This window comes from Vitis riparia, chromosome 7 (assembly GCF_004353265.1).
Source record: "Vitis riparia cultivar Riparia Gloire de Montpellier isolate 1030 chromosome 7, EGFV_Vit.rip_1.0, whole genome shotgun sequence".
NCBI classification, from domain to species: Eukaryota; Viridiplantae; Streptophyta; class Magnoliopsida; order Vitales; family Vitaceae; genus Vitis; species Vitis riparia.
Genome location: NC_048437.1, coordinates 21,305,965 through 21,450,143, shown reverse-complemented (window position 1 = coordinate 21,450,143; position 144,179 = coordinate 21,305,965).

Here is a 144,179-nt window from a genome sequence, read left to right as displayed (position 1 = left end):
TTTCAAAGGGATGTGTTCATAGGAGAGCATGAAGATGGAATAGTAATTGAATTAGAGTCATAACATGTCACATTCTTAGAGGACGATTTCCCACGTAAGAGTGAGATTGATAGGGATTTACATCTTTATGAAATGATGGATCTTGACATAAGATCCATACCTAAACAATAATTGATGTGTGAATCGAATGGGAGTGAACTAGTACTTGTAGCAAGTACAGTAAAATAGTTTATGTTGAGAAAAAGTTCTCAATAAATTATTTCTTGACAACGATTTGAGATTGAAAGGGAAGTTCATATTGTCACTCAATATGATGACGTTGAGCTTAAGTTAGTTTAAGAGGCTTTTACTTGTCCAGCTAAAGATGAATGGAGAAAATCACTGGAAAAGAAATTGGAGATAATGAGAAAGAATCAAGTCTGGGACTTGGTTGGTCTACTTTTAAATCGAAAAGTTTTTTGGGAGCAAATGGGTTCTTAAAATAAAATGAAAAGCGGATGGATCCATTGAAAAATATAAAGTTTGACTAATTGATAGAGGTTATACTCAAGAAGAGGGTATAAACTATGAGAAAACCTTTTCTCCAGTAGTTTGGTTTGCCTCAATTCGCCTTATTCTAGCTATAGTAGTTCATATGGATTTAGAGTTACACGAAATGGATGTTAAATGAAGAAATCTATATGGAATAACCAGTAGGTTTCATTATCCAAGGTCAAGAGCACAAAGTGTGCAAGTTAAATCAATTGATGTATAGCCTTAAACAATCATCCTGGAAATGGTACTTAAGATTTCGTTGTGCAATAACTTTGTATGTTTTCACAATGATTGATGAGGACTATTGTGTTCATATTAAGCGATAATTATGTAGATGATATATGCTTATAATCGGAATGATTTGGAGTTTGTTCACACCATTAAAAGATTGTTGTCATCTACTTTTGAGATGAAAGATATGGGAGAAGCATCTTACATTCTTGGAGTAAAGATCCGTAGAGATTGTTCTCACAAACTAGTGGCTCTTTCACAAGAGCACTATATTAAGAATGTCCTTGAATGATTTAATATGCAAGATTCCAATCTCATTGACACCCCATTTGCAAGAGGTGAAAACCTAAATAAAGAAATGAATCCAAAGACTCCAAAAGAAAAGAGAAAAATAACTAATGTTCCCTACATTAGTGTTATTGGGAGTCTAATGTATGCTATGATATGTATAAGACCTATATAAATCTACTATGTTGTTGGGATGGTTAGTCTTTACCAAGAAAAACTTAGAATGATGCATTGGAAAGCAAAAAAGATAATTCTTAGTTATCGAAAAGGCAATATAGACTATTCCCTTTGTTATCAAGGTAAAAAATTGTGTTTGGTAGATTATTAAGATGTTGTTTGAGTAAGTGATCTAGATGAGCACAAATCAACATCTAGACATACATTCTTGCTTAATAATGGTATTATCTCATGGAGAAGCAAGAAACTGACTTGTACAACTTTATCAACTATGAAAGCTGAATTTATTGTTTGTTTAGCTGGAATAAAAGAAATTGTATTGTTAAGGAGATTTTTGTAAAACTTGGGAATAGTCAAGGATGATTTTAGGCCAACAACAGTCTATAGTAACATTCAAGCTTCAATCACTTATGTTAAGGATTTAAAATAGCGTGAAATCACTAAGCATATAGCTATCAAGAATATTTTTTTTTTTTAAAAAAAAAGAGATATTATTGCACAAAAAGGAAATGATTCTGAATATTTACCTACATGTGAAATGGTTGTTGATTCATTCATGAAATCCATTTTAAGAAATATGTTTTCTATACATGTAAAGTCCTTAGGGCTATGTAGGTTATGATCCAAGTTTGTCATATATCATGGATCATTATTGATTGGATATAAGATAATTCATACATGATAAAATGATATGAGTATTTGTTATTCATATCATTGAATATGTAATTGGTAGTTATAAATATGTGCTATTAAATGTATGCCAATAGGAAGAGGTTGATTCTCTCACATGAGAAACAACCCTAATCAATGTGTTTATGAGTTAGGATGAGACACAGTATACTGATGATGATAAATTAGTGAAAAGTATACAAAGATAATGAGTGTCGCCTTGATTAAATATCAAGATAAGGTCTGTAATAAATGACATCTTAACCAAATGTAATTGCCCACAATTACATTTGCTTGTTTAAACCGAACTTAAGTTGTAGCATAAAAGGTTTAAGGAGAACCATAGATGTGAAACTCAAATAAGTTGTTAGTATGAAGCTCTTAGTTGAGATCTGTATGATGGTCGTTTGGCATACACTCTCTAAGTAGAGCGAAACCACCATAGCATGTATTTCATACTACATGTGTTTGAATGTGAATAATAAGGAAAGGGAGTGATTAATCTTTACATTCTCACAGTGTGAGATCCTTAGGGTTTATTACAATTATAATAACTCATTATTGTACTCTTTGTACTGTTGACTATGTTTTGAGGTGGCAAATTAATGTTTCTACTTTGGTATACTTTCGATGGAAATGAAATAATTTATCCTAATGGGACATATTAGGCAAGCAATTAATTTGGATCTAAAAGGCATGATCTCAAAAGGAAAACTTTTTTTAGTTACATTGATAAAGATGTGTTCATGGTCGACCGATTATATTGCTTTTGTAGCTAATACAATTGTGGACACATTTATAATGTTGGATAGTATACAACTTTGAGGGATTAAGTATATACATTAAAAATGTAACTAAATAAGTCTAGGGTACAACAAGACATGATTATTATTGTTCACTCATAATTTTTGGGGTTGAGCTACTATGTATCCCTAACTGGTGCATAAATTTATAACTCCCAAATTGCAAGTGTGCTCGCATGGTCACACAACCCATTTGCCTATATGAATGACCTTTAAAAGTGAAATAGAATGGACTTAGATGAGTGATGGGGCTAAATTAGCCCATCTTATGCAAGTAAGAGATGTTGGAGTTGTGTTTAGGTGCCAAGTGGGCTGACTTGACCCCACCTAATAAATGGGAGAAATAAGGGGAGCAGTTTCTAGGAGTTTTAAAACTACCCAGAAACTGCCGCTATTAAAGTAAAAGTAAAAATAAAAATAAAAGTTTTTTTTCCTCTCTATGAGAATGCTCTCTCCCTAAAAACCAGAAAGAGAAAGAATATGTTTTCCCTTTCTTTCTGAAAATGAAAGTGAAGAATACGTTTTCTTCTTTCCTTGAAAAGAAAATAAAGAATACAATTCTTCTAAAGAAACAAAAAGTCCTTTCTCTTGAAGTTATTATTATTTTTTTTCCCATGAAAACGAAGGTTAAGGCTCTTGTACTAAGAGAAAAGAATGGTTCTTGTATTCGTAGTTCCATCCATGACTTGAGACGAGAAAATTGGTTAGTGAAATAATCAATCAGGATTCTTGGGCATTTGAAAAGGTAACTCGAAAGCCTTAGTTTTCATCAGAAATTAATCCAGAACATACTTAAAAATAACTACCAATTATTCTTAAAAATAAAATTTTATTTGAAAACTTTATTATAAAAATATTTCTTTTCACTTATTCTTTGTGATGTTATTGTAAAATTAATTATGAGCAATATAAAAATTCTCAATAGATTCTTCATATTCTTAATTATTATTACTCATGTGTTTGATAATATTTCTATTGTAATACTTTTAATGAGAATGTTACAGAGTTTTCTCCATGAGTGTTTTTGAAAGAATTACTTATCAAGTACTTTTTTCAAAAGCACTATAAATGATTTTTCGATTTTTTAAAAGTAATTTTTAAATTTTGTTAAACATTTGATTTTTCTTCAAAAACGTTTTTTATGTTGGAATTAATTTCTAAAAACATTATCACACATACTCTTAACATACTTTATAAAATAACTCAAAACACTTAAATTTATTTATTTATTTTTTTAAAAAATACTTGTTTTAAAAAAAATTCTTCAAAATTTATCAAATATATTTTTTAAGTTAGAATTAAATGTATACAAGTAAAACTATGTTTATCGTTGGTACCTATTGAAATATGACAATAAAAAATAAATAAAAGTGAATTATAATACCATGTAGAAGAGAATAATCAAAATTTCGCTAAAAGTAGGATTAGGTTTTCACAACAATAATTTTTATTTTTTTACTTCTATTCCTATTTTAAAAAATAATCCAAAAACATTCATTTAATGTAAATGTAATTAAAATTATGTTTGATTATGATTTTAGAAAATATTTCTAAAGAAAATTTTTATCTTGAATAGATAGAAAGTTAGAAATACTTTCCAAAATCACTTCTTGCTTTCTATTCCACCTCCCAAACGTCAAAGATCCTGCTTAAAACAGTGTAGAAGTGTGCGTCTTCCAAGCACTGTACTTTGATTATCTTCTCCATGGATTGTTGGGACAACCTGGGATTGGCACATAGGCTCCAACCAATAGAGGTGAGCAAGGCCAAAACACATCGCCCATATTCTTATACAATCTCGTGTTTAATTTCATTCTCTCCAGTGTGGCAATTAATTCAAGGACACAGACCCACTATCTTATGTGGTGTCTCTCTCTCAAATACTCACTCTTCAGCATTTCAAGTGATCCTTTTCTTCAGAGTTGCAGTATAACCTTCAAAGTATTGCATTCGCAAAGAATTGACGTTGTTTCATACTGTCCAAGCAGCTGGTTATAAAACTAGTAGGAATTAAGGTAAGGACAATCAAAATGGAGGATCCCCACTACCCCTCCAGGAGAGCACCATGGGTTCAAATGCACTTTTCACATGAATGGACATGATATTTTTGGATGTCTTACACATGAAGCCAAGGATAATTTTATTTCATTTTTAAAAAATATAGAGGGTGTGGAATGTTTTCAAAAATAGTTTTTATACATAGTTAAAAAATATTGTTCTTAACTTATTTTCGGTAAATGTATTGTTTATTTATAAATAATTTAAAATTTTGAAGTATTTTTCGTATTTTCAATTGTTATTTAGAACCTATAAAAAAACATTAAAACCACTTTTTATTTTATATATAAAAAAAAAAACAGCTTATTTTCTGAATAAAAATTCTCTGGAAAGAATTATTTTTATTAAAAGTTCGTCAAAAATTTTGGGTGAAATATATTTTTTATTTGAAAACACTTCTCAAACACAATTTATATATTTTATGTTTTTACAAAATAGAAAATAATATTCTTTTATATAAAATATATTAATTCTTATATAAAAAAATAAATTTATCATATATCCTAAAAAATGATTTTTAAACTATGTTATAATAAAAATATTTTAATACTTTAATTTTTTAATATTTTTTAAAAGTACTTATCTTTTATTAAAAAAAATATATATGTTTTATACAAAAATTAACATTATTTTCAAATTACTAAAATAAAAAATAAGAATTGTATATCTAAATTAGCATTAAATTTTCTCTTAATTGAGGTGGTTAGATTAGAAGATAGTGAATAGGAAAATTGCAAATTCATAGACCGTACAATGGCTCTTCAGGATCGTCCCGACAACCCCTGAGCGGTGGAAAGACAAAGGCAGCAGAGTCTGCATGCTCCCCATCAATGAGCTGCAAAACGTCAACCAACGCCGCCCGTATCCCCAAAATGTCTTCGGGGGTATTTAGCAATTAGCCATACTAGAAAATTTTAATTTCATTGGTCCAGTCTTCTGCCCTTTCGAATGCTTCCATTGCAGCTAAAAAGCCTGTGTTTGGTGAGCTCAAAGGAACCAGTTGGAAGAGGGCACCTACCCACTATTCCGTGAGGTGTCACTCCCTCCTACACTCACCTACCTGCTCACTTCCAAGTTGCAGGCAGTTGATACCGTCAAAGCAAAATTCTCAAATATTTATTCAGGTCTGCAAGTAACAAGGTAAGAGAAAATTCCCACTACCACTCTTTGAAGAGAGAAGAAGAGTCCACTCTTCAGTCTCGATATTGATGATCAAGATCTAGATGAAGTGGGGGCCGGAGTGGAGGTCCAGCATTGTTCTTAGAACATTGTAAAGGGTGGCGGCTCTTGATGGATTGTTAGGACAAGCTCAGTAGGTGTGCCAAAGGCCAAGCAACAGTACTGCATGCCCATATTCTCATACAACCATTCAGTACGCCCTGGACTATCTCAAGTGAGGTTTTTTCCATTTCTGAGTGTTGCAGTATGGTGGTTTATATGTATGATCAAAATCTGATTCTCAAGTTGTAGAAGAAGCTGGCTGTATAATTACTAGAAAGGTACGTAAGAAGATCAACATGGGAATTCCACCACCCTTTTCAAGAGTGTACTAACTTTTTCACTTTTTAAATTTTAAAAATAAAATAAAATATATTTTATTTCATAAAAAAATAAAAATAAAAATTCATGACTCAAAAGTACGTTTATAACTTATTTTTAGTGAAAAGAAGAAACTTTTTTTTATATTCTAAATATAAAATTCCATATAATCTAATCATAATTCATTAACCTGTCGCAGTTATCTGTAAATTAAGTTCCAAATATAAAACCCTAAAATCGCAACTCTTTTCTTTGTGCCCTCTCGACTAATTTCATCTTGGTAAATCATTACTTATTTCTTTTGAATTTATAAAAATGGTAAAATAATCATACTTTAGTCATACTAAAATAACAATAATTAGTCTTCTTAAATAAAATAAAATCTGTATTAATCTTTTTTTATTTGAAAAAGGCAAAAGTTAGTAGTAGTTTTTTTAAATAAGTTGATTTTATTATATTTTATCCCAATTTTCCCAAAACAGTATGAATAATTTTCTACTTCTTGGATGCAAAAAATATCAAAATATAGTTTATTTAGAATTCAAATTATGCTTTTAACCTTTTGTTATAAAATAAAATATATATTTTATAACAATAAAATGACACATATTAAAACCTTTTTTTTTTTTTTTAAGTCGCATAAGCAAATAAATTGTCAAAGATTAATTGACTTAGGGATACAAAGGCCCTTCTCTTCACCAATCCTCTAAAGAACTTCATTCTTTTTCTATACCTTCACCTAAGTTTCACCACCTCACATGCAACTTTACTTATATATATATATATATATATATATATATATATATATAGATAGATAGATAGATAGATAGATATTAAACAATTCATTTACTATGTTTAATTTGATTTTTTGATTTTTTTTATTTGGTTGATGATAATTTTGATAAATTAATTAAATAAACATGAAGTCTCAGAGTTTATTTGACAATAATTTTAAAAAGTGCTTTTAACTTCAAAAATATTTTGGAAAAAAAAAAATCAAGTATTTGACAAAATTTAGAAAATGCTTTTAGAAATCTAGAAAAAAATTAGTGTTAAAAAAATACTTATACTGTTTTATAGAAAAACAATTGATTAGTGATTCTCTTAAAGATACTTTGGAAAAAAACATTTATATTAAAAACATTTTCAGCAAAAATATTATCAAGCACTCTTATTATTTTATAGTCATATTAATAATTTTAGAACGATCTAGAGGGTATTATAAGAATATTGAGTTCATCATCTTTAACCATATCCTCTAAATGATGAACTTAATGAAAAGAAAGGTATGTGGCTATTGTTCTTCCTAATTACTAGTAAATGAGTGTCGCCGTCACATTAAAAAGATATAATACAAAGAGGTTTTTAGAAAAATATTAAATAAAAGTAAAGCTAAAAATAATTGAAATAGCAATCAATAGACATAAAATAAAATGTAATGTAATGTTACAAAACCTAGATATTAACACAAAAACATAAAATAAAATAAAAACTCTTACCTTTGCCTTTGCCTCTTGAATTTGGAAAAAATATGTATATTTTGATCTTAGCAACAAACTAACAAATGCTTAAAATAAGAAAATGAAGTAAGGAAAAAGAAAAGGCATGTAAGCAAAAAAAGATTTACATGTATAATATGCATGTGTGCAATAATAGCTAGTTATTGTTTCAAATTTATAAAAGAGTTAAAAAGGGTTATTTTATTCATTATTATTATTATTATTATTATTATTTTAAAAAATGGTAATTGGTATTCTAGTATGAAGTATGTTTTATTAATCTTTTTAAATTAAAAAGACACTAGTTAATCATATTTTTCAAATATTTTTATCTTATTATATCTTATTCTAATTTTTCCAAAATCAACATTTTGGAGTAATTGATAACCAAACATGATTTTGTAGCTCATTTCTCTTATTTATTTAGTATAATTTCAAATGATCCGAGAAAATTATAGGTGAAACTAGGTGTCAAAGAGTTTACCACCTAAGGGACATATTGTAAAGGAATGTTGTATTTTTATATTTAGATAAATAATTTGGGGTCTCAAAGTCCCAAATTATCCTACCTTTTCTTGGGCTTCAATTCACATGTTAATTTTTCATTATTATGAATAGAAGCTAGGGGCAAACAATTGTATTCCAAACTCTCTCCTTGCATAAAATATTTGATCTGGACCTTCTAGTGAGGGTAGTTATTCTCATAAAAAATTGGTGGATAATTAATGGAAGTACCAACTATCTATTATTTCATTGATTAAAATTATAGGAATTCAAGCAACTTAATTTTTTTTTAAATCACTTACTCTAATATCACTTGAAAGTTCTTGTCTTGACTATTAACAAAACTACCCAATGGGGGATGAACAAATACTCCAAGAGACATAACCTCAAATTTTAATTTTTAATCATGATAATTCAATTTATTGTTGAATCCTCAATTTGACATAAAAAATAACATGGAGAAACCACTTACTAAATTTTCCTGAAACTTTGTTGTTGTAAAATACCATAGATGACAATCAATTGCAAATAATTCATTAAAAATAAAAGAAAGCTACACAATTTTACTTGATTCAAATTATCACATTTAATTCAAATATGACATAACTCACTTTCAACTAAATGAATAGAATATGAACGAGAATATATATATATATATATATATATATATATATATATATATTATAAAATATGATATCTTAAGATATTTTATACAATAAAAAATGGCATCCTACAAATTAAGACATTATATTTTGAGCATTGGATATGTTATATTATGATCATCATTGAATTGTGGAATGAATTAAAAATAGAATGAAAAATATATTGTATTGCATTGTTATTTTGTATATCTTTAAAACATATAATATAATGCATCAAAATATTTGGAATTAAAAATATGGAATCTCTCACATTAAGCATTATTTGAAATTTTGGAAGTAATTAAAAAATAAATTAAATTGGAAGAAAATGGATAAGAGAAATAAATTTATTATGCATGGGAAATGAGAATACAATTTGTCAATGTAAAGGGTACATAAAAAGTTTTGAATAAGTTATCTTTCACTTTTCTAAAACCTATTATTAATAAAGTTGAAAAGTTTTGAAATAATTTATTTTTTCAAATTATCAGTTAAACATGGGATAAAATATATTATGTAATATTTATCCAATCTTATATAATATTTATAAATCCCAATAGTTCCAGTACTTGTTTATACCAAATAGGGATTGAGGCATAACAATTTCAACTTTTTTATTAAATAAAGAAGAAGAACAAAATTGAAAAAGTAGGCATCATATTTTATTTATTTTTATTATTGATTGCACATCTCATATTCTCACCAATATGATATGTAATGCAGAGAAACTCTTGAGTTAGTTTCCCTGTTGTCCAATGATGGCTTCAATTGTGAGCTTCTTAGCACCACAGTCACAAATGTGATTGATGCATTGACAGGGGGGGCAAGTTGGACAAAGATATTTGCAGTCGTCTGGAACACTACAACGCCATGAGACTACTCGCCTTGCTTCACCTCCCATTGGAAAACCTCCACCATATGCTTAATTTCATCACATACTCTACCCAAATATAAGGTAAAACAATTAACCAAATATTAATACAGGAAAAGGAAAGAAACCAACATGAAGCGATGACCAAGAGAGAAACCAAGAAAACAAACTTAGTTGAAGCTTTCTCCATATCTATATATTGATTTGTGAGTACGGCGTTGCCCTTGTTTGTAGTAGAGTAAGATGGGCTCTTCCATCACACATATTTATTGGTGAAACTATAAGATATTTTATTGTAAAAAAAAATCCCTCTTATTATATTTGATTGACAAGATAGAATAAGATATGATATACATATCATAAGATATCATTTTAATATACAAATCCTAAAAGTTCATTTTCAATAGGATATGATTGATATGATATCCTGAATATAGTTATCTCCAATGCTATCCTATACATGGTTATGGTTGGTTTGAATGAGTAAAAAATGAAATACAAAAATATATTTTATTTCAATATTTGATATTTATTTAAAACATATATTATATTACATCCTAATATTAACTATTGAAAGATATAAAATCCCTTTTACATTTAATATTATTTGAAAATCATTTATTTTATACTTTATTATTTAGTGAGTAATTATATTTCTTTATTGATGATATTCACAATTAAAAGATTTCAAATTGATAAATAAAAATATTATATTATGTTGTTAAATATATAAAAAATATTTTGTATATAATATTAATATTATCTTACATTGTATTTTATACATAATTTTCTAATTCTCTTCTCTTTCAAACTACAATTTTAATTTGTTAATGATTTTATTAATTTGCAAAAAAAAAGAAAAATTATTATAAAGAATTAAAAAATAAAGAAAATAGATGATAAAAATAAATTTATAATTGAGATACGTATACATATCTCATTTTATTAATTAAAATTGTCCAAATTTAAAATCTAGATATAATGTTGCATAATATAAAAAATATTCAAAAATTTAACTCACATAGTTCTGTTAAACTAAGAGAAATAAAACAATATCATAATAATTAAAATAAAAAAAATTCATTCATCCATAAAATGTATATAAAAAAAATATCGGAAGCATATTAATTCTTCTGAATTAATTCTATTGTCTTTTTTAATCCAAAATAAAACAATTTCACTAAATGATATAAGTTTTTATTAAAGATAGTTAAAATGCATTTTTCATTGAAAATTTTAAATTATTAAATTTAATTTTGCATATGTCTTATTGTATTATAAACATATGCATTTTTTGTACTTAAATAATTTTCAAAATATTAATTGTTAAATATATATTTATATATAACACTTAGTAAAACAAGACATGTTCAATTGCTTGAAAAAATAATGAGGTAGATGACATTTAAATAATTATTTTAAATTTAAGGTATCAATGATAAGAATAGTAGAGGGTGAATTTATTATTTTGTAATATAGATATAATATTATAAGAAAAGTATGTTTGTGGTGATTCTAGGAAACGTTTCTAGTATTTCTAATATTTGAATGATAAAAATTTTTAAGTGTTAAAAAAATTAGAAACACATGCTAAAATCATTGTCAAATGGATTCAAAATATTTTAGGGAATCTAAAAAGGATTGAAATGAAAGTGTTTCCTAATTTTGAAAATGAAGTGAATACAATAAATTAAAACTTTGATTTCAATATGTAAACATTAAATATGAATGGAATAATTGAGAATTAGTAATTATTTTAATTTAAGAAAGGAGAAATGTGGTGTAAAGTGTTATGTCAAGTATTAATATAAATGAATATATAAAAGTGATAGTGGGACTTGAACCTCACTATTTTCAAAGTTGATGGATTTTCCTCTTACGACAGATTTCATTGTTGTCATTATGGACATATAGATTTGAGGTCTATCTTTATTCTTACCCAATTTATTAGAGTTAAATGTGGGAAAATAATTATTTTAATTTAAGGTGACATGTTAAGTATTGTTAAGAATGAAGGTGAAAAATAAAATTAAAAAAAAAGTTATTTAAATAAGAAGACATGTAAACAATTAATAAAAATAAATATGAAAATACAATTAAAAGATGAGATAATTACGAGCACTTTTCCATTATGTTAATATGTCATACATGAAATTTCATTTCTTGTTTAACTGGATTATGTAGAAGGTGGTGAATGGGTAGTCCAAATGAGATAAACCAAATTTTAATTTTAAATTATGATTACTCAATTTATTGTTGAATATGTCAATGATAAATAATAGTTGAATAATATTATGTTTAAGAATAATTAATAACACAACTTGACACAAAATATAATGTCAAAAAATCACATACTGAGTTCCCTAAAAAGTATATAGATGTAAAAACACATATGATTTATCAATATGAAAGAAAGGTACACAATTTTACCTTATTCATATGCACTTATTCCCTAGGTTTTTATGCTCATCAATATCTATATTCATTCTTCAAATCCTTGACGCAGCACCTCGTGCTCCTTAGTGGAACCTAACCTCTATATGACTAGTGAATCAAACAACTTTTCTTGCTAAAAAAGAATTTTTTCAAAAAAGATCTTGAAAGGTTGAGAGATAAAGTTATAGAGTTATAGGGATGACTAGTCTCTCTTGTATATCATATTCAACTTAATAAAATTAAATATTATATCAAATAAAATAAGGGATGGAATAATAAAATCTTATCATTGTTGATTTAAAATGTGTGTATATATATTGGGTTTAACTTAGGTTTGGTCTTTCAACTTAAATTTCATTATTTTGAACTTTAGGAATAAATTAGATTGTGTGTAATCAAGGACTTTGGCCTTTGTTTGTTGATTTGGACTTTGGGCTTAAGCCTAGTTTTGGGTTTAAACCTACATCATTTAACTCAATGGATTTGTTTTATCTTAGAGATTCTATTTCAATTAATTAACAGACTTATTTAGATTTTAAGGACTTGGCCAATTCAACTGATGGATTTTAGTTTATGGGCTTAAACTTATTTGTTTGATTTGGGTGTTTAACTTTATTCATGGATATTTGATTTATTTGGATATAATATTTAGGTTTGGATTGTGATTGAGATTTTATTTAAATTCGGACCTTGGGGTTCAATGTTCTATTTGGATAAATTGGGATATGGGTTGTGAGCTTAGGCTTTGACTTAAATTCTTATATTCTGGACTTGGCATATGATTATGGCTTGGGCTTAATTAATATGGACTATTCCATCTAGATAACTGGATTGAACAATGGTTTTTAATTATTTAATTTGGGCTAAGATAATTGATTAGATTTGGAACATAGATAATTGACGAATTTGGATTGGAATATTTTTTGCTTGATTTAGGTTTTTCATTTGGATAATGGATTTGGGCCTTAGATGATTATTTTAGGTTGTGGGTTTGGTCAACTTAATTTGCACTTCCCTTAATTGATTTTTGGGTCTCTTATAGGCTAATTCCAAGGTAGAAAATTTGTAAGTTGAAATATAAAGACATTGGAATCTTATTAATACGAGTCAAAGATATGTGAAACACATGCCAAGTCCTCCCATTTTATTTGCTCATGTAATTCACCATTATTTTATCAAGATAATTGTGTTATTTCCAATATTAGATCTCGTATTAATTACCTAATTAAACATCTATCTTTCCAACAATTCATTTATTGAGACCAAGTTAAACTCTGGTTTAGATGAGTATCTCTTTGTCTTCATGAATAGCCCCATTACTAGATATAAGTTTTGTGTCATTGTTTTATTTGCGTTCTAATTTTCTTATTTTATCTTTTTCTTTTTAAAATAAAATACAATAAGAGGTAATTTCAAGATTTTTCAAAAATTAAATATGCTTTCTAGTAAAATGGAGTTTAGCTATTAAGCGAAGCTATAGATGAAAGATGAGAATCCATGCTAACCATCTACCTTTTCTCTCTCCCATTTTTTTCCTTTCCTCATCTCCTTTTGTTAGTTTGCATTCTTTCTATTTCAAAATTTCGGGTTTAAAAAAAATAAATTGAAGTTAATAAATCTTTTTATATATTACTTCAAACTCAATTTATTTATTTTAATTCTTATAAATGAAGATTAAATAATTTGAAAATACATAAATTTTTATCTTATTTGATGGTATGAACAAACATAAAACAATAATTCTTGATATTTCTTCCTTTCAACTTATGGGAGTAAATATAGCATAAAGGAAAAGGCAAATACTCCTTGCATTTAAATATATATTGACCAGTAGAAAGATTTGACTCTTTTGAGATTATAATTTTTATTATTATTTTTTTTAATAAAATAAAAACCTTTTAAGCCAAGCTTCTTAAAAGCAAATGCTGAAGTTGTATTTATACTATAATATATTTATAATATTAAAAAATTAGAGCTTCTTATAATCTTAAATCCATCTACATGGGGAATTACATTTGATATCGTTATCTACCATAAGGTTGTACCGTTCACATGAAATGCTCACAATATTTTTCCATATATCTAGAAAGTGGGATAGCATGAACTATCTTAATTTGCAAAAATTAATTAATTAAATTAAAACATATAAAATGGTTGGCTTTTGAAAACCATCTCCAAATTATGGTAATTTCAAAAAATAATAATACCGAACTATATTTTTCATTTCAATAATTGAAAAAACACCCATGCACAAAATCGCAAACAGGTATAAAAGAGGACCAAAAAAACATTATAAGATGTGCATCGGTATAGGGAGGTGTGTGAGATGGGTTACCTAGATTCTAGTGTGAATATAAAAAATGAGAGAGTGTAGGTGGATTCTCTGAAGACAAGTCAAAGAAAGGAGGCAAAGGATGAATGTCGGAGAAATGGAAGCCATAATGCCTTGGATGGTTCAAGGCCAAGCAATGCTGCCCATATGCCTAGTAGGGCCTATTTACAAAAACTACATAAATTAAATCATAAAAAGAAAGATATAAATTTGAGAATAGATTTTACTTGTATCACTTTTAAAATTTTTATTTTTTATTTTTAAATTTTGACACAATAATTAAAAATGTAAATATTTCACTAAAGTCAACCATGGTTAATTAATAGTTCTTAAATTATATTTGGGAATTCAAAGATAAAAAAAAATTATTATCTCCACCTATTTTTCATGAAAGTAATATCTATAAGGTTGTACATACAATATGTTTTTTTTTTCTACTTTCTATTTTTTCAGTTATATTTCAGAACATTTTAAAAAAGAAAATACCTAAAAGTACTTTAAATTTTGTTTTTAAGAATCATTCTATTTTCAAAATAAATTTTGAAAATCATTTTTATTTTAGAATAAATTCTCAAAAAATTATTTTTAATCCAAAAATGTCAGATTAAGTTTGAAAATTGTATTATGTTCTGAAGTATTAAAGAAGCATTTTTAGGAGCAGTTTCCAAAGGGGTCCAAGTTCTTTAAGATTTGAAACTGATAATACCAAATGTAGAGTGCTCCAATAAATAATTTACTTTTTTTTGTAAAATAATTGCCTTAACACGCAAGAGATGATTTGTTGGTTAAAGTCAATTTCAATTTAAATGATTTGTTGGATGCACAATTAATAGGTTTGAAGTCTAATTTATTTTTAAAACTAATTGAAACCAAATTAAATTTGAAATTCATAATATGTTTAAATCTTTTACCCAAAATATGATAGATATATTTAAAAATTAATCTAAGAACAATGAATTACTCTAAAAACATTTCAAACACTCACAACCGAAATATCATTTTCAATTTTTCCAAAAGCACCAAACCCAATAACAATGGAATCTCAAACCTAATTACAAACATTTCCAAAATACCAACTAAAAAACCCCAAAAATAAAACAATCCCAAAACTCATCAAAACCTGGAGAGAAACGATTTTTACGGGAGTTTCTTGGAGATGGCTTCGACTTTACCGACCATAGATTCCATGGGGCTTCTTTGACATGGTTTTCATAAGCTTTTTCCGACAATGGCTTCCTCCAAGCAATGGGGGTTGTGGGTAGGTTTTGTGAAGGAGAGGTGTCCTGTTTTGTATGCCCGTGGGTTTTGGAGAGGAAGAGAAAGTGGGTAGGTTTTGTTGCCAAGGGAGAGAAAGGCTTTACATTGAGTGTTATGTGGGTATACATGCTTTATATACCCACATAAAGTTCAATGGTTAAAATGATGCAGTTAGGAATTTGTTGCTGTGTATTTTAAATATTCATGCATGGTTAAAATGTTTTATTAAAATGTAACATTAAAAGTTCAATGTTATATTGGACTTTATATTGAACTATTAATTTTGAAAGTTTTTCAAGTTTTAAAATTATCAAGTTTTTAAATTTTTTAATTAATTTTGAAAGTTCAATGTTTTACTCAAAGTGTTATTTTAATATTTTTATTAAGTTTTATCAAGTTTTTCAAGTTTTAAAATTATCAAGTTTAAAATTTAAAAATTTTATATTAGAAATTTATCAAGTTTTATATTTTAAATTTTTTTATCAAGTTTAAAAATTTTAAATTTTATAATTATATATGAGAAATTTATCAAGTTTTATATTTTAAATTTTTTATTTTCAAAGTTTTATTTTAAAAATTTTATCAAGTTTTATCAAGCTTATCAAGTTTAAAATTTTAAAATTTTAAAATTTTATATTAGAAATTTATCAAGTTCTATATTTTAAAATTTTAATAGTTAACTAAAACATTATTTTTGTTACATGTTTAGTAAATTTAAGTTTACTAAAAAAAGAAATAACTGGTCTTAATGATGTTAATATTAATGATGATAAAATTTTAAAAAATCTTCTTATAATAACCGGTCTTATTATAAAACCTATTATTAACAATATAAAACCTACTATCATTAACCTATTATTTATCATATATAAAATGTTCTTTTTCTAAAATAATTCCAAGGTACAGGTAGTGTTTGCTAACGAACTTTTAATTATAACAGATTTTTATTCTTAATAATAATAATAATAATAATAAAAAGTAAACCATAGAGGGGAAACAATTTTTTGTTCTTAAAAACAAAAAATAAGACATTTTTTAAAAAATATTAATATTTTTAATTATCTTAAATTTTTTTCACTTATTAGAGTAAAAGATATTTTAAAAAATAATTATATAAATACAAAGAATAATTAAAAATAAAACATAATGTATAAAAGTTGTTTTTAAAACATATTTAAAAACATAAAAAATATATTAAGAATATTTTAGGTTTCTAAATCAACTTTTATTTTAAAATACATTGGCAAACAAATTTTAAAAAACCGTTTTGGTATAATTGTTTCTGAAAATGTCAAAATACTTCACAAATAAAACTATAATTTATCATTATTTTGTGGGCCTTAGGTGCTAGGAAATGTTACATGTGCATCCTACTCCTACTTTGTCATCATTATTTTCTACCACATGTCCCTTTATATCTTATACCAATCTATTATTATTTTATCATATTTGATGATATTAATTTCTACCATATCCCATATGCTTGTAGCTTAATTTCATCATACATCTGGACAACAAAATTTCAAACTTCCATTTGGTACTGAATATAATAAACATAAATAGAGAATGGTGCGCTTAAGAATATTTTTCCATGACACATGCATTTAAGGATTTTAACTTTATAAATTTGTTAATTTAAAAAATTTAAGAATTATAAAAGTTTAGAGCTTTTATTTTTAAACATGAATGTTATTTTTGTAATTATAATTTGTTTCTGTATTGCAAAAATCATAAAGATTAAAAAATATTTTATAATTGAAAATTAAATAAAACTATAAACAATTTTACTATTAATTGTTAATAGTAAAATTTAGTTATCACTTTTATTGATACTTTAAATATAACAAGAATTATTTATCATATATGAAATCAAAATTGTTTTAAAATTTGCTAACTCAATTGCATTTGAACTTTTTATCAAATAATATCAAATTGAACCATCATATTTTTAAACTAATATATTAAACTTTATTTGACTTCTTATTAAAACATTAATCATAACAAGGAAATTAAATAATTTTAACTAAAGAAAAATAGGTAACACTAATTTGTTTCTTAACTTAAAAAAATATAATAATATAACTTTAAACTTTTTATAATTAATAAGAACTATTATTATTACTTTTATGATAATTTTTATGATATATATATAAGATTTTCTAAAAATTATAACAAGTAACCCAAAATCGTTTAAAATAAATAATAGACTTTGGTCACAATTGTGTGAACCCCATGATCATAAGTTCAAAATATTTAAAATAAACCTCTATGCATTTGGTCACGGTCATGTGAAATTTGTGACTACAGGTTCCCATACAGTCATGATCAATCAATGGTGTGACTAAAAGTCACAAAACATATATATAGTGACGGTTTCACAAAAAACTGTGACTAAAACATCATTTCGTTACACTTTTTTGTCACGAATGATAAAATTACCGTGACTAAAATTATTGGTGCCAAAATTTCCCTCCCTAAATTTACAAATAGTCACAGTTTCAAATAAATCCTTGACTAAAATACCCTCTCATCAGTCATTTTTGTAACGGTTGATAAAATCACTGTGACTAAACATGATTTTTTCCACCCTAAATTGATTAACACATATAGTTACAACTTTACGCTGGTCGTGACAAAATAATATCTTTAGTCACGATATTTGTGGCCATGACTAAAGATTCGTCATTAAAAACCTATTTTTTTTGTAGTATCTATATAATTTTTCAAATATCACCAATACATATCCTCATCAAAATATACTATAATGTTCTTATAAAATAAACAGAAAGTTTCATCAAAGGAAATTTCTTGTAAGATTAAAAAAAATGCATATTGTAAAATGTTTATCCCTCATTCTAAGTATGAAATATATTAAAAAATCATTCATTTATCTTATTTTCATTCATTTTTGGGGTTTATAGGTTTAACAATGAAACAGAAGATATGGTGGAATGTTAAACCTAATTTCTACTTTTCTACAACTCAATAAAAAAACACTATTTACACAATCCACATATAGATATATCAAATTAATGAATATAAACCAATTATGTTAATAAAGATTTTGAAATTAATAAAAAAAAATGAAAATGATAGATCTAAGAGATTTTGGGTCACCTAAGAGTCCCACAAAGTAGAAAAAAGCAGTTTGTTAACTATGAGTGTGAGAAGAGGTAGAAGAAAATTATGGTTAGGGTTATGAAATGAGATTTTTAATGAATATAAATCAATTGTGCTAAGAAAGATTTTGACATTAATACAAAAAAAAAAAAAAAAAAAAATTGAAAATGATAGATCTAAGAGATTTTGGGTTACTTGAGAGTCCACGGAGTAGAGAAGAGCAGTTGTGTATTAAATATGGATGTGAGAAGAGGTAGAAGAAAATTATGGTTAGAGTTATGGAATGAGATTTTTTTGGATTGTGGATATGTGGAAACAATGAGTTTTTTATATACTATTATTATTCTCAAAGTGGGCCCATTAAGTTAATAGTATTTTAAAATTTTTATTTTATATGGTGTCACTTTTCAAAAACTAATACTATAAACTTAAAATTAATATCATCTATCTTAATTAAAAAAATTTATATGATGTGTCACCTTTATGGATTTTAGGCCATATGGTGTCATTATTTTAAAAGTGACACCATAAATTATTTTTGTAGTAGTGCCCATTATGAGCGCTTCATATTTGGCTTCATTATTGAAGCCAAGAAGACTAGTTACACTGCTTGCTCCACCTGATCGCCTATGGATGATAGTAAAAAGAGCTCAACTCCCGATCTGACCGCCCTTAATGCCTTGTCTAGATACAAAATCCACCATGGGGCTTCCACTGCTTAGGTTTCTTTATCATATTCTTGCCACTCAATGAAGAAGTTGGCTAGAACTTGTCTCTTGATTGAAAGCTGCATGAGAAAACCAATTCCAAATTCACTTAGCTCTACAAAGCACTTAACCATTTATCTTGAAAAATTCTTTGTAAAGTTGCCTTGAACGAAAAATTTGTCAGCACATTTACTCGGTGTGCTTAGAAATATGCGCCTAACTTATTTATCACCATTCTTAATGCTAAGGCGATCTTATTTGTTAAAGTGTACCTTTCTTCTACTTGGATCAAAACCTTGCTCATGTAGTAGACTACTTGTTGTTTTTACTTGTTGACTCTAAGTAACATTGTGCTGACCGCTACCTTGAGGCGGTTAAATACAGATACAGTTCTTTCCCTGATTGCGAGCTTTTGAGTATCGAAGGAGTAACTAGGTATTGTTTGATTACGAAGAACATTGTTTCACACTTGTTGGTCCACTTGTATGATTTCATGTTATGTAGGACTTCAAAAAATGGTTGAAGTTGTTCGATGAAATGGAGATGAATCACCCTAATGTTGTAAGCTTTCTAGTCAATTGCTACACTTCTTTAATGCTCTAAGGGAAAGACAACTTCTTAATGGCCCTTATCTGCCTATGATCTACTTATATCCCCCTTTTAGTCATGAGAAAGCTTAGGAACTTGCTTGCCCCCATCCTGAAAGTACACTTGTGGGAGGTTCCCTTTCATTTTGAACTGTCGCAACAAATTGAATGCTTCCTCTAGGTTATTGATATGATTTGCATACATCTTGCTTGTAATTAGCATGCCATTGATATAGACTTCCGTTGTACTTCTCAAGATTGGCTTGAATATCCTAGTCATTAAATGATAATATGTTGTCCTTGCATTTTTAAGCCTGAAGGTCATTATAACAATGTAACCCCTAAGGAGTTATGAATGTCGTCTTCTCTGAATTAGGAGGATACATTACAATTTGATTGTAGCCCAAAAATGCATCCATGAAGGAAAACAACTCATGTTTGGAAGTAGCATCAACTATTTAATCGATATTGGGAAGAAGGAAGCTACTTTTTGGACATGCTTCATTCAAGTTGATAAAATCGACACACATGCACCATTTTCCATTTTAGATACCCAATTTGGTTAAAGCACTTCTCAGATGAACTGACTTCCAAAATTCGTTTTACTTTCTCCTGGATTATTTTCTATCACTCAAGGTTGAACTTCTTTACCTTTCATTTTATAGGTTTTGCATCATGTCGGATTCCAAGCTTGTGACATGTCAGGTTCGGGGAAATTCTCGACATATAAGTCATCTCCCATGCAAAAACATCTATGTTCCTCCTAAGGAATTTGACAATCTAACCCTTTTCTTATAGGTGGAGATTCGCCTTAATGAATGTGAACTTGTCTTCCTTTCCTTTGATCATGCCTACACGGATCAAGAGATCGACTATTGGATATTCACGTTTGTTGGCCTCATCCTCATATAGTAGTTGCTATTTGCATTGTCCATTTAGACCTTCGGGGGCTCCTTCCTTCTCTAACATAGATTGCTCGAGTCTTATTTGATAACATTGTTGGGATGCTAACTAACTCCCAAAAAGATCTACTTGCCCAAGACAAGTCATGAAACTCACCTTTTAATGATACGTTGAGGGAGTGACTTTCATTTCATGCATCCATGCTCACCCTAATTTTGCCTTGTAAGGAGAGAGATCACCTACTATAGAAAATCCCATATTTAAAGTGGTAGGGTTGACCTTAACTGGTAATACCATCTCTCTTAGGGACCTTGTGGTTAAGTCGTTAAACCTCTTTAGTAGTCTACTTGGGCTTTTAATAGAAGACAAAGCAAACCCCGTTTTTTTTAATGAAGACACGTGTAGAAAATTCATAGAACTGCCCAGGTCTATTAGAATTTGACATACTTGGAATCTGGACACTAAAAGTTCTAATACCAAGGCATCTTCATGTGGTGTAGCTACCTGTTTTAAGTCTGTAAGGAAGAACTTTAAGACCCTATCTTTCAAATCATTATTCCTAGGCTTAAATGAGTAGTGTCCTATACTTATTGTACTTACTAGCTTTGTTCTAGCTACGATTCGTATCATCACCCGTCCTTTGCACCTAGACTCCCAATCTCAATCAAATGACCCTTCTTGGATTACTAACATGGTTAGGGGTGAAGGATACAAAACTAAAATTTGTTGCCCGAATTGTCTAGACCTTGAGGCTTGAATATTTCCTATGGTTGGTGCTACTATGCTTACAAACATATTGCTTTAAAAGTTGTGCTTGAATAATTTTTTCTACTAGGTACTTCAAGTGCCAACACTCTTTAATGTTATGCTCGTGCTCCTTATAATAATCACAATGCCTATCGTGATCCCTTTGCGATGGGTCAGTTCTCATTGCTTTGAGTCATTTGAATCTGGGCATTGTAGTGATTGCAGACAGTAGTTGTGTGTATATCACATTCATGAGCGTCCAATTTGGCACTGATTTTGTCATCTTCTCACTACCTTGTGCCTTTTTTCCTCATGGGTCGATCCCTGCATTGGAGCATTTGTTAATAATGTAACGAGGGGAGTGCATTGGATATGTTGCGACTATGAGCTATTGCGATGCCACTCGTAGGTTGTTTTCCAACATAGCATACTTATTTGCCATCTAGAACAGATCATCAGTCATTTCTGGGGGCTTTTTTGAAGGCAACTAAAAGAATGGAGTTCTCAAGTTTATGCACTACTTGAATGTCTGCATAAAAGCATCCATGTTGTAGGTCTCTACTTGTAAAAGACCTTGGTCACATCATTGCATGAAGTCATGCAAAGTCTTGCTTTCCCTTATTTTCATATATTGAAGGCTTCCTATGTTATGCTTTTATGGGGCAGAGCATAGGTTGTGAGCTATAAAGACTACTAACATTTTGCAAAAGTTATAGATTGGCTAAATGTTAAATTTAGACCAGTGTAGATCCTTGAAGACTTTCCATGAAAACTTTGCATAGCAATTTATCATTTCCTATGTCCAATGTCATGACTCATCAATAGTGCATGAGATTATCAAACGAATCATATAACCTGTCATACCTTGTAAACTTGGGTATCACATACCCCCTTGGTGGTTTGTATATAAACAATGTTTAAGACAAAAGGAGTAGAGAGCATATCATCTAAACAACAACTTGTAGCTCATGTGGGTACTTTTGCAAACTGGTCGCCTTATAACCAAGTCGAGGAAGGTGTAGGCTTGATTTGTATATAATTAACTCATGGGATTTTCAACTGAAAATCGGATTGCACTGTTCCTAGTGGTTTTTACTTGGTTATACTAGTGGCTTCATCGAACTCATCTACCTTAGATACTCAGTCTCTCGAGCCCCCATGCGTTACGCCCCACTTACAAGATTTGAAGTGGATCGCTCATGAGGGTTTGTACAGCCTGTAATAGGCAACGGTTCCACTCAACTATGTATGCCCTCCCCAAATGGATTCATTGTTGACCATCCCTGAAAGTCGATTCGAAGCCAATTTATGGCTCGGTTACTTTCCAACTATGAACAAAGCCTCAGATTCTCCTACTTCAATAATTCTATTTAAGCAAGGATATCCTCTAACCTTTTTTCATGCTTTAAATGTTGGGCTTCAAATTCTGCCTACAAGATACTCTCTATCCTGCCATCTTGTTGGTTATTGGCTTGATAAACACGAGGCTCACTTGGTGGGTCTTTTGCCATTGTTTTTTCTAGGTGAGTAGCTCCATATTCTAATTCCCACAAATGATGCCAATTGTTAGCACTAACTTTTTTTTTTCATGTGTCTTAGCTTTGGACTATATCCTCCCTTATAAACTGAGGATCTTCAACTGCTTGCCCTCCATTTTCACTATGTTACCTCAAACTATTGCGTACTTATGAGAACACTCAACCATTACTCACTCGTGGGACATGTTCATTTTAATAAAGTTTTATTGAGGGTGGCCAAGTTCACCACTATACATTGTTTTTTACATTGTTCTCTTCCTTGAGCATACTCTGTTTTCTCAACAAGATTGACCCGAATGCCCAACAAAGATGTTTCTTGGATGTCCAAACTCGAATGAATTTGCTAGACCTAAGTCTCACGGTACTAACATATTTAACATTATAAGTATTTTAGGGAATATGAAAAGATTGAAATAAAAATGTTTCCCTAATTTTGAAAATGAGATAAATACAATAAATCAAAAACTTTTATTTTATTATGAAAACATTAAATATGAATGAAACAATTGAAAATAAGTAATTATTTTAATTTAAACAAGGAGAAATATGATGTAAAGTATTATGTCAAGTATTAATATAAATGAATATATAAAAGGAATGGAGTGGGGCTTGAACCACACTATTTTCAAAGTTGATGGATTTTCCTTTTACTAAAGATTTCATTGTTGCCATTGTTGACATATAGATTGTGAGAAAATAAAGGCTAATCTTAATAAAGAAAACACCTAAAAGGGGGGAGGGGGATGGGGTGAATTGGATTTTTTAAAATCTTTTTCAAACACAATAAATTCAAGCAAAGGAAACACAAATATAAAGAAATTGGGTTAGAGGAAGAAAACTCATATTTTATAGTGCTTCAGCACCTCTTGCCTACATCAACTCTCTTCAAGCTCTTAACCGAGTGAGGGTTCCACTATACCTCTTGCCTACATCAACTCTCTTCAAGCTCTTAACCGAGTGAGGGTTCCACTATACTTGAAGATTCAACCAAGCTTCCAACACCGTTACACTTGGATTCTGACTCCAATGGGCTCTTACACAATCCCTTCAAGTATTTACTCACTTGAAGCTTCTAACACTCAACTAACAAGTTCAAATCTCTAAACCTAGCTCAACAATGGCTCAAATACAACTCAAAGCTAAGATGAATAAAAAAGGTGCACTAAAGAATATGCAAATGGAGATTTAATGCACCAAGGAAAGAATGAGAAAGCGAAAATGAATCCTTCGAAGAAGAAAATGAGATAGAAGTGGCAAACATGTGCTTCATGGCAATAGATGAACTTGATGAGGTAAACTCTAACATTAACGATGAAGATATATATGATGATGTTCAACAATTGTATGAGGATTTTGAAAAACTTTGCTTGAAAAATATTTTTCTCAAAAAGAAAGTTTAATAACTTGAAAAAGAACTTGGAGAAGTAAAAGAAAAATTTTCAGATGTTGAAGATTCTAAAACCTATCTTGAAAAAGAGAATGAACTTTTAAGAAAGAAAAATGAATGGTTGACCTCATCTCTTTCAATCTTCTCTTATGGACAAAAATCTTTTGAAATGATCCTAGCTAGCCAAAAATGTATTTTTGACAAACAAAGACTAGAATTCAAATCTTGAAAGAATAAAAAGTATTTTAAGAACTATTTTGTAAAAGAATCCACAAGTGCAAGTTCTTCCACTACTTGCAACTTTTGTGGAAGAGGAGGACACATAAGTAGCACACACCCTTTAAAAAATGGTTTTCAAAAGAATTTAAAAACAAAAGCTAAAAATATTTGGGTTGAAAAATCCAAGGTCACTAACCCTCAAGGACCTAAGAAGATATGGGTACTTAAATCAACTTGAGTTATGTATTGTAGGGTTCAAAGAAGGATAAGTGGTTCTTGGATAGTGGATGCTCAAGACACATGACCGGAGATGAATCCAAGTTTGCTTTTCTTACAAAGAAAAAAAGAGGATATGTTACCTTTGGAGACAATGCAAAAGGAAAAATAATTGGTCAAGGCAACATTGGTAATGACACATCTTCTCTTATTGAAAATGTTATATTAGTAGATAGTTTAAAGCATAATCTTTTAAGCATTAATCAACTTTGTGAGAAAAGTTTTAAAGAGATTTTTGAAGCATCTCATTACATTATCAAGGACATTCAAAATGACAAAACCATCTTCATGGGTCATAGATGTGATAATTTTTACACCATAAATATTTCAAAATATGATGGTCATGATAGTTGTTTTTTAAGCATACATTGATTACTACTCAAAAAGTGTTATTTTATAGCTTGTAATTAACTCTTTTAAACACTTTTGAGTAGTAGTTATTACCTTTTAACTCAATTAGCATATTAAGGACCTTTGCAATCATTTCTAATCAAATTGTGTAAGTTTTGGTGCTTTTGATAGTAATTTGATCACCAAAGCAATCCAAGATTGAGGAGAGTTCTATGGAATCCATGGCAAAGCAACTGGAAGCTCATTAAGATGAATAACCTAAGCTTTGAAGCTTTATAGTCCTTTTCCATATGCAAATCATGAATGCAAGGAGGGAAAACAAAGAGAAAACTCTAACATGAAGAATTCAAGAGAACAGCCACTGTTGGACACTTTTGGAGCACTTACTGGAGCTTAATTGATGCATACCATATGTCGTTTCGAAGCTCGGGAAGTCAGTAATCCAATGCTTTAAATGATATACGATTCGGAGTTGAAATGAAGAAGTTAGAGCCATTGGAAGCCGATCACACCAAGCTAAAGGCCAATTTCGCAGGCTGCGAAATCAGCCTTTGGCTGCGAAATCACAAGAGGATGGCTGCGAAATCAGCCTTTGGCTGCAAAATGGTGTCCTTTAGGTTGCGAAATTTTGCAGCCATCTTGCACACCTGCGAAATTCTCTTGAGTGCTTCCAGATATTTACGACCGACATTTTTAGATTTTTTGTTTCAGATATTTGATGTCTAAATCCCCATTTCTCCTTGTAATCCACTTATCATAGGATTCCTTAGTCTTTAAGTAAGAACAAAGGGTAAATAGCCTCATATATATTATTTTTTAATTTTCATCACAGACATATCTCGGTAGCTTGTTCTCAGAGACAACTTTTTGTATAGTTTTTGAAGGAAGTAAAATACAGAGCTTTGCTCTACCTTACCTACTCAATTTGATTGTATTGTATTTTTTTTTCTTTCTAGCCAAACAAGCTCTGAGGATGCTTCCTCAGAGAATGGGTGGCTAAACTTTTAGTTCCTTGGAGCTAAGGTAGTTAGGTAAGGCCCCGAATGCAAGAATTGGTAGTTTTGTTGTTTCAGCCGTTATTGAAGAGAAAGTGTGACCCATTAATGATTTCTATGTTTTTAGTTAACTTAAAATGCCTTCAATTCACCTGGGCCAACACTTGGTAAGGCAAGTGATCTCCGTCCATGGGGATGCACTAGTTTATCTCTTGTGAGCCTTTGGGATGTGACTTGAAGGTAGGATTTTCTAGAATTGCCAACACTTGGTAAGCTTTTGAACTCTAAGGAGACATCCATTAGTTATCTCTTGCGAGCTTGAGAAGGGAAGTCCAAGGTTAATGATCACCTTGAATGGAAAATGCTAGGTGAGAGGCACGAGCCATTGCAAGTTGCATCAGTGAGAGGGAATTAATGCTAAAATCCATTAAAGGGAAACATCTGTACAAAACCGGTTAGAGAATGAACTATATGTTAATTCTCTAATGCGAGGAAAAGATTCAAGTGACCGGAGCTCTATTTTTGCATGAGGAGTCTGACCCCAATGAACCTAAAACTCCAAGGAACGCTTTTCTTCATAAGTAATTCCCATTACTTTCTTTTTAGTTAGCTTAAAACAAATCCTTTTTCAACCAAAGTTTATGTTTTCTTCTTAAGCTAACCTTGAAATAAAAAACCACCAATTCAACTTTGAATTGGTATCAGTTGTAAGTTGAAAACCCTTCCCAGTGAACGATCCTAGAACCACTATGCTATATTAGCTAAGGCTATCCTAGTGCATGGTGATATATGTTATAAATTTTGTTGATTACTTCTGTCTGATGACCAAACTCAAGGTACACTAGCTAAGCATGTAATCATACATGATCAAAGTTGGTTATGGCATAGGAGGTTGGGACATGCTAACATGGGCCTCATTTCCCAACTCAACAAAGATGAACTTATTAGAGGTTTTAACAAAATCAATTTTCAAAAAGATAAAGTTTGTGAAGCTTGTCAAGTGGGAAAGCAAATAAAAAACTCTTTTAAAAAACGAAAACTTCATTTCCAAAACTAGGCCACTTGAGTTATTGCATATGGATTTATTGGGTCCTTCTAGGACACCAAGTCTTAGAGGAAAGTCTTATGCTTATGTTATTATGGATGACTTTTCTACATATATATGGGTCTTGTTTTTAAGTCAAAAGAATAAAGCCTTTTATGAGTTTTCAAAGTTTTGCAATAAGGTTCAAAATGAAAAAGGTTTCACAATTACTTGTATAAGAAGTGATCATGGAAGAGAATTTGAAAATGTTGATTTTGAAAATTATTGCAATGAAAATGGAATTGACCACATTTTTTCGGCTCTTATAACTCCTCAACAAAATAGGGTAGTTGAAAGGAAAAATATAACCATTCAAGAAATGGCAAGAACCATGTTAAATGAAAATAACCTACCAAAATATTTTTGAGCTGGAGCGGTTAACACCTCTTGTTATGTTTTAAATAGAGTTTTATTAAGGCCCATACTTAAAAAAACTCCCTATGAGCTTTGGAAAAACAAGAAACCCAACATTAACTATTTCAAAGTCTTTGGATGCAAATGTTTTATATTAAACACTAAAGACAATCTTGGAAAATTTCATGCAAAATCGAATGTTGGAATTTTCGTTGGTTACTCAACTTTAAGTAAAGCATTTTGAGTTTTCAACAAAAGAACCATGGTTGTAAGGGAGTCCATCCATGTTATTTTTTATGAATCTAACAATTCTCTCCAAGAAAGAGAGAGTGTTGATAATGATTTAGGTTTGGAGACCTACATGGACAAATTGCAAATTGAAGATAGAAGACAACAAGAAGAGAATGAAGTGGATCCTAAGGAAGAAAGATCACCATTGGCACTACCCCCTCCTCAACAAGTGCAAGGTGAATCAAACCAAGACCTTCCTAAAGAATGGAAGTTTGTCATCAATCACCCATAAGATCAATCATAGGTAATCCATTTAGTGGGGTGAGAACTAGATCATCTCTTAAAAACATTTGCAATAATTTAGCTTTTATCTCTCAAATTAAGCTCAAAAATATAAATGATGCTTTAGATTATGAAAATTGGATGATTGCTATGCAAGAAGAGTTAAACCAATTTGAAAGAAGTGAAGTGTGGGAATTAGTACCAAGACCATCAAATCAAAGTGTTATTGGAACTAGATGGGTCTTTAGAAATCAAATGGATGAAAATGAAACAATTGTTAGACACAAAGCAAGGTTAGTAGCCCAAGGTTTTAATCAAGAAGAAGGGATAGATTATGAAGAAACCTTTTCCCCCCGTAGCTAGGTTGGAAGCCATTAGGATGCTACTTGCCTTTGCATGTTGTAAAGACTTTGTTCTATATCAAATGGATGTGAAAAATGCATTTTTAAATGGTTTTATAAATTAATAAGTGTATGTTGAACAACCACCCGGTTTTGAAAGTTTTAATTTTCCTAACCATGTTTATAAACTTAAAAAAAACACTTTATGGTTTGAAATAAGCACCTAGAGCATGGTATGAAAGATTGAGAAAATTTCTTTTAGAAAATGGTTTTAAAATGCATAAAATTGACACAAATCTTTTCATAAAAACCAAAGAAAATGAGATGCTCCTAGTTCAATATATATGTTGATGATATTATTTTTGGTGTTGCTAATGTCTCTCTTTGTGAAGAATTTGTTAAGTGCATGCATAGTGAGTTTGAAATGAGCATGATGGGAGATGTCAAATTTTTTTTTGGACTTTAAATCAAGCAACTAAAGGAAGGAACCTTCATCAATCAAGCAAAGTATATAAGAGATCTTCTCAAAAAGTTCAACATGGAGGAAGCCAAGACAATGTAGACTCCAGTGAGCTCATCCATCAAGCTTGATAAGGATGAGAAAGGTAAATCCATTGACTCTACTATAAATAGAGGTATGATAGGTTCTTTATTATAATTGACTGCTAGTAGACCCGATATTATGTATAGTGTATGCTTGTGTTCTAGATTTCAATCTTGTTCTAAAGAATCTCACTTAAGTGTCGTAAAAAGAATCCTCAAATATTTGAAAGGAACAGTGAACATAGGCTTATGGTATCCTAAGAGTGATAACTTTGAATTAATTGGTTTTTCAGATGCCAATTTTGCCAGTTGTAAAGTTGAAAGAAAAAGCACTAGTGGCACATGTCATTTCTTAAGACACTCATTTGTTTCATGACATAGTAAGAAGCAAAATTTGGTAGCTTTGTCAACGGCAGAAGCCGAATACATAGCAGCCGGATTATATTGTGCACAAATTCTTTGGATGAAACAAACACTTAATGATTTTGATTTATCTTTTGAGCATATACCTATTAAATGTGGTAATACTAGTGCCATAAGTATATCAAAAATCCTATGCAACACTCTAGGACTAAGCATATGGAGATTAGACATCATTTTCTTAGATATTATACACAAAAAGGTTACATAATATTTGAATTTGTAAGCACTAAATATCGACTTGCTAATATCTTTACAAAACCTCTAATTAAAAAACAATTTGTTGACATTATGATTACTACCAAAAAGTGCTATTTTGTAGACCTAATTATAATGGTTTTAAGCACCTTTGTGTAGTAATCATATTCATTTAACCCAATTAATTCATTAAGGTCCTTAGTAATTGGTTTTAACCATTTTGTGGCAAGTTTACATGTTTTTATCAGCTTATGAATCAATTCAAGCATGCCAAATGATGGAGGAGCTACTTGGACAAGTTAAAACAAGGATTTTGGAAGTTTACAGGCTTGAATTTCAAGTGGAAACACGAGCACAAACAAGAACAATGGAGAAGAGGAAAACAGAGGACAGCAGCTGTAGTCTTCTTTCGCACTTTTGGGGCACTTCCTGAAGTCCATTTTCTACATTCTATATACCATTTCAAAGCTCAGGAAGTCAAAAATCCAATGCTTCAAACCGTGTATGATTTGGAGCTGAAATGAGGAAGATATGGCCTTTGGAAGACAACTGCATCAAACCTTGCGAAATTTTCGCAAGGTGAATTTCTCCTTGCGAAATTTCGCAAGGGGATTTTCCTCATGGTGTGAAATTTTGCCATTTCACAACATTGCGAAATTTCGCAAGGAGAAATTCACATTGCGAAAATGCCAAATTTCCTTTGTTTCTCCACGCACGCACCACCGACTTCCCATATATTTTTAGCTTGATATTTTCTCGTGTAAATTCCTTTTGTAACCTTGTATTCAGCCGACATAAGGCTTTATCTTGTAATTTTGCTATATATAGAGGTGCACAATGCCTCCAGGAGGATATATATGGTTGGGAGATCGATCCTCTGTACATTAACTTAGAAATATATAAAGCTCTGTTTTTCTCTCTTCTCCTGTTCTTCCCCATTTCTATTTTCTTAGTAGCCAAACAGCCTCTGAGGACTTTTCCTCAGAGGATGATTGGCTAAACCTTTTAAGTTTCTCAAAGTATGGATGTTATGTGATGGCTTGGATGCAATCCCATGGAAATTTCTCGCACTTGGAAGGTAAGGTAGTCGTTTTTCGTTAATAGTTCATTAGTGCAAAGTTTGGTTTTTATTTCCTTTGGACAACTTCCAACGACCAATACTTGATAAGCTTTTGGATTTCTATCCATTAGTTATCTCCTACGAGCTATTGGAAGGTGAGGTTTTCAATTCCAAGTTTTGCATTAATCTGTTAGAACCAATTTCAATGGCCATTGAAAGGTGAGTTTATCACCTGGAATGACTTTGAGTTGCCAATATTTGGTAAGCTTTTAGCTTTAGACCATTAGTTATCTCTTACGAGCCATTCAAAGGAAGTCTAAGGTGAATAACCATTGATGAAATTCACTACCATCTGTTTTGCCATTTTAAAGGATTAAAACTTGATTTGCTAAATCCATACCGGTTCGGGAAGCAAGCATCACCATAGTTGCAACCCCAACGCGAGGAGCCTATCCTGAGATTTCCAATTTGCATAAGAGCCAGAGCATAGCTATCCTATCTTTGAGAAACTTGTTTTTACACCCTTTCATTTTAGTCTTTAATGTTAGCTTAAATTAGTTTAAATCTCTCTAAAACATTTTCATCTTCTTTTAAAGCTAACATCCATAAGAAAATCACCTATTTTCCTAATTTGAATATCACTTGTGTTTGCGAAAACCCTTCCCGGTGAACGATCCTAGAACCACTATGCTATAGTAGCTTGGCTACTTTAGTAATAGTATTTAAGGTATAAATTTTGTTGATACGCCTTTAAAGCTAAGCTACCATGAGTCGCATCAAATGGCGCCGTTGCCGGGAAAGGTGCCACAAGCACAGTGAAGCAACCATTAAGGGTAACTTGTGATCTTCATCACAAGTTTGGTGAGTTTTCTTATAATTTTTTTTTTTTTTTTTAGTTTAGTTTTTATTTAGTTAAATTTTTTATTCTCTTTTCTTTTATTTTTGTTTTAATTTCAATTTGTGCATTCCTTGTTGGATTCGAGACCAAGAGGGAACCCTGGTACAAGTTGAAGAAAAGAGCCTTCGTTGAATATCATTTTTTTAGAAATGGAAATTCCACATGAAGATCAAAGCTCTCATTATGATCATGAGAAGGACAAATTTGCATACTTATCCATGAGGGATCGGATTGAATTGGGGAAAAGGCAAGTTCAACAAAGCCAATGGGGTAGTAAGTATGCTTTGAATGGAGATGATTAATATGAGCATACGGTAGGGGAGTGCCCTACCATTCCAACTGTGAGAGACATGTGCGGTTACCAAAGCTCCTACACCTCAAGTTGGAATAACCATCCCAACCTTACAACCCAACCTCAACCTCAACCATCAATGAGTACATCTTCATTGGAGCAAGCCATTTTGAAGATAAGCAAAGTCATGGAGGACTTTGTAGGTGAGCAACAAAAGATCAACTCTCATCTTAATGAAAAGATTGATAATTTGGAGAGTTCAATAAATGTAAGAATGGAGGAGGTTTATAATGATCTATCACTAAGGATAGAAAAAGTTCAAGACTCCGTTGAGAAGCTCACCAATCTCGACATAGCAAGGGGGAAAAGGAAGCTTCCTCCTCAACCCCACCATAACCTTCAAGGAACCAATGCAAAAAGATCAAGGAAAGTGTTGATGATCGACACTTTGGTGGGGGATTGCTATGACAACTCTATGGACCAACCTTCCATTGAAAATCATAAGGTTCAAGATGATAAAGGGTTACCTGAACCCTTTACAGCATCCACTTCTCCAGGGAAGAGAAGAGAAACGAATTCCCTTGGACCAAATGGGAAGGATGCCAATTTTGTTTGGGATCCAGGGGGAATTCAGCATGAAGTGGGTGTGTGAGTGAGGATGAGCTAAATAGTTCATCTTCTTTTTAGGGTACATGCTATCAGCTTCATTTAAATTCTATGTTTTTTTTTAAAATTTATGCGTGTTTTAGTTTGAATTCTTAGCTTTAATTTAGTTTTAATATGTTTTTAAGATGAGTTTTGAAGTGTTCATGCAGGTACGATGCTTGCAAAAATCGAAATGGAGGTGAAACAGAGGAAACAGGGGAGCCAAAATGCATAAGCAAAGCTCTCAGTGGAATTTCGCACCATGAACACACTCAGTGCGAATTTTTCGCACAGTGACAGTGCATGGTGCGAAAAGGAATTTCTATACATTTTGGAAAGCCAAGCCTCCCGAGATGCTATCTTCGCACCTCAATTACCAGTGCGAAATGATTTTCAAGCTAATTTCTAAAAACAAAGCTCTCGGGAAGGCCTTTTTCTTGAATTCCATGTTTTTCCAAGTTTAAAAATTCATGAATGCATTTCCAAACCTTTTGTTTTCAAATCCAAAACCAATTTTCTAGTTTTCTCCCATTAGAAACCTTCCCTTCATCCATTCTAAGCCTTAGGAACCCAATTTTAGAAATCCCATCCATCCAAAACTTTTTAAAAATAGAATTTCAAAACCATTCCATGCATGGCCGTCCACTTTGATTTTCATTTTCCATCATTTAATTTTGTTTTTCATCATTTAAAAACTACCCAAACACCTTAGGAATCTTGTTTAGAGCCTAACCATACCTTTTAAAAAACCATTTTTGAATTTTTTCCAAAACTTGGAAAACACACAGTCGGGCGTCAAAGGAAGTGAACAGTGGTTGTGCCAATTTTGGCACTCACTGTTCACTCCTCCTTTGTTTTCCCCTGTTTTGGCCAAAAATCTCCAATTTTAACACCCCTGCAAGCTACATTCAAATGTCATTGCAACTTATATGAGTATACCATCATGGCATGGACCCTTTGAGCCTTGTCCTCAGCTGCTCAAAGTGGGGCCCACTCATCATTTTTGTAAATATTTAGTATAAATTCCTCTCTCATTCAATTTTTGAATTTTGAAACAGGTGGTTCAACCTTCTCAACTCCAAGTCCACATCACATGAGGTACCACTTCCTTCCTCCTTATTTTCGATTCAAACATTGAGGACAATGTTCATCTCGGTTGGGGGGAGAGATGAGGAAGTAAGTATTAGTTTAAATTTTATCATACTTAGTTAAATTAGCTACTTTTTGTTTAAATTTTTAAAATTTTTGCTTTAAACTCCATGGATATTAAGGATTAACTCTCAAAATTAAATGAGAGAAGTCGAGTTTCAACTTGATTACATGAGTCTTAGAGTTTGTATTATTCTCTTCTAAAAGTTGATGAATTGTTGAAACTCCCATTGCATGCAAACTTATCTCTTCCACCTTAAGCTATTTGCACACACATACATTAGATTCCGGTTATAAGATGTGAAACTATCTCACCCTCTAAGCTTGAGAAATCATAATTTGACACCTTTAACCTCTCTTTAATAGTGTTGGGACACCTCATAAAGACCAATGAGTCTTTGAAAAAATAGAAAAAAGAAAAAAAAAAGAAAAAAAAATAAAATAAACTTCTTTGCTTGCCTTGAAACCTGAGCATGGTCCGAAGGGGTGGCAAAAGCCTTTAAAGCCTGGTGCCCTAAGCCTTTATTGGTTGGGAGTCACCGATCCTCTGCTTGTTACATGGGTGAATTGGTTAAGTTTAGTAAGTGAAAAGAATTGTGAATAAGAGGTGCGTTCCTAGCCTATCAAGAGATGGTTAATTTTGCTAAGCTTAAAGAAAGACTTAGGTTGGGGGGAGATGATAGTTATCCATACTATACTCGGAAGCTAATCACATTAACACTTAGCTTTTAGTGGAAGAATTTGATTTGGATCTTTTGAGAGTGGAAATTCTTTTGATGCTTAAACTTGCATAATATCCATTCTTTGTACTCTATGATCAAGTGAATGCTTTGACAACTCTTATTATAGGTTGAGTTTCACATCTTTATTGATCCATGGATGTCCATCATGCCACTCATATCATTTTTTGGAGTGATTTGCATGATCCCTTTTATGTATATTATTATAGTTTACTTAGTTTTTATCTCCTCCATTGCTAAGGGACTAGCAATGAGTCGGTTGGGGGGTGTGATTACTACCAAAAAGTGCTATTTTTTAGACCTAATTATAATGGTTTTAAGCACCTTTGTGTAGTAATCATATTCATTTAACCCAATTAATTCATTAAGGTCCTTAGTAATTGGTTTTAACCATTTTGTGGCAAGTTTACATGTTTTTATCAGCTTATGAATCAATTCAAGCATGCCAAATGATGGAGGAGCTACTTGGACAAGTTAAAACAAGGATTTTGGAAGTTTACAGGCTTGAATTTCAAGTGGAAACACGAGCATAAACAAGAACAATGGAGAAGAGGAAAATAGAGGACAACAGCTGCAGTCTTCTTTCGCACTTTTGGGGCACTTCCCGAAGTCCATTTTCTACATGCTATATACCATTTCAAAGCTCAGGAAGTCAAAAATCCAATGCTTCAAACCGTGTATGATTTGGAGCTGAAATGAGGAAGATATGGCCTTTGGAAGACAACTGCATCAAACCTTGCGAAAATTTCGCAAGGTGAATTTCTCCTTGCGAAATTTCGCAAGGGGATTTTCCTCATGGTGCGAAATTTTGCCATTTCGCAACATTGTGAAATTTCGCAAGGAGAAATTCACCTTGCGAAAATGCCAAATTTCCTCTGTTTCTCCACGCACGCACCACCGACTTCCCATATATTTTTAGCTTGATATTTTCTCGTGTAAATTCCTTTTGTAACCTTGTATTCAGCCGACATAAGGCTTTATCTTGTAATTTTGCTATATATAGAGGTGCACAACGCCTCCAGGAGGATATATATGGTTGGGAGATCGATCCTCTGTACATTAACTTAGAAATATATAAAGCTCTGTTTTTCTCTCTTCTCCTGTTCTTCCCCATTTCTATTTTCTTAGTAGCCAAATAGCCTCTGAGGACTTTTCCTCAGAGGATGATTGGCTAAACCTTTTAAGGTTCTCAAAGTATGGATGTTATGTGATGGCTTGGATGCAATCCCATGGAAATTTCTCGCACCTGGAAGGTAAGGTAGTCGTTTTTCGTTAATAGTTCATTAGTGCAAAGTTTGGTTTTTATTTCCTTTGGACAACTTCCAACGACTAATACTTGATAAGCTTTTGGATTTCTATCCATTAGTTATCTCCTACGAGCTATTGGAAGGTGAGGTTTTCAATTCCAATTTTTGCATTAATCCGTTAGAACCAATTTCAATGGCCATTGAAAGGTGAGTTTATCATCTGGAATGACTTTGAGTTGCCAATATTTGGTAAGCTTTTGGCTTTAGACCATTAGTTATCTCTTACGAGCCATTCAAAGGAAGTCTAAGGTGAATAACCATTGATGAAATTCACTACCATTTGTTTTGCCATTTTAAAGGATTAAAACTTGATTTGCTAAATCCATACCGGTTCGGGAAGCAAGCATCACCATAGTTGCAACCCCAACGCGAGGAGCCTATCTTGAGATTTCCAATTTGCATAAGAGCCAGAGCATAGCTATCCTATCTTTGAGAAACTTGTTTTTACACCCTTTCATTTTAGTCTTTAATGTTAGCTTAAATTAGTTTAAATCTCTCTAAAACATTTTCATCTTCTTTTAAAGCTAACATCCATAAGAAAATCACCTATTTTCCTAATTTGAATATCACTTGTGTTTGCGAAAACCCTTCCCGGTGAACGATCCTAGAACCACTATGCTATAGTAGCTTGGCTACTTTAGTAATAGTATTTAAGGTATAAATTTTGTTGATACGCCTTTAAAGCTAAGCTACCATGAGTCGCATCACATTAGAAGACAATTAGGGGTGATTTTCTTATGATCTAATGTTTGTTTATGAATGTTTGATGTCTATGCATGTTTATTACTTGAATATCATGTCATGTGCATTATATAGAACATCATATAGACATATACTTAGAAAATGGTCAATTTTCTTTTACCAAAAATCAAAATTCCCTTGGAATTGGACATAAAAAATTGGGGAATTCAACTGAAAATGGTAGGAAAATGATTAAGAAATGAAAAAGTGTGTGAAAATGGAAAGTAAAAAAGCGTTGATCGTGTTGACCAGGCGGTCGATCGGTTGAGGTCTAGTCGATCGATTTGTTGAGGTTGAGAATTTAAAGAGCCTTCTATGTCTCATTTTTTTCACCATTTTCTCTTATTCTTCAAGGGGTTTTGCTGTAACAAGGGTTTGGAAGAGTTTTTGGTGTTATTTTTTGCTGATAGAGCTATCTTGGACATGAATTTGCTAGTCTAGGGCACATTTGGAGGTTAAGGTTTCAATTTTTGGGTACCTACTCTTTCCACTCGAGCTTCATTTTTGTTTTTTTTTTATGATTCTCTCGGACTTTCATGGCTTCTAGACGAGAATTAGATGCGACTAGGGCTCAGGGCAAACACCCAACTAAGGCGTCTTAACTAGAGACATGCCAAAAGGCACATTTTGACACTGCTTTGTTCAGTACCGTGGAGAAGTACCAACGGTACAAGTAGCATTTTGCTTAGAGAAAGGTAGTTCCAAGGAGAAACATCAATTTTCCTCAACTTCAGCACTTTGGATTTGAGGGATTGTTCACTAAGATGAGCTGGTTGTCAATAGTTACCATTTTTTTGTTGGCTTTTTCAACACTAGTATGAGCATTCTACTTGATGGCAACTTACGACATGGGTGGCCTGATCATATCCATTGTTAGAGGAGTTGAGATTCGCTTGGACTCGGAAAGAATTTGTCATATCTTTGATATTGCTCTTGTTGGACTCAAAGTATACGAGTCCAAGATGTGGCCCACTATGCTCAATTTGAGCCTATAAAGGCTATTCAAATTATTTGTGGACTACTAGATGCCCATGGGATGGGCAAGCCATCAACACACAGCTTTGACAGTCATCAATAGAGTGTTATATCTTATGTTGTGTTTCATTTTCCTACCATGGGGTGGACACTAAGATGAGGTCTCCTATTATAAGGTATTTCTTATAGATTCCTTTTTAACTGGGAGACAGATCCATTTGGGATATCTAATGATGATGCACATGATTACATATTGTGAGAGCACCACTCGAGTATTCCCCTATGGCTGCTTCATTTCCCGTGTATTCAAGGATGCTGACATTGACCTTAGTAGAGAGACGGACTTTGAGGCCCCCAGTACATATGATACATATGATGATCAGTCCATGGGACGGATGAAATTTGAGAAGGCTCCAGATGGTTCTTGGATAAAAAAAACAGAAATAGCACAACCATAGGGACAAAGACAAGGACAAGCACACCCTGGAGTTGAGAAGGAGGTAGAGATTAGGGAGATGGAAGCTGGAGTAGATCCTTAGGGTGGTATAGACCCTTAGAGTGGCCACCAGTAGAGAAGACTCGAGCTTGATATTCTCCTACTTCACATGGAGATTCCTTCATAGACCGGGGCATTCAGTTTGAGACCACCTTCTCTGAGCCGATGATGATTGAGTCGGCTTTTACAAAGGGACCATTTACTTAGCCATCATACACTAAGCCCTCCTTCTATGGACTAGCATTCATCGAGCCTACCTATACTGAGATACCGCCTTCGCAAGCACTTCTCGCTCTTAACCATACTTCATGGATGGACTTATCAATTCAGATTAGCTTTCTTGGCACTCACATGGAGGAGCTTGCAATGGTCAGTGACACATGATTTTACTCTATGGTGGATAGGATGGACCAGTATCAAACTGGGTTCACTTGTCAATTTGAGTATCTCCAAAAGAGGATTGATCGCTTTGGGGATCACACGGAGCAGAGGATGATGCATTAGGAGATGATGGCCTAATTGTGATTTGTGTTTCCACCTCCACCTCCTCAACCTTGATTTGTTAGAGACCGCCCTTGTTCATTTTTTATGTTGCCAAAGGGGGAGATATTTTAAGACCTAAGAGGCTAGATATAGGAGACTCATACATGCATATCATTTTTTTTGGATCATACATTGCTTATCTTTAGTTACGTTAATTTGATTGGACATATGATGTACTGACTGATACATTTGACATATGATATATGATATGCCTATATATTTGATGACTTACATTGTTTCTTGTTGCAATTTAACACGTCTTGATCATCTTGTTTTTAAAGTCTTAAATATTGATTGTTGATCCATGATTGGTTTGAGGGGAGATTTTTTTCTCTCTTCTAGATAACCAAGGTTTGTCATCGTGAAAATTAGGGAGATTGTTAGCCCAAGGGTTCTCTTAATCGCATTTTAATGATAACAAACCATGGTTAAGTTGCTAATTGGTTTGAATTATAAATAATTTCAAGTGTTAGTTTGGAAATTCATCAAAAGACCCAATGGATGCAAAATCAAGATGCTTGGAAGACCTTTTAATCATATGAAACATATGTAGATGTAAGATGAATGCATGGGTGCACTTAGGATTTTCATATCTTTCCATGCATCTTTAAAAACTCGGTTTATGCATTAAAGTTACATTTTCATCTAAACTCGAGTTTTATCAAATAAACCATAGGCTAATCATTTCAAAATTGGCATATTAATTTACGTAAAGACCTTGCTTAAGTGTTAGAAGGGAAAAAAACAAAAAAAAATATAGATTTTCGGGCTAAAAATAGTGAACCGGTCGAGGCATTGGTCAACTGGCTTAATTAGCTAGGGTACCGATCAACCGGTTACACTTTCTCGATTGAGGTCCGATTGAGAGATGCAAAAAAAATTATCTCTCTTCAAGTAGCCTTGCATTCCCAATTAAGGGACATGTCTTCTCGGTCAAGGACTGATCGAGGTCTGATTGAGGCTAACGGTCACTTTCCAAGCATTAAATGCTCCAACAGCTAGTCAACCGATTGACTCCCATCTCGACTATTCGAAGCTGCTTTTTGCCATTTTGGCTCCCAAGGCTAGAAACCTATAAATTAAGAGCTTCACTTCATTTATGGGAAAAATAACACTTGCATTTATTTGTTTACCTACTTGTTCTTGCCTTAAAAGCTCTCATTCTTTCCTTGGTGCATTAAATCTCCATTTGCATATTCTTTAGTGCACCTTTGTGATTCATCCTAGCTTTGAGTTGTATTTAAGTCATGGTTGAGTTAGGTTAAGATATTTGAACTTATTATTTGAGTGTTAAAAGCTTCAAGTGAGTAGAGACTCGAAGGGATTGTGTAAGAGCCCATTGGAGTCATAATTCAAGTGTAAAGGTGTTGGAAGCTTGGTTGAAACTTCAAGTATAATGTAACCCTCACTCGGTTAGGAGCTTGAGGAGAGTGGACATAGGCAAGAGGTGCTGAACCACTATAAAATCTAAATTTGCTTCCTCTAACCTTATCTCTTTTACTTTATATGTAATTGTCTTTATATTATTTTACTATATATTTGCATATAATTGTCTCTTACATTCATATAATTTAAATTTATAAAAAGATACCATCACCCTATTCACCATCTTCTCTAGGGTGAATACCTTAGGTTGGATATTGTCAAATTTTCTAACAGATTGCAAGCCTATCTTTATTCCCATCCAATTAATTAGAATTAGATGCATGCAAATAATTATTTTAATTTAAGTAAGATGACATGTTTACTATTGTTAAGCATGAAGGTGAAAAATAATTTTGTTTTTTAAAAAGTATTGAAATAAGAATACATGTTAATAATTAATAAGAATAAATATGAAAATACAATAAAAAGATGAGATAATTATGGACACTTTTCCATTATGTAATATGTCGTACATGAACTTTCATGTCTTGATTAATCAAATTATGTAAAATATGGTGATGGATAGTCTAAAAGAGATAACCCAAATTTTAGTTTTAATTATGATTACTAAATTTATTGTTGAATATATCAACAATGAATAATATTATGTATAAGAACAATCAATCACATAACTTGATACAAAATATAATATAAAAAAATCACATTTTGAGTTCCCTCAAAAGTATATAGATGTAAAAACTACATATGATTTATCAATTTGAAAGAAAAGTACACAATTTTACTTTATTCATATGCACTTATTCCCCAAGTTCTTATGTCGATCAATACCTATATTCATTCTTCAAGTTCTCAACCTAACACCTTATGCTCCGTAATAGAACCCAACCTTTGTATGGCTAGTGAATCGAACAACTTTTCTTACTAAAGAGATTTTTTTTAATAAAAAAAAAAAACTTGAAAGGTTGAGAGATAAAATGCTAGAACTATAGGGATGACCAATCCCTTGTATATCATATTCAACTTAATAAAATTAAATATTATATCAAATAAAATAAGGGATGGAATGATAAAATCTTATCATTTTCCTTTTGAAATGTGTGTATATATAATGGTTTTAAGTTGGGTTTGATATTTCAACTTAAATTTTATTATTTTGGGCTTTCGGAATAAATTACTTTATGTTTAATCATGGACTTTGGGCCTTTATTTTTTTATTTGGACTTTGGGCTTATGCCTAATTTTGGGTTTGTATAATGTTTTGGGTTTAAACCTACATCATTTAATTCAATGGATTTTTTTTCTTATTTTTTTTTATCTTAGCGATTCTATTTCAATTAAATAACAGGCTTATTTTGATTTTAAGGACTTGGCCCAATTCAACTAATGGATTTTAATTTATAGGCTTGGACTTATTTGTTTGATTTGGGTGTTGAACTTTATTCATGGATATTTGATTTATTTGGATATAATGTTTAGGCTTGGATTGTGAGTGGAGCTTTATTTAAATTCAAACCTTTGGGGGTTTAATTTTCTATTTGGATAAATTTGGATATAGGTTGTGAGCTTAGGCTTTGACATAAATTTTAATATTTTGGGCTTGGCATATGATTATGACTTGGGCTTAATTAATATGAACTATTCCATGTGGATAACTGGATTGAACATGGCTTTTTAGTATTTAATTTGGGCTAAGATAATTGATTGGGTTTGGAACATAGATAATTAATGATTTTGGGTTGGAATTTTTTTTTTCTTAATTTAGGTTTTTCATTTGGATAATGGATTTGGGCCTCATATGATTACTTTGGGTTGTAGGTTTGGTCAACTTAATTTGCACTCTCTTTAATGGATTTTTGGGTCTCTTATGGGCTAGTTACAAGGTAGAATATTTGTAAGTTGAAATATGAAGATATTGAAATCTTATTCATACTAGTCAAAGATATGTGAATCACATGCCAAAGTCTTTCTATTTTATTCACTCATGCAATTCACCATTACTTTATCAACATATTTGTATTATATCCAATATTAGATCTCGTATTAATTACTTAATTAAGCATCAATCTTTCCAACAATTTATTTGTAGAAACCAAGTTAAACTTAAGTTTAAAAAGGTGTCTCACTATCTTCCTAATGAGTAACATAGCCTTGTTAACTAAATATAAGTTTCATGCCATTGTCTTATTTTTGTACCAATAAAATTAAGTTTAGCTATTGAGTGGAGCTGCAGATGAAAGATGAGAGTCCATGATAACCTTCTATCTTTCCCTATCTCCTTTTGCTACTTTGCATTCTTTCTATTTCAAAATTTCTGATTTGAAAAATAAAAATAAAATTAATAAATCATATTTATATACTACTTCAAATTCAATTTATTTATTTTAATTCTTATATAAAAAGATTAAATAATTTAAAAATATAAATTTTTTTTATCTTATTTTATAATAAGAACAAACATAAAACAATAATTCTTTGATATTTCTTTCTTTCAATTTTTGGGTAAATATAACATAAAGGAAAAATTAAGGAGTAGTATGGCCGCCGGCCATGGTTACTTTCATACACTGCGTACTTGGGTTCTTCATGGATTGTTTGGGCAACCTCAAGTGGTAGCAACAAAAGCACCCAAAGGTTGCATTGCAAAATGCCATCCAACATCGTTCATATGCCTAAATCGTCTTGGGTTTTCATTGGTCTAGTCTTCTCTCATTTCCAATGCTTCTATTGCAGATAAATGAGTTGTCTTTAGTGAATCCACAAGAGTCAGTCGGGAGACGACACCAACCCATTATTTCCCTTACGTGTCAACCCCTCATGTGCTTACTTTCAAGCCATTCTATCATCTTCTTAGAATTGCACTTCATAGATGTTGGAACCATGGTTTTAAAAACTAGATTGGACCGGTTGGAACGTCGGGCGGTCACGGTTTCGGTCCAATCATGTCAATTGGCCAAGAAATAGGTTGAATTGGGATCAAACCTGTTGAACCGACGGTCCAACCGGTGAACCGATGGTCCAATCGGTGAACCGACAGTCTAACCTATGAACCAGATGGTTCGATTAATTTTTTTTTTTTATAGAATCAAAACGACATCGTTTTAATGTTTCTGGCATCAAAACGATGTCGTTTTGGAGGATATAAAAACACCTTCCAAACCCTTCCTCAGTCTAAACCGCAGCAGCTGTCGCCCCCAATGCGTCGCGACACCTACGTCTGGATAGCTCCTATCAGTGGCCTGGAAGCCTTGCAAAACCTCCCTCCACCGGCCGTTACAACATCACCTCTTCCCCGCCACGCCATTGCAAGCCCCTCTTTCCGTTGTAAACCCCCACCCCCCGACCAGCTATAACCCCCTCTCCTAACTATAAAGCCCTTTCCAACCCACTTCGACCAATAGCTGCAATTACAAAGGTCTGATATTTTGAAATTTATTTTTTTATGTTTAATATTCAGTTTTTAATTTATTTATTACATATTTTAATTTATAAATTTTATAAACCTACCCATTGATTCATCCTAAGTAAGATGTAACACTTGTCTTCATTTTGACTCAGATGTTAGGTTTCATTGGTGCATGGTTTACTGAAAAAAAAAATATTTGTTGTTTACAATCCATTATTGAGGAGTTGGATAAAAATTTTAAATATTGTGACGTGGAATGAGCATGAGAAAGTTTGGGATTGGTCCGTTATTTTGATTCAGATTAAGAGTTATATCTAGTGAAATTTTAAACTCATGATGTATGCAACCCTTGTTTCATAGACTATTTTCAAGATAAAGCAAAGAGAGTATGAGATTTGATTGACCATGTGGGCTATGGTGGCAAGATATGAATTTTCAATTTTCAAATGTTCAGAAAGTCCCCCCTCCCCATCGGCTATGGTGGCAACAATTTATAAATTTGAGATAAATGTTTGGTTTGAAAGTAAATTTCTTATTGTGAAAAAATTTTCTTTAATAAATTTCAAAATTTTTAATTCTTTGATTTTTTTTAAATTGTTGATGATTTTTATTATCTAGATTAATATGTGATTTTTATAAATTGTTGATGACTTGATTATAAATCATTAAATTGTTGATGACTTTCATTTTCTAGATTAATGTGGGATTTTTGTTTCTAATTTAATAAAGAAATAAAAAATAGAATCAAACTTGATCTCATCCTCTGGTCAAGATTCAACTACCAATTCACAAACAACTAGAAGTAAGACCGACCTGCATGAGAGCATGTTTCTAAAGAAAGATATACAAATGGAAGGAAAGCTCTTATTTGATTGTATTGTAAAAAAATTGCAAAAGGTAGGGGTATTCATAGAATGAAACAACATCTTGCTAGAGTGAAAGGAGATATTGGTCCATGGTTCCTCCTGATGTCAGATTTCAAATGGAAAATTATTTGCAAGAGTTTGTGAATTCCAAGAAAGCAACCTAAGAAGCATATGAATATAGAAATCCTTATGGTCCTAATGTGTCACAATTTGAAGAGGATATGGTAGAAGGTGAAGAAGAGGTTTAAGAAATGTAAAGTCCTATGGAGGCTAGTAATGGAAAAAGAAAAAAATCAATAGTGGATAAGTATTTTGTACCAAGAAATGCTCAAGGAGCTCAACCTTCCATGAGGAGTGTATTGGTTGGGAAAGAAGCTATTTGGAGAGTAGATATGGCGGTTGGGAGATTATTTTATGATGCATGCATTCCTACTAATGTTGTGAATTCCTTCTACTTCAAGCCAATGTTGGATGCTATATCTGTAATTGGTTCTAAATATAAGGGTCCAAATTACCATCAGCTGTGAGTTAATCTTTTAAAGGATGCCAAGAAGGAAGTTCAGTTACTTGTGGACTCTTATCGTGCAATTTGGGTAAAAGTTGGGTGTACAATAATGGGTGATGATTAGACAGATAATAGATAAAGAACACTCATCAACTTTCTTGTGTAATGTCTTAAAGGAATATCGTTTGTGAAATCTGTTGATGCTTCAAACATTGTAAAGGATGCAACTAATTTGTTTTTGTTATTCGATGAGGTGATTGAATGGGTGGGTCCACTCAATGTAGTTCATATAGTGACTCATAATGCAGCAAATTATGTGGCTGCGGGGAAATTGATATCTCAGAAGCATAAACACATCAATTGGTTAGCTTGTGCAACTCATTGTCTTAATTTGATATTTAAGGATATTGGTAAGATGGACCATGTTGCTGAACTTGTAAGACGTACATCAAAGGTGACAATTTTTGTGTATAATCATGTTGCTTTGTTAAGTTGGTTGAGAAAAAAAGACAGATGGACGGAGATTCTCTGACTTGGTGCAACTTGCTTTGCTACTACATTCATTGCACTCAAGAGTCTTCATGATCATAAACATGACTTGCAAACTTTGGTGACTAGTAAGATCTTTGTGGACTCGAGATATTCAAGGGATAATAAAAGTAAAGTTACAGTTTCCATCATCTTGGATAATAGATTTTGAAATGATTGTTTGATTGTTGTGAATCTCCAAGATTACGTATTGTTGATTGTAATGAGAGCCCTTCGATGGGATATGTGTATGAAGGCATGTATAGGGTTTGTTTGGGCATCAAGAAATTGTTTAACTACAACAAAAGACTATACAAACCTTATGCATAGATCATAAAGCAACATTGGGATCAACAACTAAAGAAAAACATTCATTTAGCAGCTTATTGGTTGAATTTATGTTTCCAATATGATTAGGAAAACTTTTGTAATAAACCAACTGTTATTGGAGGTGTCATGGATGTTATTCATCAGAAAGTTTTGAAAGGCGAGCTTGATACAATAAATGAAATGAAGTTGTTTCACGATCGATTGGGAAGTTTTGGAAGAGACCTTACGTATTCTTCACATGAAGTACTTCAACCTGGTAAAAGATTATTTTCAGTTATTAGTGTGTTTGTTCTTTTTCATTAGTTACCTAATTACTATTTAATATTTTAAACTTGCTAATGCTTTTTTTTTTCTTATTTTTAATGTCAAATTGGTAACTAGAGGAATGGTGGAGGCTACATGGATACAATGCACCACATTTGAAAAAGTTAGCCATTCAAATATTGAGTCAAACTACATCGTCTTCTGAATGTGAGAGGAATTGGAGTGACTTTGAACGTATATATACCAAAAGAAGGAATAGATTGGAACATCAAAGGCTTAATGATCTTGTATATGTTCATTACAATATGCGGCTAAAAATTGGTATAAATACTTTCTCAGTTGTTTTGAATTTAAATTCTTTTATTCATAATTATTCATAATTATATGCTTTTCTTTTTTAGGTTCTATAACAAGAAAATAATCTATGATCCCATTGACTATGCATGCATTGATGAGACCGATTTTTGGATAGTTGATGAGGATCGGCCAACAGAGCTAGATGTTGAAGAATTGGAAATTCTTCTATATGAAGAAGAGTCAATTCCAATAAATGAAGTGGAAGGTTCAAGTTCTCACATTGGTTATTAGAATATTTAAACTTATAAAAGTTCAATAATTATATATTTTTTTCTTCAAAAATGATTTCTTGTTGATATATATATTCAATAGTTTTGTAGATGATGAGGATGATGACGACGTGGCTATAGAAGGGCTTGATGTGGAGAACTTTGGTTTTCCAGATGTTCATTTTCAATTTCCAAAGTGAATGAAGACATGAATTTTATATTTATTAGTATGCAAAAATCTTCATGAATATTCAAACATTGACATGTTATATTTTGAGTAACTATTTAAGTGTTGTGGTTGACATTTGTATTATCTATTATGGACAATGTGTTAAGTTAACCACTCTTTGATAATTTGGTTATTATAGGATATCAATGGTTTGATTATTTGATAAATATTGGGTTTATTGATATTATAAATGTATAACATCTTATATTGTGTTATAGACATCATATATGATGATTGATGACTTTTACAAGTAAAAAATTTTGTGAAAAAACTCAATAAACAAAGTAGATGTTGTCAAAATTTATATATAATTTATTAAAATATTTAATTTTTAATAATATATAAAATAATAAAATATATATATTTATGACGTCACCGGTTCAACCGCGATTCGACCGCCAGTTCAACCAATGAATTGTGAACCAATAACTTTTTTGGGTCAATGACCGATCCGGTTCTAAAAACATTGGTTGGAACCTACACAATTAGGTATTGATGACATATTTGCTAAAATAATAAATTTATTACATTATCAAATTTAACATAATAACAAGCCTATTTATAATAAACTAATCATACTTGTGATAGGACTCCAATTCCTTTTAGACTAAAAGTCCTAATTAACATAGGAAGCCTAAATAAATAACAATTCCTAATTTTACAAATTTCTAAACTTATTCTAATTTGACATTAAGTCGGATTATGATTTCAACAATCTCCCTTAATCCAAATTGTAAAGTCAATCACACCAAGCATCATCTTCAACTTCTCAAACACATCCGTCTTTAATGGCTTGGTAAAAATGTTTTCAACTTGATCTTCTAATCTACAAAACTCAAGTTCAATCTCTTGATTTTTCACAAGTTCCCTAATATAATGAAATTTGATTCTTATGTGTTTTCTTCTACCATGAAACATTGGATTCTTTGTCAATGCACTAGTAGACTTATTATCACATAAAATCTATGTAGGACCCTTCTATTCATACTTCAATTCACTAAGCATCCTATGAAGCCAAATTACTTGACATGCTGAGGAAGTAATTACCATGTATTCAACTTCTGTAGTTGATAATGCTACAACTTGTTGCTTCTTTGATGACCATGAGAATGTTCCTATTCTAAGATAAAAAAAAAACATATCCAAGTTTACTCTTTATAGTCTCTACATTACCTTCCCAATCACTATATGTGCAACCCACTAAATTGAAGTTGTTTGAGTAGAAGTAGAAGATTCCATGATCACGAGTACCATTTACATACCTTAAAATTCGTTTTGTCGCTTGCAAGTGTGATTGATATGATTTTTCCATAAATCGACTAATAATTTCCAATCCATAAACAATATATGGTCTAGAAGAAGTTAAATATGAAGACTTCCTATTATGCCCTTGAAATATATGGGATTTACTAAATCTCCAATGCCTTCTTTTTTCATCTCTAGTTGCTCTACAATAGGAGTATGAATTGTTGATGATGATTCCATCTTGAATTGCTTTAGAATGTCTAAAGCGTACTTCTTTTGTGAGATAAAGATACCATCATCTGTTTGTTGGACTTCAATTCCAAGAAAATAGAACATTAATCCCAAATCTATCATTTCAAATTGTTGTTTAATTGCCTCCTTAAAATCTTCAAACATCTATTGAAAATTTCCTATAAAGATTCAATCATCCACATAGAGGCATACAATAATTACATCACCATTAAAATTTGACTTGATGTAAAGTGTGTGCTCAAAAAGACTCTTTTGAAATCCATGTAATAATAGATAAGTATCAATCTGTGTGTACCAAGCACGTGGTGCTTGCTTTAACCCATATAATGCCTTATTGAGTTTGTAAACCTATTTCTCTTACCATTTCTTAATATACCCCGATGGTTGTTCAACAAAAACCTATTCTTCAAGTGCATCATTATCATTAAGAAAAGCTGACTTCACATCCGTTTGGTGAATTTTCCACCTATCCTGAGTTGCAAGTGCAATTATCATGCGAACAGTATCTAATCTAGCAACTGGTGCAAAAACTTCACAATAATCAATACCTAGCTTTTTCTTATAGCCTTTTGCAACCAATCTTGCCTTAAATCGATCAACATTACCATCAAGTTTATATTTTGTCTTATAAACCCGTTTAACACCTATAAGCTTTTTTCCAACTAGAAGAAAAGTTAGCTCCCATGTATTGTTCTTCTCTATGGATTGAATTTTTTTTATTCATTACTTGAATCCACTTCTCATCACTCGCTACCTTTTCATATAAAATAGGATCACAATCTGCAAATAGACAAAAGTTAACTAAACCTTCATCAGTAATTTTAGTATCTTTCATGACTTCATAATCCTTTAGATGTGTAGGCATAATATGAGAGCATTTTGGGCGACCTTATGATTTAGAGTCTTGCTCTGTTTCTGTTTGCATAAGAGAATTTCTAATAGGAGAAGGAGTATTTGAAGTAGAAATATATGTTGCAAAATCCTTCTTATTCTCAACGTCTTCTTCAATGACAATTCCTTTTTCCTTACTTTTTGTTTGAGTCTATGTCCAACTCTCATTCTCCAAGAATTGAACATCTCTACTCGCAATCAACTTCCCTGTTTCTGGATTATATAGTTTATAACCTTTAGTTACATCACTATAACCAATGAAAATACGTTTTTCAATTTTATCATCAAACTTTTTTCTATGCTCCTTTGGTATATGGGAAAACGCAATACACCCAAAAATTTGCAAAAAAAAAAAACTTCTAGCTTATGACCACTCCAAACTTCCTCATGTGTTCTTCCAAAGACTGCTTTAGTAGGACAACTATTCAATAAGAACACTGCACATGTAGCTTCTTCTACCCAAAAAGTTTTTGGAAGAGACTTAGCCTTCAACATGTTTCTTGCCATTTCAACAATGGTTCTGTTCTTTCTTTCAGCTATACCATTTTGTTGAGAGGTATAACTAGTTGTCAATTGTTGTCGAATATCCTGACTTTTTCAATAATTATAAAATTCATTAGAAGTGAACTCTCGGCTCTATCAAATCTCAATCTATTAATATTGCAACCACTTTGTCTTTCAACAAGAACTTTAAATTCTTTAAATTTGTTAAAAGCCTCAGATTCTTCTTCTAACAAATAAATCCTAGTCTTTCTTGTAAAATTATCTACAAAGGTCAAAATATATTTGTTATGACTAAGAGATCTTACCTTACCAAGATCAAATATATATGTACACACCAACTCCAAATGTTGTTTAGCTCTTTTGGATCTTCCAATTGGAAAATAATTCCTATGTTGTTTCCCAAAAAGATATCCTTCACATGAATGAACTGGTATATCAATCATAGGTTATCCTATTACCATGTTCATCTGCATTAACAACTTCAACCCATGAAAATTGAGATAACCAAACCAAAGATACTAAAGCCAATTGTTATCTTCTATTGTTGCCTTCAAATTAGATAAATTTTCTATTTGAAGAAGCATAGGAAACATCCTATTTTTTGTCATCCATACTTTTGCAATCATCTTCTTATTTTTATCACTAAGGGTGAAAACTTCATTAGAGATATTAATAATGTGCCTTTTTTTTAATTGTCCCATACTCAACAAATTCCAAAAAAAAAAAAAAAATCTAGAACAAAAAATACATCTGCTATAGTAACATCAATACCATCTTTAGAACATATTTTAACATTACCTTTGCCCATGATCGAAACTTTGGATTTGTTTCCAAAATTAACATCGCCTCAAGTTGATTCATCTAATTGTAAAAACAATTCTTTCTTACTACACATGTGATTACTGCATCTTGTATCAAAATACCAAACATCTTGCCAATCTACATTTGATGTTGCCACATTGTAATCCAATACCAAATTCTACTTTACCTCAGCAGTGTTTGCTTGCTCATCTTGTTTATTCTGCAATTTGGTTCGGCATTCTGACTTATAATGTCCATACTTTTTGCATCTAAAACATTGTATGTGTGACTAATCTTTAGGTTTAAAAGTGTTGCCCCTTCCTTTAGAAGAATTTGCGTCACCATCTCCATCTTTATTGTTGAAGTTATGTCCTTCTCTACCTCTTCCAATACCACAACCTTCGCCACCTTGTTGGCCACCATGACCTCCAGTAGATGCTTTACTCTGCAAGGCTTGCTCCAAATTTGTAGAGTTGATTCTATGATTCATTCGTTGTTCATGTGAAGACAATGAACTCATCAATCCTTCAACTATGAGAGTTAAAATATCATTTTCTTCTTCAATTGTTATAACAACATAGTTGAATCCTGCACTTAAAGAATGCATAATTTTCTCTACTATCCGTTGATCATCAAGTTTCTCACCATTCACTCGCATCTAGTTAACAATAGTATGTACTCGATCAAAATAATGTGAGATAGATTCAAAGTCATTCATGCGAAGAGACCTCTTAATGTTTGTAACTTCATTCACTTGACAAGTTTATTACCTTTGTATAATTTTTGTAGAGTAACCCATGCCTTTTTTGTTGTTTCCGCCTATAAGATTTTCTCAAATATGGATTCATCCACTGTGTGGAAGATTGTAGAAAGTGCTTTTTGATCTTTCTTTCGAGAATCTTTCAATGAATCTTTCTACTCCTTCAATAGTGCCTTGAATTCTTTTGAATCAATCACTTCATTGTAACCAATATTCACTAGATCCCATAAATCTTGAGATCTAAATAAGACACATTTGAATACACCAATTATCAAAAATTTTACTTGTGAATTTTGGGAGTTGAGGATGAATTGAGTTATTATGTGTAGTCATAACTTCATCAAGAAGATTGTAACTTTCTTGTGATTCTACACATTCCCTAGTATTCTAGCTCTAATTTAGTATTTCACCTTCTCTGATCTTCTGGCTCTGATACCAATTGTCGGAATCCACACAATTGGGTATTGATAATATTTTTATTAAAATAATAAATTTATTGTATCCTCAAATTTAACATAATAACAAACCTATTTACAATAATTTAATCATACTTGTAATAGAACTCCATTTTCTATTAGACTAAAAGTCGTAATTAACATAGGAGGTCTAAATAAATAACAATTCCTAATATTTATCAAATTCCTAAACTTATTCTAATTTAACTTTAAGTAAGTCGGATTATAATTTCAACAATATATAGCAGCCAACTCCCATTCTAAGATCCTTATATTTTACTTAATTCGCAGAGTGTTGCAGAACCTGCGTATAATATAAGTAACAAGGCAAAAGACAACCAACATGGAGAATCCCCAACAAATCACTGTGAAGATAGGACGATAAAGTACACACAAAATGCACATTATTGACTTTTTGAAAATACTGTAAGAAACTGATTTAGAACGCACTTAAAAATAGTTAACAATCATTCTTAAAAATAAAATTTTATTTGAAAACTCGATTATCCAAATAAAATTTTCACTTAATCTTTGTGATGTTTCTATATAATTAATTATGAGTAGTATAAAATTCTCAACGGATTTTTCATATTCTTAATTATCATTACTTATGTGCTCGATAATGTTTTTATTCAAAATATTTTTAGTGAGAATGATCTCTTTAAAAATATTTGGGAGTTTTTTTTTTTAAAGATTGTTTTTTAAAGAACTACTTATCAAGTACTTTTAAAAGCATCATAAATGATTTTTCCATTTTTTTTTTTAAATTTTATCAACTATTTTATTTTTCTTGGAAAACGGTCTTTATATTAGAATTACTTTCCAAAAATATTATCAAACAAACACTTAAAACACTTTATAAAATAACTCAAAATACATTAAATTTATTTATTTTTTAAAACTTGCTTTCGAAACAAATTTTCTTTAAAATTTATTAAATATATTTTTTAAGTTAGAAGCAAGGATGAAAATATAGGTAATCACGGATATATCGATACTTCGATTTTACGGATATATCGGCGGATATTTTGGAAAAAAATATCGGTAAGCTTAAAATCGTTAAAAACTCATGAAAATGTAAAGAAAACCTCATAATAATATAATTAGAAGTATAATAAACATTTTAAAGTTATTTTATTGAAAATTTTGATATATATATATATATAATATGATTTATCATATTTGATAATAATATCGTATGCATCGATAAAAATATGAATTTTATAAGTGTACATTTATTATTAAATTACATATAATATTATGATATTTGATTATAATATGTCTAATTTTAAAATATATATTAATATTAAAATATGATCCATTTAATTCAATTGTATTAAACAATATAAAATAAATTATGATATATATATATAATTTTTTAATATTTAATTAATTATTAATGATATTAAAAACATTATGAAGAAAATTATATAATTTTTATATTTTTGGTAATTAATTAAAAGAAAATTTTGCATTTAATTATAAATTAATTATAATTAATTTGCTCTTTAAAATATTCTTTTAACATTTTCTTTATATAATGACTTTAAGTATATATATGTTTAATGCACTTTATATCATAAGGGTGAGTTAGCCCAGATGGCAAGAGGACTGAACCGGTTCAAATCCCCTCGAAAGCAATTTCAAACAAAAGGGGAGGTACACTATAGCGGGGACACTGTAGCGTGTTGACCAGGCGATATATCGAGGACAAGTAAAACTACTTTTACCGTTGGTATTGAAACATGACAATAGAAAAATAAATAAAAGTGAATTATAATACCATATGGAAGAGAAGAATTGAAATTTCACTAAAAGTTATGATTAGGTTTTAACAGTAATAATTTGTATTTTTTTTACTTCTATTCCTATTTTAAAAATATAATCCAAAATTTTTATATTAGAAATGTTAGAAACACAGGCAAATGAAGTCTAATAAATCTCTCATTTCTAGCTTCTATTCTACCTTCCAAACATCAAAGATTCTCCTTAAAACAGTGTAGAAGTGTGGCGGCTTCCAAACACTACTTTGATTCTTGTCCATGGATTGTTGGGACAACCTGGGACAGGGCACATAGGCTCCAACCAATAGAGGTGAGCAAGGCCAAAACACACCGCCCATATTCTTATACAATCATATACTTGAGTTTAATTTCATTTTCTCTCCAGTGTGGCACTCAATTCAAGGACACAGACCCACCATCTGATGAGGTGTCTCTCTCTCAAATACTCACTCTGCAGCATTTCAAGTGATTCTTTTCTTCAGTGTTGCAGTATAACCTTCAAAGTTGCTTTCTCAAGGAATTGACCTTGCTTCATGGTGTCCAAACCTAGTAGAATTAAGGCAAGGACAATCAAACTGGAGAATCCCCACGACCCTCTCAAGAGAGCAACATGCGTTCAATGCACTTTTCACATGAATGGACATGATATTTTTCGATGTCCTAAACATGGAGCCAAGGAGAATTTTATTTCATTTTTTCAAAATATGGAGGGTGTGGAATGTTTTTAAAAAATATTTCTCATAAAATAGTTTTTAAACATAGTTAAAAAATATTTTTCTTAGCTTATTTTTGGTGTATGTATTGTGTATTTATATACTTTAAAAATCTTTAAAGTATTTTTCGTATTTTCAATTGTTATTTAGAATCACTTATTTTTTTTTTAAAAAAAAAAAAAAACAGCTTATTTTCTGAATAAAAATTCTCTCAAAAGAATCAATTTTATTTAAAGTTTATTCTCAAATATTTATTCAGGTCTGCAAGTAACAAGGTAAGAGAAAATCCCCACTACCACTCTTTGAAGAGTGAAGAGACCACTCTTCAGTCTCGATATTGATGATCAAGATCTAGATGAAGTGGGGGCCGGGGTGGAGGTCTAGCATTGTTCTTTGAACATTGTAAAGGGTGGCGGCTCTTGATGGATTGTTAGGCCAAGCAACAGTACTGCATGCCCATATTCTCATACAACCATTCAGTACGCCCTGGACTACCTCAAGCGAGTTTTTTTCCATTTTTGGCGTTGCAGTATGGTGGTGTATATGCAGGATCAAAATCTAATCCTCAAGTTGTAGAAGAAGCTGGTTGTATAATTACAAGAAATGTTACGTAAGAAAATCAACATGGGAATTCCACCACCCTATTCAAGAGTGCAGGACGTACTGCACCTGTGCATTCTTCCATCTACTCTTCACGTGGAGACCGCAGGGACAACTAATTATATTTCATGTTTTAAAATTACTGAAGTACTTTCAAAAAGCTTTGTTTTTTCAAGCTTAAATAAAGCTTTCAGCTATTCTTCGAGACTAATTCAAATTCCCTTCAAATTATCAAAATGATTTTTTTTTTCTTGCATTTAAATATTTTATTTCCAAAAAAAGGAGAATACTTCTTGAAAAAGCAGCAATGCCTATGGGTAGTACAAGGCCAAGCAATGACGCCCATATGCCCAATAGGGCCTATTTAGGAAAACCAAGCAAACTCTACTCACGAGGAGAGTTTGCTAAATACTATATGATATAATTTATAGTTTGTAATTAAATTAAATTATATTTGATTTTCTTCTTTCATTTTATAATAAAATCAATGCTGAAATAATTATTATTTTTAATATTTTTTCATTTTGTTACTATTTTTTAAAATCAAACATAGCCTGAATTTATAATTGAAAGGTCATCCAAGACTTTATCAATTAGTATAAATTTTCATGCATTTACCTCTTGACATTGTAAGGATTAATTTTAGTTGAAGTCAAGTTTATATATAATGTTAACAAAAATTTAAAGAAAAAAATTAAGATAACTTATAATAGAATAAAAAATATTTATAAAAAAAAAATAGGAGAAGGTGTAACAAAATAAAAATATTAGAAAAATGTGACTAACTTTTTCACTTTTTTATTTAGAAAAAATAAAAAATATATTTTATTTCTTAAAAAGTATATTTATAACTTTTTTAGTGGAAAAGAAGAAATTTTTGTATATTCTAAATATAAAATGCCATATAATCCAATCATAATTCATTAGCCTATTGTTGTTATCTACAAATTAAGTTCCAAATATAAAACCCTAAAATTGCAACTCTTTTGCCTCTCAACTAATTTCCTTTTGCTAGAAACAAATCATCACCCCAATTTCCAATAATATATATCAGGTTGAAATGTTATCCCTTGCAACTTGCTCTTTTATCTTAAAGTAAATTAATCTTTCATATTTATGCGTCTTAATTCAATTGATAAATTACATATTGAAACCATTTCCTTTCAAATTTTTTATATTTTTATATTTTGTTTAATGATAACAATGAGCTTTTTTTTTTTTTTTTTTGGATAATGTTGGTAATGTTTTTTTATTTAATCTCTCGCAACATTATTAACTTTTTAAATAAAGAATAAAAAGTTCCAATTTAAAATAATTATACTAAATTATATTTTTTTTCTTTTTCATTATAATTAATTTATATATATATTGAAACAGTATATATAACGTTAAGTCACTTATTTCTTTTAAATTTATAAAATAATAATAATAATAATAATAATAATAATAATCATACTTTAGTCATATTAAAATAACAGTAATTAGTCTTTAAATAAAATAAAATCTGTTTTAATTTTTTTTTTTTTAAATTTGAAAAAGAAAAAAGTTAGTGATAGTCTTTTAAATATGTGGATTTTGTTATATTTTATGACAATTTTCCCAAAAGAATATGAATAACTTTTCTACTTCTTGAATGCAACAAATATCAAAATATATTTTACTTAACATTCAAATTATGCTTTTAACCCCTTTTTTTTACAAAATAAAAAAAATATTTTATAACAATAAAATGCCACATAATAAAAGCTTTTCTTTTTTTTTTTTCTTTTTAAATGTCACATGAGAAAATAAATTTCCAATTATTATTTTTAATGATTTTAATACTTTTTAAGATATATTGAAATAGTATACATAACGTTAAGTCACTTATTTCTTTTAAATATATAAAAATAATAACAATAATAATCATACTTTAGTTCTTTAAATAAAATAAAATCTGTTTTAATTTTTTTTTTAAAATTTAAAAAAGAAAAAAGTTAGTGATAGTTTTATAAATATGTGGATTTTGTTATATTTTATAACAATTTTCCTAAAAGAATATGAATAACTTTTCTACTTCTTGAATGCAAAAATATCAAAATATATTTTACTTAACATTCAAATTATGCTTTTAACCCCTTTTTTTTTCACAAAATAAAAAAATATTTTACAACAATAAAATGCCACATAATAAAAGCTTTTTTTTTTTTTTTAAATGTCATATGAGAAAAGAAATTTCCAACTATTAACTGACTTAGGGAGACAAAATCCCATTCTCTTCACCAATCCTCTAAAGAACTTCATTCTTTTGCTATATCTTCACCTAAGTTGAACCACATCACATGCAACTTCACTTACATAAAAAAATTCTATCCATGTTTATTTGGTTGATGATAATGTTGATAAATTAATTAAATAAGCATGAAGTCTTAAAATCCATTTGACAGTGATTTTAAGAAACACTTTTAACTTTAAAAAAATGTTTTTTGAAAAAAAAAAGTGTCTGACAAAATTTAAAAACATTTTTAAAAATATGAAAAATCACTTATAGTATTAAAAAACCACTTACAGTATTTTATGGAGAAACAATTGATAGGTGATTTTCTTAAAAATATTTTAATAGAAAACACTTCTATTAAAAACATTTTAAATAAAATCATTCTTGAACACACTTTTATTCTTTTATAGTCATATTGATAATTTTAGAATGATATAGAGGGTCCAATAAGAATATTGAGTTCATATCTTTAATCATATCCTCTAAATGATGAACTTAATGAAAAGAAAGGTATGTTTGCTATTATTTTTCTTGAATACTAGCAAATGAGTGTTGCGGTCACATTAAAAAGTATAATGCACAAAGGTTTTTAGAAAAATATCTAATACAAGTAAAGCTAAAAATAATTGAAAAAACAATTTGTTGGCAATGAAGTCCTTGATCTAAGGACACGGAATGCACACAAAGAATCTCACAACCACATATGTGTGTGTGTGTATGATATATATATATATATATATATATAAAGAATGTTGGATGAGGAAATTATAGACATGGGCAAATCAGAATTGTGTATTGTCCTTTATATATTTGGCAATAGCATGTCATTTACATGGAAATCTGGTGGTGGTAGGAGCTTATAAATAGAGGCCTCCTCTCCTCATTCTAATCATCTTAGAGTTGAGAGAAAAAGAATGGCATAACTCTTTGAGTGTTTAAGTGAGATTCTCTTGAGAGTTAGAAAATTATTATTCTCTTGGATGTAATCGAGTTTTGGGGTTTGTGAGAAGAGAGTTCTTGTAAACACTTGTGGCTATTTTTCTCCCTATAGTGAAGATCTGCAGCAGTTCCATGGATGTAGTTTGTTTTAGGTGACCACATAAATTTGTGTATTGTTTTATCTACTTCATATAGTTATTATTTCCATGTTATTTTTATGGCTTCATTAATATTGTAAGGTTAATTTTCTAGCAACTAGTATCAGACTGAGGTTCTAAAGTATTCTAGGAGCTCAAAGGCAGTCTAAGGAAGTTCTATATAAGGAGGTTAGAATTTAAGAGGAATAATTGTGACCCCTCTAGTCTTTCTTAGGAACATTTTAGTTCTGTCTAAGGAGGCTAGGTTTTAAGTGGGACCATTGTGATCCCTCCAATCTTTCCTGGGAACTTTCTTAGTGGTTTAAAGCTTTGGATGGAATTTTCTTTGCAATTTTTACAGGTATAGAGGTACTATAAAAAGTACAATTTTTTGTATAAGTCCAAAGGAACCAAATTTGAGTGGGAGTGATAGTAGTAAACAAAGGAAAGAGCATCAAAATTGAAAGAGTGGTAAAGATTTTAACTTCTGGAAAATGTAAATTGAAGATTATCTATACAAAAAAAGCATGCATTTGTCCCTTTTAGGAGAAAAGCCAATAAATATGAAGGATGAAGAGTGGCCTTTACTTGATAAGCAGGCACTTAGAGTTATCTAGTTGATGTTATCTTGTAATGTCACTTTCAACATAGCAAAGAAGAAAGCCATGATGGGTCTTATGGTGACTCTTTGACATGTACGAGAAGCCATCTGCTTCAAATAAAGTGCACTTGATGAGGAGATTGTTTAATTTGTGAATGATAGAAGGCATGCCTGCAGTAGCTCATCAAAGAATTTAGTACAATCATAACACAACTAAGTTTGGTGGAAATTGAGTTTGACGACGAAGTTCAAGCTTTGATCTTTCTATTTTCTTAGCTAAAAAGTTGGAATGCGACGAGGACAACAGCGAGCAATTCTTTTGGGAAGAAGAATATGGTATTTAAGGATGTCTGAGATCTAAGGAAAGAAATACATTAGAGAGAATTAGGAGAAACACCAAGTTTTGCCTTAAACATCGAATCTAGAGGTAGATCCAATTATAGAAGCTCAAATTGGAACATATCAAAATCAAGATGGAACAAGTCTAGATCTGGGAAGAAAGAGATTAGCTACTGGAATTGAGACAAGAATGGTCACTTAAAGAATGATTGTAGAGCGCTGGAAAAGAACAATGGTAGTACAAAGGAATCCACGAACATAGTTGAAAATACTAGTGATGCTCCTAAGTGTTAATAGTCTAGTTGAATCTTGGATTTTGGGGCATCATTTCACTACACCTCACATCGTGAAATCATGGAGAACTATGTTAGTGGTGATTTTGAGAAGGTTCATCTGGTTGATGATCAGACCTTGAAGATTACAAGGAAATGTGATATTCAAGTCAAGCTACTAAATAGGATTGTATGGAAGTTAAAAGACACGATATTTATTCCTAGTCTGAAAAGAAATTTAATCTCGATGGGTCAACTTGATCAAGAAGGTCATCACGCAACCTTCACAGGGAGCAAATGGAAGATCACCAAGGGAGTTATAGTCATAGCTTATAGAAAAAAGAACCATACTCTTTATGTTACTTCTAGCATGGAGAATATTGTTGTAGTTCCAGAATCAAATGAGAAATCGAAAATTTGGAACCAGAGACTTGATCATATGAGCGAGAAAGTTTCAAATAGGAAGTTTCTAGATCTAAAATCAGTATACATCGGTTTATGTGAGGACTGTATTTTTTGCAAACAGAAAATGGTCAGTTTCTTAAAGATTGATAAGCCACCTAAAGCGGAGAAGTTAGAGTTGGTTCACACAGACGTGTGGGGACCATCACCAGTTTCATCTATTGGAGGCTCATTGTACTATGTCACCTTCATTGATGACTCGACTAGGAAGGTGAGGGTTTATTTTTTGAAAAAAAAAAAAGTTTGTGATGTTTTGAAAAAATGAAAAGCCATGGTAGAAAATAAGATGGGCTAGAAAGTAAATCTTTTGAGGTTCGATAATGAAAGAGAGAATAGAGATGAGGAACTTAAAGAGTTTTGCGGAACCAATGGAATTAAACTAGAAAAAATTGTTCCAAAGACACCTTAGTAGAACGGTGTAGCAAAGCCATACACAAAACTCTAAATGAATGTGCTAGAAACATGAGAATTTACATAGGCTTACCCAAGATGTTTTGGGTTGAACCATCAACACAACGACCTACCTTATCAATTGTGGGCCTTCAGTGACTCTTGGAGAGAAGTTACCTAAGGAGTATGGAGTGGTAAATAGGTGAACTTTTCACATTTGAGAGTATTTTATTGTATTTCTTAAGTTCATATCAACTCATCTAAAAGAAGCAAGCTAGATATGAAGTCCACAAAATGTGATTTTGTTCGATATGACATTAATGAATTTGGCTACTAATTTTTGGATTTTGAAAATAAAAAAATCATCAGTAGCAAGGATGTCATCTTCAATGAGAAAGAAATTGCAAGGATAAGTCATTTGTATAAGCTACCAACACAAAAGTCAAAACTGAAAGGGAAATAGTACATTGAGTTTGAGGAAAACTCTAAGAAGGAAGTGCAATAAGGGGATTGGCAAAATCCTAGAAATGAAGTCTCTCAAGAAAAACCACGCACTCCTATAGTAAAAGTGAAATGTTCCTTGAGAACTCTTAAATTGGTACAACACTATTCACTTTATTTGTGTTATTTATTGTTGACCAACAATGAAGAGACCTGGAGTGTTATGATGAAGCAATTAAAGTTGAAGATTCGATCAAGTGGGAGTCTGCCATGAAAAATGAGATGAAATCATCGATGTTAAGTCAAACATGGGATTTGACTGAACTACACAAAGGAAACAAAGCTTTACATAATATAGGGGTTTTTAGGATCAAAGAAGAACATGATGGAAACAATCATTACAAAGCTAGGTGGGTAGTTAAAGGATTTCAACATAAAGTAGACATCGACTACACTGAGACTTTCTCTCTGGTGGTGAAACTGACGACAAGTAGATTCGTGCTAAAAATGGTAGCAATTGAAAATTTGCATCTTGAACAATTAGATGTAAAGACAACCTTTCTTCATGGCGATTTGGAGAAAAAGATTTATATGAAGCAACCAAAAGGCTTCATGGCAGTAGGCAAAGAAAGCTTCATGTGCAAGCTAAAAAAAGTTTGTACGATTTGAAACAAGCTCTGAGATAGTGGCACAAGAAATTCAATAGCTTCATGAGTAGTAGTAGTTTTGCAAGATGTCAAGCAGATCATTATTATTATATTAAAAAGTTTGACAATAACTTTATTATTTTACTTTTGTGTGTAAATGATATGCTCATTGTAGGTTCTAATATGCAATAGATATATAACTTAAACTGGGAATTGTCAAAGTAGTTTGCAATGAAAAATCTAGGCGTTGCAAAGTTGATTCTTAGAATAAGGATTAACAGGGACAAAGTAGCAAGGACTTTGATGTTGTCACAAGTAGAGTACATTAACAAAGTAGTCTCCAAGTTCAACATAAAGAATGCTAAACCAGTGAGCATGCCTTTAGGTGCCCATTTCAAACCTTCCAAAGAGTAATCACTAAAGATTGGGGAAGAATGTGAAAGTTCCATATTCATTAGCCATTAGAAGTTTGATGTATGCCATGGTTTGTACAAGACTAGATGTTGCACAAGCAGTAGGAGTGGTGAGTAGGTACATGAATAATCCTAGCAAGATGCATTGGGAAGTAGTTAAATGGATCCTTAGATATTTTCAAAGTAACAAAAGAATGCACTCTATTTCAAAAGTGAAGATATGAAAGTGGAAGGCTTTGTTGATGTTCACCTAGCTGGAGATGTTGACAATAGAAAAAGCACTTTAAGATATGTATATACTCTTAGAGGAACTGCGGTAAGTTGGGTTTCTCAACTACAAAATATATTGTTGTTACAAAAGCCAGTAAGGAGATGATTTGGCTTCAAGGTTTCTTGGAAGAGTTGGGAAAGAAATAAGAGAACAATGTCTTTTATTCCAACAATTAGAGCGCAATTCACTTGGCAAAGAATTTGTTTTTCTATGCTAGAATGAAGCATATTTAGACGAAGTATCATTTCATTCAATTTCTTTTGGAGAACAAAGTTCTTAGACTTCAAAAGATTCATGGAAATGAAAACCATGTAGATATGCTAACAAAGATGGTGACAATTTGCAAACTAAAGTTATGTTCTAACTTCAGTTTGCCTACAAATGTAGAATAAGAAAGATGAGTTATTGCATTGATCTTATGTGGAGACATAACTGAAGTAAGTCTTCAAGTGGGAGATAATTGGTAGTGAAGTCCTTGATTTAAGGACACAAAATGCACATGGAGAATCTCACAACCATATACATGTACATGTATGATATATATAAAAAATGTTGGATGAGAAAATTATGGGCATGGGCAAGTCAGAATCATGTATTGCCATTTATATTTGGCAATAGCGTGTGATTTGCATGGAAACCAAATCAAAATCATGTATTGTCATTTATATATTTGGCAATAGCATGTGAGTTATATGGAAATTTGGTGGTGGTAAGAGCTTATAAATAGAGGCTTCCTCTCCTCATTGTAATCATCTTAAAGTTTAGAGAAAAAGAGTGGTGTAACTCTTTGAGTGTCTAAGTGAGGTTTTCTTGAGAGTTAGAGAATTATTATTCTCTTGGGTGCAATTGAGTTTTGGGTTTGTGAGGAGTGAGTGCTTGTAAACACTTATGGTTATTTTTCTCCTTATAGTGAAGATTTGCAACAACTCTATGGATGTAGCCTATTTTGGGTGAACCACATAAATTTGTGTGTTGTTTTGTCCAGTTTATTTAGTTATTATTTCAATGTTATTTTTATGGCTTCATTAATATGGTGTTTTGGAAGGTTAATTTCCTAATAGAGTCAATGGACATAAAATAAAATGTAATTTTACAAAACCTAGATATTAACAAAAATAAAATAAAGTAAAATAAAAACTCTCACCTTTGGCTCTTGAAATTGGAAAAATTATGCATATTTTGACCTTCGAAACAAACTAACAAATCACTTTAAATAAGAAAAAAAAAAGTAAAGAAAAAAAAATTACATGTAAGTAACAAAGATTTACATGTATAATATTCATGTGTGCAATAATAGCTAGTTATTGTTCCAAATTTTTAGAAGAGTTAAAAAGGGTTATTTTATTCATTATTGTTTGCTTTAAAAAAAATGGTAATTGGTATTCTTGTATGAAGTATGCTTTAATCTTTTTAAATTCAAAAAAAAAATAGTTAATCACATTTTTCAAATATTTTCATCTTATTATACCTTATTCTAATTTTTCCAAAATTTGGAGTAATTGATAGCCAAACATGATTTCATAGCTCATTTCTCTTATTTAGTTAGTCTAATTTGAACTGATCGGAGAAAATTATAGGTGAAACTAGGTGTCAAACATTTTCCTGCCTAAGGGACATATTGTTAAAGAATGTTGTATTTTTATATTTAAATTAATAATTTGGGGTCTCAAGGTCCCAAATTCTCCCACTCTTTCTTGGGCTTCAATTCACATGCTAATTTTTCATTATTATCCATAACAACTGGGGGCAACCACTAGTATTCCAAACTCTCTTGCCTTGCATACAAAATTTCATCTAGACTTTCTAGCAAGGGTAGCTATTCCCATCAAAGAATGATGGATAATTAATGGAAGTACCAACTCTCTATTATTTCATTGATTAAAATTATAGGAATTGATCAAAGGACTTAATTTATAAAAAAAATCACTCACTCTAATACCACTTGAAAGTTCTTGTCTTCATTATTAACAAAACTGTTGAATAGGGGATGAACAAATAGTCCAAACAACATAACCCTAAATTTTAATTTGTAATCATTATAATTCAATTTATTGTTGAATCCTCAACTTGACATAAGATATAAAATGGAGAAACCACCTACTAAATTTTCAAGAAACTTTGTTATTGTAAAATACCATAGATTGCAATCATTTGCAAATAATCTATTAAAAATAAAAGAAAGTTACATAATTTTACCTAATACAAATTATCAACTTTAATTCAAATATGGCATAAGGTCACTTTAACTAAATGAATAAGATAAGATCATATATATATATATATATATATATATATATATATATATATATATATATATATATATATATATATATATATATATATATTATGAGAATAGCATCCTAATAAATTAAAACATATTATATTATGAGCACTGGATATGTTATATTATAATCATCATTGAATTGTGGAATGAATTAAAAAATAGCATGAAAAATATATTGTATCACATTATTATTTTGTATATCTTTAAAGCATATAATATAATGCACCAAAATATTTTGAATTAAAATTATGGAATCTCTCTCACATTAAGCATTATTTGAATTTTTGGAAGTAATTGAAACAAAAAAAATATTAAAATTAGAAGAAAATGGATAAGAGAAATGAATTTATTAAGCATGGGAAATGATATTACAGTTTCTTAAACCTATTATTAATAAAGTTGAAAATTTTTTAAATAACTTATTTTCTCTAATTATCAATTAAATATGACATAAAATATGTTATGTCATTTTCATCAAATCTTATATAATATTTATAAATCCAAATATTCTTGTGGGGGGTTTCCCTCCACATGTCTTTCCCAAACTCAAGACCCTTTGGCCGTCCAAGGTAAGCAAATAATCCATTTGGAAGCATTGACAAACATAAATGCATAGTCAACAATGTGGTATGAGATTCTTGCACGACAACCAACAAATGACAACAATTAGCAACTCTTGTTTGGTATGATTGCCCAATCTACGCTAAGATGATGACGTTGACTACCTCATTAAGGCATAGTATTTTCCATGATAGTGATCATCAGTGTAAGAAATGCATGAATGTACAATCAATGTTGTGACGATGGCACTATATGTTCTATAAAAAACACCTTCAAAAGCATGAAAAATGTATGTGTGCACATAACCATTCAAAAAAGTTGGATTCACTCTTGCTAGATTCTAACTTAAGCTTTGGAGGGGCGTGCCCAAACCACTTGTCTGGACATTCTTTTGTGTAGGGAAGAAGTCCGTCTGACTCCATTGAAGCCAGACAAACTTGTATCTAATTAGCACAACACTAACATTGGCGCCATTTGTGGGAACCGACTAAGGATGTCAACACCCTCTCGAAACCAATCATCAGCTATGCTTGACGAAGACTATTTTATCTAGTGCGAAATGATGGAAAGATACCAACGAGAAAATGAGTGGCGGACACAAAATATGCTCTGAAAAATGAAACGATTAAGAGAAGAGAACGAAGAGTTATGAGTTCAAATGTTAACAGTGGGCCCCTCTTAAATTCGGCACACTCAAAGCCAACAAACAACCTCAAGACGAATTGTTGAGGCATCTCTCCTCAGGGGCACAGAGTTCTCCTCTAGTAGCTACTCGAGATTATTCAAGGAAGAGCCTTCACCAGCTCATCAAAGGTAGCTAGACGAAGGCACTAGCTCCACCCAGGCATAAAGGAAAATGAGGCATGGTAGAGGGTCACATTCATTTAACGCGATGCAAGCCCAACTACGACCTCAAGCACCAAGCGTGGAGGGGCAACCACGCATGTTAGAGACCTTGAGGACATGTCTGGGATAGTTAGCTACAACAAATACATCTAGATGGCCCTCTCAACCACCAAAGCAGCAGTTGATGAAAGCACCAGCGATGAGAGCCCCACCCAACTCTATCAGCCGGCGGTTGGATGACATGCTCTCCACATCATTTGACCCCTATATCATGGCCAAGCTTTCTCCTGGTTCCATCGTCTCCTGCAGAATTCCGTGAACACTTTATAAGACATCTCAGAAGCCTTTGTAGGCCACTACCTGTATTTTGCTTTCCAAAAGCATAACATAAGCACCTTGTAGAACATCAAGTTGGAGGAAAGTGAGAGGCTAAGGGACTTCATGAAGCGATTTGGGCAAGCAATACTTCAAGTTGAATCTTACAGTATGGACGCCATTCTATAAAACTTTAAGCGAAGCATCAGCTCGAGCACCCTATTTTTCATGTCCCTCGCGGAGAAGCCACCTACAACAATGGATGACCTATTCAAGATAGCAAACAAGTATTCTATGCTGGAAGATGATGTCTGAGCAGCCTCTCAACCGGTCTTGGTCACTAATCATCCGACCAAGAATGATAAGACGGCGAGTTTTAAGCCCTCGAATCAATTGAGGCAAGGTAACATGAGGTGAGACGACTGACAACAATATTAAGTGAGACTCACCCCCCTAAGCATCTCTTATGAGAGACTCTTCCCACATATCTGTGACCTGTCAGACTTCAGATGGTTAGAGCTAATCAAGATAGATCCGATTAAACGGAATCGGAACAAAAAGTGTTCCTACCATAAGGATCAAGACCACACCATTGAACAATGCAAGAGTCTGCATTACTTGGTAGAGAAACATATCAAGGTTGGGCACCTTAAACAGTATGTTCGTATAACCAATGGGCAAAGAGAAGCGACACCAAAGGCAGTTGTCTAAGCCCCTGCATCTCTGGTAGCTCCCAAAGTTTTCATTAACTATATACATAGAGGTTCAATAGATGATAAGCACAACTCTAAGAAGGAAAGGCAAAGGTTGCTCCACGCAGCTTCTGTAAGAGAATGGATTAACTTCGTTCAGTGCACCTTCGCAGAAGGAAGTGTGTCTCCAGTCGACGACACTATTACCTTTTCTCCAATAGATGTCAATCGGGTGTTGCAACTATATGAAGATGCCTTGATCCTAATATTAGGGGTATGCAGATTTGATGTGCAAAAAATCCTAGTTGATCTAGGCAATTCAACTAACCTCTTACAAATGTCGGTCTATTGGCAAATGGGATACTCTTCATATACCCTAAAGAATCCAAGACGTTTGTTGTCCAAATTTAATGGAGCTACAAAAACCTCCTTAGGCGATGTTGTGTTACCATTCCAAGTCAGCTCGATCGCATTAAGTGTGCGGTTCTCAGTGGTCAACAATCTATCTCCCTATAATGTCATTATGGGATGTACATGGATTCACAAAATGAAAGTCATTCCTTCTACGTACCATCAAATGGTGAGTTACTTCATGGAAGTAGGGCAAGTCGACCTTCTTGGCAGCTAGCTAGCTACGCAACAATGCTATCAGGTGGTGCTAGATTCTAGACATCAGGCTGACGAGGAAGTGCATCCGAAGCCATCAAACGTAAGAGAAAAATAACAGGTATTAAGTTCGATGGAGAAAGATCCATCTACGGTTAATCCGCTTAGACCACTGTTTTTCTCATATGACACAAATCAAATCACCTACACCAGTTCCTTGCTTGCACATGATGAACTTGAACTGCTAAGGAATATGTTTTAGTGCAATAAGGACATCTTTGTCTGGACTCACTCAGACATGTTGGGAATCCATCCACCCGTGGCCTCCCACAAGCTCAACGTCTCATCCATCTTGCTGCCTATCCAAAAAAAAGATTCGACATTTTCATTCGAACAGATAGAAAATCATCTAAATGAAAATTGAAAAACTATTGGCAATTGGATTCATCAGAAAAGTCAAATATTCAGATTGGTTGGCGAATGTGATGGTAATCCTAAAGAAAGATGGAAGGTGGCGAGTCTACGTTGAATACACAAACCTAAATGACATCTGCCTAAAAAATAGTTTTCCCTTGTCCCGGATAGATAAGATAGTCGAAGCCACCGCCGGGAATGGGATGCTCTTTTTTTAAGACGCTTTTTTCAAATACCACCAGATCCTCATGTTCTAGCCAGACAAGGAGAAAATAGCCTTTTTCACACCACAAGGGTTGTACTATTACAAAGTTATGTCATTTAGACTCTAGAATATTGGCGCTACCTACCAGAGACTAATGACAAAAATCTTCAAGCCCCTGATCGACTGAACTATGGAAGTCTACTTTGACAACATTGTTGTAAAGAGCAAAACCCGAGCTGAGCACATCCAACACCTGGAAGAATCATTCCATATAATGCGGGCATACAACATGAAGCTTAATCCGACTAAGTGTGCCTTCGATGTCAATGCAAGGAAGTTTCTAGGGTTTATGGTAACCCAAAGAGGAATTGAAGTTAATTCGACTCAAGTGAAATTCGTCCTCGAAAGACTCACTACAAACAGCAAAAAGGAATTGCAACACCTCATAGGTTGTCTTGCAGCTTTGGGTCATTTCATAGCTCATTACACAAATAAGTTGCGACCTTTCTTTCTCAAACTTAAAGGGACAAGGATGTTTAGCTAGACAAATGAGTATAAGCAGGTATTTGAAGCAGTCAAGCACTACTTCACTGAACCACCCATTCTAAGCAGCACCAAGTCCGAAAAATAACTTTACATGTATGGCTCAATACCTCGCCATGGTGGAAAAATGTTTGAAAAAGCTAGACGAGTGGATCATCAAACACATGCCATGATAGGACAATGGAAAGGCCGACACACTAATTGGAATAGTTGCCACTCTCCCCATAAATGAGACGATAATGTTACCCATCTACCTCAAAGTCGCTCCTTCAATCACTTCCAAGCTAGTATGCAATACCAATAAAACAAACTTAGGATGGATGCTCGACATCATAAAATACCTCTAGATAGGGGATGTAATAAAAGGTGAGAAGCAAGCACACAAACTCCACATACAAGCAACACACTTCACTTTAATTAATGATCAACTTTATAAACAATCATTTGGAGGTTTATACCTAAAGTGTTTGAGTGAGCCAGAGGCCAAGTATGTCCTAGCCAAACTCCATGAGGGCGTATGCAGTAATCACCTAGGTGAACGAATTTTGGCATATCGCGCCTACACGCAAGGATACTATTGGCCCACTATGAAGCGGGACGTTGAAAGCTATGTTAAAATATGCGATCGGTGTCAAAGACATGCTCCCACTCCCTGTGTACCTTTAGAAGCCCTCAACCTAGTCACAAGTCCTTACCCATTTATGGAGTGGAGGATGGACATAGTCAGCCCCTTATCCATTGGAGTAGCACAAAAGAAGTTTTTGCTCGTTGCAAACAACTAATTTAGCAAGTGGGTGGAGGTAGAAGCCTATGTTAGTATCAAAGATAAAGATGTCTCTAAGTTCCTTTGTAAAAACATCGTATGCCGATTCAGAATTCCATGAGCAATTATTACGGATACTAAGCCCTAATTTGACAGCTCCATTTTTCTAACATTTTTCTTAGAGCTAAACATCAAGAATTTGTACTTAATACCCTGTTATCCACAAAGTAACAAACAAGTAGAGGCGACAAACAAAACCCTGTTGAATGCATTGAAGAAAATGTTGGAAGGACCAAAAAGAAAATGGGTAGATGAGTTGCCTAAAGTCTTATGGGCCTACCAGACAACATCCAGATGACCAAGGGGAGCCACTCCCTTCGTCCTTGCTTATGGGATGAAAGTCATCATTTCAATTGAAATTGGCATGCCTATTGCCAAAATAGCCATGCAAGATCAAATGGACAACGATGAAGAACTCATAAAGCAATTGGATTAGGCTAATAAACAGTGAGGAGTTGTAGCTATCTAGATAGCTTCTTATCATCAAAAGGCAATCGCTAAGTACAACAAAAGGGCACAACCACAATTTTTTCGACCAGGATCTTTGGTACTCAAAAAAGCCTTCGAAAACACTACTAAAGTGGGAGCCAAAAAGCTACAAGCTAATTGGGGAGGACCTTATGTCATAATTAAGGCAGAAGACTCAATGGCATACCATCTCCAGACACTAGATGGTAAGCCCCTACTCCGCCCATGGAACATAACCAACTTAAAGCAATATTATCAATAAAAGTTGCTTATGAAACTAGTGTAGCAAGAACAAACAGCTAAAGAAAGCATACTTGAAGAAAAATTAATAAGTGCAGTCATATTGAAGAAAAAAACTCAAACGAGCATGCATTATATGTCCAAGTATGAAAGTCTAGGCCACAGTTGACCAAAGTAAAGAAATGAAAAAGAAGTCAAGTCTGCTCGCCATGAGAGTCGTCTTTAATGGAAGGTCTACCTCCTAAAGCATGTCTGTCTTCTAGCGTATGTCTGTCTTCTAGCGTAGGCCTATCCCCTTGGGTAGGGCTACCCAAAAACTCATCATCCTCATCATCAGAAGGGAAGTTAAGAGTATCGTTGGCAATGTCATGCTTCTTCATACAACACCAATAGCCATAGAAGAACATGTCATCTACCTTTTTTTATAGTCCATTTCCAAATCCTCTTTTTGAGCGGCAAACCCTGTTTGGAGATCTTGTAGTTCCCGCCTCAACTAGGCAGTCTTTTTTTCAGCTGTCTCCTTCTTGGTTACCATAGTTGCCTTCTCCTCAACCAACCAGTGATTACTACTCAAAAAGTGCTATTTGATAGCTTGTAATTAACTCTTTGAAACACTTTTGAGTAGTAGTTATTACCTTTTAACTCAATTAGCATATTAAGGACCTTTACAATCATTTCTAATCAAATTGTGTAAGTTTTGGTGTTTTTGGTAGTAATTTGATCACCAAAGCAATCGGAGATTGAGGAGAGTTCTTTGGAATCCATGGAAAAGCAATGGGAAGCTCGGTAACATGAAGAACCAAATCTTTGAAGCTTTAGAGTCCTTTTCCATAAGCAAATCATGAATGCAAGGAAGGAAAGCAAAGAGATAAATCTAACATAAAGCATTCAAGAGGACAGAAACTGTCAGCCACTTTTGGAACACTTCCTGGAGCTCAATTTATGCATACTATATGTCATTTTAAAGCTCGGGAAGTTAGCAATCCAATGCTTCAAATGGTGCACAATTCAGAGTTGAAATGAAGGAGTTAGAACCATTGGAAGCCGATCACACCAAGCTGAAGGCCAATTTCGCGGGCTGTGAAATGGTGTCCTTCAGGTTGCGAAATTTCGCAACCATCTTGCACGCCTGCCAAATTCTCCTGAGTGCTTCCCGATATTTGTGACCGACATTTTTAGATTTTTTGCTTTAGATATTTGATGTCTAAATTCCCATTCTCTCCTTGTAATCCACCTATCATAGGATTCCTTAGTTATTAAGCAAGAACAAAGGGTAAATAGCCTCATATATATATATATTGTTTGTAATTTCCATTACAAAGAGATCTCGAGAGCTTGTTCTCATAGACAACTTTTGTATAGTTTTAAAAAGAAGTAAAAATACAGAGTTTTGCTCTACCTTACCTACTCGGTTTGATTGTATTTATATTTTTTTCTTACTAGCCAAACAAGCTCTGAGGATGTTTCCTCAGACAATGAGTGGCTAGACTTTTAGTTCCTTGGAGCTAAGGTAGTCGGGTAAGGCCCCGAATGCAAGAATTGGTAGTTTTGTTGTTTCAGCTGTTAATGAAGAGAAAGTGTGACACATTAATGATTTCTATGTTTTTAGTTAACTTAAAACGCCTTCAATTCACCTGGGCCAACACTTGGTAAGGCAAGTGATCTCTGTCCATGGAGATGCACTAGTTTATCTCTTGCGAGCCTTTGGGGGGTGACTTGAAGGTAGGATTTTCTAGAATTGCCAACACTTGGTAAGTTTTTGGACTCTAAGGAGACATCCATTAGTTATCTCTTGCGAGCTTGAGAAGGGAAGTCCAAGGTTAATGATCACCTTGAATGGAAAATGCTAGATGAGAGGCACGAGCCATTGCAAGTTGCATCAGTGAGGGGGAATTAGAGCCGAAATCCATTAAAGGGAAACATCTGTACAACACCGGTTAGAGAATTAACTATATGTTAATTCTCTAATGCGAGGAAAAGATTCAAGTGACCGGAGCTCTGTTTTTGCATAAGAAGCCTCCCCTGTGAACCTAAAACTCCAAGGAATGCTTTTCTTTATAAGTAATTCCCATTACTTTCTTTTTAGTTAGCTTAAAACAAATCATTTTTCAACCAAAGTTTATGTTTTCTTCTTAAGCTAACCTTGAAATCAAAAAGCACCAATTTAACTTTGAATTGGTATCAGTTATAAGTTGAAAATCCTTCCCAGTAAACGATCCTAGAGCCACTATGCTATATTAGCTAAGGCTATCCTAGTGCATGGTGATATAGGTTATAAATTTTGTTGATTACTCCTGTCTGAGGACCAAACTCGAGGTACACCAGCTAGGCACGCAATCAACCAGCAAGACTTAGCCTAGAACGCTTTCTTCTCATCTTCGATATTCCTCAATAGACAAACACCCTCCTCAATTAGCTTCTAGAGAGCAATAGATTCACTCTTTGTCGTCTCAAAGCCAGCTAAGAGCTCCTCATTTTCGTCCATGTTATGGGCAATGTATGTCTTCATTGTTTTGACTACTTCCAATTGTTGGAAGAGGTGCGCTCGCTGCCGCATGAGGTTACGAACTCCGACTATCACATAGGGGAGTAAAGATCATTATGAAACAAGATACTAAAGGAAAAATGATAAAAATCACAAGTGCAAAGAAGGAGGACGGCCTACCACTTCCGTTGTCTCAAAAATAGTGTAGTCCTTCATATGAATGATACGGGCAATGACAGTGTCTAGAGTACAGTAAATAAGCCATACCATGAAAAACTGGCTAGGATCTTCATCCACCTCAACCAGAATTTGCCGCATAGCTAAAAAGAGCATCTCCATGTCCTACACTAAAGACTCTCTTTTGGTGAAGGAAATGATATGGCTTAGAAACTCGGACACTTCCTCCCAATTGGGGACATAGGCTGGCTTTAGGCGAAGAGAAGAAGAGTTTGGACACTTGAATGAATCCTCATTGATGTTTCTCAAGATGATGAAGGGCTTCCTCATCTAGTGATAGGAAATGTCATCAATAGATGAAAGTTTTTCATCTGGTCTCGAAGCAACGACTATAGCAGGAGTCGGCGGTGTTGGCTTGGATGGAGAGTTTGGACTGGGTGTCAAACAGGTTTTCTTTGAAGGAAAATGGTCAATAGCAATAGATTCAGACAGACCCTTACGCTACCTCTTGTAGAATCTGGCTCTTAAGTTGGAGGTCATCTCCTTTTCTTCTTCCTCCTCACAAATAATAGAGGGCACTAGCCGGTTCACCCCTACTTCTACTTTGTCATTGGAAGATGAAGAGCATGGAGAAGATGAAGGAGATGAAGTAAATGATGAAGACGGTGTGGCAGGAGGCAGAGTTCTCACCTTCAAGATGGAATGAGTTGCGGGTTTCTTTTTTTAGGTAGGAGGACGGACAATGGAGTTAGAAGTCGGACGACTAGATACTGAAGCTTGCCTTAATGTTCCCTCATGGCATTTTTTCTCTCATTCCTTTAGACGAGACTGAAGTGCTTCAGAATCAACCAAACGAGCAACCTCATAGAAAAGTAAATCCTTCAACATGAAAAGTTTACCAGGTTCCAAAGACGGATAAGCTAGTCGGGAAAACACTGGGATGATAAACGACTTAGGATTTTCGATCAGCACTTGTAGGTTCTTGTTCGATAGGAGAACGTTGTCAACAATGTCTATTTTGAACAACTTCTTAAGATGGGTGAATGAAGCCTTCTCCATCCACTCTTCAAGGCGTCCCCACCTCTCCTTACTTGCATTAGACAAACATAAAGATCGTGAGTAGATTGGCAACAAGGAGGAAATAATAGCAAGACAAAATGAAAGTGATACAAAGCATAGTCTACTTGGAATATCCAACGAGATTCTGTCCGGACCCTTAGACAAACTACTCCAAGGGTCGAACACCAAAACATGCCCCTTGGCCCAACCTTTGCTCGAGTCCGGAAGATTGGTCACAAACTAGAGAGAAGGAATGTGGGCAAACAAGTTGAACCTCTCATTTGGGTTCATCTTGATAGTGTAAATGAACAAGAATTCCAGCAAGAAGAGATCTAATTGGAAGAGCATGTCCAACACATTGCACCTCATCAATATCCAGACAACGTTCAAATGAAGGAAAGCAAATGGAATTTGGGTGAAATGAAGAAATTTTTTAAGAAGGGACGGAAGGGGGAGACGGAGCTTTGTAACAAAATTCTCATTGGTAAAGTATATCATGTTATTCGAAAGGTCAACTAACGATAAAGCTTCGTTGTCTTTTAACTAAATCAAGATGGTGTCCGGAACACGAAAATGAGCCCAAAACTCCTACTTGGACAGGTCCCCGACTGGGCGATCCTGCCTCGAGCGCCTGACTCTATTATTTTTTCATCCGCCTTGTTGAGGCCATCTATTGGAAGAAGTAACTCATTTTATGTCCATTAGATCAGACAAACCTAGGTTGTGTGGAAACCTGCATAGATCAACACAATTCTTAGAACCAATAACCCGGCCCGTCCACAGTGCGGTGTTACCTAGTAACGGACACCTAAACCCAAATGAACTATAATTCGAATCTAAACGGATTTAGCTGTGAAAACTTACAAAAAAATCTCATTCACAAATGAAAAATGAAGAATCGCACACATCGCACCATCGCGACGGCAACAAAAGCGTGAGATGACAGCACAAATACAATGACAGCGTAGAAGCAAACAAGAAGTCTAAAACGCCCTAGATCTCGACACCAATACGTCCACTCCAAACAAGTAGAAGGAGCGAGTAGGAAAACCAAAGGGCCCCAAATCTTAACATTGATATGTCCATTTTCTCTCCAAACAAACAATACCAACACAATTGGAAAAGCAAAAACAAACACAACAAATGACGAACCGATAGTAGAAAACTTACCAAAGTCAAAACTGAAATGCTTTTTGGTAGGGAAGAGATCCTCCGGTAGCAAACCAATCAGCGGCGGCAATGAAGTCAAAAGGAAACAACTAGCGGTAAGCATAGTGACAGTGAATGAGCAACGTAGACGAGAGAGCATTAAGTAGGAGAAAGTCAAAAGGTGAACCAAATGGGTGGAACCTTACTATTTATATGGAACAGAAACCTAGGTAGCCCAAGAGACATGCTGCCTGACAACACTTACCAAGATTAATGAAATGACACATCACCTGACAGCTAGCCTTGGTCAATGTGACCTATCATTAAAGCACCAAATGACACACATCCCTTGCCACCCAAAAACTTGAAAAACAGACAATTTGTCCTACCCTAACCCGTCAGCAACCCTATCGAATAGAGGTAGACGGATTAAGGGGCATTGTGTGAAGCTTCCCTCTACGTGTCTTTCCTAAGCTCAAGACCTTTTGGTCGTACAAGGTAAGTAGATGATCCATTTAGAAGCAATCCGTTTGGACCAAGACAAGTTTCATCTAGCGCAAGAGGAAAGAAATATTTCTTTCTTCCCAATGCCAGATGGAATAGACAAACTAAGTCGACTGGGACTTCCAGACAAACAAACCAACCCAACCAAAAATTCCAAACATTGGACAGATGATTAATCACACCCAATGCCTGAGCAACAATCTAGATGACATTTACTCCTAAAAATCAATGTCAATCAATCATTACATGCAATCAACAACATTGACAAAACGTAAATGCACATTCAATGATGTGGTTTGAGATTCTTGCATGACAACCAACAAACGACACCAATCAGCAACTCTTGTTTGGTATTGTGAAACCAAGGTTTGGTTAATTTCAGTTTTGATGATAACAAAACAAGGTTTAGAACTAATGGTTATATTTCAAGTATGATTAGGCAAGACAATTTCCAAAGTGGCAATAACAAAGACAAATCAAGCCAAAGAAAAATCATTAAAAAGAATAAAACCTCAAAAATAAGTGTTTTTCAAGACCCAAGCTTCATAAGATCTCTTTGTAAGGTTGTTGGTGCATAAGGATTTTCATGCATTACATTCTTTACTTATTCACCAAAATCATCCAAGAGTTTTTTCATTTTAAATCCTTTAAAATTGGATGATTTCATGTTTTCAACTAAAACCTTGTGTCAAATGTTTTCCAAACTTGTTTAAAAGGTTTTAAGTTGAAAAAAAAATTGGTTATTGGGCCAAAAATGGCTCAACCAATTGAACCAGATGAGGAACCGATCGATCCCCAGCTAAATTGGTCTAGGAGTGCAATAAAACCTTTTCTCTATTCCAGAACAGTTGTTTAATCGGTCAAGATTGAACCTCAACCGGTCGATCCCCACCTCAACTAGTCAAGGTCTGGTCAAAGGGTGGTCGAGGTCCAAAGGTCACCTGCCAAGCATTAAATGCTAATGGCTAGTCAATCGATCAACCCCCCAACTTAACCGATGGAACCCCCAACGGCTAGTTTGGCCTTTTTTCTCTATAAAAAGGCTCTAATCTTCATTGTTTCTAGAGTTTAACCTTCCTAAACCTTTCTTGAATATATTTGTGCCTTGAGAGAGAGTATTTTTTAGTGCACCATTATTCTAAAAGCTTGCATATCATTAGTGCACCATTATCCTAAAGCTTGCATATCATTAGTGCACCATTCAATCCTAGTTTTCTTGTATCATTTGAGTCTTAAAGTTTTGTACTAAGATTTTGTGAGATCCTTTATTATCTTTATTTGTAAATCTTTGAGAGGAAGAATCTAAGTGTAAGATATCACTTAGGGATTCTCAAGTGTAGGGTATCACTTGAGGGGTTATTCAAGAGTGAGGTATCTCTTGAGGTTTGTAAAGGGTGCTTGGAGCCAAAAGTCCAAGATGGTGGATTGGAACCATAATCCAATTGCATTGCTTGAAGGCTTGGTTTGGAAGCCTTAAATTAGGGACTCTTGAGTTTAGGATGGAAGCTAGAGGAAAGTGGATATAGACCAAGTTGCGTCGAACCACTATAAAAATATTGTGTTTGCATTCTCTCTTCCTTATTCTTTTACTTTGTATGTAGTTGTTTTTATATTGTTTTATTATATATTTGCATATAATTGTCTCTTACATTCATACAATTTAAATTTGAAAAAAAAGACCATCACCCTATTCACTCACACTCTAAGGTGATTACCTTAGATTGGACTAGCCTATTTTTTCTAATAGTATGATTGCCCAATCCATGCTAAGATGATGGTAGTTGACTACCTTATTAATGCATAGTATCCGCCACGATGGTGATCATCAGCGTAAGAAAGGCATGAATGGACAATCAACATTGTGACAATAACGCCATATGTTCTATAAGAACCCCTCCAAAAGCATGAAAAAGGTACATGCGCACATAGCCATTCAAAAAAGTTGAATTCACTCTTACTAGATTCTAACTTAAGCTTTGGAGGGGCGTGCTTGGGCTACTTGTCAGGACATCCTTTTGTACAGGGAAGAAGTCCATCTAACTCTAGTGAAGCTAGACGAGCGTGCTTGGGCTGCATGGTTATAGCTAATAGGGATCGAAGTATAACAGTTTCAACTTTTTTTATTAAATAAAGAAGAAAAAAAAAATTGAAACAGTAGCCATCATCTTTTATTTATTTTTATTATTGATTTCACATCTCATATGCTCATCAATGTGATATATAATGCAAAGAAACACTTGAGTTAGTTTCCTTGCTGTCCAATGATGGTTTCAAGTGTGAGCTTCTTAATATCACAGTCACACACATGATTGATGCATTTACAAGGAGGGCAAGTTGGACAAAGAAATTTGCAATCGTCTGGAACACTACAACGCCATGAGACTACTCTTCTTGTTTCACCTCCCATTGGAAAACCTGCCACCATATGCTTAATTTCATCACATATACTATACCCAAATGTAACATAAAACAATTAACCAAATATTAATATACGAAGAGGAAAGAAACTAACATGAAGCAATGATTAAGAGAGCAACCAAGAAAACAAACTTAGTTGAAGCTTTCTCCATATCTATATATTGATTTGTGAGTATAGTGTTGGCCTTGTTTGTAGTAGAGTAAGATGGGCTTTTCCATCACACATATTTATAGGTGAAACCATAAGATATTTTATTATATATATATATAAAAAATCTCTTACTATATTTGATTGACAGTATAAAATAGGATATGATATGCATATCATATAGGATATCATTTTAATAGGCAAATCCTAAAAATTTATTTTCTATAGGATATAGTATTCCCAATATAGTTATCTCTAATAGTCTGATACATGGTTATGGTAGGTTTATATAAGTAAAAAAAATGAAATAAAAAATATATTTTATTTCAATATTTGATATTTATTTAACACAAAAATTATATTACATCCTAATATTAACTATTGAAAGGCATAAAATCTCTTTCACATTTAATACTATTTGGAAATCATTCATTTTATATTTTATTATTTAGTTAGTAATTAATTTCTTTATTGATGATATTCACAATAAAAGATTTCAAATTGATAAATAAAAATATTATATTATGTTGTTAAATATATAAAAAATTATTTGTAAATATTAAATATAAATATATTAATGCATGTTGCATTTTATACATATTTTTCTAATTATGTTCTTCAAACTACAATTTTAATTTGTTAATGAATTTTTTAATTTTCAAAAAAAATTATAAAAAATTAAAAAATTAAAGAAAATCGATGAGAAGAATAAATTTTTTTTTTTTTCTTATGTCTTAGATTTGGACTATATCCTCTCTTTATAAATAAAGGATCTTCAACTACTTGCCTTCCACTTTCACTACGTTACATCAAACTTTTGCACACTTATGAGCATGTTCAACTGTTACTCACTTGTGGGTCATGTTCGCTTTAATGACATTTTATTAAGGGTGACCATGTTTGCCACTATACATTATTTTTTGCACTATTCTCTTCTAGACGCATTTTTCATTTGCTTGACAAGACTGACTTGAATGCCCAAGAAAGATGTTTCCTAGGCGCCTGAACCTGAGTGAATTTGTTGGATGCAAGTCTCATGGTACCAACAATCTTCCCATTTCTAGTCGTACACCAATAGGTAGATGCATTAGAAATCAAGATTGGGATTGAGTAGGAACTGCTCTTTTCATTTTTCAAAATTCTCCACATTTAATGTTTGTCATGACGCTCATTCCATGTGGCGACTTTGCATAATTAGTTGCCCCTTCGCCACTACTTCTCCTATTGCCTTGCACTAGTTGTCCTATCAGTTTCATCAAGCAAGGTGAGTTACTGGAGTGGTTAGTGTTTGCCCTTATCCTTCATCACCTTACTATTGCGTCTCTTTGTTCCACGTGAGTCTTTCATTACTTGTGATTTCTCCTAGCAGAACTTTGGCTCTGGTTTTGGTATCTTCTTCAACAATAGGAAATCAACTACGCACTTCACTCTAAAGGCCAAATGTTGGACTTTTTCGTACTCAACAAGGTCAATATTTCATTCTTCCTCCATTGTATACTTTTTCCTTGTGCTTTTGGTAGTGGCCTAATGTTTATTTGTGTCTGGCTAGGACACAACCTAGCTTCCTTGATTCCTATATTTTCTCTTGTGGAGTCTTCTCCATCCCCAACATTTTTGCAACTTATTTATGTCACTAGGGCTTAATTAACATGGATTGATAAGCCCTAATTTTGCTATTCTTGATTTTTACCTTACGTTTTTGGCTCCTTACCCAAGATCCCATTTCATTATATTAGAACCTAGCTAGCTCTAGCTTCTAAGTTAATGGAGAAATGAAAGGATCCCTCAGCGGAAAAAAAACCTAGAGCGACCTCAAATGCTATTGTACAACCTCATGTTGGCATAGTGAATGATTTTTCTATTGATGAATTTTGATCTTCATTTCTAATCTTGGATGATTTTTATGTTGTTCTAACTCAGAATAAGGTCATGAGTGACTACTCCTTGCACTCGATGTGTTTCTCCCAGGAGTAGTTAACGTCAGGCTTATGCTTTTACTTTAGTGAGACAATTCCTTGATTTTTCCCAAATTCCTTTTGCTCACAAGCATTCAAACACTATTCATTTTCTAATGGGGTGTAGTGTTCTAAACCATATATCTTTTCAATTTGGAGCTTTCCTTACTGGAGATTTTTTTTATCTATATATGAAGCGAAACAAATGAAGAAAATTTCTGCTCTTAGCTCATAGACGATTTTCTAGATGGTGACAAGTTTTTCGAACTCCAACAAAGGTTGGGTTCTAGGGCATGTCATTGTGTCCAAAAATTGGGAGTCCTCAACAAATGACTCTCAACAACATTATGATTTGAACCATACTATGGATCTTTTGAGTACGTTATCGCTATGGTGATTTTTTTTTATTTTTTTTTTCAATTGCTTACACAGGTGCTTTCTTTCACCCAATTGAGTAGAATTAAGCCATCAAGTTGAGTGGATAGAGAAAGCCTCGGCTCAACCACTGATACACTATTAGCATAATTCAATAGTTGTACACTTTCTTACTTTTTAAATTGAATTTAAGAGTCGTTCTCACTTGAGCGGACCCATTTATACTGCAAGTTCTCTCTTGCATCACTTCAAACCCATTAGTATCCATTGTGCATTTATTTATGAAATATCTTCATTAATATGAGGTTCCCACATAGTGGATCTTAAGGCAAGGGTTGTTTTGCATGTCGAGAAAGAAAAAAAGAGTAAAGGTAATTTACATTAGACTTGAGCCAACAAAGCAATTGGAGAAACTTCTTAGGCATTGAAATCTAAATCTTGTCATCAACCTACCCTTTCTAAGTCGAAAATAGATTCATCTCTTCATTCTTTTGAGCGGGTTCAAGGGGCCCACATTAGCTAATTTTTTGGTCTTAATCATCCTACCCCTATAATTTTTGAAGATCTAGAATAGATGAAAGGTGAGACTCCCAATTTGGTTGCTACCTACAAAATTTGGGTAGGTAAGGGAAAGAAGACTAAGACTTCATCATCTTTTGCTAACCCAACCCCAATTGGTACTCTCCCTACCATCTTAGCTTATCCTATACAATAGGGGACTGGTGCACCTTCTCCTCTTCAAGCAACCTAAGGCAAAGTTATGGTGTCTAGCCTTCACCTCTATGCACCTTCGAAGCTCTCACCTTGTAGGGATTTATCTTCAAAGGAGATGAATAGGATTCTAAATCAATTTCCCTCTTTTACTGCCTTAGATATTCCATTTTCTGATGTTAAGGCGTTATTCCTTCCGACATAGTGAGTTAAGGTGGAGGCCCTCGAGCATCCAAAATTGAATATATCCTTCAACGTCCCCATAGGCACTCCGGTGTGCATGGTTCGATGAATCGCAATGATTGGGGGTCTAGATGGTGACTAAACCACTGAGATGGTAATTATCTACTTTGAGTTTCTAATTGGTTTTTTTACTAACCGTCATATCATTTTATAAAAAAAAAAAAAAAATTGTTAGATGTAGGAAATTGTTATGATACATGATTTAAATTGGTTTCGATTGCTCCTTATCGACAAATTGGAGGTGACAAATAAGTTAAGAATTTACACACCTCAAGTAAGAGAAAAACAACAAGCATTGGAAGTTGCATTGGAGTTGGTGCGCTAGGAGAATATCAAAACTGACAAGGAAATAAGGCTCTTCAAGCATTTGTATGCACCCTTCGTGTTGAATGCAAAAATCTAAAAACAGAACGTAAAGAACTTCTCACTACCCAACAAAAAAGCCTTGAAGAGTTGGCTTAAGCTTGGATTGAGTTGGAGTAGACAAAAATTGCCACACTGATCTGTGGTTCCCAATTGGTGTCTCAGCTGATTCATGTCCAGCTGGTGTTCCTTGATTGAGGGAGTAATCAACAAAATTTATAACCTATATCACCATGCATTAGGATAGCTTTAGCTAGTATAGCATAGTGGCTCTAGGATCGTTCACTGGGAAGGGTTTTCAACTCACAACTGATACCATTTCAAAGTTAAATTGGTGTTTTTTCATTTCAAGGTTAGCTTAAGAAAAAACACAAACTTTGGTTGAAAAAGGTTTTGTTTCAAGCTAACTAAAAAGAAAGTAATGGAAATTACTTATGAAAAAAAAACATTCCTTGGAGGTTTAGGTTCACAGGGGAGGCTCCTTATGCAAAAAACAGAGCTCCGGTCACTTGGTTTATTTCCTCGCATTAGAGAATTAACATATAGTCAATTCTCTAACTGGTGTTGTACAGATGCTTCCCTTAAAAGGATTTCAACACTAATTCCCTCTCACTGATGCAACTTGCAATGCTCGTGCCTCTCACCTAGCATTTTCCATTCAAGGTAATCATTAACCTTGGACTTCCCTTCTCAAGCTCGCAAGAGATAACTAATGGATGTCTCCTTGGAGTCCAAAAGCTTACCAAGTGTTGGCAATTCTAGAAAATCCTACCTTCAAGTCACCTCCCAAAAGCTCGCAAGAGGTAAACTAGTGCATCTCAATGGACGGAGATCACTTGTCTTACCAAGTGTTGGCTCATGTGAATTGAAGGTGTTTTAAGTTAACTAAAAACATAGAAATCATTAATGGGTCACACTTTCTCTTCATTAATGGCTGAAACAACAAAACTACCAATTCTTGCATTTGGAACCTTTCTCGGCAACCTTAGCTCCAAGGAACTAAAAGCCTAGCCACTCATTCTCTGAGGAAACTTCCTCAGAGCTTGTTTGGCTAGTAAGAAAAATTAAATAAATATATACAATCAAAACAAGTAGGTAAGGCAGAGCAAAAGTCCTGAATTTTACTTCCTTCAAAAACTATACAAAGTTGTCTGAGAGCAAGCTTCCGTCGTTTTTTTTTTATGGAAACTTACAAGCATTAAATATGAGTTTATTTACCCTTTGTTCTTGCTTAAAGACTAAGGAATCCTATGATAGATGGGTTACAAGGAGAGTTTGGGGATTTAGACATCAAATATCTAAAGCAAAAAAATCTCAAAATGTCGGTGGCAAATATCGGGAAGCTTCAGGGGAATTTCGCAGCCGTGCAAGAGGGCTGCGAAATTTCGCAGCATGAAGGACAGCATTTCGCAGCCCTCCTCTTGTGATTTCGCAACCCTACGAAATCGGCCTTCAGCTTGGAGTGATTAGCTTCCAAGAGCTGTAACTCCTTCATTTCAGCTCCGAATCATGCACCGTTTAAAGCATTGAATTGCTAACTTCCCGAGCTTCGAAACGACATATAGTATGCATGAATTGAGCTCTGGAAAGTACTCCAAAAGTGATTGACAGTGACTGTCCTCTAGAATGCTTCATGTCAGATTTCTCTTTGCTTCCCCTCCTTGCATTCCGGATTTGCTTATCGAAAAGGACTTTAAAGCTTCAAAGATTTGGTTCTTCATGTTTCTAAGCTTTCCATTGCTTTGCCATGGATTCCAAAGAACTATCCTCAATCTCGGATTGCTTTGGTGATCAAATTACTAACAAAAACACCAAAACTTACACAATTTGATTAGAAATGATTGCAAAGGTCCTTAATATGTTAATTGGGTTAAAAGGTAATAAATACTACTCAAAATTGTTTAAAAAGGTTAATTACAAGCTATCAAATAGCACTTTTTGAGTAGTAATCACACACTGAACCAAAAAATGAAGTTGACCATAGATTTCACTAAGCAGGTGGATGAGATGTACAAATATGTTTATTAACATTGTAAGAAAAAACATAAAATCCTTATGGACTTTGACACCAATGAAGACTACATAATAATAAGTAAGGAATTTCATCAAGAGGAAGTCTTCTCAAACTCGCCTACTTTTGAGACGATCATCATAGTTAGGACAAATGTTCTCGATGCCTAGGCAATCACTCCAAATACTTAGGTGGAAAATGAACTAATGCCTAGACACCAAGATGCTACCCTGACTATGGAAGCAATAGGTAAGGCAAATGGCATACTAGATCCTACTGATGGTGGGGTTAAGAAGACCCCGATTGATGAAATTGATGTTTGACTACTCATCTATTTTTTTCTCAAACAATTTTTATGTTTTTCTTATCGTGCTTTATATGCACCTTTATTTTTTGTTTTTTAATACAACATTACATTTTTTTTTTTAAGGTCACTTCATTGAAAATATGGTTGGCCCTTAGCCTTTTTATCTAAGACTTTAGCTTTCCTCAACCAGTTTTAATGTTGGGGCTTTTAACGCCTTTAGCCCGATACTCTTTGGCAGTTTTTTCATTTAGGCCATTTTCACCTTTCTAGGCTTCCTCAACGCCTTTGGCCCATGGCTTTGTTACTACTATAAATCCAAGTTATGTACAAATTTCTATCACTATTCACTTTTCAAATTTCGATAAATCACCTTTTGTTTACTAGTAGTATTTTTTTTATATTAGAAATATTCCAAGGTTGAGGAATGAGTTCCCTACTCAAACTTCTTAAATAGTATGACCCATTCTGACCAACTTCTCTCACCACATGTAGACCCTCTTAGTGGGCTTAGAGCTTTCTTGTCGTTGGATTGGTTGTGTTTTCGAATACCCACCACAGGACCATGTCACTAGGTCTTAAGATCCAAGGTCTTGCTTTCTTATTGTAATAGGCAACCAACCACTTGCTACTTGTATGCCTCTTCTTTGATCAAGGCGACCTCTTGTAGTTCATCAACCTAATCTAGGTTAGCTTTTAAAGATTCCCTATTTGAATCTTGCACAACCATGTAGGTTCATAGAGTTGGCAATCCTATATCAATTGGGATCATAGCTTCCATCCCAAATACCAAGTTGAAAGGTATTTCCCCAATCGAGCTTTTTTGCATTGTTCGATGTGCCCACATCACTCTAGGCAATTTCTCGACCCATTTTCCTATCGCTCTAGATAACCATTGCTTTAGGGCATATATTACTAACTTATTGGTTGCCTCTATTTGACCATTGGATTGAGGGTACCTTGGATTGGAATAAATACTTTTTATTTTCAATTCTTTGCAAAAATCCTTGTAAACTAGACTATCATTTGTGGAATCTCGAATCGGCACACAATGTTCTTTCAAATGAATTTTATGACATCTCCATCTTTTATGGTAGAATACACTCCAGCTTCAACCTATTTGCTAAATAATTTGTTACAACAAGAAGCAACTTTCTTTATGCGGGTGTCATCAGGAGTGGCCTTACAATGTTAATTTCGCACTAGGAAAATGACCAAGGGCTCCTTAGTGGAGTCAAGTTCTCTGACAGGAGACGGGGTAACCAAGCATGTCTTTGGCATCTATCACATTCTCACACCATTATTAGCTAGTAGTACCCTTGGGAACAAGCTCGATGGGCTAACTTCCATTCCTCGGATGGGTTCTGCACAAACTTTCATGCAGTTTTGACAAAACATATTGGTTTTTACTAGATCTTAGACACTTTAGATAAAGGCCTCAAAATGACCATCAGTACAACTCTTCTTGTATGATGTTATACTAAGATATGATGATGCACATCCAATATGCCAGATGTTTATCTTTGAGCAGCTTGTCATGTAATAAATATTCTACTATTAGGTCCATCCAACATAGGCTACAACTTTCAACCTAACTAATTTGCTCCCTAAATAGAAGAAGGGAGGGAGAGACAAGATGAATTGGCCTGGTAATACATAGGGAGAAATATCGTTTAAAGAATGTGTATTGCTACTGCGATTCTAACCAATGTGTCTACCTAAGAGTTGTCTTCTTTGGGCACTTGAATGATGCACCACTCCTTGATTTTGGCATGTACTCGCTTTACCATTTTGAGGTAGTGCATCATCTGCTCATCCCTTGCCTTGTATTCCTCTTACACTTGATTCACAATGAGCTATGAGTTATTATTTATGACTAGCTATTCTACGAAGAGGGCTATGACTAACTCTAGCTCAATTATGAGCACTTCATATTTGGTTTCATTATTCAAAGTCGAGAAGCCTAGTTGCACTGTATGCTCCACTCAATCCCTCGTGGTGATTACAAAACGATCCTATCCCTTTTCTACATACAAAATCCACAATGGGGCTTTCAATGTTTGGGTTTTTGTGCCGAATTTTTGCCATTTTATGAGGAAGTAAGACAAAACCCATTCCTTAATTGAAAGCTATAAGAGAAAATGAATTCCAAACTCACTTAGCTTTCAGACCACTCAACCATCTATCTTAACAAATTTGACTTTTATAAATTCACCTTGAATGGAAAATTTGTCAACACATTTACCAGGTGCACTTAGAAATATGGGTATAACTTCTTCATCACCATTTGTAGTGCTAAGGCGATCTTTTCTGTTAAAGTGTACCTTTCTTCTACTTGAACCAAAGCCTTGCTCATGTAATAGAATAGCTATTGTTGTCCTTGCTCACTAACTCTAAATAGCATTGTAGTGACTGCTACCTATGAGGTGACTAAATATAGATACACTACTTCCCTTGCTTATGGACTACTAAGCATCGAATGAGAGACCATGTACTGTTTGATTGAGAGGAACGTTGTTTCACACTTGTCGGTCCACTCATATGATTTCATGTTACCTAGGACTTAAAAAAATGGGTAAAATCGATTAGTGAAATGGGAGATGAATTGTCCTAGTGCTACAAGCTTTCCAATCAATCGTTGCACCTCCTTAATGCCCCTTATTTTCTCGAGATCTACTTTTATTCCCCTTTCAATCATGAGGAAGCCTGAGAACCTACCTATCCTCACCCTAAAGCTGCACTTGTAGGGGTTCACTTTTATTCTGAACTATCGCAACAACTTGAATGCTTCCTCTAGGTCACGATATGATTGGTGCGCTTCTTGTTTTTAATTAGTATGTCATCAATATAGACTTTCATTGTACTTCACAAGATTGGCTTGAATGTCCTAGTCATTAAACAATGGTATATTACCCTTGCATTTTTTTAGCCCGAAGGGCATTATGTTGTAACAATACAACCCATAAAGAGTCATGAATGTCATATTCTCTTAATTAGGGGAATACCATAGAATTTTATTATAGCCTAAAAAGGTATCCATGAAGAAAAGTTGCTCATGTTCGAAAGTAGAATCAACTATTTGATTGATGCAAGGAAAGGGAAAGCTATTCTTTGGACATGCTTCATTCAAGTTAATAAAATCGACGCACATGCGCCATTTCCCTCCTACATACCCAATCCAAGTAAAACACTTCCTAGATGAACTCAACTTCCAAAAGTCGTTTTACTTCTTTCTGGATTATTTTCTACTGATTAGGCTGGAACTTCCTTACCTTCTATTTTATAAGTTTTGCACCATGCCAAATTCCAAGCTTGTCACACATCACGTCTGGGGAGATTCTCGACATATTAGTCATCTCCCATGCAAAAACATCTATGTTCCTCCTGAGGAATTTTGCAATTCGACCATTTTCTTCTAGGTAGAGATTTGCCCCAACAAATGTGAACTTATCTTCCTATCATTTGATCATGCCCACATGGATTAAGGGATCAACTATTAAAGATTCACACTTCTTAGCCTCATCTCATACAATAATTGTTATCTGCATTGCTCATCTAGGCCTTCGAGGGCTCCTTCATTCTCTAGCTTAGATTGTTTAAGCCCTATTTGGTAACATTGTCACAATACTAATTAACTCCCAAAGAGATCTACTTACCTAAGATGAGTCATGAAACTCATCTTTTGATGATACATTGAAGGGGAGGTGGTTTTCATTTCATTCAGCCATGCTCACCTTAATTTTGCATTGTAGGGAGAGAGATCACTTACTACCGAAAACTACACATTTAAAGTGGTAGGGCCGACCTTAACTGATAATTCCATCTCCCCGATGGACCTTGTGGTTGATCTTATAAACCACTTCAATAGTTTGCTCAAGCTTTTAAGAGAAGACAAAGCAAACCCCATTTGTTTGAATGTAGACACATGTAGCAAATCTATGGAACTGTCTAGGTTTATCTGAATTCAACATACTCTGAATTTGAACACTAAAAGTTCTAGTACCAAGGCACCCTTAGATGGGGTAGCCACCCGTTTTAAGTCTGCCAAGGAGAACGTTAAGACCCCATCTATCTATTTCTCACTCCTTGGCTCAAAGGAGTAGTGTCTTATACTCATCGTACTTACCTGCTCCATTCTGGTTGTAGCCTATATTATTGCATGTCTTTTATGCGTGGATTCCCACTGTTGATCAGACAACCATCCTTGGATTGCTAAAATGGTTGGGGATGAAGGATTCAAAGCTTAAATTTGTTGTCTGAATTGTTTGGACATTGAGGCCTAAGTGTTTCCTATGGCTGGTGCTACTATGTGTGCAACATATTGCTTCAAAATTCCTGCTTGAATCATTTTTTCCACTAAGTACTTCAAGTGCCAACACTCCTCAATGGTGTGTTTGTGCTCCTTATGATACTTGAAAATGGGTATTACTCTGAATAACACTTGAATAATAGTTGAAAATCCAATAGGGAACACCTAGAAAGAAAAGGAGGAGAATGGGTGATTTAAAAACTTTAAAACAATATTTATAAATTATAACAAACTTTTCTTACTCCAATAGATATAAGGGATGTCTCAAATAAATAAATGGTTATACCTAGAATCTTTAGGTATATAAAAATATGGTTTTTAATTTTTGGGATACCCTACATTTGGTTAGGGATAAAGATAAATAATTATTAATATCTGAAATATATGTTGAGATATGTTAGGCATAACAATAACCATCAAAATAACCAACCTAACAAACTTAACAATAATTCCCAACAAATCAATAATTAGTTATAAGTAACCACAAACACCAAGATAACCAATCCAACAATCTCAATAATCAATTAGCCATTCAATTCAAGATGATTAATGTTATCAACCAAAATATAAGTAGGAATAAATAGATATGGATTTTTTTAAGAAAATCCCATAATATAATAGGATTAATCAATTTGACCTATTCTAGGCAATTCAAACAAAATATAAAATATAAAATATAAAATATATAGATAATGAGGTATAATATTTTTACGTGGAAAACCCCCCCACGAACTTGGGGAGATAAAAAATAACAAGGTCTAAGACCTACCAATTTAAATCCATTATTAGAAATCAAGTTATACAAATTTACCTAGTCACTTTACTCTAAAGACTTTCTCTCTAGTACCTACAACTTAATCCATATCCACGATGCAACAACTCCCTATTGCTCCCTAGTAAATCCCTCTGAATGGATTAAGGTTTCAACCAACAATTCAAAAAATTGAATCCTTGAATGAGAGATCGGGAATGGTAGTGTAATTAGGCCTTCTCTCAAGGAGTCTCTCTCTAAAGAATTAAAGGTTTCTCAAACGATATATTTTCAATCTTCCCAAAAACTCCACAATCTCTGATCCTTAAAGGGTTACAAGAAAGGTATTTATAGGAAAAAATCGTAAGGATTTCGATATCTTAAGTTTTCAAATTAGAGTTTGATTGAAATTCTTTCAAAATATGTTTTCAAACTTGACAAGACTAACATGACAGCTTGAGTGGACTTAGACCGCTTAAGCACTCCACTTGAGCAGTCCTTACCACTTGAGCGAGTTGATTGCTTAAGCAAGATTAATCGCTTGAGCAATCCTTGCTTCTTTTGAAAAATTATTTTAAAACATTTTAAGTCCAAAAATGATGTCGAACCTTTTATACCTCGAATAAGCCTTAAATGCCAGAAGTAAAACCTTTTTAGACGTACCTATAACTTCTCGATTGGACAAATAGCAACCATTAATCTTCAATGGAGAGCAAGTCATTATCAAAAAAGACTTCTATGGCCAAACATAAATTGGAACAAAATAGCCAACATATAAATAAGACTCAATGTCCTAACAATACTCACAATGTCTATCATGATCTTTGTGTTAGGTCAATTCTCATTGCTTAAGGCCATTTGAATTTAGGCATTGTTTTGATTAAAGGTAACACTTGTGCGTATGTTAGATTCATGAGGGTCTAATTCGATGGTGATTTTGTCATCTTCTCACGACCTTGTGCCTTCTTTCCTCCTAAGCCAATCCCCATGTTGGAGTATTTGTTACTAATGTCACAAGGGGGATGTGTTGGACATGTTGTGGTTATGAGCTATTATGATGCCACTAATAGATCATCTTCCAACATAGCATACTTGTTCGTCCTTTGGATTAGATCATCAATTATTTCTAGGGGCTTCTTTGAGAGCAACTCAAAGAATAGGGTTCCCGGGTTTACGCACTACTTGAATGTTTGCACGAGAGCGTCCATGTTATAGGTCTCTACTTGTGAAAGGACCTAGTCAAATCGTCACATGAAAAGGCACAAAGTCTCGTCTTCCTTTATTTTCATATGTTGAATGCTTCCTATGTTCTACTTTTACCAGGTAGAGCATATGATGTGAGCCACAAAGACTTTTGACATTTTACGAAAGTTGTGGATTGAATTTGGGGTCAAACAATGGAACCAAGCTGGTGTGGGTCCCTAGAGGCTTGCTAGGAAAACTTTGAATAGCAATTTTTCATTTCCTATGTTCAATGTCATGACTTGTCAGTAGTGCATGAGGTGATTGAATGGATCATATGACCTGCCATACATTGTAAACATGGGTATCATGTACCCCCTTGGTGGTTCATAAAATACAATGTTTGAGGTAAAGGGAATGGAAAGCATATCGTCTAAACATTAGGCTTCAAATTCTGCCTGCAAGGCTCTCTTTATCCTACCATTCTCTTGGTTATGGGCTTGCTCAATGTGAGGCTCACTTCATGGGTCTTCCGTAATTTTCTTTCTAGGTGAGTGGCTTCCGTGTTCTAATTCCCACAAACAACACCAATTGTTAGCATTAACTTTGTTTGTCCTTTTTTTTTTTCCTATGTCTTATATTTGGATTATATCCTCTCTTTATAAACTGAGAATCTTCAATTGTTTGCCCTCCATTTTCATCATGTTACATCAAACTATTGTGCACTTATGAGCATGCTCAACTGTTACTCACTCGTGGGACACATTCGCTTTAATAACATTTTACTAAGGGTGGCCACGTCTACCATTACATATTGTTTTTTTGCACTATTCTCTTCCTAGCGCATACTTCGTTTGCTTGACAATATTGACCCAAATACCCAGGGAAGATGTTTCTTAGGCACCTAAAGCCGAGTGAATTTTCTAGAACTAGTCTCATGGTACCAATATATATAACCATATAAGTATTTTAGGGAATATGAAAAGATTGAAATGAAAGTGTTTCCTAATTTTGAAAATGATATAAATACAATAAATTAAAACTTTGATTTTAATGTGGAAATGTTAAGTATGAATGAAACAATTGAGAATAAGTAATTATTTTAATTTAAACAAGGAGAAATATGGTGCAAAATAATATGTCAAGTATTAATAGAAATGAATATATAAAAATGATAGTGGGACTTGAACCTCACTATTTTCAAAGTTGATGGATTTTCCTCTTACTACATATTTCATTGTTGTCATTATTGACATATAGATTGCAAGTCTATCTTTATTCCCATCCAATTAATTAGAATTAGATGTATGAAAATAATTATTTTAATTCAAGTAAGATGACATGTTAACTATTGTTAAGAATGAAGGTGAAAAAAAAAATTAAAAAAAAAATAAGGTATTGAAATAAAAAGACATGTTAACAATTAGTAAGAATAAATATGAAAATACAATTAAAGGATGAGATAATTATGAGCACTTTTCCATTATGTAATAGGTAGTACATGAACTTTCATGTCTTGATTAATCAAATTATGTAGAAAATGGTGAATGGGTGGTCCAAAGGAGATAACCCAAATTTTAGTTTTAATCAGGATTACTCAATTTATTGTTGAATATATCAACTATGAATAATAGTTGAATAATATTATGTATAAGAATAATCAATCACACAACTTGATACAAAATGTAATATAAAAAAATCACATACTAAGTTCCCTAAAAAGTATATAGATGTAAAATCCGCATGATTTATCAATTTGAAAGAAACATACATAATTTTACTTTATTCATATGCACTTATTCCCCAGGTTCTTATGTTGATCAATACCTATATTCATTTTTCAAGTTCTTGACACAACACCTCGTGTTCCTTAATGGAACCTAACCTCTAAATGGCTAGTGAAGCGAATAACTTTTCTTGCTAAAAAGGTTTTTTTTTCAAAAAAGATCTTGAAAGATTGGGATGACTAATCTCTTTTATATCATATTCAACTTAATGAAATTAAATATTATATCAAATAAAATAAGGGATAGAATGATGAAATCTATCATTGTTCTTTTGAAATGTGTGTATATATATTGGTTTTAAGTTGGGTTTGGTCTATCAACTTAAATTTCATTATTTTGGACTTTAGGAATAAATTAGTTTGTGTTTAATCATGGACTTTGGGCCTAAGCCTAGTTTTGGGTTTAAATTTGCATCATTCAATTCAATGGATTTGTTTTATCTTAGCGTGTTTGTTCTATTTCAATTAATTAATAAGCTTATTTAGATTTTAAGGACATGGCCCAATTCAATTGATGGATTTTAATTTATGGGCTTGGACTTATTTGTTGGATCTGGGTGTTGAATTTTATTCATGAATATTCGACTTATTTGGATATAATGTGGCTTGGATTATGAGTGGGGCTTTATTTAAAATTCGACCTTGGGGGTTTAATGTTCTATTTGGATAAATTTGGATATATGTTGTGAGTTTAGGCTTTGACTTAAATTTTAATATTTTAGGATTGGCATATGATTATGGCTTGGGCTTAATTAATATGGACTGTTCCATGTGGATAACTCAATTAAACATGGGTCTTTAATCATTTAATTTGGGTTAAAATAATTGATTGGATTTTGAACATAGATAATTAACTATTTTGGGCTGGAATATTTTTTTTCTTATTTTAGGCTTTTCATTTGGATAATGGAGATGGGCCTTAGATGATTGCTTTGGGCTTGGTCAACTTAATTTGCACTTCTTTAAATTGATTTTTGGGTCTCTTATAGGCTAATCCCAAGGTAGAAAATTTGTAAGTTGAAATATGAAGAAATTGGAATCTTATTCATACAGTCAAAGATATGTGAATTCATATGACAAGTCCTTCCATTTTATTCAATCATGCAATTCATCATTACTTTATCAACATATTTGACTCGAACCCAATATTAGATCTCATATTGATTACTTAATTAAACATCTATCTTTCCAACAATTCATTTGTAGAAATCACGTTAAACTCGTGTTTAGAGGGGTGTCTCTTTGCCTTCCTAATGAGTAACATAACCCCTAACTAGATATAAGTTTCATGTTGTTGTTTTATTTTCGTTCTAAGAGTCAATTAGAGTTTTATTTTTTTATTTTATCTTTATCTTTTTAAAATGAAATACAATAAGTAAAATGAAATTTCAAGATTTTAAAAAAATCAAATATTCTTTTTAGTAAAATGCAATTTAGCTATTGGGTGAAGCTATAGATAAAAGATGAGAGTCCATGCCAAACCTTCTACCTTTCCTGTCTCCCATTTGTCTTCCTTTCTCTATCTCCTTTTGTTAGTTTGCATTCTTTCTATTTTGAAATTTCGGAATTTTTAGAAAAAAAAAACTAAAATTAATAAACTATTTTTATATACTATTTCAAATTCAATTTATTTATTTTAATTATTATATATAAAGATTAAATAATTTGAAAATATATAAATTTTTATCCTATTTTATAGTAATAACAAACATAAAAAATAATTCTTTATATTTCTTCCTTTCAACTTATGGGAGCAAATATAGCATAAAGGAAAAAGTAGGGAGTAGTATGGCCGGCGGCCATGGTTGCTTCATACGCCGTACTTGGGTCCTTCACGTATTGTCCCGGTAATCTCGAGCGGTAGGGACAAAAGGCTAAAGCACCCAAAGGCTGCCTGCACTACAAAATGCCAACCAACACCGCCCATATGTCTAAATCCTCTTGGGTTTTCATTGGTCCAGTCTTCTCTCATTTCCAATGATTCCATTGCAGATAAACAAGCTGTCTCCAGTGAATCCATATGAGCCACTTGGGAGACGACACCAATCCATTATTTCCCTTAGGTGTCAACCCCTCGTGTGCTTGCTTTCAAGTCAATCCATCGTCTGCTCAGAATTGCACTTCATATATACCATCCAACTCCCATTCTCTGATCCTTATATTTTACTTAATTTGCAGAGTGTCTCAGAACCTGAGTATAAAATCAGTAATAAGCTAAAAGACAATCAAAATGGGGAATCCCCATCAAATCTCTTTGAAGATAGGACAATAAGGTACACACAAAATGCACATTATGGGCTGTTTGTAAATACTGTAGCAAACTGATCTGGAACACTTGCTAATAGTTACCAATTATTCTTAAAAATAAAATTTTATTTACAAATCCAGTATAGAAATTATTTTTTTTACTTACTTTTTGTCATGTTACTAAATAATTAATCATGAGTAGTATACCAATTCTCGTCTGATTTTTCATGTTCTTAATTATCATTACCTATGTGCTCGATAATATTTCTATTCAATATACTTGTAGGCTATATTTAATTGACAAGATAGGATAAAATAAGATATGTATATTTTAAGATATTATATTCCATTAGATAGAAAATACATATCTTAAAATATGATTTTCAATGGAATATGATATTATTATATATACATATTTTATGAATATGATATTTTAAAGTAGCATATTCAATTAGATATGTTATATTATATTATGTTATATTTATATTTTAATTTATGAAATGAATTAAAAATAATATAAAATATATATTATTTTCAATATTTAAAATAAAAATTATATCATATTCCAATATTTTTTATTTAAAAAAAATGAAATTTCTCTTATATTTAACAATATTCATGATTAAAATATTTAAACTTTACAAATAAATTTTTTTATATTATATTATTTAATATATAAAAGTAATTTATATATCATATGTTAATATATTATGTTATAAATATTTTTTTAGCTTTTCTTTTTAACCATAAATTTAATTTATAATAAAAGAAAAATTATCTTTTGAAATGAGTACATAAAAAAAAAATTGATAAAAAATAAATTTATGATACATGAGATATACATATTTCATATCTTAGCATATGATTAACATATCCAATGTAAAAGAGATAAAAGAAATAGGGTGGATAATATAACTCACCACTTCTTATATTTTATATTTAGTTGAACATAAGATAAGATAGTAATGAGATAATTTATTATATCATATCACCCATCAAATAATTACTAATCAAACATGAGATATGATATAATATTCTTTATCTTATCCTATCCCATTTTATATCCGGTTAACCAAACAAGGCTTTCATGAAAGTGTTTTCTCTAAAAGTATTTTTTATGAGTATTTTTTAAAGAATCACTTATCAAGTACTTATTGCAAAAGTACTATAAGAGATTTTTTTTTTTTAAATAAAAAATGCATTTTAAATTTTATCAACTGCTTGATTTTTTTTCAAAAACGTTTTTTATATTGGAATTGCTTTATAAAATTATTATCAAATAAACTATTAAAACACTATAAATAAATCAAAACACATTAAATTTATTTCTAAAACAACTTGTTTTCAAAACAATTTTTCTTCTAAAAAATTATTAAATATGTTTTCTAAGTTAGAATTGAAATCCAAACACATTCATTGAATGGAAATGTAATTAATTAATTTCTCCTTTCTAGCTTCTATTCCACCTTCCAAACACTCTACTTGGATTCTTCTTCATGTATTGTTGGGACAACCTGGAACAAGGCACACTGGCTCCAACTAATAGAGGTGAGCAAGGCCAAAACACACCGCCCATATCCCTATACAATCATATACTTGAGTTTAATGTCATTTTCCTTCCAATGTTGTAATTAATTTAAGGACACAAACCTACCGTCTGATGAGGTATCTCTCGCTTCAATACTCACTCTGCAGCATTTCAAGTGATTCTTTTCTTCAGAGTTGCAGTAGAACCTTCAAACTTGCCTTCTCAAAGTATTGAGGTTGTTTCATAGTGTCCAAGCAGCTGGTTATAAACCTAGTAGGAACTAAGGTAAGGACAATCACGATGGAGAGTCCCCACGACCCTCTCAGGAGAGCACCCTGCGTTCAATGCTCTATTCACATGTAGTGGACATGATATTTTTGGATGTCTTACACATGGAGCCAAGGGGAATCTTATTTCACTTTTTTTTAAATATAGAGGGTGTGGAATGTTTTCAAAAACACTTCTCATAAATTAGTTTTTAAACATAGTTTGAGAACTCAAAAAAATAAAAATAAAAATCCTAGCTTATTCTTGGTGAATGTGTCGGGTATTTATGCGTAATTTAAAAGTTTTTTAAAAATATTTTTCGTATTTTCAATTATTACTCAAAACCCTATAAAAAAAACAATAAAAACACTTAATTTTTATTCAAAAAAAAAAATCAGCTTATTTTCTAAACAAAAATTATCTCAAAAAAAATTATTTTTATTAAAAACCTGTTAAAACTATTTTTGAGTGAAACATATTTTTTTATTGAAAACACTTCCCAAACACAATGTTTTATGTTTTTAAAAAATAGAAACTAATATTCTTTTATATAAAATATATTAATTCTTATAAGAAAAAAAAAGATTTATCATATATCCTAAAAAATTATCTTTTAAAATTTGATATAATAAAAATATTTTAATACCTCAATTTTTTAATAGTTTTTAAAAATGATTATATTTTATATAAAAATTACCATTATTTTCAGTTTTTAAAAATAAAAAATAGAAGTGTATATCTAAATTAGCAATAAATTATCTGTTCATTGAGATGGTTAGCTTTGAAGGTAGTGAATAGGAAAATCGTAAATGTTCATGATCGTACAATGGCTCTTGAGGATTGTCCGGACAATCCCCAAGCGGTGGAAAGACAAACGCAGCCAGGGTGCGTGCTCCCCACGGACCCCACCAATGAGCTGCAAAACGCCAACCAACGCCTCCCGCATCCCCAGAATGTCTTCGGGGGTATTTAGCAATTAGCCGTAGTTGAAAATTTTGATTTCATTGGGCCAGTCTTCTGCCCTTTCCAATGCTTCCATTGCAGCTAAAAAGCCTGTGTTTGGTGAGCTCAAACCGACCAATTGGGAGAGGACACCTGTCCACTATTCCATGAACTGTCACTCCCTCCCAAACCCACCCACCTGCCCGCTTCCAAGTTGCATGAAGTTGATACCGTCAAAGCAAAATTCTAGTGGTCTCCAACGGCCGGGCCGGAAATAAGAGGCCCGCGGCCCAGCTCGGGCCGGGCCTATGGGCCCGTTGACCAGTCAACGGGCCGGGCCGGGCCATGCAAGAATGGTAGGCCCGCGGCCCAGCCTATGAGCCCACGGGTTGGCGGGCGGGCCGGGCCGACGGGCTTTTTTATTAAAGCCAAAATGAAACAAGGGAAGGGAGAGGGGGGGATTCGAACCCCTCCCCTCATGGTTAAAATTTGAGGCTTTAACCAACTAAGTTACAAACTTTTTATGTTTATTAATGGACTTAGTTATATGTATATAAAAATACAGTATATTATTTTTTAAAAAAAAATTGAAGGCTCCAACGGTCACATGATCGTTGGAGCCTTTAGCTCCATCCCATTATTCCCATATGACCGTTGGAGGCTCCAACGGTCACATGTCAATTTTATTTTTTTATTTTATTTTTTTTTAAATCTTCCTATAAATACATCTTCTTCCTTTTCATTTTTTCATCAAATTCTCTCTATTTCTCTCTCTATTTCTCTCACATTCTACAATATTTCAAATTCTTTTATTTTTCCATCAAATTATACAATATTGTTGGTGGTGCAAAACAAGCATTGGTGGCTCCAAGAGTTCAAATTTGCTAGGAATTTCTGCATCGGTTCTCTAATTGAGTAACATACTTCACCCCTACTACTTTATTTTTTGTTACATTTTTTTATATATTTATTACTTTATTATTTTTTGCATAATATTTTATCAATAATTATAATATGACAAGTGCTTCTTCATCTAGTCCATGTGATGAAATATCATCAAACAAAAAATTTACTTCAAATATATGGAATTTTTTTGATAGAATAGAAATAATTTTAGAAAATAATAAAAAAGAAATAAAAGCAAAATGTAAAATTTGTAATAAATTTCTTACTGATGGCTCAAATGCAGACACAAGTCATTTAAAAAGACATCATGAAAATTGTAAAACTAAAAATAATGTAGATATTAGAAATTATATGCAATTAGGTAAAAATGAAAGTGGAAATTTAAAAACATTTTCTTATGATGAATCTAACTGTCGTGAAGAAATGATTGATTATATAATAAGAGCAGAACAACCTTTCAACATGATGGAAACTCATGATTTTGTAGGAACAATTCAACGAGGTATTAATCCTCAATTTAAAGGTTGGTCTGGAAATACAGTTAAAAAAGATATTATGAAAAAATTTTATACACAAAAAGAAATTTTAAATTTTTTTTTTTTGCAAATTTTGAAGGAAATATTTGTTTAACATCTGATATTTAGATATCTTTAACTCACACTGGTTTTTTATGTATAACTGCTCACTACATTGATAATGAATGGAAATTAAATAAAAGAATAATTTCATTTAAATTAATAAATGTTCCACATAGTGGTAAAAATATAGCATCTTCAATAAATGATGAAATTATAGATTTAGGCATTCGTGATAAAATATTGGCAATAACATTAGATAATGCTGCTAATAATGATGCAGCAATACATAGACTAAAACTATATTGGCAAGTAAAAGAAGATCATGCTAAAATATTTCATGTGCGTTGTTGTGCACATATTTTAAATTTAATTGTAAAGGATGGATTAAAAAATGTTGATAGTACATTGGAAAAAATTAGAGGCATTGCATATAGTATTAATAGTTCTCAAGCAAAACATGAATTATTTTTTCATTGTTGCAAAATGTTAAATATGAAAAGAAAAAATATAAATTTGGATATGGCCATTAGATGGAATTTCACATATAAACTTTTACAAAATATTACAAAATATAGAAAGTAGTCGAATTATATGAAATACAATTAATTAATAATGATTGTGAAACAGATATTTATGCATTAAATGATTATGATTGGCATATTGCGGATCTTTTAAGAGATCTTTTTGAAGTTTTTGATACTTCAACAAACATTTTTTGTGGTGTATATTATCCAACTTCAAATCGAGTTATTACGCAAATAACTAATATTTTCTTGTATTTCAAAAATATTTAAGTTTTGAAATATTTAATGATACAATATTTGCAATGATAGAAAAATTTAGAAAATATTGGGGAGAAATACCTTTAATTTTTTATATTGCTTTAATTGTGGACCCTAGATTGAAATTTGAAGCTTTGGATGAATGGTTAAAAGTTATTTATTTTAATGACCAAATAAAATTGAAGAAATTAAAAATGAAATAAATTCATTATTATATAATTTATATAACTATTATAAAGAAAAATATGGTAATGATATTAATACTATTAAATTACCACCTACATCTACAAACTCCTCATCTTTTATAAAGGAGCTCTAGAAATGTTGAAAGTCGAAAAAAGACAACAAATAGTTCTCCAAATAATACATCTGATTTAGATAAATATCTTAATACTGATACAATTTTATTTGAAGATCAAGAAGATTTTGATATTTTAATATGGTGGAAATCACATCAACACAAATATCCTGTGCTTTCTATAATTGCTTGTGATGTACTAACAATTCCTGTGAGTACAGTTGCATCAGAAGCTGCTTTTAGTGCAGGTGGAAGAGTAGTTAGTAAAAACGATGCAACTTAGTGCCAGATGTTATTGAAGTAGGGATATGTGTGAAAGATTGGGAAATAGCATATAAAAGGATGTATGATTCCATTCGAGAAACAGAGATGCTTGCCGATATGGAATCTTTAAAATTATCAAGATTTTCATGGATGCATGATAGTTCGCCATCACCGCCAAAAAATAATGACTAAATGTATATTATATTTTTATTTTTATTTTTTGTGGTTGAAAAATACAGATGATTGACAAATAAATAGGTGCTAACCTAGTTGGGATGTATTTATTTTGTAGTGATGTAAACTTTTCCCACATTTTCAAATGTAATTATATATTCAATGAATAAAATTTTGAAATGAATATTTTTTTAATAATTTTTATTTTTGTAATTTTTTTTAAAGGGGCGGCCTACGGGCCGGGCCTAAACTTAGGCCCGCGGCCCGGCCCGCCCAAAAACAGGCTCGGGCCCGGCGGGCTTGGCCGGGCTTTAGCCCGTCGGGCCGGGCCGGGCCTAAAGCGGGCCACGGGCCGCGGGCTTTTTGGAGACCCTTACAAAATTCTCAAATATTTATTGAAGTCTGCAAGTACCAAGGTAAGAGAAAAAGAAGTGGGGGGGAATCCCCACTGGGCCACTACCACTCTTTGAAGAGAGAAGAGTCCACTCTGCATTCAATCTAATAGACTTGAGCTAGTCTTGATGTTTATCAAGAGGGAATGTGGGGTGGAGCACCCACCATTGTTCTTAGAACGTTGTAAAGGGCGATGGCTCTTGGTAGATTGTAATAATTAGCATAAACCAATAGGTGTGCCAAAGGCCAAGCAACACTGCATGCTCATATTCTCATACAACCAGTCAGCACTTGTAGGGTGGGGGTTTAATTTCATTCGCCCTGGACTATCTCTCAAGTGAGCTTTTGTCCTTTTTTTAGTATTTCAGTACATGTATGATCAAAATCTGATTCTCAAGTTGTAAAAGAAGCTGGTTGTATAATTACAAGAAAGGTACGTAAGAAAATCAACATGGAATTCCACCACCCTTTTCAAGAGTGCAGGACAATGCACCTGTGCATTATTCCATCTACTCTTTACATGGTGCACCTGTGCATTATTCCATCTACTCTTCACATGGTATTTTTGGATGCTTCCCAAAGGGAGACTCCGGGGACAACTATCATATCTTATGCTTTAAAAGTAAATGCTAAAGTTGTAATTATACTATAAGAGAATTATATATTTATTTTATTCAAAAAATTAGAGTTTGTTTCTAGACAGTTTTTTGAAATTCCAACTTAGAAAATTTGGTTTAGCAAACCTTTGATAAAAAATAAAAATAAAAAATAAAAAATGGTTTTTTTTTTATATAATTTATTCTGAAAATAAGTTATTATATAGAGCAATTTTTAGGTGTTTTCAATTGTTTTTTTATAGATTTTTTTTAAATAACAATTGAAAATATAAAAAATACTTCAAAAAATGTTTAGTATCTTTATCAAGAATAAGCGAGAGAAAATTGTTTTTCATATTTAAATATCGAAAACCAATTTAGAACTGCTTTTAGGGATGCTTCTCGAAAAATTGTTTTTGATAACTACTAAGAAAATTTCCAAACAAGCCCTTTTAGTCTTAAATCGATTTAGGGTAAATGGAGACCATCAACATGGGAAATTACATTTGATGTACTTATCTACCATAAGGTTGCACCATTCACATGAAATGCTCATAGTGCTTTTGGATATATCTAGCAAGTGGGATAGCATCAACCATCTTAAATTATAAAAATTAATTAATTAATTAATTAAATCAAAGCATATTAAATTGTTGGCTTTTGAAAACCATCTCCAAATTATGATCATTTCATAGAAAAATAATAATATTGAACTAGATTTTTCATTTCAATAGTTGATCAAAAACACCCATACACAAAATCACAAACATGTTGATTAATTTTAGAATTAAATGATTAAAAAGGATAAAATAATAGACAAAACTACAAATACCCTATAATATTTCAAGTATTTATATATAATTTTTAAAAACAAATGGTTATTTTTACTAGAAAATGATGAGGACATTTTTGTCCAAATAATTAAAGCAAAAAAAATTATAAAGGTTTAAATTTCAAAAATAGGGTTTTCAATGACCCTTTTAATCAAATAACCCTTAATTTATTTTAGAAGATGAGAATTATTTTGAAAGTAATTAATACTTTCTACTATGAAATTAACTAGATATAAAAGAGGACGGAAAAAACATAATTAATAAGATGTGTAGTAGTGTAGGGGAGGTGTATGAGATGGGTTACCTGGATTCTAGTGTGAATATCAAGGACAAAGAGAGTCTGGATGGATTCACTAAAGACAAATCAAAGAAAGGAGGCAAAGGATGAATGTCGGAGAAATGGAAGCAACAATGCTTATAGGTGGTACAAGGCCAAGCAATGCTGCCCATATGCCCAATAGGGCCTATGTACGAAAACTTCAACTACAATGTGGCAATGCCTCTGGTTATGACTCGTGGTGTCTTTATGGGGAGAGAGTTTGTTAAATGCTACATGATATAATTTATCTAAATATATAAGTTCATAATTAATTTAAAATATATTTGATTTTATTGGTATTTTGCATGATAAAATCAAATATGAGAAAATTATTTTTCTTAATTTTTTAAAAAAATTTTAAGAATCAAAGGCTTTATCAATTAATATAAACTTTCCTCTTGATATTAGTCATCTTAACAATAAGTTACAAGGTATTGTTAGGATTAAATTTAGCTCAAGTCAAGTTTCTATACAATGTTAAAATAAATTAAAGAAAAAAATTAAGATAAGATATAAAAAAATGAAGAAAAAAAATAGTAGAAGGTGTAACAAGTTAAAAGATAAAAATATTAGAAAAAATATGAATAACTTTTCCACTTTTTCAATTTCAAAAAATTAAAATACATTTTATTTCATTAAAAAGAGATCCATGACTCAAAAGTACATTTATATCTTCTTTTTTTTTTTTTTTTAAGTGGACAATAAGAAATTTTTTATTTTCTAAATATAAAACACCACATCGAAGCATAATTCATTAACTACCATTTTATCTACAAATTAAATCCCTAATTTCTTTGTCCCTCTCAACTAATTTCATCTTGCTAAAAAATCATCACCCCAATTTTTAATGATAAATGTCACTTTGAAATACCATACATTTCAACTTGCTCTTTTACCTCAAAATAATTTAATCTTTTATATTTATGTGTTTATTTTTAAAATTTAATTGATAAATTATATTGAAACAATTGCCTTTCAATTTTTTTCTTTTTTCATTTTATTTTGTTTAATAATATCGATGAATTTTTTGTTATTTGATAATGTTGGTAATCTTGTTTGGAGAAAATGTGTTTCCATACACTCATGAAAATAATCACAAAACAGAAACCATTTAAAAATAATTTAGGTTTCATGCCCTTATCAGTTAAAAGTAATACCTAAGATGATTAAAGGTAATACTTATATCATTAAAATGTAGTACTTGAATGATAAAAAATAGTACAATTGATTAAAAAAAGTGTATGAAATGCTAATTATTTTTAAATAGTCTCCTGAAATTTGTATTTTATAAATTTGAGCTTTTATTTTATAGTTTTTTTTGTAATCTCATATCTAAACATGCTATATAAAAAACATTAAATATCAATTAGATCATAAACAGAATTATAAACTAATCGGAAAACATACCTCTCGCCATTGCCATTCTACAAGTTAAAATGGGTTTTGCTATTTTCGGGTTTCAGGTGCTTCTAAACCTTCACAATCTCCACTTAGATGGTGTTTTGAAAACTGAAAAGAGATTACAGGTTTAGGGTACCCTCCCGTTAGTGTTCTGCCTCGTTTTAAAAGACTTTCTCCATCACTGAGTCTTCTTGGAACGTGCACAGAACATGGGGTAGTGATACGAACGTGGTTTGGAGCATGAATCCTCGTTCCTAAATTGATGGAATGATGTGGACCACATTCCGAATCACGTCTTCAGCTTATTACCGAAGATGCAAGAGAAATAAAATCCCAACATTCTCCCACTTGATCCATATATCTCATCATTCATCATAGCAAGAAACAAAACACATGAATCATGGCGATAAGTCCTCTAATATCGAGTATTATCTTCCATGTATCACAATGCATCATGTTTCTTAAACACTAGCCCATATGGCTTAATGAATAAACCCTATGTTTATTCTAGGTCCAAACATTAATGATATTTCTCAATAAATGAATAAAAGTGTACACAAAGAAAATCAAATATGAGAAAACATCACAATAGAGTTTCATTGAAAATAACATTCTTTCTTACAACGAAAATCATACAAAGGAACCAAGTCCCAATCTATCTACATGATCCTTAAATTTCAATGGTGGCATGCCTTTAGTCAAAGGATCAGCAATCATCAATTCAGTGCTAACGTGTTCAATAACCATTGTTTTCTCTTTAACATGTTCTCTTAAGGCTAAATACTTGATGTCGATGTGCTTGTTTCGACTGCTAATTTTATTGTTCTTAGCCATAAAAATTGCGGCTGAATTGTCATAGTATATCTTCAATGGCCTAGAAATTGAATCCACAACTCTAAGCTCATAAATGAAACTCTTTAACCATACACTATGCGAGGTAGCCTCAAAACAAGACACGAACTCAGCCTCCATAGTGGAAGTTGCAATCAAAGTTTCTTTGCACTTCTCCAAGAAACAGCTCCACCGACTAGCATAAAGACATATCTTGAAGTTGATTTTTGCGAATCAATGCAACCAGCGTAGTCCGAATCAGAGTAGCCAATCACTTCCAAATTATCGGTCCGTCTATACATAAGCATGTAGTCTTTGGTCCCCTGAAGGTACCTCATCACCTTTTTTGCAGCTTTCCAGTGGTCTATACCTGGATTACTCTGATATCTCCCTAACATCCCAACAGTGATTCATGCCTAATTGGTGTCTCAGCTGATGTATGTCCAGCTGGTGCTCCTTGAGGTGTAATCAACAAAATTTTTAACCTATAACACCATGAACTAGGGTAGCAAATACAAAGCTACTATAGCATAGTGGCTCTAGGATCGTTCCACTGGGAAGGGTACTCAAGATTGTAAATGATACCAATTCAAAGTGAATTGGTATTGTTTCATTTCAAGATTAGCTTAAGAAATAAAACACAAACTTTGGCTTGAAAAAGGTTTGAACTTAGATTAACAACACAACAAGTGATGAAAATAACTTAAGAAGAAAAGCATTCCTTGGAGATTCAGGTATACAGGGGAGGTTTCTCATGCAAAAGCATAGCTCCGGTCACTTGGTTCAATTCCTCACATTAGAGACTTAACACTAAGTCAATTCTCTAACAGGTGCTGCATAAATGCATCCTTCAATTGGATTTCAGCTTTAATTCTCTCACTGATGCAACTTGCAATGGTTCAAGCCTCTCACTTAGCTTTTACCATTCAAGGTGATCTTTAACCTTGGATTATCCGTCAAAAGCTCGCAAGAGATAACTAATGGATGTCTCCTTAGAGTCCAAAAGCTTACCAAGTGTTGGCAATTCTAGAAAATCCTACCTTCAAGTCACCTCCCAAAGGCTCGCAAGGGGTAAACTAGTACATCTCCATGGTTGGAGATCACTTGCCTTACCAAGTGTTGGCCCAGGTGACTCCAAGGTGTTTTAAGTTAACTAAAAACATTAGAAACCATTCACGGGACACACTTACTCTTCATTCATAGCTGAAACCACAAAGCTTCTGATTGATGCACTTGGAACCTTTCCCGGCAACCTTAACTCCAAGGAACTAAAAGGTTTAGCTACTCATTCTCTGGGGAAAACTCCTCAGAGAGTGCATAACTTAGTGAAAATATAAAAATACGAAGTGAGAAGGTAAGGTAGTCAAGAGCTAAAGCTCTTTGTATTTCTTTCTTTTCAAACTTACAAAAGGTTCAACAACCAGAACACCCTCAGAACAGGCTCCTCGGGCTCCCTTTATACCAAAATTACAATCACAGCTATCCTTCGATATTTTTGCCAAATTCCTAACTTAAAAGCTAAGGAAATCTATCATTGGTGAATTACAAGGAGAATTTAGGCATTTAGGCAACAAAAACTAATGAAAAATATCTCCAAGAGTCGGTTACAAATATCAGGAAGCACTGAGAACCACTTCGCAGGTGAAAGATGAGGTCTGCGAAATTTCGCAGGTACTCAAGAGGGGCTGCGAAATTTCTTCATAGCAACCAGCTGCTTCAACACCTTTGCAAAGTGGACTTCCAACTTGAAGTGTTTGGCTTCCTTCGCGACGTGAAGCTTCAGGGGAACTCCAGAGCACTGTGCAAAAAGGCTGCGAAACCATTCCGCAACAAGAATGGTGATTTCGCAGCACTTTTCTGAAGCCTTCCTTCCTTCAGCTTGGAGCAGTTATCTTCCAATGGCTGTAGCTTCCTCATTTCAGATCCAAATTGCACACGGTTTGAGGCATTGGATTGTTGACTTCCCAAGCTTTCAAATGACATATTGTATGCATAATTTGGACATCAGGAAGTGCTCCAAAACTAGCTGCAGTGACTGTCATCAAGAGTGCTCCACGGCTGAATCCTCTTTGCTTCCCCTTTGCATTTCCACTTTGCTTATGGCATAAGAGCTTCAAGGCTCTGATTCTTCATGCCTCTGAGCTTCCCATTGCTTGCCAATGATTCCATATCACTCTCCTCAATCTCGTAATGCTTTGGTGTCAAAATGCTATCAAAACACCAAAACTTAAGCAATTTGATTATAATTGATTGCAAGGAGCCTTAACATGCTAATTGGGTTAAAAGGCACCAACTACTACTCAAAAGTGTTTAAAAGGATTAATTAAAAGGCTATCAAATAGCACTTTTTGAGTAGTAATCACTCCCCCCAACCGACATATTGCTAGTCCCTTAGCAATGAAGGAGAGAAAAACAAAACAACAAAATTACCATAATTTACCAATCATGCTAATCACTTCCAAAAAATATTTAAGAGGCATGACTGAAAAACTCTCTCATGGAACATTAAAGAACTATAACTTCAATATTTCAACAAGAGAAATCAGCAACCTTGCTAAATACCACTGATCAAGGGAATGCATTATGCAAATTGAAGTTTTAAAACCATTTTCACTTCCAAAGAACCAAACTTTATTCTTCCACAAAAATCTAAGTGTAATATGATAGATTCCAAATATAGCATGCTAAACTAATCTCTCCCCCCAACCTATCTCTTTTCAACACTTTAGCAAGCTTGACCAAATTCAATAAACAGAGAACACACTTTTTTTTTTTTTTTTTTTTTTTTTTTTTTTTTTTTTTTTTTTTTTTTTAGTCAAGCAGGCTTAAGGGGCATTCTTTTCTGTTTTGTCCATGTAACGGGGGTCCATCGATGACTCCCAACCAATTAAGGTTTAGGGCATCAAGCTTTAAGGATTTTTCAACCACTAACTCCTCGGATTTCGCCCCGGACTTTTTCATAAACCCTTTTTGCCTATCAAATGCTAACTCCACCTATCCACCCTTGTAACGAGCATTGAGGCCGATGACTCCCAACCAATGAAGGCTTAGGGCATCAGGTTTAAAAGGTTTTCACCATATACCCTTTCAGACCTTGCTCGGGTTTCAAGGCAAGCAAACACTTCGCTTTCTTTCTTTTTTTTTTCACAAAGGCTCATTGGCCTTTCATAGGGTGCCTCAATATCATTAAAATGAGGTCAAAGATACCAAGTCCCAAAATTTTCTAAGTCAAGGGGGAAATAGTTTCTCATTTTATAAAAGGGATCTATTGTGCACGGTGTGTGGATAGCTTAAAGTGGAAGGAGTAAATTTGATTTCAATAGAAGTTTCAACAATTGAACCACTTTAGCAAGCATAATCCAAACTCTAAGTTAGATGCAAAGCAAAAGTTTAGTTTCTCCTATTTTAATTCGAAAATTTTTCCTCAAAATCCATGGAGATTATAGTAATAAGCAAAAACTACAACTAAATTACTAGGCACAACTGAATTATCAAAATAACATAACTATTTTACTAGACAAAGCTAAAATATCAAAATAACTTAGCATACTTCCTTCAACAACTTAGCAAACTTCCTTCCTCATTCCACTCCCCCCCAACCGAGCTGAGCATTGTCCCCAATGTGACAAAAGCGATTAAAAATAGAGGGAGGAAGTGGTACCTCCTGATCGATTTCAATTTCGAATATTGAATGGAGAAACCACATGTTTCAAAAAAAACAAAAGAGTTAGTGAGTAGAGAAAATAGAAAAATGCCAAGTTAAACAAAAAATTGATGTCTATATATGATATATCATCAGTAATACATCCAATCCCAGAATATAAGACATCAAAACATGGAATTATGTATACTAATATAATATGTAAAGACAAAAAATAAAAAGATGATCAAGTAATGGTAGAGTCCTGTGGAGCTGATGCATCTGTGGTGGCCTCTTGAGTGGGTTGGATCAAAACTTCAACCTCTGTTCTGGTAGTCTCCTTAGGTGGCATAGTCTTCTCAACTGGAGCTCTCAGTTGGTAGCTATGGGATTTGATGGTTTAAGGAGGTAAGAAATGAAATGAGAGGCTTCATGTGTGTGATCTCAGGGTACACGGGGCTTTCCTCTAGTCTTGGTCATGGTTGAAATGGAGAGGTAGTTGTTCATGAGTTCCAGAGGGTATTCAGCTGGTGTGTGGAGCTCTCATCTTTATATGCATGGTCGTGGGGCTTTGTTGGCATTTTAGCAACTTCCCTTAGCTTTGCAAGGTGTTTTTGCAAACTTCCCTCCATTTTGCAAGTTAATTTCACAATTTGAAGGCCATTTCGAAGCTTTGAGATGATTTGGTAGCCACTTCGAAGCTTGGAGATCATTTCATAACCATTTCGAAGCTTGGAGGTGATTTTGCAGCCCAAAAGTGCCCTGCAAAATGGAGCTTTGGCTGCGAAATTGAAAGTTTTTACGTTCGCAGCCATTTTGCAGCTTTTAAATACCCTGCGAAATTGGGACTTTGGCTGCGAAATTGGGAGTTTTTATGCTTCACAACCGTTTCGCAGCTGCGAAATAAGGGTCACCGTGCTGCAAAAATGGCACTCGTGTGCCAAAAGTTGGTTTTGCATCTTCGAAATCTTCTGCGAAATGGAGCTTTCCCTGCGGAAATGGGATCTTTCATGCTTTGGTGGTTCGCAGCCGTTTCGCAGCTGCGAAATTGGGGTCACTGTACCGCGAAATGGCACTCGTGTGCCAAAAGGTGACTTCGCAGCTGCGAAACACCCCGCGGAATGGAGAAATTGCTGAGGAATCGCTGCGGAATGGGGCTTTTTTACGCTTCAGTGGTTCGCAGAGCACTTCGCAGCTGCGAAATGGGGGTTCCTGTGCTGCGGAGTGGCACTCGTGTGCCAAAGACCGGTTTCGCAGCTGCGAAATCGTTCGCAGAGGGTTTAAAAGTGTTGCGAAGTGATTTCGCAACTAAAAAACCATTTTCGCAGAGAAATCCTCTTTGGCTGCGAAATCTCGCAGAGCTCTTTTCCTCCCCTGTTTTTGCTCTGTTTTTGCTCTGTTTTCGCTCCGATTTCTTCCCGATTTTTTCCTTTGCATTTTCTCCTGATTTTGATCATCCAAAAACCTATATTACATCAAAACAAAGTAAAATTAAAGCATTAAAATCAAAATTAAAGCATTGAAATCAAAATTAAAATATTGAAATCAAAATTAAAACAAGTAATAAGTAAAACAAAAAGCTATGGACTAGTTAGTCTTTAAAAAGACTAAGTCCATCAAAGAATTTGATCCTGATTTAGCTTGCCCGGATCCCATATGAAGTTAGTATCCTTCATTTGAGGCTTGCTGTGTATGATGGCAACGAAACCAATTCCCTTTTTGCCATACAATGCTTGGAGGAAAAGTAGAGGCATATGTTTCTTCATCAATTCTTTCTTGATGACTATCCTCTGTGGTTCTCTTTGTTCATTATCTGCTCCTTCTTCTTTATTGAACAAAGGTAGAATCTCTTCTATCCTTCTCCAACTTTGTAGAGTAGGAAGCACATTAGGGGGTTCAGACAAACCTTCCTCACAATCCACAAAACTTTCATTCAGCTTATCTTGCACATTCTGATTGCAGTGCTCCTCTACCAGAGTGTCAATAATACACACTTCCTCTGGACCTTCTTCTTCTTCCGGAATGATTTGCTTTTTAGACATATAAAAGATATTGAGATCAAGTGTCATATTACCAAAAGTGAGTTGCATGAGCCCATTCCTACAATTGATGATTGCATTTGAGGTAGCTAGGAATGGCCTTCCCAGGATGATAGGAACTAAATTAGCTTCCTTAACAGTAGGATCCGTATCAAGAACAATAAAATCCACTGGATAGTAGAAATTATCAACTTGAACCAAGACATCCTCAATTACTCCCCTGGGAATTTTTACTGACCTATCTGCTAGAGATAGAGTAATTGTTGTTGGCTTCAACTCACCAAGCCCCAATTGCTTATAGACAGTATATGGAAGCAAATTCACACTTGCTCCCAAGTCCAATAAAGCTTTTTCCACTACCTTTCCTCCAATCATGACTGAAATGGTAGGACTCCCCGGATCTTTGTACTTCAAAGGAGATTTACATTGTAAGATTGCACTTACTTGCTCAGTCAAGAAGGCTTTCTTAGTTACAGTCAACCCTCTTTTGATGGTACACAGTCCTTTAGGAATTTTGCATATGTTGGGACTTGCTTAATCATATCCAACAATGGGATATTGACTTTAACTTGTCTCAATACTTCAAGGATCTCAGCTGCATTTCTAACCCCCTTCTTCCCATGCAATGCTTGAGGAAAAGGTGGAGAAGTTGATTTCTTCAGCTTTTCTTCCTTCAGAAGTTCCTTCTCTGGATTTGCATTCATTGTTGACTCAGAGTCCTCTTTCTTATCACTGATCTCTCCTTCTTTGTCTGTCATTTCCTCTGGCTTCTTTGTCTCTTCTTCTTCAACAGGTGGCTTAGGTGGTGGCTGCTCAATTTTCTTACCACTCCTCAGAGTGATCAAGGCTTTGACATCTTTCATCTGTGATGATTCCCCCTCATGGCTTTCCACTTCTTGGACACCCTTGGGATTTTGGTGAGGTTGGGAAGGAAATCTTCCCTTCTCTTGCACTGTATTCAAATTTGTAAGCCTTGATATTGAGTACTGGAGATTGTCAAATCTTTGAGTCATATCATTTTGCATTCCATCCATCCTTTTGTTCAGAATATTCTCCACTCTGTCAATTCTTTGATTAAGCTGATTATTGATGGCTTTTTGTTCTCCAACAAAATCTCCCACTACCTTGCTGAGATTCCCAATGGCTTGTTCAAGACTTGAAGATGGCTGAGATGGCTGATCCGGCTGTTGGTACTGAGGTGCTCTAGGCTTCCATGAAAAATTTGGATGATTCCTCCAACTTGAGTTGTAAGTATTTCCATAGGATGCATTGTTATTGGGCTTGAATTGTCCAACAACATTTGCTTGATCTCCAAACATTTCCCTTTCAGCTGAAATTATAGGGCATTCCTCCACCAAGTGTTCATAGGATTGACACTTAGGACAAAGCTTCACTTGCACTGATGATTCAGCAACAGCTTGCACTTCATGCATTTTTTTCAATTCCAGCTCCTCTAATCTTCTTGTCACAGCTGCAAACTTTGCTTTTGTATCATCCTCTTCTTTCAAAGTATACATCCAGCCTTAGCATTGAAACATTCAGTTGAGACTTCATCTTTCCCACTTCTCCTTTGGTTGGCTCATCCCATCCCCTTGAAACTTCAGCTACATAATTCAAGAAATCCATAGCTTCCTCCGGATTTTTGCTCATGAAATCTCCTCCACACATTGTCTCCAGGAGTTGCTTCATTGAGGATGACATCCCATCATAAAAATAACTCACCAACAGCCAAGTATCAAAGCCATGGTGAGGACATGCATTTATGGCTTCCATATATCTTTCCCAACACTCATAGAATTTCTCATTCTCCTTAGCTGAGAAATTTGAAATTTGCCTTTTCAAGCCATTTGTTCTATGAGTGGGAAAAAATTTCTTAAGGAATTCAGCTTGTAAGTCAGTCCAAGTACGGATACTCCTTGGCCTTAAAGAATTAAGCCAAATTTTGGCTTTATCCTTTAAAGTAAAAGGAAATAACTTAAGCCTCATCAAATCAATTGAAGCTCCTCCCTCTTGGAATGTATTACAAACTCTTCAAATTCCTTAATATGTGCATAGGGATTCTCACTTTCCATTCCATGGAAAGTTGGTAGAAGTGGAACAATATATGGTCTGATAACTAGCTGCTCTGTAGGAGGTATTATACATGATGGTGCACTCATACGAGGTGGATGCATACGGTCCCTCATTGATCTAAATTCATTGAGATTGTCTTGACGAACTTGGTGACTATGCTGATCTTCAGGAGTAGTTTCCATGATATTCAAGCTCAATTCCAATTCCTCAGTATGAGGTGATTCAATTCTAACAAGCCTTCCTCTACTACCTCGTATCCACTTTGGCATACACAACTAGCAACTATTTGAAACTAAAATGAAAACAGAGGACAACAAAAAGAAACAAGCTACAAAACAAAATAAAACTAAGCTGAATTTAAAAGCTAAATTTAAATTATGAGTTAGTAAACGAAAATGATGAGAATTAATAAAGCTAAAGAAACTTTACCACACTTGTGATGAAAATCACAAGTACACTGAAATGGTATCACTGATTCTTGACACCTTCCCCGGCAACGGCGCCATTTGATTCATGCCTAATTGGTGTCTCAGCTGATGTATGTCCAGCTGGTGCTCCTTGAGGGTGTAATCAACAAAATTTTTAACCTATAACACCATGAACTAGGGTAGCAAATACAAAGCTACTATAGCATAGTGGCTCTAGGATCGTTCCACTGGGAAGGGTACTCAAGATTGAAATGATACCAATTCAAAGTGAATTGGTGTTGTTTCATTTCAAGATTAGCTTAAGAAATAAAACACAAACTTTGGCTTGAAAAAGGTTTGAACTTAGATTAACAACACAACAAGTGATGAAAATAACTTAAGAAGAAAAGCATTCCTTGGAGATTCAGGTATACAGGGGAGGTTTCTCATGCAAAAGCATAGCTCCGGTCACTTGGTTCAATTCCTCACATTAGAGACTTAACATAAGTCAATTCTCTAACAGGTGCTGCATAAATGCATCCCTCAATTGGATTTCAGCTTTAATTCTCTCACTGATGCAACTTGCAATGGTTCAAGCCTCTCACTTAGCTTTTACCATTCAAGGTGATCTTTAACCTTGGATTACCCGTCAAAAGCTCGCAAGAGGTAACTAATGGATGTCTCCTAAGAGTCCAAAAGCTTACCAAGTGTTGGCTATTCTAGAAAATCCTACCTTCAAGTCACCTACCAAAGGCTCGCAAGGGGTAAACTAGTGCATCTCCATGGTTGAGATCACTTGCCTTACCAAGTGTTGGCCCAGGTGACTCCAAGGTGTTTTAAGTTAACTAAAAACATTAGAAACCATTCACGGGACACACTTACTCTTCATTCATAGCTGAAACCACAAAGCTTCTGATTGATGCACTTGGAACCTTTCCCGGCAACCTTAACTCCAAGGAACTAAAAGGTTTAGCTACTCATTCTCTGGGGAAAACTCCTCAGAGAGTGCATAACTTAGTAAAATATAAAAATACAAAGTGAGAAGGTAAGGTAGTCAAGAGCTAAAGCTCTTTGTATTTCTTTCTTTTGAAACTTACAAAAGGTTCAACAACCAGAACACCCTCAGAACAGGCTCCTCGGGCTCCCTTTATACCAAAAATACAATACAGCTATCCTGATATTTTGCCAAATTCCTAACTTAAAAGCTAAGGAAATCTATCATTGGTGACTTACAAGGAGAATTTAGGCATTTAGGCAACAAAAATCTAATGAAAAATATCTCCAAGAGTCGGTTACAAATATCAGGAAGCACTAAGGACCACTTCGCAGGTGAAAGATGAGGTCTGCGAAATTTCGCAGGTACTCAAGAGGGGCTGCGAAATTTCTTCATAGCAACCAGCTGCTTCAACACCTTTGCAAAGTGGACTTCCAACTTGAAGTGTTTGGCTTCCTTCGCGACGTGAAGCTTCAGGGGAACTCCAGAGCACTGTGCAAAAAGGCTGCGAAACCATTCCGCAACAAGAATGGTGATTTCGCAGCACTTTTCTGAAGCTTCCTTCCTTCAGCTTGGAGCAGTTATCTTCCAAGGCTGTAGCTTCCTCATTTCAGATCCAAATTGCACACGGTTTGAGGCATTGGATTGTTGACTTCCCAAGCTTTCAAATGACATATTGTATGCATAATTGGACATCAGGAAGTGCTCCAAAACTAGCTGCAGTGACTGTCATCAAGAGTGCTCCACGGCTGAATCCTCTTTGCTTCCCCTTTGCATTTCCACTTTGCTTATGGCATAAGAGCTTCAAGGCTCTGATTCTTCATGCCTCTGAGCTTCCCATTGCTTGCCAATGATTCCATATCACTCTCCTCAATCTCGTAATGCTTTGGTGGTCAAAATGCTATCAAAACACCAAAACTTAAGGCAATTTGATTATAATTGATTGCAAGGAGCCTTAACATGCTAATTGGGTTAAAAGGCACAACTACTACTCAAAAGTGTTTAAAAGGATTAATTAAAAGGCTATCAAATAGCACTTTTTGAGTAGTAATCAAACAGCAAATGCAATGTCAGGTCTTGTGCAGACCTGAACATACATCAAGCTTCCAACAGCAAAAGCATAAGGAATGTTCTTCATTTGTTCCCCCTCAAGATCATTCTTCGAGCACTGGTCCAAATTGAACCTATCGCCCTTCACAATGGGAGCTATACTTGGTGAACAATCTTTCATCCGAAATCTTTCTAAAACCTTGTTGATATAGGTCTCTTGAGACAAACCTAAAAGGCCTCAAAATCTGTCTCTCTATATCTTAATGCCAATGACATAAGTCGCATCACCCATATCCTTCATATCAAAGTTTTTAGATAGAAACTGTTTCACCTCATGTAGCAAACCCTTATCATTGGTTGAGTAAAATGTCATCCACATACAGAACAAGGAAACATATCTTACTCCCACTGACTTTCTGATATATACATTGATCCATAATGTTCTCCATGAAACCAAATGAAGAGATAACATCATGAAACTTTAAATACCACTGACGGGATGCTTGTTTCAATCCATATATGGATTTCTTAAGCTTGCATACCAAATGCTCACCACCACTAGAGGAAAATCCTTCTGGTTGTTTCATGTAAACCTCTTCCTCTAGATTTCCATTGAGAAATGCCATTTTCACATCCATTTGTTGCAACTCTAAGTCAAAATGTGCAACTAATGTCATAATGACACGAAGAGAATCTTTCTTAGATACAGGAGAAAAAGTCTCCTTGTAATCAATTCCTTCATTTTGAGTGAATCCTTTAGAAACGAGTCTCGCTTTATATCTTTCAATGTTGCCCAATGAATCTTTCTTTGTCTTGAAGACCCATTTACATCCAATGGCTTTTGCACCATTAGGCAACTTAACAAGATTCCAGACTCCATTAGATGCCATAGAATTCATCTCATCTTTCATAGCATCATACCATAAATTAGACTTTTTGCGATTTATGGCTTGTGAAAACATTTCAGGATCATTTTCGGCTCTAATGTCATAGTCCAATTCTTGCAGATACACAACATAATCACTAGGTATTGCTGGTTTTCTCACTCTTGTAGATCTTCTTAATATTGAATCAACATTTTCCCGAGGATCACGTTGCTCAACGGGTTGTTCAACAATTTCTAGCGAATCTTGAACAACTTGATCTACTGGATTGTCATTAGCAATTTGTGAAGCTTCAATGATTGGTTGTCTATCACCCGTTTAAACTTGAGGGGCGTTCTAAATGACAATCAATCCATCACTTGAAGTGGATGGTTGAGCATCTATATGATCTTTTTCAAAAACAATGTCCTGAAATCGATCGCTCCCACTAATCAAGTCATTCTCAAGAAACTTAGCATTTCTTGACACCACAATTCTAGTACAGTGAGATGGACAGTAAAATCTATACCCTTTAGACCTTTCGACATATCCAATGAAATACGCACTAATGGTCCTTGGGTCTAGTTTCTTCTCTTGTGGGTTGTAAACTCTTACTTTAGACGGGCATCCCCAAACGCGTATATGTCGCAAACTCGGTTTCCAACCTTTCCATAATTCAAATGGCGTCTTGGGGACAGCTTTTGTTGGAACTCGGTTCAATATATACACTGCCATTTTAAGAGCTTCAGTCCACAAGGATTCAGGAAGCTTGGAGTTGCTACACATACTCCTAACCATGTCCATTAATGTTCGGTTTCTTCTTTCAGCCACACCATTCTGGTCTGGGGAACCAGGCATGGTGTATTGAGCAACTATCCCATGCTCTTGAAGAAACTTCACAAAGGGATCAGGTGCTTGTCCATCCTCGGTGTATCTACCATAATATTCTCCACCTCTATCCGTTCTCACAATCTTTATTTGCTTTTCGCATTGTTTTTCTACTTCAGCCTTAAAAACTTTAAAGGCACCCAATGCTTTATTTTTGTTATGAAGCAAGTAGATATACATGTATTGTGAGTAATCGTCTGTGAAGGAGATGAAGTATTTCGGACCATACGCGTCCATGTTTGGATAACAAATATTTGAATGTATGATCTCTAATATGTCTGTGCTCCTCTTGGCACCCTTCTTAGACTTGTTGGTCTGCTTTCCCTTAATGCAATCCACACAAGTGTGAAAATCGGTAAAATCTAAAGTACTAAGTACTCCATCATTTACTAATCTCTTAATTCTCTGTATGGAGATATATCCCAATCTCCAATGCCACAACATAGAGGAATCTTCATTCATAACACATCATTTTGTACCAATGTGAACATGCATAGTATTATTAGTGGTATCATTTTGCAAATTGATAGAGAAAAGACCATTAGACAATGTAAATTTCCAACAAGATTAGATTTATAAAACAAACTGAAAGGTGTCTCATAAAAACTAAAGAAATAACCCAAATGTACAATTCTTGAAACTGAAATCAAATTCCTAGAGAAACTTGGAACATAAAATGTCTTTTCTAAATTTAAAATAAAACCACTACTTAAAACTAAACTGCATGTTTCAATAGCCTCCACATGTGAACGCATCTTGTTTCCTAAATAAATGCATTGCTCACTTGGCATTGGCTTCCTTAGGTTTCGCATACCCTGCAAGGTATTGGAAACATGGATTGTAGAACCAGAATCAATCCACCATGTGTTATAAATAACATCAACCATATTAGATTCATAACAAACAAATGAGATTGGTTTACCTTTCTTCTCAAGCCATTTCTGGAATTTGGTGCAACCCTTTTTCATGTGCCCCTTCTTCTTGCAGAAGAAGTACTTATTGACCTTCTTGATTCCACCTTGGGGCGATATTTTACCTTTCCCTTTCTTTTTGGCCTGATTCTGATCCTTTCCTTCCATTGTCATTAATGCATTTTCACCCAATTTCATTTTCAACCTTCCCTCCTCTTAAACACACATGGTCAGAAGCTCATTAATTGACCACTTATCTTTGTGTGTGTTGTAGGAGATTTTGAAGGGTCCATATTGTTGTGGAAGAGTGTTTAAAATGAAGTGCACGAGGAAGGAGTCAGACATTTCAACCTCAAGTGTTTTCAATTGTGCCGCAATATCCCTCATCTGCATTATGTGCTCTCACACACCACTCACATGGGTGAGCCTTAAAGATAAAAACTTCATTATCAAGGTGCTGGCAAGTGCCTTATCTGAAGTCACAAATTGTTCATCAATAGCCTTCAGTAATGCCTTGACATTGTCATGCTGATCCACAGAATCACGAATACTATCAAAGATTTTGGTCTTTATGAACATTAGACTAAGGCGATTTGATCGCTCCCATTGTTCATAAAGAGCCTTTTCTGTTGTAGTGTTGGTGTCAATAATGGTTGGTTTGTCTTTCCTGATAGCATAATCAATGTCCATGCACCCTAAATGAAGGAGAATTCTCTCATCCCAAACCTTATAGTTATCACCTTTCAATTCGGGAATGTCACATTTTATATTAGAGAAATTCGCAGGTTGCATGACTGCACAAAAATTAAACATACATGCTTATAATTCAAATTTGAGACTAAATATCATGTTTTACCAATGTAACTCATGTTAAAAAATTATGAATCTTGATTACTACCCAAAAAGTGCTATTTTGTGCCTTTAATTCATTATGTTTTAAGTACTTTTATGTAGTAGTTCTCCATTTTTATTCCAATTGGCATGTTAAGGACCTAGCAATGACTTATAATCATATTTGTGGCTATTTTTAGTGTTTTGACAGCTTTTTGGATCATTAAGACAAGCCAAGCAAAGGAGAGAAGCAAAGAGGAGAAAAGAAAAGAGGAAAACAGAGGACAGCAGCTGCAATCTTCCTTCGCACTTTTGGAGCACTTCCCGAAGTCCATTTTCTACATGCTATATACCATTTCAAAGCTCAAGAAGTCAAGAATCCAACGCTTCAAACCGTGTACGATTTGGAGCTGAAATCACCCTTTTGCTGTGAAATGATTTCGCAGCCATTTTGCACAGTGCTGTGGAATTTCTCCTGAAGTTTCCCGATAGTTGTGCACCAACTCTTTTAGATCTTTTCTTCTGATATTTTTGTGTCTAAATTTCCATTTTCTCCTTGTATTCAGCCACTCATGTAATTCCTTAGCTAGGAAGTATCCAAGGAAGGGTAAATTACCTTCCTATATAAACTCTCTTGTAAACACTAAAAAAGGGGACTCTCGATGAGCTTTTTCCAGGGAATCCATCATATAGATATCATATATAGAATCAACAAACAGAGCACTTGCTCTGTTTTTCATATATATTCTTGTTTTCTCGTTAGTTTTCTTTCTAGCCAATCAAACTCTGAGGATTTTTCCTCAAAGGATGAGAGGCTAGGCTCTTCGTCTCTTGGAGTGAAGAAAGCCGGGTAAGTTTCCTCATGCATAAATTGGAAGTTTTGTTGTTTTAGTTTTTAATGAAGAGAAAGTGTGACCCGTTAATGGTTTTTATCTTTTTAGTTAACTTAAAACGCCTTTAAATCACCTGGGCCAACACTTGGTAAGGCAAGTGATCTCCGTCCATGGAGATGCACTAGTTTACCTCTTGCGAGCCTCTGGGAGGTGACTTGAAGGTAGGATTTTCTAGAATTACCAACACTTGGTAAGCTTTTGGACTCCAAGGAGACATCCATTAGTTATCTCTTGCGAGCTTTTGACGGGTAATCTAAGGTTAAAGATCACCTTGAATGGCAAGTGCTAGGTGAGAGGTATGAGCCATTGCAAGATGCATCAGTGAAAGGGTTTAGTGTTTGAACCCATTAATGGGAAGCATCTGTACAACACCGGTTGGAGAAGGAACTATATGTTAATTCTCTAATGCGAGGAAAAGAAACAAGTGACCGGAACTCCCTTTTTGTATGAGGAATCTAAGCCTAGTGATCTGAAACTCCAAGAAACTCTTTTCTTTGTAAGTAAAATCAGTTACTATTTTTGGTTAGTTTAAAACCGAAGCTTTTTCATTCAAACATCTTTATGTTTTCTTTTAAAGCTAACCTTGAAATGAAAAGGCATCAATTCAGCTTTGAATTAATATCATTTGCAAAGTGAAAACCCATCCCAGTGAACAATCTTAGAGCCACTATGCTATAGTAGTTTTGTCTTTGCTACCCTAGTTCATGGTGTAATAGGTTATAAATTTTGTTGATTACTCCCTCAATCAAGGAGCACCAGCTGGACACGAATCAGTTGAGACACCAATTAGGCATGAATCAAATCTAGTGACATAAAACTTGTCTGTGGGTTAACGTTCTAATTCGATTATATCCATGTAAAACCTTATGATAAACTATCAAATTGTGTTTATTTCCTAATTCATGTGGGTAATTAAGAATATAATTTGATATTCCACCCTAATTAATTATACAAATATAATAAAAAAATCATGTGGGATAAAATTTTATTATATCAAATATAATTAATTACCCATAATGTCATTTTCCAATATGTGATCCCAAAACAATTAATATATAATTTTGCATAATTAAAGATGTTGTGGCTACTCCTTAATTAATTAAAATTATATAGTTCACTTGACATTTAATTAATTCACAAGAAAACTTATATAAATTGCATGAAACCATAAGCAATTTTTTTTACACAAAACTCAATATCAATGTGCAAAATTTCTGAAATAGTATAAATTATAAGCACATTAATATCTAAAATTAAAACCATAAAATCCTTTAAGAATAAATTTAATGTGCAAATTATTTAATTTAATGTTGTATGCACAATAAACCATTAAAATAAAAATATGCATTCAACTAGCAAAAATAAATAATCTATCACATAAAATATCCATAAATTAACATATTTTAAAAAACACTAAATTTTATGATTTTTTTTATCACATTTCACTAAATCCAGATGCAGGGACACAGAAATCCGTGTCATACAAGTCTTGAGGTAGGTTGCTGCCAGGAGGACTCAAACTTATGCAATGAATGAATGAGGACAAGGCTATGACCAACTGTGCTACTGCCCCTTTTCTATTTGACCCATCTGCAACCCGAAATGAAACCCGATGGTTTCCAGGCATTCCAAACACCAAATTGATGATTTAAAACACCAAAATGTTAGAAATCTCATCTCCTAATGATTTCTAACAATATTTTTCATCAAAACTTCTAAAACCAAAACCTCCAAAATACCAAAACTCACTTGATTGAAAATTGCAGATTGTAAAATGAACAAGGCAAAGGCATACAAGGCTCTGATACCAACTGTAATCTCATATCTAAACATGCTATATAAAAAACATTAAATAGCAATTAGATCATAAACGGAATTATAAACTGATCGGAAAACATACCTCCCGTCATTGCCATTCTACAAGTTAAAATGGGTTTTGCTATTTTCGAGTTTCAGGTGCTTCTAAACCTTCACAGTCTCCACTTAGATGGTGTTTGAAAACTGAAAAGAGATTGCAGGCTTAGGGTACCCTCCCGTTAGTGTTCTGCCTTGTTTTAAAAGACTCTCTCCATCACTGAGTCTACTTGGAACATGCACAGAACATGGGGTAGTGATGCGAACGTGGTTTGGAGCATGAATCCTCATTCCTAAATTGATGGAATGATGTGGACCACATTCCGAATCACGTCTTCGGTTTATTACCGAAGATGCAGGAGAAATAAAATCCCAACATTTTTTTTTCGTATGAGTCTATGGAAACACTCTTTTCCCATGTTGTATTTCTATTATTTGCTATAGATTTATGTGGATGGGTTGAGTATTTTTATTTTCTCTCAAAACTAATAGGATTTAGTATTTAAAACAAAAAAAAATATATGAAAATAGGATTGAAGAAAAATATAATATAAAATTCAATCTTAGCAACATCATTGATTTTTTAAATAAAGAATAAAGATTTTGAAATTAAAATAATTATATATATTATATATTATATATTATATTATATTATTATATTGTTCAAAATATGGACTACCTCAAGTACCATTTACATTTGGTAGACCTACCACCAACAGTCATGGTTTTAAAAATCGGGATGTTTTGCCAAAATATTTGCGAAATATTGGATATTGACGATAGTCGATACGAAATCAACCATCGATTATCGACTAGGAGAAATTTCATCCAAAAATCTAACATTTTGATGAAATATAGTTGATCTATTGATCAAAGAAAGTGAGCTACAAGCGTGAGGGGAGAAATTTGATGAAAAATCGCAAAAAAAAAAAAAAAAAAAAAAAAAAAAAAAAAAAAAATCAGCAATAAATCACTATATATATATATATATATTGGAATTTTTCAAAAACACCATTTTTTTTTAATATTTACCCAATTTAAAAAAATTTTAAATTATTTTTGCTAATTTATCTTTTATTTTAAATTTATATTACCCTTTTATTTTTAATTATTTTTTCCTATTTATCTCATTAATCCTATTTTTAAAAATTACTATCACTTCACTTAATTTTTTTATATTTATCCTTTTAATTTATTTAATTTAAAATTTTTATTTCAAATATTAAAAATATAAATTTATTAAAATTATAAAATATTAAAAAATAATAATGAAGCACTAATATTTTATAAATTAAAATTAATTTTATAAGATAAATTACTAATATAATTTTTAATAAATTTAATTATTTAAATAAGTTAATGTTAATAGGAAAAAAGTTGTTACCACAAATTATTAATAAAAATTTAGAATTTAAATCTCAAATAAAATATTTTACATAAATCCATTTAATTTTTTATTTAGAATGTAATAAAACATGTTTTACTAAAAGTTGTTTTTAATTTTAAAAATAAATGAATATAAATATATTAAAGAATTTAAGCCAATTTTTATATGAAAAACATTGTTAAACATTATCCTTAATCATACTTATGTCAATTACACTTACAAAATAACTTTAATATGTGTATTTTTTTTCTTATTTTATCATTGTTTTTTAAGTTTTTCTAAGTATATTCATGAATTTTGAACAATTTCCCTTCCACCACCAATATTTTATTAATATTTTCAATATATTCATAAAATCCGAGTATTGATATATCTAAGTATTAATATATTTTATCGATATTTTCATCCTTACCATCAACAAAATTGTTGAACATTAACATCATATACACTACATCATGATTTTATCATAACATCATGTTATTCTAGGTCCACCTATTGATCAAACATCCATAAAAAAATTAATTTTTTAAACTTAATATTAAATTATATTTAAAAGTATAAAACAATAAAAGAAAATTGTTAACAAAAAAAAGAGTTTGACAATATTTAACTCTAAAGAAAAGAAAAGAATCATTTAAAATCTTTATAAAATAGCGATTTTTTATTTCTCGGTTAAAACATTTAATTAACTCTCACTATATCCGTTCTTAATAATAAAATAATAATAATAATAATAATAATAATAACAACACCATTGTCTTTGTTGAAACCCAAAAAAAATTCAAATAAAAAAAGAGAGAGAAGAAAATTTAGGATTTTTTTATTATGAATTCTCTTTAAAAGAGGTACAACACCATTTGAATTTAAATAAATTGGATAAAAGGAAATAAATACTAATTTACCCTTACATTTAAAACGAAAAGAGAAATTCTAATATAGTAATTAAATAAACAAATATATAGTAACTAAATATATTAATAACTTCTAATATCCCTACAAACTCATGATGCATCTGTAAAAAGCATCGAGAGTTTGCTAATCAAAAATCAAAAAACATGGAAGTGGGTGTAATTTGATAAACACATTTGCAATTTGTTTGGAAGAAGAAACAAAAGGCAAAATGAGAGTCTTATGTTAAAGTTGATGACGAATAAGGTGACAATCAATCTCAATGTACCTTGTACTTTCATGAAAGATAGAGTTGCGAGCAATCTAAATAGCACTTTTGTTGTCATAATACATCAAACTATTGAGAAAATCCCTTAGCAATCAAATGAGATTTGTACCACTTAATCAAAGCACCAAATATCAAGTATCAACCTTATGCAAAACATAGCTTGGAAGACACTATGGAGTATGTGGGAAAAGAGAATCCATAATCTTAAAAAGGTGTTGAAGTAGTCGTAGGAGGAAAGGAAGGAGCATGGCAATAAAAAACCAAAGTACCAATATCTACATGAAAACTATTTGCATCATTCAAGAAAGGATTGATGCGAACAAGTTCAAACTTAATGACACATTATGAGATTCAGTAAAGAAAGTTATTTGTTCAAGGAAGAAAACATGACAAGAAAAGAAAGTATATGCTCAAAGAAGAAGAAGAAGAAGTAGTGGAAGAAAACTATTTGCATCATTCAAGAAAGGATTGATTTAAGTGATAATTTTACAATTTCTTACTTCCCAAACATTTAATTGGTCCGCATATTTTTCATCATTTTCATTCATAGGTTTGTGTAGAGTGTCAATAATATAATTTCACATCTTTTTGCCCTTTAGAAATTTTTTTATCACATACCTCTAATACAAATATTTTTTTTTCGTCCAATCTCACACTACTAGTTCAAAGGGAATCATCTCGTTCACCAACCATAATGAATAATAAAAATAACCACCAAACAAAAGAAAGCAATACGAACCGAAGAAAATAAATACAAAATCAAATACTAGGATCAAATAGGAAAAGAACGATGTGATCACCCACTATGATATCCCATGATTAAACACGGTAAAAAAGAATTCCACTATCAAATGGTATAAGTCGGTGCATGCGGTGTATAATAGTTAGATCTTCGAAAGCGGTGTTGATATTAAACTCTCTTCAATGAGATCATAAACCAAAAGTTCCATTAAAAATCAACTTTGTTGTGATACCATGTTGAAATCCAAAAAAAGATTCAAAGAGAAAAAGAAAGAAAATAAAATTTAGGATTTCTTATTATGAATTATCTTTAAAATAGGTACAACACCATTTAAATTTAAATAGACCTAATAAAAGAAAATAAGATTAATTTACCCTTACTTTTAAAAGAAAATTTCCAATTCACTTTCTAATGACCAACAAATTCAAAAGTAGAGAGAGACATACTTTTTATTAAGTGTACTTGTGATCGCTCGGATTTTGTCGTTTATTGGATCAAAACAAAATTTATAACCTAATTCACTATTCTATAGCAATTTGTACCCGATCAAAAGTGGTTTTAGTACAAACTACCGTAGTATAGTGGTATTTAGGTATCGTCCACAAGGATGGATTATTCTCGGTAATTAAGGCTTGAACGAGATGATAAGAAATGATGGTGATCAAGTGAAATTTACTTGAAATTGCATGATAAATTCTCAAGATAGCAATGTATTCAAATTGAATTGAAAATGAAGTGTAAAAGAGAAGAAATTTATAAGATGTGAGATTCTCGGAGTTAGGATTTCTAGAAAGCAATTTCCATGGTGAATAGATATTGAGATCTAATTTTCATCAAGTTAGATTGAAAACCTAAATTCTCATCTAAACCGATTTTTGATTTAGCTTTAGGTCTAGATCTAATTTCTCTTCAAATTAGGTAATCTAATCCAATAGATCAATTTGAATCATATATTCAATTCATCTTAAATTATCTTCCGATGATTCACACAATGCAACTATTCAATCTCATCAAATCTAGCATTAAGAATTTGATGAATCTACCTAGCTTGCATTGTAGTAATCATCCAAGACAATTTGAAGAGAAAAATCCCCAAATTTCAATTAATCAATCAATTGGATCAAATTACCTTTGCAATTCAAGCTCAATTCTCTAATTCACCATAGATCTTGCCTCTAGATCCTCCCTCCTCCAAGAAAAACGAGATTAGCCACTCATGCTTGGAGATTTGATCTCACAAGACATGTTTGGCTATCGAGAAAATAAGAGAAACTGAAGGAAAATGGAGAATTATATAGAGAGAAGAAGAATGAAAAGTACTACAATTAGAAAATGTATCAAAAGTTAGAAATCTTAAATGAGTCCATCTCGTTCTATTTATAGGCCAAGGTAAAAAGGACACTTGGCAACATTTTAGAGGTCTTCTAGATGCTTCTTCATCAAGGAATCTGGAGAGAATGCATTTTCGCACGAGCCCTAGCAATCTCGCATGATGGTGCGAAGTGGAGAATCCAAAAGCTTTAATTTCGTTCTTCTGGAGCGTTTCGCATGACTGTGCGAAAATTTCCCATGGTCATGCGAAATCACTTCCTCAAAATTTCCCTTTATGCTACAGCCACCTCCTTTCTGTCTCATTTCGCATGACTGTGCGAAAATTTCGCATGGTCATGCGAAACCGAAAGTTATGCTATTCCGGCTCCTCTTTACAACTTCTCTCATTTCTTCATGTTTAATCCATCTCCACCACCTTCAATTAAGCTTCAAAGCTTGGTTCAAGTGCATTTCCTCTTCCTCATGACCACATTATGTACCCTCCTCCATTCATTTTCCATTCGTCACTCCATGCTTCAAAAATCACCTTAAAATATCTCCAAAACTCACAAAGAACCATTAGTATCACTTGCAAAGGTAGTAATGTATTACTTGGGCAAATTAGGCATAATTACTACTCAAAAGGTGTAAAACTCATGAAAGTTAGTATCTAAAATATGTGGTTTTTGAGTACTAATCATTCCCCCCAACCAACACATTGCTAGTCCCTTAGCAATGGTATAACAAAAGGGAAGAGAAACGATACCAAACAAAAGAAATCATAAGTCACATAAGCAAATCATTTGAAAAAATATATTTGAAATTTCCATAGCATAAATGGTTGATAAACAAGCACACCATACTATCCATAGGTATCAACAAAATCCTAACTTATTTACTATCTCTAATAGAAAGAATATCATGTAAGTCAAGGTATCAAAAACATATCCATCTTCATTTCCCAAACAATTTTTCCAAACAAGTCTTGAGTGTAATTAAGCTATCCCCCAAATATAATACTCAAAACTAATCCTCCCCCCAACCTAGCTCAAATTATCTCAAACAACAAAAATCACTCTCTCATAGGTCAAGAACGCACCTATCTTTATTTTATTATTATTTTTTTTCAAAGGACTTATTGTAGGAGTGCAATGCTAAAGGTATCTCCAAGTATATGGTCCATGTAGCGGGGATTCATCGATGACTCCCAACCATAAGGCATAGGGCACCAAGTTTATAGGACTATTTAACTAGCCACTAACTCCTCGGACTTCACCCCGGACTCCTCAAATCAGGATCCAATACCTTAGCACCTACAATTGAGTTCATACCCCGCCTATCCACCCATGTAACAAGCATTGAGGTCGGTGGCTCCCAACCAAAATGGCTTAGGGCACCAGGCTTTAAAGACCTTTGGGCCATATACCCCTCGGACCTTGCTCAGGTTTCAAGGCAAGCATAACTCAACCTTTTTATTCATCAAATCATCAACTCTTTTTTTTTTTTTTTTTTTTCAATTGGGCACATTGGCCTCTTTTTAAGGTGTCTCAACTCAATTCAAGAGTAATCAATGTTACAAGACAATTAAGTCCAAGTCTTAAGGTTAGACTAGTTTTTCATCTTATATCCGGGGTCTAAAGTGCACAGTATGTGTCAAGACTCAAATAGAAATGACCCTTTGGAAAATGAAGATTTCAAAGTCAAATCAACTTTAATTCACATAACAAATCTTCTAAGATCAAGCAAATAAGCTAGTACTCTAAATCAACTTTTTTCAAGTTAGGTTTGCTCATTCATCAATCACAAATGCTATAGTCATCTCAAAAAAATCTCACCAAATAAGTCACAAATGTGATTTATGAAAAAAAAAATTATAGAAAAACTAATAAAACTAATAACATATTTCCTTCTCTTCCTTTTAACCCTCCCCCCAACCTAACTTGTACATTGTCCTCAATGTGTAATGAAAATATACAAAGAAAGGAAGGGAAGATACCTCAATCTCTCATGAATTTCAGCTTCAATAGCTAAAACAAAAATAAAACCACACATGAGAATTGTTGGATATGAATGACATAAGAGAAGAAAATATGAAACAAATCTATTAAAAAAAACTATGTTAGAGACACAATGTATGGAGTAAAATCAAGGTATAGATGATGACAATGTCCAAAGAAAACATGATGTCAATGATAAGTCAATGATTCTCATGGAGTTTTTGAAAATTCACACAAATGTGCAAACTAGACAAGAAGGTGAAGTGTGTTGCAACCACTTTCTTCTTTTGAAATAATTTGGCACAATCATGCGGAAATTTGCATGTACATGCGAATTGGTCAAGAGAGTTTTATCTATTATAGCCTTCAGCATAATTTTCGCATAGTCATGCGAAATTCGCATGCTGATGCGAAATGGTCCAGATGCATGAAATTTCTGCAGTCATCCACATTAGTTTCGCATAGTCATGCAAAAATTTTGCATGAGTGTGCGAAGTGGTCCAAATGGCTCATTTTACTGCAGTCTTTAAGATGGATTTCGCATAGTCATGCGAAATGTTCGCATGGTCATGCGAAATGGTCCAGATGGTTAAAATTTTTTGCACTACCCTTATCAGTTTCGCACAATCATGCGAGAATTTCGCATGATCATGCCAACTGGGACAGAGACTCGTTTTGCACATTTCCAAAGGTATGAAAACTCCCCTGTTTTGGCATGACTCCCCTGTTTTGGCATGACTGTGCTATTTTGGCATGACCTCCCTGTTTTGGCATGACTGTGCAAAATGGTGATGGGCCATTAAAACTCCTTTTTCCTTTGCTTCATGCATTCCATCCATCCGGAAAATCCTTCAAAACACAAATCAAAGAATTGAGATGGATTTATTTAATGGAAACTAAAAGAAAAAAAAAATCAAAATTCAAAGGAAAGTAAAAAAAAATGAGAAACCATTGGGCTAGCTAGCCATTGACATGACTAAGCCCATTATTCTTTGCATCAATACTCAATTTGGATATGGCTTGCAAACAATGAATGGACCAACTCCTTGGTACTTAAGCTTTCCCGAAAAAAGATGTGGCTTGAAATAGCCTTCTTTGAACTTGTTCCTTTGAATAAGTTGGCCATGCCATTCCTTGATCTTCTTTTTCATGGTCTTTGGATTATTGTGCACACCATGCTTCATTGTTTTCACTTTCTTGAAACTGAAAGACCATTTCATTAACTTCAAAGGTTGAATTTCTTCATTGATCCTCCAAACTTCAATCCGTTCATTGGAAATTACTTCACCAAGTTTTGAAAAATTATCTTCAACCTTTTCTTTCACTAGCTCTTTCATAGGCAATTCAATCAAATAAACCTCCTTAAGTTCCTCCTCCTCTTTGGTACCATGCTTCTTACATGAATGAAAAATGTTTAGCTCAATTGTCATGTTACCAAAGGTAAGTTGCATCACCCCACTTCGACAATTAATCAATGCATTTGCTGTGGCGAGGAAAGGTCGGCCAAGTATAATAGGAACATGGTTGAGTCCACTAGTTCCTTGTTCCGTATCAAGCACCACAAAATCAACCGGATAATAGAAGTTATCGATTTGGATCAACACATCTTCAATAATTCCTCTTGGAAACTTAACCGATCTATCCGCCAATGAAAGTGTGATGGAAGTAGACTTTAGTTCTCCAAGCCCCAATTGCTTATATACTGAGTAAGGAAGAAGATTCACACTTGCTCCAAGTCTAAAGTGCTCTTTTCACAAAAGTGTTGCCAATATTCACCGAGATAGTTGGACATCCCGGATCCTTATACTTGATTGGAGTCTTACATTGGATGATTGCACTAACTTGTTCAGTCAAGAAAGTTTTCTTTTTCAAATGCATACCTCTTTTGATGGTACACAAATCCTTAAGAAACTTGGCATAGGCTGGAACTTGTCTAATCATGTCAAGGATGGTATATTGACTTTGACTTGCTTGAGAACTTCAAAATTTCTGGAGCATTATTTACCACTTTCTTGGATTGAAGAGCTTTGGGAAAAGGTGGAGCTAAGAGCATATCTTTCTCTTAACCTCTTCTTTAACAATCTCATATTCTTTGATCTATCATCCTTATCACCTCTTTCCCTTTCTTGTTCTTTCACATTTTCCTTTTGTTTTCCTCCTTCATTCTCTTTTGGTTTTGGCATAGGTTGATCAACTTGCTTACCACCTCTTAAGGTAATGACTGCTTTGACTTCATCCTTCTCAATAGAACTTTCACTTGTCTCTCCAATTTCATGGACTCCACTTGGACTTTGTTGGGGTTGTGAAGAGAATTTTCCTTTTTCTTGCACCGTATGCATGCTTGTGAGTTTAGAAATAGCAAGCTGCATATTATCGATCTTTTGTGTGAGATTGGTTTGCAAGCCATCAAATTTATGATTGAAAGATGCCTCCATATGGTCTATCATTTGATTTACTTGAGTATTGATATTCTTTTGATCACCAATAAAATCTCCCAAAATTTTACTCAAGTTTACAATAGCTTGCTCAACCAAAGAAACTTGTTGTGGAGAGTCTTCCATGAATTGTTGGCTTTGTGAGTGTTGCCTTGAAGAAAATTGCTCTTGTTCACAATTCCATGACATGTTCGGATGATTCTCAACAAGTCTTTCCCCCATGGCTGGTATTGTAGGACAATCACTCACTTCATGTTCTATAGATTGATAACTAGAACATTGCTCCATGTAAATTGGATTATCATATATTGCATTCACCTCATGAAATCCCTTAGCTTCAAGTTCCTCTAGCCTTTTGTCAAGCTACCATTTAGCTTGTAGATCAACATCTTCATTCAACGTATACATTCCTCCTTTTGAATTGCTTTGAGACTTAGACTTGTATAATCCCTTTCATGTGGCTCATCCCATGACCTTGATATTTCAGCCACATAATTCAAAATTCAAAAGCTTCATCGGGACTTTTGCTCATAAAGTCACCTCCACACATGGTTTCTAGCAATTGCTTCATAGTTGGCGACATGCCCTCGTAGAAGTAACTCACCAACATCCATGTGTCAAAACCATGATGAGGACAAGCATTGACTACTTCCATATATCTTTCCCAACAAGCATAAAATTTTTCATTGTCCAATGCCACAAAGTTGGTAATTTGCCTCTTCAAGCCACTTGTGCGATGTATGGGGAAAAATTTCTTCAAGAAGGTTGTTTGTAGTTCCAACCATGACCTTATGCTTGAGGCCTCAATGAGTTTAACCACAACTTAGCCTTATCCTTCAATGTGAATGGAAAAAGCTTCAATCTCATAAGCTCTATGGATGCAGTCCCTTCTTGAAAGTATGACAAACTTCTTCAAAATCCTTGATGTGAGTATAAGGATTCTCATTCTCCATTCCATGAAATTGAGGTAGAAGGGGTACCAAGTGAGTTTTTATCACAATAGGCTCATTAGGAAGAACTATACATGATCCCATGCCTATCCTTTGAGGATGCATATATTCTCTCATTGATCTAGACATGTGAGAATTGCCATTGTTTGGTCCTTGTTGAGTTTGTTGATTTTCCCCTTGATTTTCCATTTCCTCAACAATTGGATCACAAACCAAAGATGATTAGCAATGTAAGTTCTTTTCAATCTCTCCCTTGAATTTTATTCTCAATGTAGCATGCAATGGAGAGCCTACAAAACAAGCTAAGAAAAACCAAAACAAAACAAAAAGGACAAAAAAGAAAAAAATAATAAAAAGAAAATGAAATCTGGAAAAAATAAAATGAAAGCGGAGAATCGGTAAGAGAACTTCACCAATCTTGTGATGTGGATCACAAAGGTTAATCCTCACCAAAGAAAATGCCTCAATCACCTTGGCACCATCCCCGACAACGGCGCCATTTTTGATCGCTCGGATTTGTCGTTTATTGGATCAAAACAAATTTATAACCTAATTCACTATTCTATAGCAATTGTACCAATCAAAAGTGGTTTTAGTACAAACTACCGTAGTATAGTGGTATTTAGGTATCGTCCACAAGGATGGATTATTCTCGGTAATTAAGGCTTGAACGAGATGATAAGAAATGATGGTGATCAAGTGAAATTTACTTGAAATTGCATGATAAATTCTCAAGATAGCAATGTATTCAAATTGAATTGAAAATGAAGTGTAAAAGAGAAGAAAATTTATAAGATGTGAGATTCTCGGAGTTAGGATTTTCTAGAAAGCAATTTCCATGGTGAATAGATATTGAGATCTAATTTTCATCAAGTTAGATTGAAAACCTAAATTCTCATCTAAACCGATTTTTGATTTAGCTTTAGGTCTAGATCTAATTTCTCTTCAAATTAGGTAATCTAATCCAATAGATCAATTTGAATCATATATTCAATTCATCTTAAATTATCTTCCGATGATTCACACAATGCAACTATTCAATCTCATCAAATCTAGCATTAAGAATTTGATGAATCTACCTAGCTTGCATTGTAGTAATCATCCAAGACAATTTGAAGAGAAAAATCCCCAAATTTCAATTAATCAATCAATTGGATCAAATTACCTTTGCAATTCAAGCTCAATTCTCTAATTCACCATAGATCTTGCCTCTAGATCCTCCCTCCTCCAAGAAAAACGAGATTTAGCCACTCATGCTTGGAGATTTGATCTCACAAGACATGTTTGGCTACCGAGAAAATAAGAGAAACTGAAGGAAAATGGAGAATTATATAGAGAGAAGAAGAATGAAAAGTACTACAATTAGAAAATGTATCAAAAGTTAGAAATCTTAAATGAGTCCATCTCGTTTCTATTTATAGGCCAAGGTAAAAAGGACACTTGGCAACATTTTAGAGGTCTTCTAGATGCTTCTTCATCAAGGAATCTGGAGAGAATGCATTTTCGCACGAGCCCTAGCAATCTCGCATGATGGTGCGAAGTGGAGAATCCAAAAGCTTTAATTTCGTTCTTCTGGAGCGTTTCGCATGACTGTGCGAAAATTTCGCATGGTCATGCGAAATCACTTCCTCAAAATTTCCCTTTATGCTGCAGCCACCTCCTTTCTGTCTCATTTCGCATGACTGTGCGAAAATTTCGCATGGTCATGCGAAACCGAAAGTTATGCTATTCCGGCTCCTCTTTACAACTTCTCTCATTTCTTCATGTTTAATCCATCTCCACCACCTTCAATTAAGCTTCAAAGCTTGGTTCAAGTGCATTTCCTCTTCCTCATGACCACATTATGTACCCTCCTCCATTCATTTTCCATTCGTCACTCCATGCTTCAAAAATCACCTTAAAATATCTCCAAAACTCACAAAGAACCATTAGTATCACTTGCAAAGGTAGTAATGTATTACTTGGGCAAATTAGGCATAATTACTACTCAAAAGGTGTAAAACTCATGAAAGTTAGTATCTAAAATATGTGGTTTTTGAGTACTAATCAACTTGGTATATATATACATATATATATGAGAATATGAATTAGAATAAGAATAGTAATAGAAGTAAATCACAATATATACCATATAAGAATATTCAACATCATTAGAAGAGTAGGATTTGATTTACGTGACAATGATTTTTTATTCCTATTCCAATTCTTAATAAATAATCCAAACAATAATGAAATGGAAAATGAAATGAATTTCAATTCCTATTCTTATGTGACAAATATTGCACTGAAAATTCTTGCCCATGACAAATATATATTCAAAATTTTCACATGGAAGAGATTGTTTCTTTTCATATGGATATTTGACACAAAAGTTAGAAAAATAATGCTTTGTATATAATGATATATTTTTTTTCTTACGTGAGAAGTTATTTCATATTTAATAAAATTGGATTCTGTTGTGCGTACCATCAAAGTTATTGTCAATGGTAAATCTGCATAAGGCCAAGGGATCTCCTCTTCAAAAATTAATTAAAAAAACTACACCTTATCCTAACTTATAGAAACGTTATAAGGCTTACTTCTAGGATTAATGTCTCAGTCACTATGGATTCATCCCCTACCCTTCCCCTCCTCCCTATAATAAATCTATTAGTTTTTTGCCCTCCCTAGAAAGAATTTCTAACTTTGGCACTATTTATCACCATTTTTACTTGTTTCTTATATGATAGATAAATTGGATGTGGTAAAAAAGTGGTTTTTATCTATTAAATGTAAACAAATTTAGCACGTAATTACCACATGTTAACTAGAAAAGTGATAAAAATAGTGATAAAACTAATGGTATAAGTAACATTTTTCTTATAATATGATGATTTAAAATATAAAGAATCTAATAATATTTTCTTAAGAAATTATAATCAATTATTGTCATGCTATCCTGAATCACGGGGGAGAAACTTTATCATATAAAAAATTCATAATAAGCTTTTTTTTTAATGTATTACAACTCGAAAAAAAAAAGGATAAATAAATTTCATTAAGAATAAACTTTTTTCTTAGCCAAATTAGTAATATAGTGAAAACAATTGTTCATATCGTATTTGTTATTGTTAGAAAGTATCACAAATTCTCTCAAGTCAATTTGATGCATTGATATTGTCCTCTTATGATATATTCATGTAAGGGACTTTTTCTTTATTATTATAAAGGATGTATTGTTTATGACCTTTTCTTACAAATCGATACTATTTGAAAAAGCAATTGTTCGTTCTCTAAATAAAGGAAGGCACAAGAAGGTTCATTCAATAAAGGTCACCTTAATTTAATAAAAGTACTATGGATTTGAGGAATATTGATATTAGAATTGATGGTGAATGTCAAATCACAATTTTGATGTGTTCCTTATTAAATTCTTGTGAGCATTTGATGGATACCATTCTATATGGTATAAATGCTTTCCATGAAAGATGTTAAGGTAGCTTTAAGCTTAAAGGAGTTGAAGAAATGGTGTATGAAAGTACAAAAGAAAGCTCAAGTAAAGGTTTGGTGGCTAGAGGGAGTACAAGAAAGAAAAACCATGGTAAGAGAGGTTAATCTAAATCAAAGTCCAAATAAAATATCAAGTGTTTCAATTACCACAAGGAAAGACACTATGTAAGGAAAAATGAATGAAAAGAAGAAAACTTAAAACTTTAATGATGCAATGGTTATAAAGGATAATTCAAATATTGAAAATCTCTTTTAAGTTATTATTTCTAATTTAGGCGATGGGTGGATCCTTAATTCCAAAGTGCTCATATCATATGTCTCCTAATAAGGATTGGTTTAGTACCTATCGACCTATAGATTATGAGAAGGTTTTTATAGGAAATAATGTAGTCTACAAGTTTGTTGGAATTGACATAATTCAAATTAAAATGCATGATGATATTGTAAAAAAATTAATTAAAGTTATGTTCTAGAGTTGAAGAAAATTTTGATTTTTGTAATAACACTTGACTTCAATATGTACACATATAAAGTTGAAGGTAAAGTTATGAGAATAATAAAGGGTGCTATTATTACAATGAAAGGACAAAAAATTAATGGTCTTTCTATAGTGTTGGGTAGCTCGGTTACAAGTGGTTATAGTTTTTGTTGGGATAGAAACCTTATAAGCATAAAATGTTGCAACAATAAATAAATTTCATTAATATTTATATTATGATTTTGATTTACCATTCACTATCCTATTTATGTTATATATATTGAGCATTCAAGTCTACATTACTTATATTGTACATGACTTTAATGCATTAGAAGTTATATAAAAGATCCAAGTCATGGGTTATTTGCAAGTCATTCACAATTAGGTCATGTATTTAGACAATCCATATGAGGTTGTAATGCATAGTGTTTCCTAATTGGAGGGATGCCTTGCCTTTGTCATTGGGGTGGATTTCTCATGGTTACACATTGGACAAAACTTATAGTGAATCATGATATTATATCAAATAGTCATGATTTCACCAAACCACTATACTGCATGAGCTCTCAACCTTAAGAGAATATTGAGTTAGTGTTAAGGTTTTCAATGACTTTAACCTATGGGTAAGACCCTAAAATGGTTATATATTCCCTATAGATTGGGTCAATCTTGATTAAGGTACATGATAACAAGTATTTTCAAGATAGGAACCATAATATCTCATGGATTTGAGATAGTATGTCCCCTTGGGTGATCTCAAGGACATGTGACCATGAAAACTATGACCATAGTAATTTCTAAAGTAGAATTGGCATATGTTCTTGGACAGTTAGAAGATTTTAGTTGATCACATAATGGGAGGATATGTGACTCAAGGATTGTAGAGATAGTTTTGACAGGTTAATAGCATTCACCTCATTGGATTATGGACACTAGTTTATGGGGAGCTTGCATTCAATCATTAGTAAGTCACAAACCTAAGCTTTATATCTTGATTTAATATCATAGGATACTAGAGTGCAGTTGACTCCCTATAGTGATATGTTGTGTATTTTTCTGTGGGTTCTAGTGGTCCATACTCAAGCTCATATTCCTTGGTGGCATATTATTTAAGGGATATTTAGGTTCTTTATTCATATGTGTACATAAAGGCATTTTAAAAATACATAAGATGACACAAGAGCTTATGAATGATCTTTTGGATTAGTCCAATTAATTAATTGGAACTCGATAAAGTTAATTAATTAACAAGGACCCAATGGGCTAAATTAAGAGACTCAAGCCCAAGATGGCCTCAAGTCACTTAAGTCCACATGCAAACCTATATAAAACCCTTTAAGGGTTAAGGGTTTAAGGCTTAGGACTTCAACCATTTTGTCTTCTAAAGAGAGAGAAAGAACCTTATTCTTGTTTGGATAAAACCCTTAAAAGCATGACATGATATTAATAAATAGAATTCATTAATATTTATATTATGATTTTAGTTCTCATTTCAGTACCCTATATCTATCCATTATCTATATTAAGCATTCAAGCTTGCATCACTTGCATTATACATGACTTGGGTGCATTAGAAGTTTTGTGGAAGATCTAAGTAATGAGTTCTTTTCAAGATTGATGAGTTGTTCATAGATGATTCATAGATTTATGCAATCCATCTAAGGTTGTAGTGCACTATCTTCTAATTGGAGAGATGACTTGTCTTGGTCATTGGGATGAGTTTCCCAAGATGAGTGCACTAGTATGTATGGTTATACATTGGATAAGACTTACAATGAATCATGACATTAACTATTGGGTAGTCATGATTCACCAAGCTACCATGCTACATAGGCTCTCAATCGTAAGAGAATATTAAACTAATGTTGAGATCTTCAGTGGCTTACCTACGGGTGAGACCCCAAGATTGTCATATATTGCCAAAGGATTAGGCAACTATTGATTAAGGAAGGTGACAACAAATATTCTCAAGATAGGAACCATGATATCTCATAGATTTGAGATAGTGTGTTCCCTTAGATGACCTTAAGGACATGTGATCATAAAATTTGTTGTTGCAATAATTCCTTAATTGGAATTTGATATATGTTCTTTGTGAGCTAGCATGTCAGTTGATCACATAATAAGAGGGTTTGTAATTTAAGATAGTAGAGGTAATATTGAAAGGTTGATATAGCTCACCTCATCATATTACAGACACCAATTCATGAGGAGCTTGCATTTTGTCATTATTAGGTCATAGACTTGAATATTCTATCTCGATCTAATATCATAAGATACTGAAGTGTAGCTAACTCTTTGTAGTGCAATGTTGAGTCAAATTTAGAATTAGATTCTAATAGAGCCTATATTTTTCTATGGGTCTCAATGTTCCTCACTTGAGCTCATATTCCTTATGACACAATTATTGAGGGGCATTTAGGTTCTTTATCCACATGTGTGCATATATAAAGTCATTTTGGTAAATCCATAAGGTTGCACAACAGCTTATGAATAGTCTTTGATAAATTAGAGTCCAATAGAACTAATTAGTTAATTAGGACCCAAGTGAGTTAGATTAAGTGGCCCAAGTCCAAGATAAGCTTAGGTCACTTAAGCCCACTAGAAGCTTATATAAAACCCCCTTTAGAGGTTAGGATTTCAGTTTTAGTCTTTCTATTCAATCTAGAGAAAGGAAAGCCCTACCCATTATTCTTCTACGAGGCTTTCACTACTTCAAATGTTAAGAGCTGAGGAAAGAAAGTCATCGGGTAGAAGATTTCTTAGTTTTCACTATCTATATCATCTCTTCATCCATTGGAATTGATTTAGAAACATCTTGATACTAAGTTTGGTTTTTTTTTTAGCACATAGATTTAAGATTATCCAAATCAAATGAAAAGTTTTTCAAACCCTTAGATTTGGGGTTTTATGTTTAAAAGATTCCATTGTGCTTAGATCTAAATACCTAGGAACATTAGATGCAAGCACTCTTGCAATCTAGGGCTCAAAATGGAGTTTTTCTAAATATTCTAATATTTTTAGCATTAAAACTAGTTTTATTTACTACTAGATTGTGGAATATTTTGCTTGGGCATATGAATTAGAGAGGGATGACATTTACTTGGTAGACAAAAAAGAGAAGAGTTAGATTTAAAAATAAATAAATAAATTATGTGTTTGACAAATAATGCTAGGTTAAATTCAATATATCTATTCAAAAAGCTAAATGTACTTTTAGATTACATTTAATTTATTCAAATCTTGAGGGTGTTTCTCAAGTCGTATTACATGGTAGTGGAGGATATATGTTGAACTTTATTAAGTACTAATCTAGAAAGGTCTAGGTATATATCTTAAAGCATAATAATGATATATTTACAAAGTTCAAATGGTAGAAAGTGATAATTAAAAAGTAGCCAAAAGCATATAAAAACAATTGAGAACTGAGAATGGCATGAATTCTATGGGAAAGAGTTCACTGAGTTCTACAAGAATGAAAATATTATGGGACACTACATATATAGTTAGGCATTCTCCAAAATATAATGATATTGTATAATGAATGAATAAAACTCTTTAAGAGTGAACACAATATATACTTTTGAATGCAAGTTTGTCAAAAGAATTCTAGGTTGAAACAATTGATTCAATTTGTTAACTTGTGAATATATGTTTTTCAATTTCTATTGATTATAGAACTCTTAAAGAAGTGTAGTTTGATCACCATACTAATTATAAAAATCTAAGAATTTTTCAATTGTCCTTCTTATACTCATGATAATAATGATAAGTTGGAACCAAGAGAAAGAAAGTGCATATTTTTAGGGTCTGTAGATGGTATAAATCTAAAAATGACATCATCAATATATATTTAAACAATGCGCATATCATCATTTTTTTTTTTTGTACACAAAATTGTATCTATCTTTCCGATTATAAAATCATTTTCTAAAAGTAACTTTCTCAATCTTTTACATCATGCTCTTAGAGCTTTCCTTAGATCATAAAGACCACATTTCAATTTATATACATGATTTGGAAAATTGTTACTAGCAACAATGAGAGGTTTTTGAACATATTCATTTTCATTAAAAAACATTTTTAACATCCATTTGGTATGAGATAATATTTTGAAAGCATGCAAGGACGGGTGTCATTCTATTTTATTCAAGTTTAATTAGGAAGCAAAAGTTTCTTCATCATATTTTTTTCTTGATTCAAACCTTGGGTTACTATCCTAGCTTTGTTTTTAATTTGCTCCTCAAAATCACCTTCAATCGATTGACCAGTCAACAACACAAGAAGCATAGAAAATTGCTATACAAGCAACTTTTAGCTGCTCAAAATGATTTAAAATGAAATTTTAAGATTGAAAAACTCTTTTGAGTGATGATAGCACATGTAAAAAAAAAAAAAGTTTGTATCCTTTTAAAAATCATTAATAATACACACATGGATTCTTTTAAGAAAGTCTTTTAAAGGGTTCATTCTTTTTTGTTCAAAGGGACTTCAATTTTAAAGGTCAATATCACAACATATTTATTCTTATTGATTAGCACCTCAACCTAGCCCTATAAGAGATTCTATTTATAATCTTGAAAAAAAAAACCTTCTTTTTATTTCCTCTTTAACTATATAACATCGAGTTGTGTAGCTTTTTCTTGATTAATCCAGGGTCATCTTTCCTATGATCCTTAAAAGTTAAATATTAAATCCAAACCTTTATTCTCTTATCATCAAAACTTTAGTTTAACCAAACCTTGGACTAACATTATCTAAATGCTCTTTTGTGGCATAGGAGCAAAGTGACATGAAAATTTTTTGCGTTGTTTGAAGTTTAAAAATTTGAGCTAAGATGGAAATTATTGAAAATTTGTAAATTTATGATATTTTCCTATTAGGATATATTTTTGTAAGAAACTTTTGTATTATTATAAAAGGTGTATTCTATTATGAGATTTTATCATAGGAATATATTTTTTTTATAATTAAGCAATTAGTTTTCTATACTAACTAAGAAAAATTTTGATTGAAAGATATAATCCTTTTTTGGTGTAATTAAGGATTTGACATTACAAAGCACTAAAATTGTAATTTCCCTTAATAAAACATAAATTTTTTTATTGTAATCATCCATGGATGTAGACTTTAGAGTGTACCACATAACTTGTGATGTGTACTTTATGTGTTTTTTTGCTACGCTCTCTTAATTTCTTATCTCTATTATTGTTCTTTTTGTGAATTTTTTTCACCATAATTAGGATATGATTTAGAGTTAATTTAAAAAACTTCATATTTGTAAAATAAAAATTTTTTGAAATGAGTCTAGTCAATTAGTAGAATTCTTTCATTTTAAAGAACAAAGCAACATATCAACTAATCTAATGATACACTTACAAAAATTGATTAAACAACATAACACATTCTATTAATTAATTTTGAATGGTACAATTTTTTAAATATATAATAATTCATTTTCACTAGTAAAACCTTTTATTATAATAAAAGATGTTGAAGAAAAAAAGTTTAAAATGTCAAAGTTTTTTAAAATAAAATTGGGATTTAGAAACTTCTTAATTTATAATTCTTATATTTAATGAACACTTTAACAAAACTATTAATAGAAAACCATAATTGTAAATTTAAAAAGGATGAAAAAGGCAAAGAGATGAAGATAAGTGGGTATAAAGCATGGAAGCAAATTGTCAAATGATAGACCGACATGGCATCACTCTACAAGTGTCACATTTCCATGCATCCCTAAGCACACTCCATGACAATGTGGTACTTTTTCATTGGCTATTCCATTTTATTATTTTTATCATTATTGAAATATTAACCCAGGTGATATTTTACTGATTTTGTTTATCATTAAAAATCCTAGTCGTCATACCCTACTATAACACCATCATGATTATATTCATAATAGCAGTCTATCTCACATTTCTAATTGTTAACCCAACCACATACAAACACAGACAAAAATAAAGAAATATGAAATTTTGACATGGCTTGATGATCAATATAATCCCTACATCACAAAAGGCACAAACACTCAAGAATCCACCAATCAAATGAAGATGAAAAGTTACAATAGTGAAAGTTTTCATTCTCCTCTCAATTACGATTACATAAATTGTTTTCTCTCTCTCAACCCTAATTCATAAGGAGAGTTTAAATACAATAAAGACAAACTCATCATTTAATAAATAATAAAATAAAAAATTATCCAAGGGACATTGGCCCTTAAACCCCCACTAGCTGACATTCTTTGCATAGTGCAACAAGACTTATTTAAACCTTCACAATTCAATAATATCGTCGATATAAATTTGAGTTATAAGCATGTTATCATGTTTAATTTGCAAACAAAATTGCATTCTACTTTTCCTAATTTGAAATCACATTCCAATTTTCCTAATTTGAAATCACATTCCAAAAGCAATTGCCCAAACATGTATGTTAAGCTCACAAAGCTTGCTTTAAATCATAGAGAGCATATTTCAATTTAAAACATGAATTGGAAAGTTATCACAAAAAAAAAAAAAAAAAAAAAAAAAAAAATAGTGGTTTTTTCAACACAATTTCATAAATATATCCATTAAAAATGCATTTTAATGTCCATTTGATATCTAATAACAATTTTAATAACATCTTTAAAGCATGGAAACACAAATAGCATTCCATTTTATTTAAGACTAATTATAGAAGCAAAGTTTTTCTTCATACATCATATCTTCTTCTTCATTCAAACCTTGAGCCATTAACCTAGCATTGTTCAAGATATGAAAATATACTATGTTCATCAACCTCTTATTCTAAAAAAAAATGACTAGTGACAATCTTCAATAGATTATCAAGATTATGCACTCAAATCATTATATTCTTTCTATCAAAATAATTTAACATTTTTTTTTTTTTTTTTTTGCATAACCATAATCTAAATATTATCGATTTTGCCCCTTGGAAATTTTAGTTCAATAAGATAAGAGTGCAAAATCAATTTGAAGCATTACTATGTTAAAACTAACATTTTTACCCCTCTTGTTAGATTAACAGCAGTTTAGTTATTTTGATGATGATTTACATTTTTTTCAATTCTTTATGGAAGATATTTTGTTTTCTTGCTTACTTTGTTGTGGAGTTTTCTTCAATCTTGATTGGCTTTGCATCCTACTCTACTTTTTCATATTGTTGAGTTAAATTATGGCTTGATATTCTTCTTCAATGCCTAGCTCATCTTCATTTTTAACACTTTCTCAACAAAAAGGGTTAGATATTTCAAATACTATAAATAAATCTATAAAGTTATTTAAGTTAAAAAGACTAAATGCATTTCCACAAGCACATAACCAACAAAAGATTCATCATGAATTTAGATCAAATTTCCTTTGTATTGAAAATAGAAACACTTGCATCCAAATTACTTAAAATGAAAAACAATGATTTTAAAGTATTTTACTCAAAGAAGATTTGTGCTTAGCAAAATATATTCCAAACTATTAAAACATTTTTAATTATGGGAGAAATATCATTACTAACATTTCAAATATTAGTGATATATATATATATATATATATATTTGCATTATCTCAAATAGTAACATATCCTCCTTTCTCCTTGGACTATATATATATATATATATATATATATATATATATATATATATATATATATATATATATATATATATTTGCATTATCTCAAATAGTAACATATCCTCCTTTCTCCTTGGACTATTCGACCCTAAAAAATAAATCCAATCATCTTAGGTATACCTGTTTTCTTAGGTTCTTGAGAATTAATTTTTCTTTCTTTTGGAATCTAAATAAATTGAGATAGAAAAAGTAAATTTTCTAGGAGGGTAAACACTCCACACTAATTCAACAATTTCTCTTACAAATATTTCAAATGGTTAATGGGCTATTACTTGAAATCTCTTTCATAAAATAATTTTTATAACACTTTTGGCTTTTATGACGCATGCAACCCAACCTAGTTTTTTCAACAATACATTTTTTACTTATAAAGACCATACCAAAGGTCTTTTAACCATTTGAAAATTTTGAGAGACAAATGATCAACCATTCATTCTTCTTTTCTAAAGTCTTTCTTTCTTTCTCAAGAAAAATACTTTTTTTTTTCATTTTCTTTTAAATTATCAAGTTCATTTTGAAGAAAATAAATTTTCTTTTCGAGAGATTCATTTTTTGAACCAAATTTTTCTAATTCATTATACAATTCTTCAAAATCCTCTTGCAACCTAACATAGTTTGAGTTAGAATTTAACTAATCCTCCTTTTCTTCAATTTCTATGAAGCATATTTTCTCCATCCTTTCATGATTCTTCATTGGAATCTCATGGATCATGGTAGAACCAATTAATCCTTCAAGAGGTATCTTAAAGAGATCTTTAACTTCTTGAATAACGGTCACTTTAACTTCCCATTACCTTGGTAAAGGCCTTAAAATCTTCTTTGCCTTTTTATCCTTGAAGAAGGTCTTCTCTAAAAAGCATGAAGAATAATGATGATATCCATGAATCTAGTAAACATCAATAACTTATTCATATTCTTCCATTTTGAAAAGTATATAATTATGAATAAGCATGATGATATTTTATTCTTTTACTTTATATATACCCTTATGGGCACAATTTGAAACTCTATTATACTCCTTTTTATATAATACACAAGATAAGACATTGACAACCTTAGCATTGAATTATATTCTTTCTATCAAGCTCATGCATCCCATTCTTCTTTGATATTTTGAATGCCATTAACAATTTTTGGAGGAATATTTGGTCCATTTTCAATGATGTTCCATAGCTCACAAACCAAAGATTTTATAAGTCATGTCATTCTATTTTATAAAAAAAAAATCAAATTCATTAAAAAAATGAATCTATTAATAAAATATCCCGAAGTTCAAATCTTTTCATAGTAGATGATCAAGGTTGGTTAGCAACTCTTCTAATTTTAAATAAGTCTTGATATTATAATAATTGTTAAGCCTATGTTCTAAATCAACTTAAGTTAAATGCCCAATGGATGGGGAAGGGATGAATTGGGTGTTAGTCAATTTTTATATTTTTTTTTTTTAAAAAAAAATATTGAAAGCAAATGATAACAAATAATGTAAATATTTTTATTTCAAGTAAATAAAGGAGAGACATAGGGTAGTAAAAGTGTAAACTCTTTTATATTAATTCGATGTCACTTGGTCTACATTCACTATTTTTGAACTAAATTCAATCACAAGCTAAGAATTCCATTATAAA